A 144179-nucleotide genomic window follows, 5' to 3' on the forward strand; every position below is an offset into this window, starting at 1 on the left:
TCAGTTGAAAGTAGTATTATACTGATGGGAGGGGTGGGGGATGGTGCAGTGGGGATGTTTGTCTAGTGACACTAGACACTGCACATCCATTGTTTATTGTTCTTCTGAAAGTCACTGCAGTTACTGGTCACTGATCTAACTGGAAGTATTTGCCGTACTGTACCAATTAACTAGTGATGGAAGAAGAGAACTTCCATTTCATAGAATCCCTACTGTACAGAAGGAGGCCATTCGGCCCATCAAGTCTGCACCAACCACAATCTCATCCAGGCCCTATTCCCGTAACCCCACACATTTACTCTGCTAATCCCCCTGACACTAAGGAGCAATTTAGCATGGCCAATCAAACTAACCCACACATCTTTGGACTGTGGGAGGAAACTGGAGCACCCGAAGGAAACCCATGCAGAGGTGGGAAAAAAGTGCAAACTCCACACAGACAGTGGCCCGAGCCGGGAATCGAACACAGGTCCCTGGCGCTGTGAGGCAGCAGTGCTAACCACTGTGCCACCGTGCCGCCCTAATTGTATGGCAGTTTTCTCGGCTCCCAGGCACCCTAAAGTAGGGTTGCCAACTTCTTAAAAATTAATTTTTACAGGATTTGGGCATCACTGGCTGGACCACCATTTATTGCCCATCACTCACTGCCCTCCATTTCAGAGGGCATTTGGGAGTTAACCACATTGCAATGGGTCGAGAATCACAAGTAGGCCAGACCAGGTAAGGACAGCAGATTTCCCTCACGAAAGGACATTAGTGAACCAAATGGGTTTTTACGACAATGGTTTCATGATCATCACTAGACTTTTAATTCCAGCTATTTTTTATTAAATTCAAGTTTCACCATCTGCCGTGTTGGGATTCGAGCCTGGGTCCCCAGAGCATTAACTTGGGTCTCCGGATTGCTAGGCCAGTGTTGATGCCACTACACCACTGTGATTAAATGTGTTCCTGGAGGTTTCATCACATGGCTTGCCCCCACGCTCCAGGCAGTATTTGACCAAAATATTGGCCAGACATTTCCCGTCCCGCCTGCCGCAGGAATTGTAGCAGGCGGGACAGAAAATTCAGTGGACCATTTAAAGGTCCATTGACATCGGGAATTTCTGATTTGGTGTGGCCAGAAAATCCCACCCATCCATCCCTGTGATGTATTGCCTTTCTACGCCAATTGGAAAGCAAAAAGTCTAAATTCTTCTAAATTCTAGAGCAAACAGGGCTAATTTGTATAACACCTGAAGTGCAGGTGTGATTCTTGTCAATCTACGTCATATTCCTTCCAAAGCCCTATGGGTGGCATGGTGGCACAGTGGTTAGCACTGCTGTTTCACAGTGTTAGGGACCCATGTTCTCCCCAGGTCTGCGTGGGTTTCCTCCGGGTGCTCCGGTTTCCTCCCACAGTCCAAAAGATGTGCTAGTTAGGTGCATTGGCCATGCTAAATTGTTCCTTCATGCCTCATCCCCCTCTCCTCCCATTCTCCTCCCCTTGCCTCCTTCTCCTCCTTGCTCATAGCCTCTTTTCCCACCACCACCCCACTTCCCCTTTCTCCACCAACACTTCCCCCTCTTCTCCATCCCTCTCTCCACATTTTCCTCCACCCCTCTTATACCCCACCCCTCTCTCTCCTCCACCTCCCCTCGGAGTGCACAGGTCATGGAGCAGGTTGGAACCCGAAAGATGCGACAGTGTCATTTTTTTAAAGGTGTCCAGATCACCAACAACCTGTCCTGGTCCCCCATGCCAACGCTATAGTTAAGAAAGCCCACCAATGCCTCTACTTTCTCAGAAGACTAAGGAAATTTGGCATGTCAGCTATGACTCTCAACACCTTTTACAGATGCACCATAGAAAGCATTCCTTCTGATTGTATCACAGCTTGGTATGGCTCCTGCTCTGCCCAAGACCACAAGGAATTACAAAAGGTTGTGAATGTAGCCCAATCCATTACGCAGCCTCCTATCTATTAACACTGTCTACACTTCCCGCTGCCTCGGCAAAGCCGCCAGCATAATTAAAGACCCTGTGCACCCCGGACATTTTCTCTTCCACCTTCTTCCTTCAGGAAAAAGATACAAAAGTTTGAGGTCATGTACCAACCGACTCAAGAACAGCTTCTTCCCTGCGGCTGTCAGACTTTTGAATGGATTTACCTTGCATTAAGTTGATCTTTCGCTACACCCTAGCTATGACAGTAACACTACATTTTGCACTCTCTTGTTTCCTTCTCTATGAACGGTATGCTCTGTCTGTATAGCGTGCAAGAAACAATACTTTTCACTGTATGTTAATACATGTGACAATAATAAATCAAATCAAATCAAAATCAAATGAAGGCCCACTCTGCTGCAACCTTCCAGCTGGCGTGGAGCAGAGATTGCAGCAGGAAAGAGGTGCGTATTTAGCTTGGGGGAATTGCAGGGTGAAGAGAATTGTCAAGCAGGGGATGGAGAGAGATTTCAGGGAGAGGGTCGGAGGCCCCAAGGGGCAGCGCTGGCAAGAGGAGACTCCAGGGTTTGCTGACAGCGAGAGGTCAAGGCTCAATCTACTGCAAAGGTTTAGCCGATTGTGTTCAGATCCTGCTGATATTAGTGAGCAGAAACTACATCCCCCTCTTATTCACAGTTCCCTGAAAGTAGCAACACAAGTGGATAAGATGGTCAAGAAGGCATGCAGCATGCTTGCCATCATCGGTTGAAGCACAGAGTATAAAAATTGGCAAGTCATGCTGCAGCTGTACAGAACTTTAGTTAGACCACATTTGGAATATTGTGTACAATTCTGGTCGCCACAATACCAGCAGGATGTGGAGGCTTTGGAGAGGTTTCAGAAAAGGTTCACTAGGATGTTACCTGGTTTGGAGGGTATTAGCCATGAGGAGAGATTGGACAAACTAGGTTTGTTTTCACTTGAAGGTTGGAAGCTGAGGGGGGGGGGGGGCGACCTGATATAAGTTTACACAATTGTGAGAGGCATGGATAGATTGCAAAGTCAGTCTTTTTCCCAGGGTAGAAATGTCAATTACTAGGAGACATAGGTTCAAGGTAAAAGGGGAAAAGTTTAAAGGAGATGTGGGAGGCAAGTTTTTTACACAGAGGGTGGAAGGGCCTGGAATGCACTGTCAGAGGAGGTGATGGAAGTGGATACAAGAGCAACGTTTAAGAGGCATCTTGACAGATACATGAATAGGCAGGGAATAGAGGGATATGAACCACGTAGAGGCAAAAGGTCTTTAGTTTATAAACGCGTCACGTGTCGACGCAGGCGAGGTGGACCAAAGGGCCTGTTCCTGCGCTGTACTGCTCTTTAAATTCATCATCACCCACTGAAGTCTTTTACATTATTCTGTTTCTTCTTTTAAACCTGAATCTAATAAACTCATGCCCATACCTGGGGCATTCTTAGGTGATGTCACTGTAATCCGAAGCATAGCTCAATACATTTAAGCAATTCATTCCTTCTTTCTTTTTGATATACAGAGTTCTTAATTATAAAATGCAATAAAAGTAAGTGTCAAATACAATAGGACAAAATATTGGCTTTCTGAAATAAACATTCTGCGCACTCCATTTAGATATTAATAAGCTTGCTGATTTATAACATCATTCAGACACAGCAAAATTAACCTATACTCTTCTTCACATAAAACAGAAGCAATCTATGAAAAGTTATCTCTGTAAAATGATAAAGGCAGGAAGAATTCATGGATCAAAGCAACTGTCTCATAACACAGTGCAGGGGTGCAGGAAGGAGTGGCTGGGTGCATGATCATGTCACAGAGGGTGACTAGGTTGGACGGAAGGGTAAACATTTCATAGAAATCATTTTTTGTTTTGTTGCTAATGACTTTCACTCGCCATTTGTTTTCCAAATCTCCATTCCACAAGAGGACACAGTCAGAGAGACCTTGTCACTAATCACATAATGTCATCTTGCTTCTCGGTGATTCATGAGGTCTTTCCCAGTGCATTAGCTGGTACCTGCAGTGTTTGATAACGCCACTTTTGTTTGTGTAAGGCAGAGGGATTTTTTTTCTCTCTTCCTCTTGTTGACCACTTCTCAGCTACTTCCTGTTTCACCATGTGCTCTCTGCTAATCTGCCCAACAATCGGGGACTGAGGATCCTTGCATTGAATAAGAGGAAGGTCGGGTCATTAACTGGATCCTTCAGAAGTATATTGAGCCAAAAGCTGCCAACAGACAGTCTGTGACAGGTCACTCACTACCCTCTGCTCTTTTCCATTTCACTCAATGCATCAGAACACAATCAAGTACTTCTATTGTGTCCAAGACGAAAAGGCCACAAGTTGATTGGTTATATTTGCTGATGTCTCCCCCCCCCTCCCCCCTCCGGTAATTGCATGTTCTTGGAAAACATTAAAAACAGTCCGGCTTCTTAAGAAATGAAACATGGCTGCACACTATCCAGTTGCTTGGTGTCCTCTCGGTGGATGTAAAAGATCCCATGGCACTATTCAAAGGGCAATTATCCCTGCAGTCCCTTGACCAATATTCAGCCCTCAGCAAATCTTCTCTGAGCAGATCATATTATCCGGACGGTATTGCATTGTTGTTTGTGGGACTTTGTTGCATGCAAGTTGGTTGCTACATTTCCAACCTACAACAGCAACTAAACCTCCAAAGTACTTAATTGCCTGTAAAGTTCCCTGTTATGTCTTAAAGTCTTTAGAATTCAAGATGGTGCTGGAGCGAGGCAACTTCTTGCTGCTTCTCCCCAGCATACCCTCTAATTCTATCTTTTACTCTATGTTTTTAAAACTGTACTCTAACTCTTAAAATCTTGAATAATGTTCTATTTACAATCTAGCAATGGCTGTAACACTACATCCTGCACCCTCTGCTTTCCTTCTCTCCTATATACTCTATGAATGGTATGATTTGTCTATATAGCACGCAAGAAACAAAACTATCCCAATACATGTGACAATAATAAATCAAATTAAATCAGATCAAATAAGGTCATCAAAGGCTCTATATGAGCACAAGACTTTCTTTTCCATTTCCAATACAGTGGGCTTTAATAATAATTTATTCCAGCTGCATGATATATATCGGTCACTTTGCTTTGGACAGGGGAGAGCTGATCGGATGGTTATCTGCTTTTCCACTTCTCGACTGACCGCAACACAATGTGCTTCAAAGAAGAAATGTTTTAACCCTTTGAGTACTGTGATCCTTGAGAAAAGTCGTAATTTGTTTCTCCTGTAAGTGTCTTTACAAAAATGAATAACAGTTTATTTCTCAGCATCCTAAATATAATCTCAACAGCACATGCTCTCCCATTTGCACAAGACAGAAACACACAAGAAAAAATGATTTAAAAAGAGGTAGCACGCAATTTGATTTTTTAACAGCCAAAAAGACTTCACTGGCCTAATCATAGAATCCTTACAGTGCCATTTGGCCCATTGAGCCGGCAGCAATAACAATCCCACCCAGGCCATATCCCCAAAACACCTATTTACCCTGCCAATCCCCCTGACACTAAGGGGCAATTTAGCATGGCCAATCAACCTAACACATGCGTCTTTGGACAGTGGGAGGAAACCAGCGCACCCGGAGGAAACCCACGCAGACAAGGGGAGAACGTGCAGATTCCAAACCCGGTATTGAACCCAGGTCCCCGGCGCTGTGAGGCAGTAGTGCTAACCATTGTGCCATCGTGCCACCCGGTTGTCGTCTTTTGGTCCAGTGAAACTGAAGAATGTAGACTGGGGGCAGATATTTGAGGGAAAATCAACATCTGGCATGTGCGAGGCTTTCAAGTGTAAGTTGATAGTGATTCAGGACCGGCACATTCCTGTAAGGATGAAGGATAAGTATGGCAACTTTTGGGAACCTTAGATAACGAGAGATATTGTGAGCCTAGTCAAAGAGAAAAAGGAAGCATTTGTCAAAGCTAGGAGGCTGGGAACACTCAAAGCAAGTGTGGAATACAAGGAAAGTAGAAAGAGACTTAAGCAAGGAGTAAGAAGAGCTAAAAGGGGTCATGAGAAAGCATTGGCCAGCAGGATTAAGGAAACACCCAAGGCTTTTTACACATATATAAAGAGCAAGAGGGTAGCCAGGGAGAGGGTTGGCCCACTCAAGGACAAGGGAGGGAATCTATGTGTGGAGCCAGAGGAAATGGGTGAGGTATTAAATGAGTACTTTGCGTCAGTATTCACCAAAGAGAAGGACTTGGTGGATGATGAGTCTGGGAAAGGATGTGTAGATAGTTTGAGTCATGTTGAGATCAAAAAGGAGAAGGTATTGGGGTTCTTGAGAAACATCAAGGTAGACAAGTCTCCAGGGCCTGATGGGATATACCCCAGAATACTGAGAGAGGCAAGAGAGGAAATTGCTGGGGCCTTGAGAGAAATCTTTGTATCCTCACTGGCTACAGGGGAGGTCCCAGAGGATTGGAGAATAGCCAATGTTGTTCCTTTGTCTAAGAAGGGTAGCAAGAATAATCCAGGTAATTACAGGCCGGTGAGCCTTACATCAGTGGTAGGGAAATTATTGGAGAGGATTCTTCGAGACAGGATTTATTCCCACTTGGAAATAAATGGTCGTATTAGTGAGAGGCAACATGGTTTTGTGAAGGGGAGGTCGTGTCTCACGAATTTGATCCAGTTTTTCAAGGAAGTGACAAAGATAATTGATGAGGGTAGGGCAGTGGATGTTGTCTACATGGACTTCAGTAAGGCCTTTGACAAGGTCCCTCATGGCAGACTGGTGCAGAAGATGAAGTCGCATGGGATCAGAGGTGAACTGACAAGGTAGATACAAAACTGGCTTGGTCAAAGAAGACAAAGGGTAGCAGTGGGAGGGTGCATTTCTGAATGGAGGGCTGTGACAAGTGGTGTTCCTCAGGGATCAGTGCTGGGACCTTTGCTGTTTGTAATATATATAAATGATTTGGAGGAAAATGTAACTGGATTGATTAGTAAGTTTGCGGATGACACAAAGGTTGGTGGATTTGCGGATAGCGATGAGGACAATCAGAGGATGCAGCAGGATATAGATCAGTTGGAGACTTGGGCAGAGAGATGGCAGATGGAGTTTAATCCGGACAAATGTGAGGTAATGCATTTTGGAAGGTCTAATAAAGATAGGAAATATACAGTAAATGGCAGAACCCTTCGGAGTATTGATAGGCAGAGGGATCTGGGTGTACAGGTACACAGGTCACTGAAAGTGGCAATGCAGGTGAGAAGGTAGTCAAGAAGGCATACGGCATGCTTTCCTTCATCGACCGCGGTATTGAGTTTAAAAATTGGCAAGTCATGTTGACGCTTTATAGAACCTGAGTGAGGCCGCACTTGGGCTATAGTGTTCAATTCTGGTTGCCACACTACCAGAAGGATGTGGAGGATTTGGAGAGGGTACAGAAAAGATTTACCAGGATGTTGCCTGGTATGGAGGGCATTAACTATGAGGAGAGGTTGGAGAAACTTGGTTTGTTCTCACTGGAGCAACGGAGGTTGAGGGGAGACCTGATAGAAATCTACAAGATTATGGGAGGCATGGACAGAGTGGATAGTCAGAAGCTTTTTCCCAGGGTGGAAGAGTCAATTACTCGGGGGCACAGGTTTAAGGTGCGAGGGGCAAGTTTAAAAAGAGATGTACGAGGCAGATTTTTAACACAGAGTGGTGGGTGCCTGGAACTCGTTGCCGGGGGATGTAGTGGAAGCGGATACGGTAGTGACTTTTAAGGGGTGTCTTGACCATTACATGAATGAGATGGGAATAGAGGGATATGGTCCCCGGAAGCGTAGGGGGTTTTAGGTAAGTCAGGCAGCATGGTCGGTGCAGGCTTGGAGGGCTGAAGGGCCTGTTCCTGTGCTGTAATTTTCTTTGTTCTTTGGACTGCAGCTCAAGATGTGAGTTAATAAGGTGTTTCATACCATATGACCATAGTATCATATATATCCACACAAATGGTCACTGACTTCACAAGCACTGACCCAACAAAAGTTAAAACTTGGTCATTTGCACCTTCTTGTGACAGAGTGATTTTCCCTCACACCCATTCTGTGGAATTTCACCCTGCAGCCACTAAGTCTGTATGGCCATTTTACATCAGTTTAGCAAGGTATTTAGACAATTATAAAGTAAAGTTTATTTATTAGTCCCAAGTAAGGCTTACATTAACACTGCAATGAAGTTACTGTGAAATTTCCCTTGTCGCCACAGTCCGGGTCAATGCACCTAACCAGCACGTCTTTCAGATTGTGGGAGGAAACCAGAGCATCCGGAGAAAACCCACGCAGACACGCGGAGAACGTGCAAACTCCACACAGACAGTGACCCAAGCTGGGAATTGAACCCAGGTCCCTGGCGCTGTGCAGCAGCAGTGCTAACCACTGTGCTACCCATGCCGCCTGTGCCAATTGTAGCTGTAAAGGCTGCAGGAGAGACTTGTTGTATTTTTAATGTCTTGACAAAAGTATGTCCCAAAGGTCATTTACCTTCTACCGTTCTGACCATACTTCCCGTCTTGGGTGGTTCCAGGTATATATTCAGACAAGGGTGGGTGACACCTTAGGCTCCATTTTGTGTCCAAGTAACTGGTCCAGTTTACATTTTACTTCCTAAAGATAAGGTGTCCATCTTTTTCTGAAATTTGTAGGCATGACAAGGCATTGGCATGACAACGTCAACTCTGATTTGTGGCATTTAGGAAACCTGTACATTTTTTACATCTGGGCGGTATTGTGTATCATATTATGATGACATCAATCAAATTTAAGGCATACATGTCAAACATGAAATGAACCAAAACTACAAGAGGAACAATTTATCAAATTTAATACGGTTCGGAAGTGTATGCATACTTGCTATCCTGTTTGTTGTGACTTATAAGCCCCAATGTTTCTTGGATGATGGCGAGGAAGCGGAGTCACTGTCAACAGCTGGGAAACCCAGGAATATGGGAGACACAGAGGCTCCGAAGAGATTAACTGCAGGAGCTCATTTGATTTTTGGGTAACAGAGAGGTTGCTTCGGGAAGGCCGGTTATAAAAGGCCATAAATCAGAGATAATGGAGGGAGATAGCTTGGGTCTGGGCTTTGGATTGTCTGATCACTGGGATGGGGTCTGGAATCATCAGGTTGTGGAGCAGAGACATGCAATGGGGTGGGGGGAGTGGATGATCAAAGTAAGAGAAGAGACCAGATTATAGAGGGAGGGGGGAAGATTGGGGTGAGGATGGGCAGGGAGAGTCGGTTTATTAGTGGGGAGGCGATGGCCTAGTGGTATTATCACTGAACTATTAATCTGACAACCCAGCTAGTATCCTGAGGATCCAGGGTTCGAATCCCCCATGGCAGGTGTGAAATTTGAATTCAATTTTTAAAAATCTGGAATTAGGAATTTGGGCAGCATGGTTGGTGTAGGCTTGGAGGGCCGAAGGGCCTGTTCCTGTGCTGTAATGTTCTTTGTTCTACTGATGACCATGAAACCATTGTCAATTGTCGGAAAAATCGATCTGGTTCCTTTAGGGGAGGAAATCTGTCATTCTTGCCTGGTCTGGCCTACATGTGACTCCAGAGCCACAGCAATGTGGTTGACTCTTAACTGCCCTCGGGCAACTATTGACGGGCAATAAATGCTGGCCAGCCAGTAATGCCCATGTCCCATGAATGAATATTTATAAAAGCCTGTAGGAATTCTGGGTATTGTGGGGAGGGAGGCAGATGTGGCAGGTTACCTTATTGAACCAGCACTCCTATTTCTATTTGCCCACAAGCAGTGCTGGAAAATCATTTACCTGTGAGATCTAACACTTAGGGCAGGATTTCCTGGCCATGCTCGCCCTAAAACCGAAAAATCCTGCCCGAGGTCTACAGACCTTTTCATTGTCCGTGGGCGGAACGGGAAAATTCACCCCTTATTGTCTCTTTTCAGCTGACAGGTTTCCCAAGCTCTGGCAACGCGGTCGATAGATAAACGGGCAGTAAACTCTAAAGAGGTAACTTAATTTAAATATTTTAATTATCGACCCAACTCTCATTGCAATGGGACAAGTCCACCTTGTCCCATTTAAACCAAAAACCGGCAAGTTTGCAGTGGGCTGGGGCAATTGTTTACCCTTTATTTAACAGTTTAAGTAATTAGTCAGATGTCAGATTGCTTTTGGACATTATAAGGATGTGGTAATTCACCATATCAAAGTGAGTTCTTCCTTAACCGCTTCAACACGTCGGTTGTGTGATGATTACTTGGGTAGATACACCCACCTAATTATACCTGTGCACTCCTGGGATGCGGCAGATGTTACGTGAGTCATGACTTCAAGAGATAACCTTCATTGTCCATGAGTCACTCTGAGATGTTTCCTTCAGTGTCAAATGTTGACAGGAACACGATCTGCCTTAAAGTAAAGACATGTGAGACCTGTCTGGGAAGTGAGTATTAACTTTGATATCTTAGTATGAAAGGTTGAACTGAGCTGAATATTAATAAGGTGAAACTATGTTGTGCATTGAACAAAGAACAAAGAACACTACAGCATAGGAGCAGGCCCTTCGACCCACCAAGCCTGCATTGACACGTTACCTTTCTAAACTAAAGACCTTTTGCCGGTCCATATCCCTCTATTCCCTTCCTATTCATGTATCTTTCAAGACGCCTCTTAAATGTTGCTATTGTATCCAATTCTACCACCTCCTCTGGCAGCACATCCCAGGCATTTACCACCCTCTGTGTAAAAAACTTGCCTCTTACATCTCCTTTAAACTTCCTCCCTTTTACCTTAAACATATGTCTCTTCGCAATTGACACTTCTATCCTGGAAAAAGGACTATCCATGCCTCTCATAATTTTGTAAATTTCGATCAGGTTGCCCCTCAGTCTCTGGCGTTCAAGTGAAAACAAACCAAGTTTATCCAATCTCTCCTTATAACCTCCAAACTAGGTGACATACTGATAGAACTTTTCTATAAACTCTCTAAAGTCTTCACAACCTTCTGGTAGTGTGGTGACCAGAACTGTACGCAATATTCCAGTTACATATGTAAAGTTGCATACCCAGTCACAACCTCAAATAGGTTGTCTCAAAGTCAGAAAAGCGACTTGTAGCCCAACTCATCCACAGATTTAAATGCCACTGGTTGTCAAGGTAACACTGAACTTTATACCTCTGAATGATGCCAGGGTGCCTTTAATTCAATGGGGTGCGGAGTATAAAAGTAAGGACATCTTGCTGCAATTATAAGGGCCACTCCTGAGTAGTGTACAGTTTTGCTCTCCTTACCCAAGGAAATATATACTTGCTTCAGAGGACAGAACAACATTGCTTCACTGGAATAGCTAGGATTACAGAGTCATCCTATGAGGAGAAATTGAGTACAATGGGCCTATATTTTCTGGAACATTTTTCTGGAGATGATCTCATTGAAATATACAACATTTTTATTTAGCCTGACTGGGTGATCATGAGAGGTTGGTTCCCCTGGTTGGAGGGTTTAGAATCGGGTGTCATAGTCTCAGGATAAAGCTTTAACCATCTCGGACTGAGGTGAGGAGATATTTCTTCACTCTACCCCAAAGAACCGTAGATACTGGCCAGGATTCTACCACCTCACCCGCCACGGAATCGGAGCGGGCAAGGTTTATAGAATGGAAATGTCCGTTGACTTCGGACGGGATTTTATGATTTCGTCCGAAGCGATGTCATAAAATCCCGCCCACTCAATTGTTGAATATATTCAAAATTAAGATTTTTGGGTTTCTAAGGAAACGGGGATAGACCAGGAAAATAGAATGGAGATAAATGATCAGTCATGATCTTATTGAATGGTGGCCGATCAGCCTCAAGGGCCACATGGTCTCCCATTTCTGTTCCTATTATAGTCTTATACCTTCTTCTTCTTTGGCAGTCCCTCAGGGAAGAGGGTGACTTGCTTCCACTCTGGGGAGGCGGGTTCTGCGGTGGCTCAATAGTCCAATCCTGGAGCCGCAGATTCTGCCACAGGGTTTGGCAGGTGGTGTTTGATGAGGTGGGTGGGTGGGTGGGACACTGGATTCTGTACTCTCTCTCTCTCTCTGTTTACTCTTGGCCTCTGCACGCTCCACCCAGCGACGCTCAAGGTGGTTGGCGCCTTCGCAGACGCTTCTCCTCCAGTTTGTGTGTTCTAAGGCAAGCGATCCCGCGTGTTGATGGGGATGCTGCATTTATTTAGGGAGGTTTCCAAAGTGTCTTTGTAGCGTTTTCTCTGCCCTCCCAGTGATCACTTGCCATTGTGGAACTCGGAGTAGAGCACTTGTTTCGGGAGTCTTGTCCCAGGCATGTGGATAAGGTGGCCCGCCCATTGCAGCTGGTAGCGATGTGACTGGTGTCCTTTTAATACAGATCTACTGATGAGTGTTCAAAATGTCCAGCTAGTTCAGGTTATCACACCCTGCTTTCCACAGTGAAAGGCGCTTATCACTTTGATTGCCATTTCAGGAAGGAAACCTGCTCAATCCAGTGTTTATTCAGTTCCATGAGCAAATATTTAAAAAGTACATTGGATTTGATTACACTGAAAGCCTTGTGGCGCAGTGGATCGCGTCTCCACCTCTGAGTTAGACACTCTGGGTTCAATTCGACCCTGGGACATGATGGCCAAGGAAGGTGCAGCCAAAATTCGGACAAATAGGGTGCTGAGTATCAGCCTACAAATCCTTCCAACACACACACACACCAGTGGCAGGTGGTAAGAACAGAAGAGACTCCTGATTAACCACACTTTATGCAGAGTGGTGCCCCTCAAGCTATAAGCCACTGCTGACAGGCGAGCAACCTGTTCCAGCAAAAACCTTGTTTAAGGAACACACAAAAGTCTACCTTGAGCACCACTAGGTGTGGGAAGCGCATACAAAGAATAACTTATATTGGCTTGAAACTTATTCTGCAGGGCCCAGCGGATTTAGACCCCACCTTCAGGGCCCATGAAAAATAATATAGCTTCTGACATCTTAGGTCCCCACTGTCCCTGCTTGCAGCCCGCTCCGCACTGCCATAATCCAATTCATGACCATTGACCTGTTTCTCTTTGCTACCTCAACTAAACTGAACTTGTGAGGGAAACCAGTTTGACCCCTACCAACTCACCTGGTGAATTTTAATCAGACCAGAGCTTCAGAATCATGTGGGTCTTTTAAAAGTCAGGAAGGGTGGTTGGCCAAAAGTTAGAACCTATCAGATTGCTTGTAAAAATGTAGTAAAGAGATAGAAACACTGGTGATGCAGACAGCCCTTTCCATGGTCTCACAGCAATTGACAGCATTATTACACAGTGGCACGGTGGCACAGTGGCTATCACTGCTGCCTCACAGCACCAGGGACCCAGGTTCAATTCCGGCCTTGGGTGGAGTTTGCAGGTCCTGTGTGGAACCAGTGTGAAGTTTGCATGTTCTCCTTGTGTCTGCATGGGTTTCTTCGGCAGCCATGTAGCATTCCGGACTGTTCTGTGCAGTGCAACAAGTAGGCCATGCACAATCAACCTTTAACATGTCTATGGCCATACAATAATTTTAAAGGGACTGTGCACAGCACAAATAGGCCAACAACAAAAACAAGTGAGTTGGGTTATTGCTTTGCAGCCAATGAAGTATAATGTAGAAATGTGGCAGCAAATTTGTATGTTGCAAGGCCCCATGAAAAGTATTCTGTGAATGACCAAGTAATCTTTTTAGTTGTTGACTGAAGGATGTATATATATATGGTTTTAAAAGTTCATTTATTAGTGTTAAGCTTGCATTAACACTGCGATGAAGTTACTGTGAGAATCCCCTAGTCGCCACACTCCAGTGCCTGTTCAGGTACACCGAGGGAGAATTTAGCATGGCCAATGCACCCAACGAGCATGTCTTTAGGACTGAGAGAGGAAACCGGAGCACACGGAGGAAACCCACGCAGACACGGGGAGAACGTGCAGACTCCGCACAGACAGTGACCGAAGCCAGGAATCGAAGCCGGGTCCCTGGCGCTGTGAGGCAGCAGGGCTAACCACTGTGCCACCGCGCCGCCTCAGGGCACGAGGGAGAACTCCCTTGCATTTCTTTAAAATAGCACTGTGGGATCTTTTACATCCAGCTGATGGCTTAGGTGTGGCCTCGGTATATTTGGCACCTACAACAGTGCAGCACCCCTTACATCCTACACTGAAGTGTCAGCTGAATTGTGTATTGGAGAGCGGCTGGAACCCACAGCTTTCTTGACTCAGAGGTGAGGAGGTCACAAAGGAGACACCTGAAGCCTCAAGGCTTCTTAATTTACAGGCATAATCTATCACAGACGAAAGAATATAACAACGGAACTTGCAAGTGAGTGTGGACACAGGTATTTTGAGGTGGTTTCACTCAATTCATGTCCACTCTCTGGGAGATTCAGACAATTTCAATCTCACTTTGTAAAGGGTAACTTTGATTTCACTGCGGGATTCTGATCAGACAAGTCCAGTCGTGGAGGCAGTGAGTGACTCATAATCAGGTGCAGTTTGTTTTTCCAAAAAAACTCTGAACCCTTCACCCTTCAGACAGCGACTATATTGTTTTGCGAGTTGAAGAGTGAACATTTGTATCAATTGTGCAACATTTGAAGAAGTTATTTTTATGCCTATACCATTTCTCAGAAGGAGAGATCCTTTTAAGTTATCAGAACCACAATGAAGCGGAAAAATAATTAATTCGATGAACTTGTTAGATAAAGGCAAATGTTCAGCGAATGCAGACAGGAAAGGACAGTCACAGATCGTTTTTATTTAAATATGTTTGTTGAGTCGATCTCTGCAACATATCCTGATAAGGCTTGAAATTTTGTTGAAGTGGTTTCCTGATTAAAGACGTTTAACAGCTGGACACGACCCAGTGCGGCACAAGAACGAATGAATGCAGGAAACCTAATGGATTCAACGCAGGCACAAAGTGAAAAATGAGACAGAATTTTTATATTACAGATGTAAGTGCTGTATAAAGTTGGAGGCAGAAATCAGATGCTTTCCCAAGCGTTCCCACGAACAGTTTCATAACACGCTATTATTGGTACCCTTCTACTTCCAGGGAAATCTTTAAGAGTCCCATAGCCTTTGGAGAAACCAGACCACCTTGGAACAATGTAGACACAACACAATAGGTAGCATGACATAAAATAGAAAGAAGAAGTTTGCATGTTCTCCCCGTGTCTGTGTGGAGCGGGTGGCATCCATGTTGACTTTACTTAAAGTTTAAAGTTTAATTTGTTAGTCACAAGTAGTCTTACATTAACACTGCAATACAGTAGTGTGAAAATCCCCTCGTCGCCACACTCCAGTGCCTGTTTGGGCACACGAGAGAGAATTTAGCATGGCCAATTCACTTAACCTGCACATCTTTGGATTGTGGGAGGAAACCAGAGCACCTGGAGAAAACCCACGCAGACACGGGGAGAACGTGCAAACCCCACAAGACAGTGACCCAAGCCAGGAATTGAAACCGGGTCCCTGGCGCTGTGAAGCAGCAGTGCTAACCCACTGTGCCACCATGCCGCCCCACTTCTTGCAGATGCGGCACAGTGGTAGCATTGCTGGTTCACAGCACCAGGAACCCGGGTTCGATTCCTGGCTTGGATCACTGTCTGTGTGGGGTTTGCACATTCTCCCCGTGTCTGAGTGGGTTTCCCCCTGGTGCTCCGATTTCCTCCCAGGTTCTGAAAGGCATGCTGGTCAGGTGCATTGACCCGAACAGGCGCCGGACTGTGGCGACCAGGGAAATTTCACAGTTACTTCATTGCAGTGTTAATGTAAGCCTTACATGTGACTAATAAATTAACTCTAACTTTAAAGTATATTTATGAGTGTCACAAGTAGGCTTGTATTAACACTGCAATGAAGTTACTGTGAAGATGTGGGGGAGAGGGTTGCAAATTCAGCCCAATATCGTTCTGCAGCGTGCGAAAGAAGTTTTGCTGGAGCTTTTCCTCATTTCAGGGTTAGAAACATGAACTGAGAACTGAATAAAAGGTCAGCCCTATAGGATTGGGCCGAGGAGAAATTTCTTCATTCAAAGGATTTTGAACATTTATCATTCTCTGCCTCAGAGAGCTGTGAATGCTCAGCCGTTGAACATATTCAAGTCAGAGATCAATAGATTTTTGGACACTAAGTAAATCAAGGGATATGGGAATACGTAGTTGAGGCAAAAGGTCAGCCATGACCTTATTGAATAGAAGAGCAGGCTCGGGGGGCCAAATGACCTATATCGTTTCTGATTTTGTATGTTCTGATAAAATACTTTTCCTAATGCTTCTGGTCTGTGATTAATGCCTGAAATCTACATCAGGTGATTAGGATTACATTTGGAGAGGAACAAGGCAAAAATGTCTGCTACAGGGCAATAGAAAACTCAGGGGTTTTTACGACTTGTGTTTCTAATTGCATCATTGGACTACAATTTAATATATTTTGACAAAGGGTCATCTGGACTCGAAATGTCAGCTCTTTTCTCTCCTTACAGATGCTGCCAGATCTGCTGAGATTTTCCAACATTTTCTCTTTTGGTTTCAGATTCCAGCCTCCGCAGTAATTTGCTTTTATACAATTTAATAATGATTTACTTGCATTTTATTGTAATATTTGTGCTTTTTGCAGCAGTCAGCCACATGATGACAAGATAGAAAACAACCTTGCCAAAATAAAGGGAGAAGAGATTCTGAATACATTCCCCAAAGATCTCCTCCAGATTATGACACACACCCAGAAACCATCTCCAAATAGTGACACAGTCTTGGGAACTCTTTCCAGATACCGACACACACCCAGTGATCTCCTACAAATACTGACACACTCCTAGGAACCCTCTCCAAATATTGACTCACTTTTAGGAAACCCCTCCAAATATTGACATAACCAAGGGCTCGATCCTAACATCTGAAAAAAGATTAGTCACCCAGAGGAAAGCTATCATTGCATTGCACAATAACAATGGTGCACATTTGACAAATATCAATATTAACAAACATTGGCAGTTGCCCATTGCTAATTGTGGGCCCCTCTACATTTGAACCCCACTCCCCTTCCTCCCTGCCCATCCACAGCCTTTTTCTCTCTCCTTGACCCACCCTAACCCTCCCAGCCTAAGACCTTGGACTGACCTGCTTTTTTCCCCCTTTTCCTGCAGTTTTGGCAGTGACCACTAATGGGCGACAACTCCAGTGGACAGGACTTCTTCCCCATTGAGTGGTGGAAATCCTGCTTGGTCCTAGTTTAGACGCCCCACAGCTCATTAGGGGTGGTTCAGCGTGGTGCATGTTGAGTTCCACATCGACTTTGCTTCCGGAGTGGGGAAAGCAGTCTGCCACTCTATTATTCAGTCCCTGGACTCTGTATCAGCAACAGATACCAGCGTTAGAGAAATTTAATCAACAACGCCACTGTCACATCCTTCAGATTTAAAGAGAAGACCATTGGACAAATGCTAGTGTCCTTGAAGTCAAGTATTCAGCCAAACTTCCTTCAAATTTGACCTTCATGGTGTGGCTATTGTCCCATGCATGGGTGAAAATCATCTTCCTCACTGGGTCCCGGTTTTGCAACTCTCAAATGATGCAAGTTCCAGAGGAGGACAAAGCAAATGCTTCACAGATGCTCTTGATTTGATTTGATTTGATTTATTATTGTCACATGTACTGGTAAACAGTGAACAGTATTGTTTCTTGCACTCTATACAGACAAAGCATGCCGTACATCGAGAAGGAAATGAGAGAGTGCAGAATGTAGTGTTACAGTCATAGCTAGGGTGTAGAGAAAGATCAACTGAATGCGAGGTAGGTCCATTCAAAATTCTGATGGCAGCAGGAAAGAAGCTGTTGTTGAGTCGATTGGTACGTGTCCTCAGACTTTTTGGAGGACACATTTCAGAGGACACGTCCTCAGACGTATCCCCTGAAACTCTTCTTGAAGCACAGAAACATTAACCCGAGGAACTAGGTGGTGACAATCTGTTTATCAAGCTGCCTCGCTCTGAGTCCCAATGCCTCATTGATGAGGCAGGGAAGAAAAGCAAAGGAAGCAAATCCTGCATCCTAGATCGCATTACTTCATGGGATGTCCTGCCCCATTTGCTCAAAGATCTGCGGGTCGAGAATCAGCCTGGTCTGTCACATGAAGACCCATGTCAGAAACACGTGACCTTGAAGCAATGAGCAGCTGAATGCAAAGCACGTTGGAACTCCTGGAAAATGGAATTAAAACGAGCAGCTTGTTTTCTTTTTTCTCTTTTTGGCCAGTGCAGGCAGGTTGGGCTGAATGGCCTTTCTGCCCCATATCTTTTTTACAGTTCTATGGTTCTAAATCACTCCTACATCTCCTTTGCTCCAAGAAGAACATCCCCACCTTCTCCAAACTAACGTTGTAGCTAAAATTCGCCATTCCTAGAACCATTCTGATCAATCTCCTCCCAAGGGCCTGCACATCCCTCCTAAAGCGTGGTGACCAGAACTGGATGCAATATTCTAGCCGTGCCCTAATAGTGCTTTGTAAAGGTTGACCATAAGTTCCCCGCCTTTTGTCCTCAATGCCTCTACTTATGAAGACCTAGATCACATAGAGCCTTGCCTCCAAATTGTGGTTTGGAATGTCTGAGCAGGGGATATTGTGCATTGCTGTTCAGGTTTGTGTTGGTCGGTGGTGAAATGTGAAATTGGATTCAGAAAGTGATGCTCTAGAGTTTAAGGTAATAGCTGTACAGAGCAATCTTTCCAAAGTTGTTTTGTAACTGAGTTTGCTAGAAGCCGAGATTGGACTGGTGAAGACCCTTGACATTAAGTAAGGCACCAGTTCAGATTCATAGAAATATAACCAGGTTTACAGGATATTCCAACAATGTATAGAAGGGGCAGAAAAATGACAATCGCGTTCATAATTGAATTCTGACAGATAATGACCACGGTGCTGGGTGAAAAGTTGGTGTAAAGGAGATGACGTTCCTGAAGTCGAGAATTATGCTTTTGGACTTTTTAAAATTCAATCTTTGGAACTGAGTGTTTCTGAGCAAGGTTGGCATTTCTTGCCTGTCCTTTCTACCCTGATCTGGCAGTGGTGGGCTTTTTATTGAACTGCCAATGGTAGTTTGATGCAATCGAATGCTTCTTGAGCCCCCATGACTGGGGGTTTTCACAGGTGGAGAAGGTGGTGAAGAAGGCATATGGTATGCTTGCCTTTATAGGATGGGGTATAGAGTATAAAAGCTAGAGTCTGATGATGCAGCTGTATAGAACGCTGGTTAGGCCACATTTGGAGTACTGCGTCCAGTTCTGGTCGCCGCACTACCAGAAGGACGTGGAGGCGTTAGAGAGAGTGCAGAGAAGGTTTACCAGGATGTTGCCTGGTATGGAGGGTCTTAGCTATGAGGAGAGATTGGGTAGACTGGGGTTGTTCTCCTTGGAAAGACGAAGAATGAGGGGAGATCTAATAGAGGTGTACAAGATTATGAAGGGTATAGATAGGGTGAACAGTGGGAAGCTTTTTCCCAGGTCGGAGGTGACGATCACGAGGGGTCACGGGCTCAAGCTGAGAGGGGCGAAGTATAACTCAGATATCAGAGGGACGTTTTTTACACAGAGGGTGGTGGGGGCCTGGAATGCGCTGCCAAGTAGGGTGGTGGAGGCAGGCACGCTGACATCGTTTAAGACTTACCTGGATAGTCACATGAGCAGCCTGGGAATGGAGGGATACAAACGATTGGTCTAGTTGGACCAAGGAGCGGCAGAGGCTTGGAGGGCCGAAGGGCCTGTTTCCTGTGCTGTACTGTTCTTTGTTCTTTGTTCATTTCAGAAGATAGTTAAGAATGAAACACATTAGCCTAGGATCAGAGTCACATGTGGGCCAGATAAGGACAGCATCCTTTCCTCAAGGAAATCAATGAAACAATTGGGTTTTGACCACAATCCAACAGCTATTGCAATCACTTATCAATAACTGTTCTTTCATATTATTTGTACATTATTTTTTAAAAGTGAGTTTCCGATTTTCAAACTATCTTGTTGGGATTTGAACTCACCCTCTCTGGAGTATTAATACAGGCTCCCGGATTGCTAGTCCAGTCATGGAATTTCTACATTACTTTATTGGTTGATTTCTAGGGAGGAGCAAATCTGAAGCCGGTTAAAAAACTGAGGTTCGACTCACAAAAATTGTTGACTATTTGTAACATATTCAAATATCTTTCTGTTTGCATTACATAGAATGAATATAAGGAATCTTCCTGTGTTTTCTTTCCTAACTGCACCTTCATGTGAAAACAATTGCAATGACTGGATTATTAAGCTAGCTGAAATGTATAAAGAACTTATGAGCAAATGATCATGCAACAAATTATTACATTGCCATTTTATGTGCAGTCTCAGCTACATTGCTGAAAGGGTTAATTAGACACGATCAGCAATCAAAAATCCGTCAAGTCATCTTTTTAGTGCGATTTACAGAACAATCTGACTTTCACCATTGTCTCCCTCGGAATTAGGTGCTTTTTCTCGTATCTCTACATGATCTTTCTTAATTATAAACTCAGTCCCATACCTAGTTCCAAAAAGAATAATGGAAATTCTCTTTTTGAAGAGTGGAATGTTTCACCAGTGTAACCCTCGATGTATAGAGTGCTAACCACTGTGCCACCCCGTGGGTGGCACGGTGGCACAGTGATTAGCACTATTGTCTCACAGCCCCAGGGACCCGAGTTCGATTCCCAGCTTGGGTCACTGTCTGTGCGGAGTCTGCATGTTCTCCCCGTGTCAGTGCGGGTTTCCTCCGGGTGCTCCAGTTTCCTCCAACAGTCCAAAGGCTGGTTAGGTGCATTGGCCATGCTAAATCCTCCTTCAGTGTCCCCAAACAGGTGCCGGAGTGTGGTGACAGGGGGTTTTCACAGTAACTTCATTGCGGTGTGAATGTAAGCCTACTTGTGACTAATAAATATACTTTATTTATGGAAGGATGAGCTAGGTGGGTCTCCTCATCTATTCTGATCTTTGTGATCTTGTGGTTTGAATGCAATCGGATCCAAGGGAGGGGCAAGATTGTGGAAAGATCTCCTTAAGGATTTTCTGTAGTTGTTTTGCATTTATACCGCAAGACATGTGCGGCTTTCCAGATGTAAAGAACTCTCTTTCAATAAAAAACCTTGTTTCTCAAGTGAGGGGAATTTTGATAATGGACAGTAATGAAGAAAGATATTTGGCATTTGGGGATCAGAGAACTAAAAAATGTTTTCAGCACAACACAACGGTCTAGATCAGTTGTGAACAATTTAAGTGAGCAACTCTGGTCAAAGAATAATGATGACATTATGCCACGTATGATCAAGTAACTACCAGGAAATCATAACTTTTGAGTGCCAAGCTGGTGGGTTGGCTTGCCTCAGTTGAGTGAGTTTTATTTGTCGGGCTGCCTTTGAATACGGAATTCTGCCTCAATGTGTGGGAAATGGATGGGGAGAAAATTGATATCAATCCAACTGCTGGGACTATTGATGGGAGTGGCAGATTAAAAGCAGAAAGAACATGCGCTTATAAAATGTCCCTTTGACTCCAGAACACCCCAAACCGCATCATAGAAAATTAAGTATCTCCTTGAGGTGCCGTCACTTTTGCAAGATGGGGAAATATAACGGCCAACTCGAACATAGCAGGATTTTACAAATAATAATGAAATAAATAGTTCGATAATCTCTTTGTTTGATGTTACTTGAGAGATGATGACAGCATCAGGGGATCTTCTATGACTTCTTGGGAAGATTGGTGAGGTTTTGGTTTAACATCTCATAAGGAAAAACGGCACCTTCAATAATTCAGCACTCCCTCAGTACTGCAGCGGTATGACAGCGTAGATTAGGTGCTCAAGTAAATGACAGTTGCCTGAGGCTTGTAATCTTCTGACTCAGAGGTGAGAATGCTCCCAACAAGACAAGGCAAAGCAATAAAGGATAATAGGAAAGTAACCTGACACCAAATGGTTTACAATCTCTTGTTGACTGTGATGACCAGAAACAGCAATGAAAATGTTTCGCTCGAAATCTCCAGCATAGCTAGAGGAAGGTTGATACTGATCAATGGTTGATACAGGACGATGGTTGTTGATTAGATGATTGGCACTGCATGGTCTGGATGATGCCAGGTGAATGATTTACGGTTGGGCCCAAAAGTAATGGAAAAAGTTGCTCCCTTGCAAGACAATTTCATATGAAATGATGATCTGCCATGATCAAAATGAATGATCATGGCACGGTGGCACAGCGGTTAGCACTGCTGCCTCACAGCACCAGAGACCCGGGTTTGATTCCCGGCTTGGGTCACTGTCTGTGTGGAGTTTGCATGTTCTCCCCGTGTCTGCGTGGGTTTCCTCCGGATGCTCTGGTTTCCTCCCACAGTCTGAAAGACATGCTGGTTAGGTGCATTAACCTGAACTGGCGCCGGAGTGTGGCGACTAGGGAAATTTCACAGTAACTTCATTGCAGTGTTAATGTAAGCTTACTTGTGACTTTAACTGAATGGCGGAGCAGGCTCAAAGAATCGAGTGGCTGACTCATGCTTCTAGGTTCTATGTTTCTATGAAATATACAGATAAATAATAGATCTAAACCCAAAGTCAGACTTTCCAAAGAAATAAAATTTCACTGAAACTTTGTTAAAAAATAATAATTTTAAATCCTTATGTAAATGCAGAAGAAGATGAGCAGAATGATCCTAAATCTTTGTGTTTTCATTAGAAGCAAGGATCCTTAGGTTCAGGGTGTTATAAATTGGAGAAAAATAGCCCTTAGTGTGAATCAAATTGAAACGGGGTGAATTTCCTCCTCATTTTCAGAACATCATAAATTCGCTGCACAGATGACACAGGAAACTTTCTTTCTGGCAGGAAAATGGGGTGGAAATCATTTCTGTCATTGAAACACTTTCACCGAGTGCCCTTGTGCCTTTTGAATCTTTTTACAATCCACTTGTGAATTCTGACTGAGCTCATTTGACCATATCAAATTGAGGGTGTAGCAGGTCCTATTTTCCTGGCTTTACACTCTGGCTAACTTCGACTGAGATTTATAATGCACAGCAGCTGTGAGGACGAGCTGATATCAGGGGATGTGAGGAATTTCTGACACGGCGAAGGGTCTAGCAGTGAGAGTAGTGGTTTCTGCAGCTGGGAAGTGCGTTATACAATGTGTGTTTTTTGGTGCTGTCATTTTTCCGACGCATTGCACGCCTGCACTTTCTTTCTGTTACTTCTCACAATCAGAATGCTAGGAAATTTTTGGATCTCTCCAATCCGCTCCCCGCATCTTTGATTTGATTTGATTTATTATTGTCACATGTATGAGTATACAGTGAAAAGTATTGTTCCTTGTGCGCTATACAGACAAAGCATGCCATTCGTACAGAAGGAAAGGAGAGGGTGCAGAATGTAGTGTTACATTGTCATAGCTGGGGTGTAGAGAAAGGTCAACTTAATGCAAGGTAGGACCATTCAAAAGTCTGATGGCATCAGGGAAGAAGCTGTTCTTGAGTCGGTTGATACGTGGCCTCAGACTTTTGTATCTTTTCCCGACAGAAGAAGGTAGAAGAGAGAATGTCCAAGGTGCATGGGGTCCTTAATTATGCTGGCTGCTTTTCCGAGGCAGCAGGAAGTGCATTCAGAGTCAATGGATCGGAGGCTGGTTTGAGTGATGGATTGGGCTACATTCACAACCCTTACCCAAAATGGCAAGTCTGGCATGATGAGCATACCAATCTATTCCATCAACACAGAGAAGGAAGAGCAGAAACAGATGGAAGGAAAGAGACTGGAACAGTGTTTGCTGCAGGCATCATCATAGCACATCTCATTACAGAAGCATCCTCTTCTGTGAAAATATAGACTACCTTCTCCCCCACTTGCAAGCATTGTTACAAGTCATGATGCCAGTATTTCTGGCCAGAAGTATTCTCGCCGGGAGTCTGTGCTCTAAGTGACTGTGATTAATTTTACGTGCATAATTTGTAATTATCCACACACTTTTCAGGAAAAATCACCCTGGTTTTATCAGGACATGTCCATGGAGACATATTTTAAGTAGATTGTGCTGATTGTTTGCTGTGGTATGCTGTTTAATTAGACTATGTAATTATGTAATGTTACCCCAGTCCAACGCCAGCATCTCCACATCATAATTAGACTATGCCAAGTAGAGTTGCTTGTTGAGTAAGTAAACAGTGGTTAATACTGCTGCCTCACAGCAAGAAGTCTCACAACACCAGGTTAAAGTCCAACAGGTTTATTTGGTAGCAAATACCATAAGCTTTCGGAGCTTGCTGCTCCTTCGTCAGATGGAGTGGCCTCACAGCGCCAGGGATCCAGGTTCGATTCCCGGCTTGGGTCACTGTCTGTGCGGAGTATGCACATTCCCCCCATGTCTGTGTGGGTTCCCTCCAGGTGCTCCCAGTTTCCTCATATGCTAACAGGATGCTCAGCTATTTCTAACACTTGGAGGATGTAGATTGCCCTCTTAAATCAAAAGACTGAAATTCCTGATTTAAGGGGAAATCACTTACTGAATAGACTTGTTTAAGGCATCTTTATTATTCCTCATCTCACTTTTAAGAGGATGTAGTTTATAAATTCTCAAGTGTAGGTTTAACCCAGATCAATGGAGAGAAGTTGAAAACCAATTCAGATCAATCTAAATTGATTTACAAATTCTAGGCAATGGAAAGCCTCTATCTAATCTAAAGCTTGTGAAATTGTCTCATGAATATTAAAACAATCTAATCAATAGCCAGCCAATTTGAGGGAACCTTTGTAATTCACACAGTGTCTTTCGAAACTCTGATATTTATACAATCAAGACAATCTTATGGTGTGGCTGGTACCTCTGACTAAAGCCCAGGTTCATTGGTTGTTCTCACCCAACGATGCTTTGAGACCAATTCGTAACTCTGACTGAAGTTCACAGTAGCAGCAACAACTTTTAAACGCTGGTGTCAAGTCTAATTCTGAATGTCAAAAATAATTTATGAACTCCCACTTTTATTTGAATCAGAGCTGAAGTTACATGATTTCCAGCTACGCAGGCTGATGAGTCAAGAAACTGTCACTCTTTGAAGCACTGTACAAGCCCATGCTTGGAACCTACTAGAACAGTTCTGGTGCAAAGCTGTGGAATTATTTTATCGGCACAGCATTGAGGAATTGTGAAATTTTAATGTATGGACTGACAAATTAAAATAAAGTTCATGGCCCTGACTACTTTTTTTTCCTTAACTTTCTTTTCATTGATAACTATTATCAGGCGGCACGGTGGCACAGTGGTTAGCAATGCTGCCTCACAGCGCTAGGGACCTGGGTTCGATTCCCGGCTTGGGTCACTGTCTGTATGGAGTTTGCACCTTTTCCCCGTGTCTGTGTGGGTTTCCTCCAGGTGCTCCGGTTTCCTCCCACATTCCAAAGATGTGCAGTTTAGGTTGATTGTTCGTGCTAAATTGCCCCTTAGTCTCAGGGGGATTAGTGGGTAAAAATACTTGGGGTTATGGGAAAGGGCTTGGGTGTGATTGTTGTCGGTGAAGGCGCAAGAGCCTGAATGACCTTGTCCTGCACTGTAGGGATTCTATGATTCTATTAAATGGTTGTTTGGTAGCACAAAACTTGAGTGTTGCTGAAAAAAGAGACATGAATCCCGCCATGGCAAATGTGGAATTTGAATTCAACAAAAAATATCTGGAATTAAGAAGCTACTGATGACCATGAAACCATTGTCAATTGTCAGAAAAAACCCTCCTGGTTCACTTATGTCCTTTAGGGAAGGAAATCTGCCTCCCTTACCTGGCCTGGCCTACATGTGACTCCAGAACCACAGCAGTGTGGTTGACTCTCAACTGTCCTCGGGCAACTAGGGATTGGCAATAAATGCTGGCCAGCCAGCAATGCCCATGTCCTATGAATGAATGAATTTTTAAAAATGTCAAAGCTTTTCATCTTGCACTCATCAGGACACTTTGCAAAAATACCAGTATAAGGGGAAAACAACAATTTATACCGTATAAAAAGAGAGTGCTGATTGATTGGCAAGTGGACTCTGATTGGTAGAGGCATGATGTGGAGATGCCGGCGTTGGACTGGGGTAAACACAGTAAGAAGTTTAGCAACACCAGGTTAAAGTCCAACAGGTTTATTTGGTAGCAAAAGCCACAAGCTTTCGGAGCCTTAAGCTCCTTCGAAGGAGCTTAAGGCTCCGAAAGCTTGTGGCTTTTGCTACCAAATAAACCTGTTGGACTTTAACCTGGTGTTGTTAAACTTCTTACTGGTAGAGGCATTGCCATGGAGAATCCACCAGTTGATGGGGACTAACAGGTAACTGCCAAGCATTGTTTGAAATTTAAACCAGGAAGGTTTAAAACCATGATTAGCCAAGGCATTGCCCTGGGGAATGACTCAGCGATGTACGGCCTATTCAGATACTACTTGTGTTGCTTCTGCAGTGGATTCATCACGAACAGGTTGCTGCTATCAACCCAAAAATACATTCTGCCTATCAACCAAATGAATGATGTGGTATAGGAATTTCAGTTCTAGTGTGATGCTAGGTATGTAGGCCATACGTCCAAAAGACTGGCGGATCATGTCAAACAGCATGTCCCAGCCCATGTTCGCAGTGGGTAAGATATAGATTCTATCAGCTCATGCTTGCAAAACGCAATACACTGTATAACATTAGACGTGATTCCACGATTGGACAACACTTGATAAATACTCCTCAGTGTGCTAAGAATTAAACTGATAACCAATTTAAGATTGTCAGTGGGGCTTGTACTGAGGTGCATTTGTGTGTACTGGAACCTACATATATTAATACACAGGGTCCTGTTATTTGCAGACAGAAAAAACATGTACACACATTGTGCCTGTTTCAGCTAAACAGAATAAGTAACAGCCATTCGTTGGTTCCTTCCTCAGGGCAATGCTTTGACCAATCAGGGCCAAGCTGCCTGGTTTAAATTTCAATCAATGCTTGGCAGTTTTCTGTTGGTCACCATCAGCTGGTATATTCTCCATGGCAACCCCTCGACCAATCAAGTCCACTTGCCAACCCCATCAGCATTCTCTTCTCAGAGTATGAATATTAACCTAACCTGATGTATAGGTGTGGATTTTCATCCTTGATGCAGGTAGCAGGAGTTTGGAAATTCCCAGTTCAACCCACCCACCTCGGGAGAAAGTGCCGAAGAACGGGATTTTCATTTTGGAGGGAATGGGGATGCGTGTGTGGGCTGAAGTTGGGTCAGTTGACCTTGGAAAAAGTTAGAGGCGGCCCCAGAGGTTGCCAGGTGCTAAGGGGAGCTGTTGTAAAGGCTTACCTTGGTGCTGTGTGTCTTAATTTTAATGAAAACAGGAAGGCACATCAGCTCTCACTCTCACACCCCCTCACCCTCCCTGTATCCCATCCATACTGTCTCATGATCCCCACTCACTCCTATGGCTCCTAAAGGTATGAGCTTCCACCCACCCCATATGGCCTCTTACTCCCCCAATGCCAATCTCTGGCTCTTCCATGCCTATTGACCCATTAGACACTGTGTAGAATTAATGAACCTGATAGCGACAGTAGGAGTATAAAAAAACTTAAAATGTTATTCATTCATAACTTTTCAGTATGTTAAAAAAGTCATTTTATTACAAGACAATAAAAGCATCAATCATCCAAATGCCTTAAAGTTTCCATAACTGAAACTGCAAGCACTTAACCTTGTGTCAATAGGGGGTAGTTGGAGGCACATAGCTTGGTGTAGGGAGCATGAGGAACCATGGGGATGGGTCGCATGGCAAAGCTTGGCTTAAAAGGCATGAGGGAGCATGGGTGTTGCGGCACAGCTTGGTCTTGACAATATGAAGAACCATGGAGATGGATGGAGCAGCAAAGTCATGATGGGCTATGGGGGTGGGTAGAGGAGTGTAGTTTGCCATGGGAGGGAGGGGAACACATGAGGAGTCACAGGAGCTGTCTGAGGGCTCATACCTTGGCATGCAGGGGCATGAGGAGGACTTGACTTACCTTTCAAAAGGATCCTCCTGCAGCCTCTGATTCCTGATACTGAGATGCCATGAACAATGCTGCATTGAAAACCTGACCCAATGCCACGAAAATGGTGGTGGACTAGGTCATGCCTGCCCCACAATGGAACTGGCAAGGTCACGAGTAAGAAGTCTCACAACACCAGGTTAAAGTCCAACAGGTTTATTTGGTAGCAAATACCATAAGCTTTCGGAGCACTGCTCCTTCGTCAGATGGAGTGGAAAGGTCACGAGTACCAGATGCGGGCTTTTCACCCGAACCAATCCACACCCTTAAATAGCACACCTGAAAATTGGAAGCCCCAGGATAGGGTCAGGAATCCCAGCATCAGATAACGGCATCCATTTTCAAATCCCAATTCAGTGAAAATCCAGCCCACATTGCTTGGTGTAGATTCTGCATGTGTGCAGTTTCAAATGGGACACTGCTCTGTTTCCCTGTGTTTTGACCGAGTGGTTAAACATCCCAATCTCGTATGGCTCTTGGATTTGTGTTCTCCTTGCGAGAGGAATTTATATCCCGCATCTGGATTGTCTGTTTCCGTCTGTCTGTCCCATCCCGTCTGTCCATCCATCCAAGTATCCGTTTCTATACATAAAGCTTTTGGGGCTAAGAGGATCAAGGGATATGGGGGGAAGGCGGGATCAGGATATTGAATTCAATGATCAGCCATGATCATAATGGATGGTGAAATAGGCTCAAAGGTCCAAAAGGCCTACTCCTGCTTCTAGAACAAAGAACAAAGAACAGTACAGCACAGGAAACAGGCCCTTCGGCCCTCCAAGCCTGTGCCGCTCCTTGGTCCAACTAGACCAATCGTTTGTATCCCTCCATTCCCAGGCTGCTCATGTGACTATCCAGGTAAGTCTTAAACGATGTCAGCGCGCCTGCCTCCACCACCCTACTTGGCAGCGCATTCCAGGCCCCCACCACCCTCTGTGTAAAAAACGTCCCTCTGATGTCTGAGTTATACTTCGCCCCTCTCAGCTTGAGCCCGTGACCCCTCGTGATCGTCACCTCCGACCTGGGAAAAAGCTTCCCACTGTTCACCCTATCTGTACCCTTCATCATCTATGTTTCTATGTCTGGGGAGGTAGGAGAGAAGGGAAAGCTTTGCTGAATTTAAGTGAAAACTGATCGGTTATTTTTTTTCCAATTTGTAGATAATCGGATTGACTCATTTGTCGTGGATCATTGAGGCTCGTGAGACTGATTCCATGTTTTCTGGCCCAAAGGCTTGTGAATGAGGGCACCCACAAAGCATTTGTATCTGTATGTATGTCCATGAACAAGATGCCAGCACAATGCAAGACAAGAGAACAATTTGAACATCGAGCTGGGCAGATGGCAGGGCACATGGGTTCGTTTTTACTTTTACTTCATCCTTAGAAAATGGTGTGTTTGAACATAATGTTGAAAAGCCTAACTGTAAAGATACTTCAGCTGAAATTAAAGGAATAATTAAATAATGAAATTAAAGGAATAAATGGTCCATCATTCAATCCCGTGTCCCCAGAACATTCGCTGAGTTTCTGGATTAACTGTCCAGCGATACCACCAGGCCATCACCTCCCCATTTGTTGAAATGTACCAGACAAAAATGTATGTGCTGCACATTTTATGAAGGTAGTCATCAAATTGTTTCTACTTTTGTATACATCCACATGTAAAGAGGCATATCATTTATACATTAGGTTTAAAGTTTATTTATTAGTGTGACAAATAGGCTTACATTAACACTGCAATGAAGTTACTGTGAAAATCCCCGAGTCGCCACACTCTGGCACCTGTTCGGGTTACACTGAGGGAGAATTTAGCACGGCCAATGCACCCTAACCAGCACATCTTTCGGACTGTGGGAGGAAACCGGAGCACCCGGAGGAAACCCATGCAGACACGAGGAGAAAGTGCAGACACCGCACAAACAGTTACCCAAGCCAGGGATCGAACCTGGGTCCCTGGCCCTGTGTGGCAGCAGTGCTAACCACTGTGCCACCTTGCCACCCTTGTATTATATGCTGCTTAAAGGGAGCAATCTATTTGCTTGGAGTGTACGATGTTAAGTGTGGGTGAGGAGTTTTCATTCAACCTTTGGATAATCTGACACGAAGTGAAAAGATAGCTTCTCCTAATTTTGTTCTTGGAAAGAAAGACGATTGAAGTGTGACCATCCTATGCACCAGAAAGGGTAAAAGTAAACTGCTTACAAGAAACACAGCGGACATGGTTGAGACAATAAGGCATGCACGTGGATTGCCACGTGTTAATTTTGTCCTTGAAATGACTTTGAAGTATATTAATCAATAACCGATGAGCTAAGCATATGTATAATATTTTAAACAAAGTGTATAAAAATGGAAACAGGTGAGCCAGGTCTGACAATAATTATGTTAGTCCTTATGCAGCATTTTGAGTCTTTGAATAGTTAATAATCCGATGCTTGGCCCATTCTACAAGACAAGGGGACAACCTGCTTCCCTTGTGTTTTAAACCGACTGATTTTGCTTCTATTAAAATGATGTATTGTCCTCCATTTGAACTTGTTCGGATACGGGCTCTGGTTATCAGGAACAAAGTGTATGACAGAGACATGCTTTGTAGGTACCAGACAGGCAATCAATTATGTTTCCTTTCAACAGATAATTTTTTAAATGTTATAAGATGTAAATACTTTGAAATCTTCACTGAAACAAAATAACTGTCAGCTAATACTGCAGCTGAGTACATCTGTAACTGATTGGGAAGAAATCTAAATAGATTGTCTGCAATTAAAGAGTAATGTGATTGGGCAAGAAACCCCGATGACCGCATCTCACTTGTTAACCCATCAGGAGAGAGTATTATTCCACTGAGCATCCCTGTTTTAATGTACAGTTAAAGTTTATTTATTAGTCACAAGTAGGCTTACATTAACACTGCAATGAGGTTACTGTGAAAATCCCCTAGGTGCCTGTTTGGGTACACTGAGGGAGAATTTAGCATGGTCAATTCACCTAACCGACACATTTTTGAACTGTTGTACTGTTTGTAGCATGAGGATAAGTTTATGTCTTTGCAAAAACAGAGGCACGGTGGCACAGTGGTTAGCACTGCTGCCTCACAGCGCCAGGGGCCCGAGTTCGATTCCGGCCTTGGGTGACTGTCTGTGTGGAGTTTGCAGGTTCTCCCCGTGTCTGCGTGAGTTTTCTCCGGGTGCCCCGGTTTCCTCCCACAGTCTAAAGATGTGCAAGTTTGGTGGATTGGCTGCATTAAATTGCCCCTTAGTGTCCAAAGATGTGTAGGTTAGGTGGATTAGGCAAGGTAAATGTGTGGGGTTGCAAGGGGTGGGCCTGTGTAAGATACTCTGTCAGGAAGTCATGGCCGACTCAAAGGGCCGAATGGCCTCCTTCTGCACTGTAGGGCTTCTATGATTCTTAGTAGAGTTCTTGTCCATTGAGTCCATGGAGACTGCCCAATTTTCCTTCTATTGGTTATGGGAGAGGAAACTCAGGCAAATTCCATGAAGAGCAAATGATCTGCGCTGCCAATTTACCACCAGATGAAAATGTACCCCATTGTCTGGACTGTAGAAACATAATTACCCAAAGAAGGTTGACCTTTAGGCGGTGATGCATTCAGTAACTAAAAGAAACAAGCAAAAAAAAAGTTTGAATTGACCAACATGAAGAGGATGAGAAAACACAGTCTGGTACATCTTCATCCGCACCACCTGGTCACTAATCTGGTTGAACAGATTGCGTGCTCTTAACGGAACCCCTTGTCCCGGTCTATCACTCTTTTCAGGTCAATGATTCCCATAAAGGCAATCTACTCCACCAGAATATGGCTCGGACAATATTCCCTAGGACAGCTCCAGCATCACACCTCACCACACCATAAACTGGAAAGGATACTTTGCTTAGCGTGAAACAAGTATTTGATCCAGGTTCCTGCTCATTGTGGCCAAATTTCTTCACTTAAGACAGGATGCAGCAAGAGGAGGAGATGTTAAGATGGAGTAGATGGAACAAAATAGTTACTGTTTTTTCAGAGGAGGTTAGGCTTAGGGGGCATGGTCTAAAAAGTAGATGTGATGTGGAGATGCCGGCGTTGGACTGGGGTGGGCACAGTAAGAAGTCTCACAACGCCAGGTTAAAGTCCGACAGGTTTATTTGGAATCACGAGCTTTCAGAGTCATCTGATGGAGCAGTGCTCTGAAAGCTCGTGATTCCAAATAAACCTGTTGGACTTTAACCTGGCGTTGTGAGACTTCTTACTAAAAAATAGATGCGGGCCTTTCTGGAGTGAAAGCAGGGAACACGCAAAGAGTGGTGAAAGTTTGGAACTGACTTTCGCAAACGGCAATGGACACTGGATCAGTTGTTAATTTTAAATCTGAGATGGATAGAGTTTTGTTATTCAAGAGGTATGGGGCAAAGGAGGGCACAGAGAGTTAGGTTGCAGATCAGCCGTGAACTCAGTGAATGGCTTGAGGCGTTAAATGGTCTAGTTCTGTTCTTATACCTTAAGACTCGTAAGACAGTGTCACACTGGTCACAGAGTCAGATAGCTATACAGAGCAGAAAAGGCTCTTCAGCCCATCAAGTCTGCATTGGCAGTAACGGCCACTAAAGGCGCGCTAATCCCATTTTCCTGCACTTGTCCCACATTATTGAATGTTATGGCATGCTGGTTTCCAGCATGTGCCATTCATTCCTTCATGAAAAGCACCTGCAGTTGTCACGAAGTTTCATGATCCTTGTTTGTTTCATTCATCAGAATCATTTAAAATATCCAAGTGAGCTACGATGTTAGTCCAGGCACTGGCTGGAAAATATCTGCATATTGCACATGGGCAAACTATTGATGGAAAATTTCCAGAGCAGAACACAGTTGAGGAGATATTTTGAGAAGAAAATAAGCTGTCTCCCACAAATTGAATCGCCTACTCAGTTATTCAAATGAGCAAAAGTCATTACTTCAACATGGATCTTTTAACAGAAGGGGCTATTAATATGTATTTCACGATCAGAGATATCATGTCAAGAGAGCCTAAAGGATTAGAGTGTACTGCTGCCCCTCTCTTGTATTTGCTTCTTTACCTTCATCTTGAATGGAAGTGGATTGTTTCTAATTTTAGGTTAAAGATTAGCCCAGAAACCAAGAGAACAGAGTTTGTAATGCAATAGTGCTTTTTGCCAATATAAAAAAAATCAGTTGCATTAAAATGCAGGGGATGTTGTGTAGTTTTTGAAAACAGCAATGAGAGATCCTTGTGCTAATTTAACCCTTTACTCAATGCGCAAATTAAAATAATCCATTAATCACAAGCTACGTAAGAGCACCCAGACATTTCTGATTAAAACAGTGCGAGATACTGCTACATGACAAAGTGGAAATTAATTCCTGCTGATGTTAAAATGCCCTAAACATAATGCCCTGCTGGATCGTGTTCAGTACGGGCTGTTTTTTCCACCAGTTTAGTGGATAGCCTTACTGTCGTGCCTCTAGTTTTTTTTTAAACAGTTTTCCTCTGACATTTCATATTCTAATTTAAAACAAAGGGTAGCTTCTTTCACATGTATCGTTTTGCAATCTCAATCCCATCACTTTGTAGTTCACGTGTTAATTTCATTCAGCCTGTTCAACTCTATTAGTCACATCTTGAGTTAAAAAAATCATTGGGGTCGATTTTCTTGACGTTTGCCTTGGGGGAAATGTCGATTCTCATCTTGCACAGGTAAGGTAAAAGTGGGCACAATCCTATTTTGCCTGGCCTTTTCTGCCTTAAAATTGTCATTTAGAATCCCTGCAGTACAGAAGAGGCCATTCGGCCCATCTGGTCTGCACCGACCCTCCAACAGAGCATCTCATCCAGGTCCTAACACTTACCCATTGGTTGATCCACCTAACCTACACATCTTTGGACACTAAGGGGCAATTTAACATAGCCAATCCAATCTAACCTATACATTTTGGGACACCAAGGGGTAATTTACCATGGCCAGCCGAGCTAACCTGCACATCTTTTGACACGAAGGGGCAATTTAACACAGCCAACCCAATCTAACCTACACATCTTGGGACACTAAGGGGGTAATTTATCGTGGCCAGTACAGCTAACCTGCACATCTTTTGACACGAAGGGGCAATTTAACACAGCCAACCCAATCTAACCTACACATCTTGGGACACTAAGGGGGTAATTTATCGTGGCCAGTACAGCTAACCTACACATCTTTGGACTGTGAGAGGAAACCGGAGCACCTGGAGGAAATCCACGCAGACACGGAGAGAATGTGCAGACTCCGCACAGACAGTTACCCAAGGCCAGTATTAAATCCGGGTCCCTGACGCTGGGAGGCAGCAGTGCTAACCACTGTGGCGCCGTTCTGCCTGAAAGGAAAACCAGTGCATGCATCTCCTATAGCCACAAGCCAAAGTAGCTCTCGGCTGGACTCTCCGACCTCACCCGCAGCTGAGATTATCCAGTCCCGCTACAGTGAATAGAGATTTGGCTGAGCGCCAAATTTTCCATTCTCGCTGGCAACGGTGAAAGGACGTGAACGGCTGGAGAATTCCGACTGAAATTTTTAAAAAGACAGGAAGGTGGATCACCTCCCTCAACCGCCTCAGCTTGCAAAGTATGGGGTATTTGAAGGAACTAATTGTGAGGCTGTGCAGGATCATCCTCAGATCAGAGCGCTTGTTGGAGGGTGGAGGGTGATGGGGGGGGGGGGGGATGTTTGGGGTGGGGAACCAACATCAAGCCGAAGACAGCTTTGTGAAATTACTTGGACTTTCACTTCTAACTTGCATGTGGCTTTGGCCAATTCTTTGGCTTGGTAGCTTCACGACTGTTGTTCTTTAAGAAGAGCCAGAAAGGCCAGAAAACGATTCTCTGTTTCCCCATCCTGTTTATTGGCACAAGGTCCTGCCCGTGTTCATCCAGGACTGTGGATGTAACTGGAGGATACTATTAACCGGGACTAGCAAAAGCAGGTGAAGCAATACCTGGACAAGCACGCTGCACTTTGAGCATAGGTGCACCCAATTGTGGGAGCTGGTGAACAAATAAATCTTTTAAAATTTACTTTCAACTGGGTCAGAACTTTGGTCTGCTGGTAGATATGCTGCACCAATAGTTATCAAACTCCTTTATGTAGCAACCCTTATGAATATTTGTATGCCCTCTGGCACTGCAAATACCAACACTGGATAATGGCATCTACATGAAAGAACAACAACCATGATCACTATTCAAAACAGATTTGTATTTCCTCAATGCAGCCAAAACAGAATCCGAGTTGATAATCAAGTACAGGACAGATAAAATCTAGAATTTTTGACATGCTGAATTCAATTTTCTTCCATTCTTTCATGGCAAGGTCAGCATTTGTTGCTCGTCCATAATTGCCCATGAGAAGGAGATGGTGAGGTGCACTCTTGATCTGCTGAAGTCCATCTTGTGTAGGTAAATCTCCACCGTAATCGATGTCCATGTCCAGACAGATCTAAACCTCACAAACATACCGGCCACCAGGGACTCCCTCCTGAGATCCCTAACACCTAGCCAATGGGATTGCTTTGAAACGTAGCCACTGATGTTATGGAAGCAAATGCAACAGCCATGGTGGCACAGCGGGTTATCACTGCTGCCTCACAGTGCCAGGGACCTGGGTTCGATTACCAGCTTGGGTCACTGTCTGTGTGGAGTCTGCACATTGTTCCTGTGTCTGCGTGGGTTTCCTCTGGATGCTCTGGTTTCCTCCCACAGTCCGAAAGACGTGCGGTTAGATACACTCGCCATGCTAAATTCTCCCTCAGTGTACCCGAACAGGCGCCGGAGTGTGGAGACTCGGGCGACGAGTCCAAAGATGTGCGGATTAAGGTTGACTGGCCATGGTAAATTGTCCCTTAATGTCAGGAGGACTAGCAGGGTAAATATGTGGGACTACAGGGATCGGGATGGGTGGGATTGTGGTCAGTACAGACTCGATTGGCCAAATGGCCTCCTTCTGCACTGTAGGGATTCTATGATTTTCACAGTAACTTCATTGCAGTGTTAATGTAAGCCTACTTATGACACTAATAAATAAACTTAAACTATTTGCGCACAGCAAGATTCCACAAATTGAGAATACATTAATGAGTGGATAATTTGTTTTTGATGTTGGTTAGGAAAGAAATTTGGCTAAGATGGATTGAGAACTCCCATCTCATCTTTGAACAGTGCGATGGGACCATTAACATCCACCAGAACAGTCAGTCTCATTTGTGGGCTCAGTGTCTCAATAGAAATATGACATTCACAAACTTCACCACTTTTTCCAAATTGTCTGGAAATGGCAGCCTATAGTAATTATAATGATTCAGAATTTTAAAAAGCAAAAAGGAAAAGAGGTAGAATATAATAAAATTAAAATTAAGCTAATAAAATGCAGAGAGAGATGAGGGGCTGAATTTTCCCACCATTAAAGAAGTCTTGCCACTGAATGTGGGATCTAACCATGTGCCAGGACCCTGGGATGGCATCTTGCAGATGGCAGTCATTAACAGTTTGGTGCCTGGACCACCAAACCAATTGAGGATGGCAGCCCACCCCCCCAAGAGCTGGTGGCCCAGTCAAGAGAACCAATTGTCAGTCTTGGCACCACCATCACTGCATGGTCACCACTGAAGCTGCAGGACAAGGAAGATAGTAACTTCATGCCAAGGCACCCTTGATGATTAGTTTGTGTGAGGGGAAGATAGCCAGATAGGCCCTGGTAATCATGTTCCTTCAGCAGCACCTTAGCTACAGTGTCGACGGGAAGTCCCTCTGTGAGCCAAGGTGCAGCCATTAAGGGGGTCGCCTTCACATCAGAAACTCACTAAGAGGCTGCCAAGATTTTTTGGGCAGACCCATACAAGTTGTTGGTGTTCAAATGTGGGCAAAATGCCTAAAGAGGTGGAAAATGACTCTTAACTGGGGCTTAAGAGGCTAAATTGGCCACCCAGTAAGCGACTACACTGAAGTTCCTGTGCTTGCTAGCAATTTGCCATGGTTAGGGTAAGATGTCAGGCCCCCTCCTGAACTTTCCCCGCAGGATTACCAACTCTTCTGCCTCCCAATGCATCACCATGAAGCAGTGAAAATTAAGCCAGAGGAGACAATAGGAGGGATAAAGTATGATAGGGCAAACATTTTCTCAGATGCATTGCTCATGTATATGGCATTGCAAGATTTACCTCAAAGTGCTTATTTTTCAGATGTTTGTGTAAAAGTTGAAAGGTTTAATTAAGGTTGATATGGCAATAATTTCTCAGAATTGATTATTAGGCCTTCAGACTACCATAGAAAACATTATTTCTGGTTGTACCACAATCTGGTATGGCTGGGGCTTGCCCAAGACCGCAAGAAACTACAAAAGGTCGTGAATGAAGCCCAATCCATCACGCAAACCAGCCTCCCATCAATTGACTCTGTCTACACTTCCCACTGCCTTGGCAAAGCAGCCAGCATAATTAAGGACCCCACGCACCCCGGACGTTCTTTCTTCCAACTTCTTTTTTATTATACTTTTCCAATTCAATCAAATCAAGTCCAATTCAGAGTCTCAACAAGTTGAGACATTTCCGATCCAGGCTGACAAGACAGGGTATGCAACCCCTACCCTGTCCTGGGCCTGATCTACATGAGCCAAGCTGATTGGAGCAGGCGGAGAATTCCTCCTCCAAGGCTTGATCTCATTTGCATCTTAGCCAAAAGGCAGAGATACCGCTTTTAAAAATTGCTTCATATGAAACATATGAAGCTTAAATGCAACCCAATGACCTCAACCAAGTGCAGCATCCGCATAACTACACTTGATCTTAGCCAAAAGGCCGAGAAGCTTCCAACTTCTTTTTTTTTAATGCTTTTCCAATTCAATCAAATCAAATCCAATTCAGAGTCTCAACAAGTTGAGACATTTCAGATCCAGGCTGACAAGACAGGGCGAGCGACCAAACCACCATGTCCTGGGCCTGATCTACATGAGCCAAGCTGATTGGAGAAGGGGGAGGTTCCTCCTCCAAGACTTGAGCTCATTTGCATCTTAGCCAAAAGGCCGAGATGCCGCTTTAAAAAATTGCTTCATATGAAACATATGAAGCTTCAGTGTAACCCAATGACCTCAACCAAGTGCGGCCGACCATGGGCTGCTGACCATACTACACTTTATCTTAGCCAAAAGGCCGAGAAGCGAAGCTTCCAACTTCTTCCGTCAGGAAAAAGATACAAAAGCCTGAGGTCACATACCAACCGACTCAAGAGCAGCTTCTTCCCTGCTGCCATCAGACTTTTGAGTGGACCTACCTTTGCATTATGTTGATCTTTCTCGACACCCGAGCTATGAATGTAACACTACATTCTGCACTCTCTCCTTTCCTTCTCTATGAGCGGTATGCTCTGTCTGTATAACACGCAAGAAACAATATTTTTTGCTGTATGCTAATACATGTGACAATAATAAATCAAATCAAAAGAATTGCAATATTCAGGTTTATTTTGCGAAAATGAACTGTGTGCAAGCACAGTAACAATTGCAGTTATTTCCTCAAATCTCAAAGGACTCTAATATTAAACCCACAATTTGCATCAATGGTCAGCTAACTGCACAATGTCCCGCTATGTAGGTTGAATATCTTTAGCCTCATCTTCCATTCCAAAATCATTAGCGATGCCCATGCAAAACGCCTAAGGCAAATCTTCACTTACCGAAAGCAAGTTTAAATGCTCAAAATACCACAGAGGGAGGAGAGAGGGGGAAAAATTGAGCACAAGTGTCTTGTTTCAGTAGGCTAAAAGAAAATAAAAGTTTTAATGTTTCTGCCATTATACAGACAATTTATTTCTGATGATTTTTAACACATTAAAGATCATTAGTGACGGTAAATTGTCTGTTCACATGATTCGTTTTGATATGGTTTCTTTTTCAGCTAATTTAATCCCCATCTTAATTATTTTTTTAATTAATTAACATGCCATCAAAAATAAGCTCATGATCTGTATCGGAGAGTACCCACACACTCTGATGCTGTAGACTTCCCTCGACCAATATTATCCTAATGGATTAACATGTCATTTGCTGTTTGTGGGATCTTGCTGTGTGAACATTTGCTGCTGCTTTGGCCTCAATGATAACAGTACCAAAAAAAGAGTAACTCACCCTAATTAAATGTGTCAAAGCAGTTCTGGTTAGTGTTTGTGTTCTCCTTATGTCTGCATGGGTTTCCTCCAGGTGTTCTGGTTTCCTCCCACAGTCCAAAGATGTGCGGGTTAGGTGGATTGGCCATGATGAGTTGCTCCTTATTGTCCCAAGATGTGTTAGATGGTTAGATGGATTAACCATGGAAAATGTGTGGGGTTACAGGGACAGGGTAGGGGAGAGGGCCTGGATAAGATACTAAAGTTAAAGTTTATTTATTACTCACAAGTAAGGCTTACAGTAACACTGCAATGAAGTTACTGTGAAATTCCCCTAGTCGCCACAGCCCGGTGCCTGTTCGGGTCAATGCACCTAACCAGCACATCTTTCAGAATGTGGAGGAAACTGGAGCACCCGGAGGAAGCCCACGCAGACACTGGGAGAACATGCAAACTCCACACAGACAGTGACCCAAGCCGGGAATCAAACCCGGGCCCCTGGTGCTGTGAAGCAGCTGTGCTAACCACTGTGCTACCGTGCCGCCTTATGATTTTTAAAACATTGAAGATCATGCTATGTCAGAGAATTGGTGCAAAATTGATGGTCTGAATGGCCTCTTCTGCACTGGAGGGACTCTATGATTTATAGGGAGGTGGTAGCGTAGTGGTATCGTCACTGGACGTGCAATCCTGAAATCATGGGGACCCGGGTTCGAATCTCACCACGGCAGACGATGAAACTTGAATTCAATAAAAATCTGGAATTACCTGGTCTGGCCGACTATGTGACTCCAGATCCACAGCAATGTGGTTGACTCTTAAATGCCCTCAGGGATGGGCAATAAATGCCTGAACTGGGAAGAATAGCACAGAACTAATGAATTTTCATCTGTGAACTGTAATGTTTAAGTCACTGAAAATGGCAAATGGAACATAAATACTAGGACAAAGGGAATCTTTTACTACCTGCTCCTGAGTAATACCTTTGCTGGGAAGGTCCCAGCCAGCGACGCCCACATCCCATGAATGAATATAAGAATAAATTAGAAAGAAATAGAAACCCTACAGTACAGAAAGAGGCCATTCGGCACATCGAGTCTGCACCGACCACGATCCCACCCAGGCCCTACCCCCATATATTTACCCACTAATCCCTCTAACCTACACATCCCAGGACACTAAGGGCAATTTTTAGCATGGCCAATCAACCTAACCTGCACATCTTTGCACTGTGGGAGGAAACCGGAGCACCCGGAGGAAACCCACGCAGACACGAGGAGAATGTGCAAACTCCACACAGACAGTGACCCAAGCCGGGAATCGAACCCAGGTCCCTGGAGCTGTGAAGCAGCAGTGCTAACCACTGTGCTACCATGCCGCCCAGCAATTCTGTGATACTTGCCGAAATCTTGCTGGTGTTTAAACCATGGGCTCTTACACCCATGGCTTAAACACCAGCAAGATTTCGCAAATATTATGAAGTTACTGTGAAATTCTCCTAGTCGCCACAGTCCAGATCCTGATCGGGTCAATGCACCTAACCAGCATGTCTTTCACAATGCACCCCACAGATTCTCGGTGGTGACATGTGGGCTCAATGGGAGACCATAAGGTCCCGCCACCAGCAAGCAGCAGGCTGTCTCCCATCTTTGTGAAACACGCCATGGACAGGGAGGAAAATCCCATCTATATATTTGCCTTGGATGGAAAAGAGAATAGGAAATTGGTGTTGAGGTAGCATTCTGCTCAAATCTTTTTTTCAATCACTTCAATATTAGGCCCAGATTAAGTCATGCCCCCTAGTCCATAGTAGCAGCGAGTCCCATCTCATGTAAGCTTCAGGTACTGCAACATGCAGGAGAGAGACTTTTGGGTCCAACTAGTGTCGCCAGTCGTTCATCTGAGAGTGACAGTGGAGGAAAAGTTGGCAATCTCTCCCTCCCTCTCGTGATCTCTATCCCCACCCCCCCCCCCCCCCCATTCTGTTTTTATATCCGAAGATGTGCAGGTTAGTTCGATTGGCCATGCTAAATTGCCCCTTAGTGTCAGAGGGATTAGCAGGGTTAATACCTGGGGTTACGGGGATAGGGCCTGGGTGGGATTGTTGTCCGAGAGTCGGTACGATGGGCCGAAAGGCTTCCTTCTGCACTGTAGGGATTCTATGATCTTCAAAATAAAATACTGAGAATGCTGGAAATCTGAAACAAAAACAGAAAATGCTAGAAAAGCTCAGCAGATCTGGCAGCATCTGTGGAGAGAGAAACATTGTCAACATTCGCGCATTAACTCTGTTTCTCTCTCCACAGAAGCTGCTGAGTTTATCCAGCATTTTCTGTTTTTATCTGTCTTTATCTTGTCTGAAGTCATACTTGTGGGAAAGAGGCAAGTGAGGGAAGCCTGTGGGAGTTTGACACTGGAAGGGGAAATTTGCTTCCGAAGATTTACAGATCAATGGGAGGCAATCCATGTAGAAATGTTTCATCAAGTGGTGATAAAAGCAGCTGACATTTCTACCTTGGGGCTGGGATGAATAGCTGCAATTCCCATTACAGAGAATGTGTTAGATAATGCACGGAAAGGACATTCGGAGGTTGATATCAAAGGCATTCGTAATGTCGCCTGCAGACAGGCTCCCCCATTTGTAAACTTTAAAAGGGCAAATTTGAAAGTATGAAAGTTCACCCTGAAGGGTGCAGAGGAAAATAACTTACCTGAACTGGGAAGAATAGCACGGAACTAATGAATTTTCATCTGTGAACTGTAATGTTTAAGTCACTGAAAATGGCAAATGGAACATAAATACTGGAACAAAGGGAATCTTTTACTACCTGCTCCTGAGTAATACCTTCAGCTTTATAGTTGTCAAAATCGATGTGTGGTTTCCACTGTCTTATCCCTGTACATCTGAATGGATTTTCGTATTTCAATAGCTATTGCAAACAGAATTGGGTCAGGGCAGTAGTTGGGATCTTTAGATCATTTCCTTTCATTCTTTTTGGCAATCTGGCTTTTTTTGCTTATTGTGATAGATGGCCTTTGATTGGGTGACAGGGGGGCTTGGGCAACCTAACCTGGCACCCTGTAGGTGAGTCAAAACCAAAATAGCGAAAATAAGACCGCTATTCAGGAAAGGAGGGGACCAGAAAGTAAGAGGCCAATTAGCTTAGCATCTGACATTGAGAAAATGCTAGAATCCACTGTTATGGCTGTACTTGCTGCTTATTTATTTAGTGTCACAAGTAGGTTTACATTAACACTGCAATGAAGTTACTGCGAAAATCCCCTGGTCGCTACACTCCGGCACCTGTTCGGGTACACTGAGGGAGAATTTAGCACGGCCAATTCACCTAACCAGCATGCCTTTCGGACCATGGGAGGAAACCGGAGCACCTGGAGAAAACCCACGCAGTCACAGGGGAGACAGTGACCCAACCTGGGAATCAAACCTGGGTCCCTGGCACTGTGGGGCAGCAGTGCTAACAAGTGTGCCACCGTGCCGCCCTATTTAGAAAATTATGCTACAATAGGGCAGAGTCAGCATGGTTTCATGAAAGGGAAATGATGTTTGACAAAGTTCTTAGAGTCCTTTGATGAAATAGCAAGCAGGGTGGATGGAGGGGAACCAGTAGATGTAGTGGATTTGGATTTTCAAAAGGCATTCAATAAGGTGCCACATAAAAGGTTATGTGCCAACTTCTCAAAGGCAATAAATGCCGGCCAGCCAGCGATGCCCATGTCCCTCGAATGAATAAAAATAAATAAATTGCAATATTCAGGTTTATTTCATGAAAATGAACTGCGTGCAAGCAAATTGTATTGACCAAGGAAGGCAGTTATTTCCTTGAATCTTGAAGGACTCTAATATTAATTTCCATAATTAACATCAATGGTCAGCTAACTTCACAATGTCCCACCAAATAGCTTAAATTTATTTTGCCTCACCACCACCTATTGCTGTATCATTAGTGACGTCCACGCAAAGTGCCAGTGCCAAATTTGCACTTAACTAAAGCGAGTTTAGATACCCAAATACGTGGCGGGAAGGACGAGGAGATGTCTTGTTTCAGGGCGGCATGGTAGCACAGTGGTTAGCACTGCTGCTTCACAGCTCCAGGGACCTGTGTTCGATTCCCGGCTTGGGTCACTGTCTGTGTGGAGTTTGCATGTTCTCCTCATGTCTGCGTGGGTTTCCTCCGGGTGCTCCGGTTTCCTCCCACAGTCCAAAGATGTGCGGGTTAGGTTGATTGGCCATGCTAAAATTGCCCCTTAGTGCCCTGGGATGCATAGATTAGAGGGATTAGCGGGTAAAATATGTAGGGATATGGTCGGTGCAGACTCGATGGGCCGAATGGCCTCTTTCTGTACTGTAGGGTTTCTATGGTTACGCTAAAAAAATATAGAAGTTATAATGTCTCTGGGTTGAGTTGTCATGGAGGATGTAGTGGCAAAGGGTAATGAGTGGAGGGTGTGAGTTGGCATGAAGTTGGTATGGGGGTTATTAAGAGCCATGAGGAGTAGGTCGAAGAGACACGGATTGACATGGAGGGTGTGGGGAGGGGGCACGAGCAGCATCAGTTGGCGAGTGTGTGAAAGGGGAGGGCGACAGTCTTGTATTTTGGCCCTGCTTCCAAGTAGGTTCTGCGTGTTAAAAAGTTGGTCTTCCCTGAGCCACAATATTTTCAAATGCTCTTTGAGAAGCTCATCAAATTCATTGAGTTATTCAAGGCAGGCTACAAAAAAAAAAGGACCTCATTGAGTTGACAGGGAAGACCGCAGTTTGATTATGGCAACACAGCATCTCAGCACTTCCCCGCAATAAGACCACTCCAGTTCAAACTAAGCAGGTAACACTGAATCAATTCTTCCAGATAATTTACATCTTTGAACGAACCCAAACATAGCTTTAATATGAGTTTTGGAAGTTTCATGATCAACAGCATCTCTTCCAACATTTCAGGCTGAATACTTTGCAATCAGCACAGAAATGGTTGAGGGAAGATACTGAATTGACACCAATGTCTTCTGAAATTTCTAAAAGCCTGTTCCGGTCAATCAAGAAATGGGGGAAAAAAAGGGCAGTGGCAGTGTCATCCTGGTCATAACAGGATAGACAGATTTTTAGGGAATTTAAGGATATGGGGAGCTGACGGGGAGGTGGAGTTGAAGCCCGAGATCAGCCAGGATCCTGTCGAATGATGACAGGCTCCTCAGGCCATATGGTCTATTCCTCCTCCTATTTCTTGTGTTCTTCTGTTCTAGTGAATCTAGAGCTACTGAATTTGAGGCTGCCAATAGTAACTTCTGCAAGCCAAGTTCAACTCCTGTGAACACTGTTCATCACTCTCCTGCCAGGAAAACATCTGGAAAGCAATAACAGCATCTTACAAACAGAGGTGCCATGTGTCCAACCAGTGTATGCATGGTAGCGTTCCTTACCCACACTGGACAGAATGTCCTATGACTGGTAAACAGTGTGAAGCTCATGGAAGACCCAAACTCTTTGCTTATCTTTGTCATTGATCTGCAAACTCACCTACTTAGACCAACACCAATAGAAGGGTGCCATGTATATGTAGCAGAGCAAAATGATGAGAAAGTGTAGCTAACCATTCTATATGTGCCATGCTTAATGGAGACATAAACTATTTATATGGGAGATTTATATGTGTCCAGTATCTGTCTCAAACTCAAGGCAAATGCATAGTCAAATTTCCATCACCCACATAGCTTATCCTATGTACTAGTCAGTAATGTTCACCTGATCTTGTAAAGGGAGATTGCGATGCACAACTGCCAGCATCCACTTTAGAACCACAGATTCCCTACAGTGTAGAAGGAGGCCATTCAGCCCATCGAGCCTACACTGATTACCCAGGCCCATCCCCCCCACAACCTATCTCCGTAACACCGCGCATTTACCACGGCTAATCCCTCTAACCGACACATCTTGGGACGCTAAAGGGCAATTTAGTATGTCCAGTCCACCTAACCTGCAGATCTTTAGAGTGTGGGAGGAAACCAGAGCACCCGGAGGAAACCCACGCAGACACCGGGAGAATGTGCAAATTCAACACAGTCACCCAAGGCTGGAATTGATCCTGGGTAAAGTAAAAAGAAAGAAACATTAATTTATTAATCACAAGTAGGCTGACATTAACACTGCCAGGAAGTTACTGTGAAAATCCCCCAGTCGCCACACTTCGGCGCTTGTTCGGATACACTGAGGGAGAATTTAGCATGGCCAGCACATCTTTTAGGCTGTGGGAGGAAACCGGAACACCCAGAGGAAACCCACGCAGACACGGGGAGAATCTGCAGACTCCACACAGACAATGACCCAAGCCGGAAATCGAACCCTGGGTCCCTGGTGCCGTGAGGCAGCAGTACTAACCACTGTGCAGGTGGTCAATAGTGGACTGAAAATGAACCAAGTACTGTTCAAAGCAGATTTTGAAACCACTCCACGTGACAAAAATACCCGTTATAATGCCTCACATTAAGTTTACTACTTTCGGGGAAGGTGTGAAAACATGTTGCCTTGAAGAGAAACATTGCCTTTCTGTTGTTGCACATTACCTAATTTTGAAATGACTTTATGAATCTGATTTGTGCCTGATTTGTCATGCTCTTTTGAAAGATTTTCAAAACAAGAACAGGCACATTCACAACGTCCTGATACATTACAGACACAACATCAATTGAGTGTTAAAAGCTATTAAAGGAGAAATGAATAAGGAGGCGTAATCGTAAACATTATTTTTCCATTGCAGTGTAATATTCCACAATTGCTATTTGTTATCATGTTAACATATCATTATACAATTTACCACGTTGCACTTACAATGTTCCTAAATGCTTCCTCATGTTTTCTTGCAGTCGTGTTGGCAATGTATCGTATTCCATTATCCTTATACCATAAAATCCATGTACCTAACCATTGGAGAGCCTTGATATAATTAATTATTTTTAAAATCAGAAAAATAGACTGCAATATTCAAATAGATTTAAAACAATCACCTGGAATGTGTTTGGTTATCGAAGGTGCTCTCGTTACAATGTTATTTGTACATAGTCAGAGTTTCAAAAACCAAATAAAGTTTAACCTATTTAATTTTCAATATATTGTTAATGACAACATTTTGGTTTTGAGGTTTATGGTGGAATCCTAACAAGAGTATCACTCACTGGATGTCAGGCCCACACTGTCACGCACCCTATTCGATGTGGAGGGTGGATTGTGTGGGGACAGCTTGAATCATTTACTTTTATGCTAAATCTGTGGTCGCATAAGGAGTGTAATAACATTAACAAAAATGTAAGCAGAGCTCGGAATAGAAAGAAAAAGAATGTTTGACCTATCAAATACAGCCCAGCCAGGTTTATAGACAACTTGCCTTAAAATGAACCCCACCCACCCTGAAATGACTCCTCAGAGGCTGGTGACCCTTCACCAGATTCCTTTTATTTACAAACTCAATTCCACTCCTGAGAGTGCTTCAGGTAAAAAGTCAAAATCAGGAGTGCCAGTGGACCTGGTGCTCCCATATTTATATGCCATGAGGTGGAGATGCCGGCCAGCGTTGGACTGGGGTGGGCACAATAAGAAGTCTCACAACACCAGGTTAGAGTCCAACAGGTTTATTTGGAATCACGAGCTTTCCTTCATCAGGTGAGTGGAGGTAGGTTCACAAACACTCCACATATAGGCAAAGACACAATTGCAAGATAATTACTGATTGGAATGTGAAGAATGGTTGGAATGCGAGTCTTCACAGGTAACCAAGCCTTTGCAGGTATAAACAGTGTGTGTGGAGAGAGGGATAATCACATGTTAAAGAGGTATGAATTGTCTCAAGCCAGGACAGTTCGCAGGATTTTGCAAACCCAGGCAGTATGGTGGGGGTTACAAGTAGTATGACATGAACCCAAGATTATAGGCAGGTGAGGCTCCCTGACTGGGCAGGCAATTACGACCTCAGTCAAGGAGCTTATACTCCAAGGGGCCAACCTCATGGGTCTCGGTGGAATCACTACACAATCCATTTGATCTCCGGATGAGGCAACCACACTAAGACGGCACAAAAAATATTAGTCTGAATTTTTTGACGGGTCTTGCTTCCTGCCATCAAAGAGTTGGTGGGGAACGCATCCTCCCCAACTCTGAGTGCCCCACAGTCCTTTCACACTTGAATGGGCATTAAGTGGCTGCAGGTGGGATTTCCCACCCAAAGATCCACTGGCGGGGGGTGCGTAAAATTCTAACCAATGTTTCTTGCCAATCCTCAAAGATATAAAATAAAAAGGCAAATCTATCCCCTTACACTAACCAAAAGAGAAAATGCTGGAAAATCTCAGCAGATCTGGCAGCATCTGCAAGGAGAGCAAAGAGCTGTGATTTTCCAGCATTTTCTCTTTTGGTTTCAGATTCCAGCATCCGCAGTAATTTGCTTTTATCCCCTTACACTGTTCAGTCCTGCCCAGTTGCATTCTAAGGTTCAATTATTCAGGGTCTCAATTGCACTGGTGCCATTAAAACGCCCTGGATAATTTGTTCATCATTATGATATTATCAAAATGATATTCCATGACTTTCTTCAAAAGATGGGGAGTTATTTTAAAGTGGGTAATTGACACTGAATGTTCTGCATTTGCCCATCTAACAGTACTAACATCCCAATTGATTCTAGTAAAGAGAGCAAAATCCCCCTCGTCCTGCTTGACCCTGAGATGAGGATGAGCCTATCACCATTTCCAACAACACAACAGCTGGACTCATTGACTGATGACGACTGATCCTTACCTGCCCCCTTTGCAGAATTCCGAGGGGACCAAATGGGAAAAGCAGAATCACCTTGGGAGGTCAAGTCCTGACCTCATCCATCTGTCCAACTGGCAGGCTCCAGCTGCTGGGGGATTAAGTCTTGCAGGTGAGACCCTTAGTTGGCACTCTAAAAAAAATGTTTGCCATCAAGACCGTCTCGGACCTTTGAGGAATAAAGTTGGCAGCCTCCAGTAAATAGAAGTTAATGGTCTCAGTAGTAGGAAATCAGTATTGGTGAGATAAACAGTATAATTTCTGGGGACCTCTGTCCATGGGGGCTTTCCCGCAGAATGCCCTGCTGTTTACATCTGTTCGGTGGCACTCTGCAAGTTCCTGATATGCACTCCTGTGCCTGCAAATGCTGCTTTCTCATTTCAGCTCCTTTCAGAGAACTCTGAATCTTCCCCAAGTGAAGACTGCCTGCTGAGTGCAGCGAAACCCAGTGTGCAGCCACTGTAAAATACACATTTATGGCTCCCACTGCAGCTGGCCAGCTGTTCACTGGCATTCCTTACTGGTGCGCTGTGCTACATCAGGTGGTCCCACCTTCCTCTCTTCATCTTATTCTTGATGGGTGCATCTGTGCTAGCATCTGTGCTAGCTGGCTTTGTGTGTGGTAAGTCATGTTTAACCAACCTATTAGAGTTTTTCGAGGAGGAAAGTGGATGAAGGGAAGGCAGTGGATGTTGTCTACATGTACTTCAGTAAGGCCTTTGACAAGGTGCCGCATGGGAGGTTAGTTAGGAAGGTTCAGTCGCTAGGTATACATGGAGAGGGAGTAAATTGGATTAGACATTGGCTCAATGGAAGAACACATCAATTCTCCACATCAATGGAAGAAGCCAGAGAGTGGTAGTGGAGGATTGCTTCTCTGAGTGGAGGCCTGTGACTCGTGGTGTGCCATAGGGATCAGTGCTCGGTCCATTGTTGTTTGTCATCTATATCAATGATCTGGATGTTACTGTGGTAAATTGGATCAGTAGATTTGCTGATGAAACAAAGATTGGAGGTGTAATGGACAGTGAGGAAGGTTTTCAAAGCTTGCAGAGGGATTTGGACCAGCTAGAAAAATGGGCTGAAAAATGGCAGATGGAGTTTAATGCAGACAAGTGTGAGGTATTGCACTTTGGAAGGACAAACCAAGGCAGAACATACAAGGTAAATGGTAGGACACTGAATAGTGCAGTAGAACAGAGGGATCTGGGAATACAGATACATAATTCCCTAAAAGTGGCGTCACAGGTAGATAGGGTCGTAAAGAGTGCTTTTGGTACATTGGCCTTTATAAATCAAAGTATTGGGTATAAGAGTTGGAATGTTATGGTGAGGTTGTATAAGACATTGGTGAGGCCGAATTTAGAGTATTGTGTGCAGTTTTGGTCACCTAATTACAGGAAGGATATTAATAAGGTTGAAAGAGTGCAGAGAAGGTTCACAAGGATGTTGCTGGGACTTGAGAAACTGAGTTACAGAGAAAGGTTGAATAGGTTAGGACTTTATTCCCCGGAGCGTAGAAGAATGAGGGGAGATTTGATAGAGGTGTATAAAATTATGTTGGGTATAGATAGAGTGAATGCAAGCAGGCTTTTTCCACTGAGGCTAGGGGAGAAAAAAACTAGAGGACATGGGTTAAGGGTGAAGGGGGAAAAGTTTAAAGGGAATATTAGGGGGGGCTTCTTCACATAGAGAGTGGTGGGAGTGTGGAATGAGCTGCCAGATGAAGTGGTGAATGCGAGCTCACTTTTAACATTTAAGAAAAACTTGGACAGGTACATGGATGAGAGGGGTGTGGAGGGATATGGTCCAGGTGCAGGTCAGTGGGACTAGGCAGAAAAATGGTTCGGCACAGTCAAGAAGGGTCAAAAGGCCTGTTTCTGTGCTGTAATGTTCTATGGTTCGATGGTTCTAATTGTAGCAATTGCACTGTTTAATGGCTTCTTATTATGGGCTTACTTCAATGCTGGTGTGATAACATCCTGAGGGTTTAGTGGTTGGTGTGTGTGCCCAATACAAGTGTTGATACCCTTTCCATTGCAAACCAACTGTTAAAGTTCACTCTTGCCATTCTTCATCATACACAAGGTTGTTTTTTTTAACATTTGCCCCTACAGCCCATGACCATGCATTGAATCATAGAATCCCTTCAGTGCAGAAGGAGACCATTCGGCTCATCGAGTCTGCACCGACCACAATCCCATGCAGGCTCGATCCCTACAACCCCGTGCATTTACCCAAGCTAGTCCCCCTGACACTAAGGGGCAATTTAGCATGGCCAATCCACCTAACCCGCACATCTTTGGACTGTGGGAGGAAACCGGAGCACCCGGAGGAAACCCACGCAGACACGGGGAGAACATGCAAACTCCACACAGAGAGTGACCCAAGCCGGGAATCGAACCCGGGTCCCTGGCGCTGTGAGGCAGCAGTGCTAACCATTGTGCCACCATGCCGATTCTTCTCGCTATGCCTGTTACACATTTGCTCTATTCCGATTGTTTCCTTACTTGGAGAGCCGAAACTCTGTCCACACTGATACCACTCTAGAATACACATTTTTCTCTTTCTTTAGATTATCTTCATTCCCCCCCACCAGTTCAGTTCATCTTATCCATGAGGTCAACACCTCTTCCTGGACCCAATTTTGCCTAACTTGCCTAATGGCTCAACTGTATTGTCTCATCTTTTAGAAACAGATTGTTATCACTCCTGACTTACTGCTGCCTCATCTCCAATCTTCCTGTCCTTTTCCTATCCTCTCAAGTCCTTCGACATGTTATCAGCTCCCAAATCTGTGTCAAACTCTGCTACAATTCTGTTTAAACTTCTCCAGCCAGCACTGAGACATCCCGAGTCAAAGTCACTAATGATATTCTCTGCGGCTCTGATGTTGGGCCTTCTGTGCAGAATTCTCTGCAATTGTCACCTGCCTCTTTCCTTGTTCACTTCAACTTCTCCGGAACCTTTCACACAGTTGACCCCACCATCCTCCTCCAATGCCTTTCCTTCGTTCAGTAGAAATGTTCAACTTTTGCCTGTCCAACCTTTGTCAAAGTAACTCTAACAATTTCTTCTTGAACCCCACTCCCTCCACCCTTTCCCTTACACTTGGAGTCCCACAGAAGTTTATCCTCACCCCAGTCCTGTTTGTCATAGAATCGAAGTCATGATGTGGAGATGCCGGCGTTGGACTGGGGTAAACACAGTAAGAAGTTTAACAACACCAGGTTAAAGTCCAACAGGTTTATTTGGTAGCAAAAGCCACCAAATAAACCTGTTGGACTTTAACCTGGTGTTGTTAAACTTCTTACTGTGTCATAGAATCCCCACAGAAGGACACCATTCGGCCCATCGAGTCTGCACCGACCATAATACTACCCAGGTCCTATCCCCATGTATTTACCCTTGCTAGTCCTCCTGACATTAAGGGGCAATTTAACATGGCCAACCCATGTGACCCACACATCTTTGGACTATGGGAGGAAACCGGAGCACCCGGAGGAAACCCACGCAAACACAGGGAGAATGTGCAAACTCCACACAGATAGTGATCCAAGCTGAAAATCAAACCCTGGTCCCTGGCACTGTGAGGCAGCAGTGCTGACCACTGTGCCAGCATGCTGCCCCAACTACATACTGTCCATTAGTGACATCTTGCATGGATCTACACACCCTGATAAGTCACCTGATCATCAGGATCAATGAGCCCTGGCATGAATTGTTCCGGAGAGCAGTGGAAGTGGATAATATCGGGATGCTCAAAAGAGGATTGGATAAATGACTGGCGGAGTAAGTGATTGCGGGGTGAGAGCAAGTGAGCAATTCATGCCAGTTTAGAAACATGGAGGGCCAACTAGATGCAATTCTGAATTGCACAGGACAAGACTCCAAATCAAAGGGCAGCACGGTGCACAGTGGTTAGCACTGCTGCCTCACAGTGCCAAGGACCCGGGTTCGATCCAGCCTGAGGTGACTGAGTTTGTAGAGTCTGCATGTTGTTCCCATGTCTACATGGGTTTCCTCCGGGTGTTCCGGTTTCCCACATTCCAAAGATGTGCTGTTTAGGGGGATTGTGCAGGCGCCCTGATCTACCAGTATACGGTGTACAGGTGTACACAGTATACTGGGAGATCTGTCAATGCCTCCACCCAACGGACAACGCTCCCCCACCCCCTCCCTGATCATCAGTCCCTCTCCCGCACAGGCCCGCTACTGCTCTGCGTGCGATCGGTGGAGGGAGGTGGGGGCCGCTGCTGCTCTGCCCGTGATTGGTGGGGGGGCAGAGAGGACCCGATGCTACTCTGCCTGTGATCAGTGCGGGAAAGGAGAGGGGCGCAATCTGCCTGGGCAATGGGGTGGGGGGGGGGGGGGCGTGGGGCGGAGGGGGTTCTATTTTTGGGTGGTGTGGGGCTTGCGATTGGCCATGGGCCCTACGATTGTGGGGGATAGAGGCTGGGTTGAGGCTGGCTGCAACAGCAGAGGCCTGACAGATCTCTCTCTCTTTCTCTCTGTCAGGCCTCTGCTGTTGGAATTGCGCATGTGCTGACATAAAGGACTGCACATGTGCAATAGCTCCCTGTGCTGGTTGATCAGAGTGGCTGGCGCCTTTTGCTCCACCCACTGGCTCCAGTAACTAGAAACTGCCTAGCCCATTTTTTCAAACACTATGTGCATAATGGGCGGCACGGTAGCACAGTGGTTAGCACTGCTGCTTCACAGCTCCTGGGTCCTGGGTTCGACTCCCGGCTCGGGTCACTGTCTGTGTGGAGTTTGCACATTCTCCTCGTGTCTGCATGGGTTTCCTCCGGGTGCTCCGGTTTCCTCCCACAGTCAAAAGATGTGCGGGTTAGGTTGATTGGCCAGGTTAAAAATTGCCCCTTAGAGTCCTGAGATGCGTAGGTTAGTGGGATTAGCGGGTAAATATGTGGGGGTAGGGCCTGGGTGGGATTGTGGTCGGTGCAGACTCGATGGGCCGAATGGCCTCCTTCTGCACTGTAGGGTTTCTATGATTCTATGATATGATTGGCAGTAAAAACTCAGGACACCCAGGTCCCACTGCACATTCCCCTCTCCTAATTTACAGCCATTCAGGTAGTAATCTGCCTTCTTGTCTTTGTTTCCAAAGTGATTAACCTCATATTTATCCAAATTATACTGCATCTGCTATTGATTTGCCACTCACCCAACCTGTCCAGATCATTCTGAAGGATCTCTGCATCCTCGTCACAGTTCATTTTCCCACCCAACTTGGTATCATCCGCAAACTTTGAGATGTTACATTTTGTTCCCTCGTCCAAATCATTAATATATATATTGTGAATAGTTGGGGTCCCAGCACCAATCCCTGTGGCACTCCACTAGTTACTGCCTGCCAATTTGAAAAGGACCCATTAATTCCTATGCTTTGTTTCCTCTCTGCCAACCAGTTTTCTATCCATCTCAATACACCTCCCCCAATCCCATGCGCTTTAATCTTGCACGATAATCTCTTATGTGGGACTTTGTCAAACGCTTTCTGAAAGTCCAAATATACCACATTGACTGGCTCCCCCTTGCCAACTCTACTGGTTACATCTTCAAAGAATTCCAACAGATTTGTCAAGCATGATTTCCTCTTCATAAATCCATGCTGACTCTGTCTGATCCTGCCACTGCTCTCTAAAACCTCTGCTATAAAGTCCTGGAAAATGTATTCGAGAATTTTCCCCATTACCGATGTAATTCATGTGGTTTCCCAGAATTAAGGAAAGCTTTGGAATTAAAAGATAGTTCATTTACATTTTTATCTGTGAGCAGGCTGTGTGTTGTTGTAATATTGCCATTTAGGTGGTTGGAACTAAGTGAGATTCCTCATTTTGATTTTATCTCTCTGAGTGCAGTTACAGCATAGCCAGCAGGCAAGACTGGTTCATGTTTGGAAAAGCAGCTATGAAGCTGTGTAAGCTTTGGGTCTTATGTAGTTTGTAGCTCCTTAGAAGTCAAGAGATAAAAACCAGAACTACACCAGAAGTTAGTGTATCGTCCATGGTGCAGCCTGTGACTGGGAGCTGGCATTCAGTGTAAGACAAAGTTGGGAAGGACAAAAATGAAGCTAAAGCAAGAAGTCTACTGGTTGAAACCATTGAAGCGACCTATTGGAAACAGAGGGTGATTTGTGATGGCTTATGCCATGGTGCGAGGGTCACAGCGAGGTCTGTGCTTGAGCTGTGGAATCCAAAGTCGTGAGGTCTGTAAAAGAATTTGAGGGATACTTAGTCAAAAGCTAATGAAAGAACGCCCACAAAATCTTGTACCCTGCAAATATTGGAATCACTAAAGAGAATCAGAGTGAATGTCGGAGAGCAGTGATATACCTGGAGGAGCAGTATCTCATCTTCTGATTAGGCATGTTACAGCCCTCGGAACTCAACAGTGAGTTCAACAACTCTAGACCTTTCTCCTCCATTTGGGTGGCACAGTAGCACAGTGGTTAGCACTGCTGCTTCACAGCTCCAGGCACCTGGGTTCGATTCCCAGCTTGGGTCTGTGTGGAGTTTGCACATTCTCCTCGTGTCTGCGTGGGTTTCCTCCGGGTGCTCCTGTTTCTCCCCCCAGTCCAAAGATGTGCGGGTTAGGTTGATTGGCCATGCTAAAATTGCCCTTAGTGTCCTGAGATGCATAGGTTAGAGGCATTAGTGGGTAAATATGTAGGGATATGGGGGTAGGGCCTGGGTGGGATTGTGGTCGATGGGCCGAATGGCCTCTTTCTGTACTGTAGGGATTCTATGATCTTAACCCCATATTTCTCAGAAGCCTAAGGAAATTTGGCATGTCAGCTATGACTCTCACCAACTTTTATAGATGCACAATAGAAAGCATTCTTTCTGGATGTATCACAGCTTGGTATGGCCCCTGCTCTGCCCAAGACCGCAAGGAACTACAAAAGGTCACGAATGTAGCCCAATACATCACGCAAACCAGCCTCCCATCCATTGACTCTGTCTATCTGTCTCTGTCTACATTTCCCACTGCCTCGTCAAAGCAGCCAGCATAATTAAGGATCCCACGCACCCTGGATATTCACTCTTCTACCTTCTTCCTTCGGGGAAAAGATATAAAAGTCTGAGGTCACATACCAACCGACTCAAGAACAACTTCTTCACTACTGCTGTCAGACATTTGAATGGACTTACCTTGCATTAAGTTGACGTTTCTCTACACCCTAGCTATGACTGTAACACTACATTCTGCAGTCTCTCATTTCCTTCTCTATGAATGGTATGCTTTGTCTGTATAGTGCGCAAGAAACAATACTTTTCACTGTATGTTAATACATGTGACAATAATAAATCAAATCAAATATTTTATACCCCACCCAATGTCTCAATGCAAGCCTGCCATCTGCCACTCCCTCCCACGCACGCACACATGCACTCACACATGCACACACGCATGCACACACACACACATGCACACACGCATGCACACATGCACACATGCACGCACTCACACATGCATGCACATGCATGCACACCCACATGCACACACGCATGCACACACGCACTCTCTCTTTCTCTCCCAAGTCAAACAAACTCGAAGGTTAGACGGAATTTTACCGGTATGTCCGCCGGCGGTTCATACGATCCTGCCCGAGGCCAACGGAGAATGCCGTTCTCCGAGCCTTGCCCGCCCTGGAATCAGGGCAGGTGTGCCGGTAAAATTCCAGCCGTTAACTCTGTTTTCTCTCCTTATAGATGCTGCCAGAGCGGCTGAGGTTTTCTTGCATTCGCTGTTTCAGATTCCGACATCCGCAGTATTTTGCTCATCTTATTATGTACCTCTGGAGTTGATCCCAGGAAAAGCTCATGAACCTTAAAGATTTAGCAAGATAAAGGAATCCTTGAGGAATAAATAGACTTTATAGCATAAGTGTTTATAAACTGTCATGTTAATTCTGCTTCCTTTGTTTAATTCTTTTTGATTGCCAATAAAGTTTGTTTTTGTTGAACAAAAACATGAAATCATGTGGCATGGTTGTGTCAGTTAATAACTGGGTGTTCAGATTTCTCCTTTCAGTGTTAGAAGTCCCTAACCAGGTTGTAACACCATGCTAACACCAGGGCATCTGCAGTGGACAAAGGTGACACTGAGGGATGTCTTTTTTAGTAATCTATCAATGCAAATCTTATTTGAATTAGCAAGGGAAGTATGTGGGGTTATGGGAATAGGGCCTGGGTGGGATTGTGGTCAGTGCAGACTCGATGGGCCGAATGGCCTCCTTCTGCACTGTCGGGATCCTATTCTATGAATGTCAAGGAAGTTTGCAAAAAAGAAGCCGGTTAAAAAGTATTTTGATCCTATTGTGAAAGCTTCCAAATAGCAGCCTTTCCGTTATCCTCAAATGGAGATACAGCAGGGCAGAGACAATGGAAATCATGAGGCAAATAGCTTTACTTTGAGGTTTAACTGTCTTAGCTCTATTTACAATCCCTGGTATTCCCAGAGTGACTTCTATCCCGAGAGCAGTTACCTCCTTAGAACAGGAGACACTGCTTACAGTTCGGTAAGATCTGATAAGCCAGGGACCAGCTAGTTCCCTCTGGGTTCCTTCATTTCTCAGCTGCCTTTGTTCTATTAGAGCCACTCTGTCAGCCATCTCCAAACAGGTTGGCAGCTGTGAGAACTCTATCCGGTTCAGCCTGCTTCTGCTCAAGGAAACGTTTTACTGGGATTTGTATCTCTTTGAAGCTGATTGAACCCATGGGGGAAAAGCTGCTTGGAACGGAGATGGTTTTAATTTATTATTTAACTCTGCTTCCCCGTGACTACGGAACAAGCAAGAAGACCAGAGGGAGTGGTACAGGCGGGTACAATTACAGCATTCAAAATGCATTTGGACAGGTACGTGGGTAGGAAAGGTTTCGACGAATATGGACCAAACACAGGCAAATGAGACTAGTTCAGTTTAGGAAACTTGGTCGGCATGGATGAGTTGGGCCGAAGGGCCTGTTTCTGTGCTGTATAACGCTATGACTCTATGGGCAGAATTTTCCTATCCCGCCTGCCACAGGAATCGTAGCGGGCGGGACACGGACCATGCAAAGGTTCATTGACCTCCGGAGGGATTTTCTGGTCTTGGGACGAGAGTGGCTGGAAAATCCCATCCTATTACTGTACAAGACATTGTTCGTGCCACAAATTAACCTCCAAGACCAGTCCACTGAATCCGTTGGACAGTTATAGTTCTTGCCCATTCCAAATCTAAAGAACGTGAAGTTTGTACATTGCTTTGGGATATTAGGATAAAATAAATAAAGACATGGATTGAGATAACACCTTTCACAATCACTAGCCCTCTCAAAGTACTTTACAGCCATTGACATGGGAATCACAAAATCTTCAGTAAGTGTTGGAAAGGACCCAGAAATATAACAGAAAAAAAAATGTTTCTGGGAGCAAGGCTGAAATTCACTTTCCCTGACAGGGGAAGTGGTGGCACAGTGGTATTGTCACTGGACCAATAATCCAGAGACCCAGGGTGATACTCTGGGTACCCGGGTTCGAATCCCACCATTCAATAAAAATCTGGAATTAAAAGTCTAATGACAACCATAAACCATTGTTGTATAAACCCATCTGGTTCACTGATGCCCTTCAAGGAAGGAAACCTGTCATCCTTACCTGGCCTACATGTGACTCCAGATCCACAGCAGTGTGGTTAACTCTTAAATGTCCTCTGAAATTGCCTCGCAAGCCATTCAGTTCAAGGACAATTTGGGATGGGCAACAAATGCTGGCCTAGCGACACTCACATTCCATAAATGAATTCTAAATTATACAAGACTGGGGGGAATGAGGGCTCAGGGCTGTCAGGGTCAGGCGTAAAAGACATACCACATGGAGTCAGGAGAGGGGCACATTGATGCTATCTAATACCCTTTAGGATCAATTTGATTTTTAGGTGGCCTAGGATGGCACAGCGGCACAGTGCCTCACAGCGCCAGGAACCCGGGTTCGATTTCCAGATTGGCTCACTGTCTGCGTGGAGTTTGCAAGTTCTCCCCATGTCTGCATGGGTTTCCTCCGGGTGCTCCAATTTCCTCTCATAATCCGAAAGACCTGCTGGTTAGGTGCATTGGCCGTGCTAAATTCTCCCTCAGTGTACCCGAACAGGCACCAGAGTGTGGCAACTCGGGGATTTTCACAGTAACTTCATTGCAGTGTTAATGTCAGCCAACTTGTGACACCAATAAATAAACTAAACTAAATAATGAATTGAGCATGACTCAAATCAGATGGTACTCAGCAGAGATTTGGGGCTTCAATATCACAAGGTTTTACTAAACCAATGATTAAGCAAGGCTCGAGACCCCGATGATGCCTATTCAAAGGGCCTGTAGTGGAGTTATCTGAGGTGACTGTGGGGGAGATTTTGAGCCTGCGCTCTCTGTCCGTGGTAATGGCGGCACGCTCAAAATCCAGAGAGACTCGGAAAGCATGATTGACGCTGACGAACTTCCGAGTTCCGATCTTCCAGCCCTCTCACCGGTGGAGTGATGTGAAACAGGCTGTGGGACCCTAGGAAGATCATTTTAATACATTACCATGTTATTAGCAAGCACTCTCCCCAGGACTTCCACCCTCACCAGGCGTGGCGACACACCAGCGCCATTTACAACTGGTTCACCAAGACATGTGACCCTGTCATGCAGGGGGGTCTACCTGGGGAGGTAAAGGTGAGTTTAGTCCCTGAGGAAGCGGCACATGACCAGATAGTGGCCTGGCAATGCCCCTCGGCACAGGTAGGCACTGCCAAGTTGGCACCATGCCCATGCCACTTCCGTCCTGCCTGTTGCTAACTGATGCTCATTCAAGCAGTAAATTGCTGTGGGGCAGACAGTGGCAGCAAGGATGTGTTCCTCACCGACTCTTCACACAACGGGATGGGAAACCCCACCCTCTGAAGCATCCTGGCCGCGGTCTCAATCAGTAAGTGGAACGAAGCCCTGGCCTGCAATTTATATCAGCCCCGTGTACTCATGGCTGGAGTCAACGAACTGTGCAACTTGCAAGGATTTCTTTTGTTGTGTACTAGTGCCTTGTCAGAATTAATCCAGCATCAGGCCTCCTTGATGTAAAGATGAATGGAATATGCATCTTTAGACATCAAAAAGAAAGTCCCTTTAAGTTGGCAGTCTGCTGTTGACAGCAGCGCTGTGAAAGGTGGATCTGAGGAAATGTTGAATGCTGAAAATAGCCAACAATTAATGGTAGACAAGGATATGAAAAGATCTGAAATCTAAGGCAGGCAGGGAACCTAAAATGGAATTACATTTCAGCTAATATTATAAGTGTGGCAACACAAGATAGTGATTTGAATCAAAATATATTAATATATACCATTGCAACCATTTTAACTATAAATTGCTCTTTGCTTTAAATAATTCAAATTATCCAGTGCCTCAATTAAACAGTTTTATTGTTTCGCTATTTTCATGATGTCAATGCAAATTACCGGATAATTTGATTTAAGAAGAGTAGACCATGCAGCATGCATTTTGCAGTGACAGTACTATATATCATACAGTAACTTACGATATATAATGTGCAGTGGTTAACTCTAATCTGGACAGTATTGTAATTAATTTGTAATATATATGGTAGGGTGACTAATTATGCAAGATGTACTGTGCACTGATTACAAATGTGATTTTTTTTCCCATGCCTTGCTTATCTTCACCATGCATATAAGGACATGAATTTCTGATCCTGGCAAAAATTGCCTTGTGTTGGCTCAAGTCTGAGGTGCACTCAAGTGTTTTAGAGTATAGGTGGTGCATCAAGCTTTCTGATACAAGCTCCACCCTCTAGTTTTTATATGGCAACTGCAGCACAGAAACTGGTCATTTGGCTCAACTGGTCTATGCAGTACTTAACTGGTTTGTAAGACCATAAGAGATAGAAGTAGAATTATGCCATTCAGCCCATTGAGTCTGCTCTGCCATTCAATCATGGTTGATAAATTTCTCAACCCCATTCTCTCACCTTTTCCCTGTAACCGGCAGCATGGTGACATTGTGGTTAGCACTGCTGCCTCATAGTGCCAGGGAGCCGAGTTCGATTCCTGGCTTGGGTCACTGTCTGTGTGGAGTTTGCATATTCTCCCCGTGTCTGCGTGGGATCCCTCCGGGTGCTCCGGTTTCCTCCCGCGGCCCAAAGATTTGTGGGTTAGGTGAATTGGCCATGCTAAATTCTCCCTCAGTGTACCCGAACAGGTGCCGAAATGTGGCAACTGGGAGATTTTCACAGTAACTTCATTGCAGTGTGATTGTAAACCTATTTGTGACTAATAAATAAGCTTTAATCTTTGATCCCCTTACCAATCAAGAACACATCTATCTCTGTCTTAAGTACACTCAATGACATTGCCTCCACGTCTTTCTGCGGAAATGAATTCCACAGATTCACCACCCTCTGGCTGAAGAAATTCCTCCTCATCTCTGTTCTAAAGGGTCATCCTTTTATTTTAAGACTGTGCCCTCCGATCCTAGTCTCGACTACTAATAGAAACATCTTTCCCATGTCCACTCTATCCAGGCCTTTCAGTATTCTGTAAGTTTCAATGAGATCTCCCCTCATCCTTCTGAACTCCATTGAGTATGCAGTATTCTCCTCTTACTCTGCTTTCATCTGACCCTAAAAGCATATCCTTCTCTTCCTTTCTCTCTCATGCTTTCATCTCACTTCCCCACATATTAATCAATGTTATTTGCCTCAACTACACCATGTGGGAGTGAGTCCACATTCTAACCACTCTCTGGGTAAAAAAGTTTCTCATGAACTCCTCATTGGATTCATTGGTGGTTATCAAATATTCATGACCCTTAGTTTTGGACTCCCACAATTGGAAACATTTTCTCTACATCTACCTAATCAAACCCTTTCAAAATTTCTATTCGGTCACCTCTCAGCCTCCTCTATCAAGAGAAAAGAGCTCCAGCCTGATATTGTTGTTCTGTAACTTCATAACCTCTGGACTCATCCTTATAAATCTTTTTAATATCTTCATCAGCCTCTCTGTCCTTATATAGGACATATTTTAATGACACTTTTTGGAATCCTGGCCTGTTGCAAACATGGCTGGTGATCAGGATCAGGGGAATTATGAAAGAGGTACTTGGTGCGGGTACAGGAATGCTACTTAATTGCTCACCACTGAACAACTGAGAAAAATTGGCACATTTGTCCTTTGATCCTTAAGGTTTTGCAGGGTTGGAGAGGGGGGTCCAAGTGCAACAGATGTATCTTAGGAATATAATTCTAGTTAGATTTGTGGACCATCCTCCAATCGAAGCACAGGTGACAGCTGCATGGAAGTTAGTCAGCCTTTGACCAATGAAGACAGCCAGAAGACTCATGCATCACTTCTCCTCAGGACCAATGCCGTTAGCCAAGGAACTTTAGGAACAGGAATACACCACTAATCCGCTGAAGGTTACTCTGCCATTTCATTAGATCACAGTTGACCTGCACATCAAGCTTATGTCTCTGCATTTGCTCCACATTCATGGATATCTTTCCCGAATAATTTTATCTCAAGTCTTGAAAGCCCCAGTTGTGTGTGTGTGTGGGGCGGGGGGGAGGGTGTTGGCAGGAGGGTAGCGGGCGGAGGGAGGTAGCTGACGGCGGGTGTGGGGGGTGCGTTATAGTGGAAAATCCTCAATATCTACTTTGTTTGGACAAGTGCTTCCTGGTTTCACTCCTGAGTGAGCTAGCTCTAACTTTAAGACAACGGCCCTTTGTTCTTGGTGCTACCTGCAGAGGAAACAGTTTCTCTGTATGAAATTCTTTTAGCATTTTAATCGTCTCCATCACATTAGCCTTCAAACCGCTAGGGATTACTGCCTAAGTTCAGGAAAACTACACTCAGAACTTAACCCTCAAGGCAAGGTGGGGGTATTGGGGTGGTGGGGGTGGTGGGGGGGGGGAGGGGTGCGAGGATGGTGCATCAAGCACTCCACAAAACTGTTCTTGAAGTTTACTGATCATAAAGGGATGTCATTTTGACCCATTGCGTACAACTATTGCTGTTTTTCCCATGCCTCGTCAAACTGCATGGAGCATTTTCCTTTCAGGTGAACATGGTGAATGTGGTAAAGATGCTCAGGCTTCAAGTCTGGTGACTCTTTCACCATTAGGAAGGGTTTCTCAGTGGGACCAACACAAATGGAAACAGAGGAAAGCCTATTTCTCTGAAGTACCATCCACCAACTTGCTCTCCTTTGAAGAATCCGGGCACTAAGTGCAGTGTAGGAGGATATGATATAATTGGGATAAAGATATGAGGGGAGAAGAACATGATGCTGGCGTAATGATGATACAATGCCACGTGATTGAGTAGCAGAGGTTCCAACCTTGTCTGGAACTCCTAATATGTATGGAGCAGCTGTAAATAAAGAGTGATGCTTTTATCAAATGATAGTCTCTAGAAGCTTTCTTTGGGAGTTTAGACTGTTAGGGTACCAGAACAGAAACCCCAAGGTATATCATGAAGCCAGACTAGACCCCCAACAATTTGGCATTCGTGTGGGGATAATCCAGGCACAATTCTACTGGCAAACTGGTCAGACTCTTGTCCCGTGAAATTTGCATGGCAATCGATTAGCAGTCACAAGGAAGTTACTGAGTAGAAAATCCAACAGAACGTTTCTTACCTTTGTAAAAATAAATATTTAAACGTCTTGGAAATTTGTATCACTCAGGGAAAGTAGTTTCTGCTAAGAGCTACCGATCACTTGATGTCTGTTCAAATGAATGTGTTTTTGAATCGAATACAGGCCTATTCCACCTCAGAGAATACTTCTTGGAGCATCTCTTTTCAAAACACCTGTCAGAACTTCCCATAACCCACGGTCACTGTTTATACATGGCAGAAATACTGTTGCGCATATTAATGTCCATCTTTAATGCTTATGCCTTTGTGATACCCTAATCTTTGTGCTTAAATTATAGAAGCATAGAATCCCTACAGTACCGTAGGAGGCCATTCGGCCCTTGAAGCCTGCGCTGACGACAATCCCTTTCCCCAACCCTATCCCCATAACCCCACGTATTTACCCTCCTAATACCCCCTCACACCAAAGGACAATTTAGCATGGCTCAATCAACCTAACCTGCACATCTTTGGATTGTGGGAGGAAACTCCGAGGAAACCCATGCAGACACGGGGAGAATGCGCAAACTCCACACAGTGACCTGAGGCCGGATTTGAAGGTGAGAATAGTCTCTTTCCTGAATGTGCAACCATTGACCTCAATTGAGCCTTGTTTCAATTTTTGCTGACAGCGTTGCCTGCCATTGTTGTTGTAAATTAATTTCCACACCAGCTTCTGCAGTTTTTCACTGCTGTTAACTATAGTTTCACAAATCCCAGCAACCCTCATGGTGCTTTATTTGAATTGAGCATCCTTAATCTCACAGAACAATATGAATTAAATATTTGGCCATAGCTGGAATTAGAACTTAATTTCCACAGGTCCCTGGTGCTGTGAGGCAGCAGTGCAAATCATTATGCCACTGTGCCGCCCTAGTAGCTCCCACAGATAATAATGGCATGTCCTCCTCTTAGCATCATGATAGATCCGAGTTTCCAAAGGGTTTTGAAGCAACAAGACTCCGATAAGTCTATATTGGGATCAAGAGCATATTCAAATGAGGCAGGATGAGCAGCACTTTCAGATCACAGGACTCAAACTGACCATTGCTTTCCTAATGCCCTGATTACAAACTTAAAAATGTCACTGAATTTAACATTAAAACCACAGCTACCACTCTATGACTTTAAAGCTTTAAAATTTATTTATTAGTGTCACAAGCAGGCTTACATTAACACAGCAATGAAGTTACTGTGAAAATCCTCCAGTCGCCACACTCCAGCACCTGTTCGGGTACACTGAAGAAGAATTTAGCATGGCCAATGCACCTAACCAGCACGTCTTTCAAACTGTTGGAGGAAACCAGAGCATCCAGAGGAAACCCACACAGATATGGGGAGACCGTACAGACTCCGCACAGACAGTGACACAAGTCGGGAATCGAACCCAGGTCCCTGGTGCTGTGAAGCAGCAGTGCTAACCACTGTGCCACCGTGCCACACCATTATGAGGATGAACCAGCTAAACTGCTTTTCTGAATTGCTTAACCGGCCACATATGCTTAATACTGGTTCGGATCTTACTGGATCTGGTTTCCGTTTAAATTTTTATATGAATGAGACACTGAGCACGTTCCAACTATGACAAAGAGCTATCACAGTCAAGAGCAATTATCATTGTCTTGCTTTCACATTGTACAATTAGTCTCCCCACCGTTGTCCTGTGTGTATCCTGCACTAAGCAATGTTTCTGAGTTGGGGAAAGCCTATTCAGTCCCTAAAGATCGTAACCGTGATATGCCTTCATTGCTAATAGGGTCAAAAAAGTTCACGCTTGTTTATAAAGGTTCAGACAAAGACAAATTAAACATGAAAGACTCATAATCCTTTGAGCACTGAATGAGCCTCACTGCTAATGACCAGGCATCAGCCTACTTTCATGCACATAATAGCTCTGGTTTATTTATGGCGAAGGTGAATTTCCTTTGTGTTAACGTTCCTCTCCGATGAGGAAAATCTTGTGAACTTTGAAAATCAGAAATGAGAAAACTGGGGATCTGCCCACTTATCTTTTCCACTGGAGTCAATGGGAAGGAAACGAGTGCAGGTGTAAATCAAGCTACTAATTTTTTCTTTCTCACTTTCCACTACTCCCAAGACGAATTTATAACCCATGTCTTTAAACCAGATGCTGATTTTCCAACTTTCTCCCATTTAGTCCATCCAAAATGCAGCATGGTGGCACAGTGGTTAGCACTGCTGCGTCACAGTGCCAGGGACCTGGGTTTGATTCCGGCTTTGGGTGACTGTGTGGAATTTGCACCGTTCTCCCTATATCTACATGGGTTTCCTCCAGGTGTTCTGGTTTCCATCCACAGTCCAAAGATGTGAAAGTTAGGCAGATTGGCCATGCTAAATTGTCCCATAGTGTCCGATGATGTGCAGGTTAGGTGGATTGGCCAAGCTAAATTACTCCTTAGTGTGTAGATTAGAGGATTCACGGTGTAAAATGAGTTGGGTTATGGGGGATAGGGCTCGGGGTGGACCTGGTTAAGATCTCGGTGCAGGCTCGATGGGACAAATGGCCTCCTTCTGCACTGTGGGGATTCTGTGATTCTATGATGAGAATCCTGATCCAGTTTGCCTGACTGACTCCCATCCAACGCATAAAACTGTGCATCATCCTTAATCCTATTCCGATCTCTTATCTCTCACCATTATAGCTCCTATCCAGAAACCTGGATATGATTCTCGAAATGAAACCTGCCTGTGGTCCTTAATCCTAATGCATCCTGCACCCTGTTCAAAAACCTGGACAAGGTGCTAGTAATCTTGTCCACCTCTTTCTTATACAGGAAACATATGTAGTTGCCTGAGGTTTATTTGTCTGAAACTCAGAGGTACCTTTATAAGCAGCTTTTGGCAGTAACGTGGACAGTTTGCCTCCCCCTTCCTACCATTGCGCCCCCGATTGGGTTGACCTCCTTCTTGATGTGGAGATGCTGGCGTTGGACTGGGGTAAACACAGTAAGAGGTCTCACTTTGTGAGACTTCTTACTGTGTTGATCTCCTTCAGCCAGCCTTGAAAAGAAGGAAGACTGAGTGCACTGAATAGGGTTTTCAACCCATAACCTTTCAGCTGCAAGCCAAGCATTCTACAGACTGAGTAATCTCAGCATTATTACTTACATGTCCCTGTACAGCACATACATCACATAGCCATCCTGGCATGGTCCCCAGTGTTGTGCAATTATTTTTCTCTTTGTTATACATAGATTTTCAAAATTCATTCTCCGAAAATGAGATAGTTTTAGGAAAAACAGTCAGGGGTAAATGTAAACTGTAGTTTTATTTTGCTTTTCTGCTATTTATCTGGCACGCAAGAACAGCCTCCATAAAGTACGATGTGGTTGAAGTCTTTATTTAGTAAAGTACCAGTTCTTATTTAAACAAAAAGGACGGTTAAAGAGATTAAAGCTTGATATTTATATCAGCTCCTGTCTCGCATATAAATAAACAATTTTCAAATTAGCATTTACAACCATGAGATGGCAGGGGAGGTTAGGGCCAAATAACTGAACAGTTAAAATAAATTACCCTTATTAAATCTGCCTGCTGTAAGCAGAAAGGTTTATTGTGATCTGTCCAAGGGCACATTTACCTATAGGCCAATTTAATGTCTTCCTATTTGTTAGTTTTCTTTTGCTGCCAGACTAGTTGCTAAACAATAACTAGCCAGTGTCATCGAAGAATAGGCTGTGTTTCTACTGCGCCTGGAAATAATATTTGGATCGCTCATACAAGAGAAAGGTCCAAACATTCAAACCTGCCACTTACATAAAAACATAAGAACGAGGGGCAGGATTAGGCCACCTGGCCCCTCGAGCCTGCTCCGTCATTTAATAAGACCATGGCTGATCTTTTCGTGGACTCAGCTTCACTTACCCACCCACTCACCATAACCCTTAATTTCTTTACTGTTCAAACATCTATCTTTGCCTTAAAAACATTCAATGAGGTAGCCTCAACTGCTTCATTCGGCAGGGAATTCCACAGATTCACAACCCTTTGGGTGAAGAACTTCCTCCACAACTCAGTCCTAAATCTGCTCCATCTTATTTTGAGGCCACGCCCCCGAGTCCTATTTTCACTCGCCAATAGAAACAACCTCCCTGCTACTGTCTTATCTATTCCCTTCATAACTTTATATGTTTCTATAAGGTCCCCCCTCATTCTTCTAAATTTCAATGAGTAACTTAACCAGCAATGGCCCAAGAATCGTGTACGGGAGTGCAGTGGCTGGGTTGGGTGCGGTGGTGGGGGGAGGGTGGAAGGGTCGAGGGGTTGTGATTGGTGGTGGGGGCGGGGCATGTTTAGGCCAACTCACTGGGGAAATTTCCACATTCACCACTCTGGGAGGTAACCTCATAGAATCATAAAACCCCTACAGTGCAGGAGGAGGCCCATTGAGCCTGCACCCAGGCCCTACGCCCGTGACCTCACTAATCCCCCTGACATTGAGGGGCAATTTAGCATGGCCAATCCGCCTAACTCGTACACCTTTGGACTGTGAGAGGAAACCGGAGAACCCAGAGGAAATCCACGCGGACACGGGGAGAATGTGCAAACTCCACACAGTCACCCGAGGCCGGAATCGAACCCGGGTCCCTGGCGCTGTGAGGCAGCAGTGCTAACCATTGTGCCACCGTGTCGCTGATGGAATGCGTCGTTCACCAAACAGAATTTCAATCAATAGGCCTCTCCAGCCTCAAAGTGAACTTCAAGGAAGGAAATTGAGGCTGTTGGCCTGAGGTGGGGGTGTTCACCAAAGAGTGAGGAGCATAAGAGGTCAGAAGTAACAAGAGTTCTGAGGTGGGGAAGGGATTACAGATTGAGAAAGGTGAGGCAATGAAGAGATCGAAACACAAGGGTAAGAAATTTAAACCTGAGGGATTCGGGCCTAGTTGTCATGTAGGCAAGTGAGGAAAGAGATGGGATTTATTGCAAGGCAGGCAAGGGGCAGCAGTACTTTCGCTGAGGTTTGCAGAGGGTGGTGGATGGGAGGCTCTCTGGTAGAGTACTGGGATATTTAAATCTGGGGCGGAGAAAATTTTGAAAGTGGATTTCAATGGCGGATTGGTTAAAGAAAAGGCACTGTTATGGAAGTAGTGGTACGGGGTCTTTCTAATGGAGAGATGGGATCAGAACTTCAGGATGGGGTTGAATAGGATTTGTAGTTGTGAACATTTGGTATCAACCTGGGAATGGCCAGGAAAGGCTTTAGAATCAGTTGCAAAGGGTATGGTGTTTGCAGTGGGGGTCGGAGACCAACAGCTTTTGGTCTTTCCATGGTTTAGTTGAAGAGGAAATTGCAGTTTATCCGAAGGTGGATGCGGGACAAGTAGTTGTATCAGAGAGGCAGTGGAGGGGTGAAATAAAGGTATTGTCAGTGTACACGTGGAAGCTGACCCTATCACCTTCGATGAATCAACGAACAGCAGCACGCCAATGAAGGATGAAGTGGGAGCCAAAGATAGGACCTTCTGGGACTCAGGAAATGACAATCTGGATTGGGAAAATCTGGCTTTGATTGGATTGGTAAAATGGAACCAAGCAAGGTGTCCCACTGAACCGGACACCAGGAAGTATCTGACGGCGCTAAAGGCTGATGTACAGATCAAAGAGGCTGAGGAACAATAATACAATGTGGTTGCACTCACTAAAGTAAATATGTTTAGATGGGAAACACAACAATTTAATTTACCATAATGGCTGCTTCTTAAGTCTCCAGTGGGAGTTACTGAATGCTTTATTTATATGGAACTACAGTGTCAAGAAGCAGGAATCAAGGGTCTGGGGTTGCAGAGGAGGGAAGAGTGAAATGGAAGTGTCAGTGCTGTCCACTGTTCTAGGAGCTGTGAAGAGATGTGTCTGAATTCACTCCAGTATAATCTGGTTCTGATTAATTGCCTTCCAGTGCGACGTCATGTACAGCTTGGCTTTTGTTCCACTGCAAAAGAAAGTGGCATATACTGGCCTCAATCATTGGCAGACATCTTTATTTTTTCCTGGGTAATGTACGAAATGTATTTATAGAAATTAGCTTCTGTCTTTAAAAGAATATACAAGGTACAGAAGCAAATTTTAAATTCCTCAAGATTGCAGCGGTATGTCAGTCCCCGAGTCAAAATTTGTGTCAGGATTTGCAGATCCTATTTGAAATTTTTCCACTCTGCCCTGCCCTTGCCCCAATTTTATTCCATACGCTTGCACGCATTGCAAAAAAAAAACCACCCTTCTTTATTTTCACCGGTAGGACGTTAAAATAAGGAGCTGTGGACTCTGGACGCCGAAAGTGTCTCCCAACCCCTTTGGCGGGCGCGGAGCCTATAAAACGCTGGCATGTGGATCCGATTTTGATAATTTTACAGAAAGTGTCTGCGAGCCAGTAAAACAGACAATGCATCAACAGTTTATACAAAATAGTCGTAAAACTGTCACTCACGCCAAAAGCAGCATGCAAGCTGCCTTGGCAGCCAGGCCCATAAACACAGATCGTATTTCATTTTTAATCGCGTGTGTTGTACTGCAGTGAATGTTCTGTTATATATAGATGTGCAGATAAAAAAAAGATGTGCATATAATTATTGAGATAGCGTCCGTTGATAGCTTGCAGCTTTCTAGGCTCCTGGAGAGATAGGGACTTACACACGCTGATAATATCGTAGTATTAGTCCAGATTGGCACATGCTTATACTTAAGATGCTTGACGTCAGAGATTGTCTTTTCTCATTAAGTAATTGGATGTTCCTGATTATCGTGAAGATATGATTGCTACTTCTATTTAAAATACTTCACTCCCAAGAACTCAAAACTGGAGGAAACCTCATGCCTCTCGGTGCCCCAATTCCTTTCACAGTGCTACGGATAGGGGAGTAATGATAGGGACGGTGATTGAAGATGGCACGTTTTTATGAAGTGTTTTAACCCTGAGTGCTGTAACTGTTGCGAGCAGGCAAATGACAGGTTTTCTCATAAGGTTTAAAAGAAAGATAAATGTTTATTATTCAACACCCTGATATATATGCAACCACACCCAGTTGTACATTCATACTGGCACACACACACACACACACATACAAGAAAGAAATGCGGTTACAAAAGGAAGCGTGCATTTATGTCTTAAGAGTTGAAGAGCTCTTTGTCACAATTGCTTTTCCCCAGTATTTGGGTTTTGAAATGCAACCAGTTTGCTTGACACATCTAGTTTTCCAGAGGCATATGACTATGCCATGAAGCTGTCTCCGGAAGCAGACGTCTTAAGATCAGTTGAATAATGACTTCTCAGTGAGTACACACTGAAGAAGACTGCTGTCCTTATCCTTGAAACACCTGGGATGGAATCTTAAAACAATGAAGGCCTTAAGTCCTTGGTCCACTAAAGAAAAAAAAAGACAGCCATTAACCACAGATAGAGTCTTTTACATTTAAAGACTTCTCAAATATCCAGAAAGGTTATTTACATTTTCGTGACTTCATCAAGACTTGCCCAAACATGAGACTTAGCTCAGGGAATCTTGTAGTTCCATGTGTATTGGCAGGAAAGACAAGGTAACCTGACCTCTCAACTCCATTTTTTAAAAAAGTAGTTCCCATTTCGAGTTCACACTTCACAAGTTTTTTTTGATTCATTCGTGGGACATGGGAGTATTTATTGCTCATCCCTAGTTACATGAGGACAGTTGAGAATCAACCTCATTGCTGTGGCTCTGGAGTCACTTATAAGCCAGACCAAATAAGGATGGCAGATTTCCTTCCCTAAAGACCTTAGTGAACCAGATGGGTTTTTCTGACAATTTACAATGGTCATCAGTAGACTCTTAATTCCAGATATTTTTTATTGAATTCAAATTCCACCATCTGCCATGGCGGGATTCGAACCCAGTCCCCAGAACATTAGCTGAGTTTCTATATCAATAGACTAACGATAAAACCACTAGGCTATTGCCTCCCCTAATCATATTGCGAGAGTGTGACATCAGTCTCTTAAGTTTGGTGTCCTTAATATCTTATTTCATTTTGTCTCCTACTCTTTTCAACCTTAATGTCCGTGGTTATGGGCTTCACTGACGAAGATAGCAATTATTGCCTATCCCGCAATTGTGGGTTTGGAGTCACATATAAATCAGATTGAGTAATGATTACAGATTTCCTTTCCTCATTGCGAACTAATTGGATTTTGACAACAATCTCGTGGTTTCATGGTCACTGTTACAGATGTTAGCTTCTTATTTCAGGTTTATTTAAGTGTATTTCCATTGTAAAGGAGAAAAGCCAATTTGCACACCTCGTGCTCCCACAATCAGCAACGTATTCATGACCAGATCATCTGATTAAGCCATGTTTGAGTCTTAAATATCGGCTAAGTCCCCTGTTCTTCTTCAAAATAGTTCCTGGCTAGGAGAGAACTAGGATCTGAGGGCACAGTCTCAGAAAAAAGGAACGGCCCTTTAGAACCGAGATGAGGAAGAATTTCTTCAGCTAGAGGGAGGTGAATCTATGGAATTCATTGCCACAGAAGGCTGTGGAGGCCAGGTCATTGAGTGTATTTAAGATGTGGAGATGCCGGCATTGGACTGGGTTGGGCACAATAAGAAGTCTCACAACACCAGGTTAAAGTCCAACAGGTTTATTTGGTATCACCAGCTTTCGGAGTGCTGCTCCTTCATCAGGTGAGTCGAGTGTATTTAAGACGGAGATAGATAGGTTTTGATTAGTAAGGGGATCAGAGGCTAGGGGGGAAAGGCTCCTGTATCTTATGGTCTGTCTTTTACAACCGCTGGAAGGGACGGATGGCTTTGGTTTGATGTGTTATCTGACCAACAGCAAAGTGCTTCCTCAGTACTCCATTGTAGCATAGGTTTCGTGCTCAAGTCTGGGTCGAAATGGGACCCGAACTTCCTCAACCTTTGAACTCAGAGGCAGGAGGTTTATCGACTGAGCCATAGCTATTGGGGTGGACATTTGAAGACCTTACATATAACGTGGCATCCCACATGGTGGGAGGGTGCATTGTAAAATCACAGGAAGTGGGCCCAAGACTTTTCGATGGATTATGAGGTACCTCCCTACTTGTGGAAACTGGGCCCATCCATTATGTCCTTTTCAAAACAGACCGCTTGTGCCAGATGGACAAGGGAGATGTTATTACAAGTGATGAGGATGATGCCGGTCAGTGTGACACCACAACACAAACAGGAGTTGGATTTGCATGCAATGTTATGTTGATGAGTCGTTAGCAGTCTTGTCCAGTGTCTGTGCTGTGTGAGGATTGATGACAAAGCGTCTGCTTTGGAGATCCAATTGCACAGGGATTAACTCCTGCCTGCAAGATATGGGTAAAAGCAAACAAGAACAGCAGTACCGCAAATATATGGCTGCATCTTTACTGTTAGGCTGTTCTTTTATGGACCAATTAAGTTCTGAGACAAATTTTTAAACCTTCCCACTCCACCAGCATGCTCAGGCAACACAGGGTGGGATTCTCCAGCTGCACTCGCCCCTAAACAGTAGAATCCCACCCAAGGTCAACGGACATTTGTGTGGTTTCCCCTCCCCGAATCCCAGTGCCCGCTATGATTCCCGTGGCGGGCGGGACGGGAGAAATCTCCCCCCATCCCCACCCCCCCCCCCCCACAGTCTTTCAGTCAAGACATTAAACTGAGGTCCCAACTGCCCTCTCAGGCGAACGTAAAATATTCCACTCCACCACTCGAAGAAGAGCAGGGGAGTTACGCCCAGTGCCCTGGCTGATATTTACTCTTCAATCAAATTCACCAAATGAGGGGAGACAGTGAGATATTCAAAGACCTTACTCATGGCATTTCACACGGTGAGAGAATGCATTGTAAAATTGCAGGCACTGGGCCCAAGGCTTTTCAATGGAATACGAGGTACCTCCCTGCTTGTGGAAATTAGACCAATCCACTATTTACTGTTTCAAAACAGATCACTTGTGCCAGATGGTTAAGGAGGATGTTGTTATAAGTGATGAAGGATAGCCGGTCAGTGTGACACCATAATACAAACAGGAGCAATGTTATGTTGATTAATAGGTTTTTTTTTGTTTATTCATCCATGGGACATGAGTGTCACTGGTTGGCCAGCATTTATTGCCCATCCCTAGTTGTCCTTGGAGAGCAGTTGAGAGTGAGTCAACTGCATTGCTGTGGCTCTGGAGTCACATGTAAGGCAGACTAGATAAGTGTAATGACTTCAATCAGGCCATTGAGGTTGGCCTATTGGAGTATGAACTCCCTGATTAAGGATCTGATGTGCCCTGGAGGCATATTTCTTCCGCCAGATGCATGGCCTGAATTATGACGTGCAGCTCCTGTGCATAAATCTGGGGGGTCTTTGGAACTCCTTGCAGGTGTTGCCCGTCTTTTACCAGGACTTTCTCAAAGTCTGGAACACGGTAGCCTCGCGACACATCTCTCCCCTGTCAGGAGTAGCGGCTTTCATGCGAGAACTGCTGCTCAGGAATCCGCTCCTCCAGCCTTATAACTTCAGATGGCTGGCGGAGAGGAGGGCCGTGGACGCCAGGGTGACCAGGATCGGGGACGTGCTGGATGGCAGAGGAACGGGTTGGATGAATCCCCACGTGCTGACCGAGCGCGCGGGGGTGGCCGTCCAGCATGCAGCCAAAGCCATCCAAGACCTTAGAACGGTCGTGTTTGGACCCGAGGACACACGTGGTCTCGAGGAGGTGCAACTGTGTGGTGGGATCCCGCCCGAGCATGCCCCTGCTCAGATGGAACTTCACATTGGCCCCAAACCTAGACCCCTCCTCCCGGGTCAGATGCCCCACAGCTTGAGCCACCTCGTGGAAATGCCCTTCGTGCCCTTTGTTGCCGCATGGAGGCATTTCCTGTACGGGCTGCTGCTGCACACTCTCCACTATCACATCCTCGCCCATCATCCGCATACACCTTGGCGGGCCCTGTTGCCACCGGGCGGCGGAAGTCCCCAGTGGAGGTCCCTCTACGGAGGGATCTCCCCCCACTATCTCGGGGACCTGGGGTGGAGGGTGCTGTACGCAGCAGTCCCATACAACTGTAGGTTGCACCGATTCACGGGCTCCCAAGCATGCCCTTTTTGCAACCTTGTGGAGTCCGTGGACCATGTCTATGTTTTATGTTATAGGCTGAACAACCTGTTCCGTTTCCTCAGAAACCTTTTATTGATGTTTTGTTTGGACTTCAGCCCCACGCTCCTGATCCATGGGCACCCAGTGTGGAGTGGGGCGGGGAAGGAGGAGGACCTCCTCGTGAACCTACTCCTGGGCCTGGCGAGGTGAGCCAGCTACAGGTCCAGACAGCAGGTGACCGAGGGGGTCGTCCAAACTGACTGTCTGCCCCTCTACTGGGCTATATTTGCGGCCAGGTGTCCCTGGAGAGGGAGCATGTGGTGTCTGAGGGCACTGTCAACACCTTCCGTGCCCGCTGGGCACCGCAGGGACTGGAGTGCATTACTGACCCCTTTAATCACATTTGAATTTGGTGTTTTAAATTTCCTTTCCACTTTGTCTTTTGTTTCGGGCGGTTCCCTTCTTTTTGGGCGTTGCCTCTTTTAAGTTGTCCCTGAATTAATTTGAGTTGGTTGGACAATAAAAGAGGTCCCTGATTAAGGATCCAATTGATGGGCCAATCAAGGAGTCTTTACCTTGTACTTAACTGGGAGTGTCAGTTCCTCTGACACCCCCCGCCCCCCCCCCCGGAGGTAGACTGCTGACTGCTCGCACTCTGCGTACTGCTGTTAGAATTTGTAAATAAAGGGATTGTGGTGAAGGGACGTCTGCATCTGTAGACTTATTGCAGTAAGGATGGCAAATTTCCTCTTAGCCTGGGCCTCTGGGCTATTAGTCACTGGACAAGATTGCTAACTAAATAGGGCCTGGGTGGGATTGTTAGTGCAGGCAATGTGGGCTGAATAGCCTCCTTCTGCACTGTGGGGATTCTGTAGGGATTCAATGAGATCTTTTAAAAGTCACTCTGAGACTCCAGAAATAGTGATTTTTGGATCTTACTATGCCCAAAATGCTGTTTTAAGCTGGCATAAATGCAGAGGAGCCTCATGTTCGCTGCCTACCTGTCTTATGAGCCAAGTGAGGTTTTAGCAGACAAAACCTAGGAGCAGCAGAAATTAGTGAGCAAACTTTTGTGTCGTGATGATTCACAGCAAAACGGCCATGCCTCAGCTGCACCTAAATTTCCTCAGAGAAACGTGACATCTCTCTGCTCTTTAATGACACCATCGTTTTTCAGTAAATTCTGGGATATCGTGATGTCGAGAATGGTTTAAAGGGCAGGAAAGTTCAGAAAGCTTCTGCACTACGGAGCTGATTGCCCATGTTTCAAATAAACAGAGGTACAGTTAGAGAGGAGCAAGTCAGCCAAACATTCTCCACCACTGCCTTCTGTCTCTCTGAACCCACGGCCTCGAAGTAATTTTGGCACTCCCTCCTAATGTTGATCCACATTGAAACCACAGAGACAGGGCAGAGGGCCCCCAGTCACACATGCTCTGAAAATGGAGGAGCCTTTAAAAATAACCTCAGGTTTTGGCAGCCATCTTCTCCCTAGGGTATAATTTGAAGCAATCTTTTCAGGATATCATTCTTGCTCATATTATAGAGAAAACATGTCTTTTGTGTTACATGAGGCAAAACAAATGTGATGTTCCAGGGACTGCTGCTGTGGATCTTGTGCCATTAGTAACTTTAACGAATTACTGCTAAAAGCTAAAATGTAATAATAATCAATTAGCCTAATGCCTAATTTTACTTGTGATTTTGCAGACTGTATTCTGAAACACACCGTAAAAAAGCATGCCCTGTTACTGACTACATGGTTGCAAATCTGTTGTCTCATCCTTACGATACCTAGTTTAACCCCTGGATTCCCATACTTCAGAAAGACCCTTGTATTTCTTAGAAATTTTCCAAAGAACGGCATGGTAGCACACAGTGGTTAGCACTGCTGCTTCTCAACACCCGGGACCCGGGTTCGATTCCAGCCTTGGGTCACCGTCTGTGTGGAGTTTGTACGTTCTCCCCGTTTCTGCGTGGGTTTCCTCCGGGTGCTCCGGTTTCCTCCCACGGTTCAAAGATGTGCATTGGCCATGGTAAATTGCCTCTTAGTGTCAGGGGGATTAGCAGGGTAAATACATGGGGTTACGGGGATAGGGCCTGGGTGGGATTGTTATTGGTACAGACTCGATGGGCCAAAAATGACCTCCTCCTGCACTGTAGGGATTCTATGATTTCATTCAGTCATGTGCTTTGAAAAGTGCTGGCTGTTGCTGTATAACTAAATACAGTTTATGCACAACAAACTCCATGAGCAATAATGGGATAAATGGACAGTTAATCCATTTTGGTTAAGGGAGAAATGTTGGCTAGAATACTGGAACAATAGCCTGCTCTCCTTTGTGTCTTGAGATGCTGGATATCGTCTGGAATAGATGGATGGGGGCCTCTGTTTTGACCTCTCGCCTGCAAGACAACATTTTTTGGCAATGGAACCCCCCTCAATATTGCAATATATCATTAGCCAAGGATTATGTTCTAACGTCCTACTTTGGAGTTTGCAATCACAGTCATCTGACTGTGAGGCAAGTGTACCACCAGCTGAGCTAAATTACTAACATTGCAAATGTTGGATTCAGATGTCAAAACAAATTCAATTATGATTTCACATGAAACTTATATCTCATCAAGTTCCGCTTCACCTCAAAAGTGTTCTGTCTTTGAAATTCGGTTGGGGTTCTCCTGATCTCTCACCGTAACTCCATTTACATAAGAGGGGGAGGGGGAGGAATAATCCCAAGGCTCTAGAAAGATGAGGACCCTGTGAAATTTTGGGGTTCCTACATTTGAGACCTTTTGATGCGCGTTATCATACACGAGGCTTGATGCTCAGGAAATAAAGGCTTTTATTTGCTGTAACAAAGCAGCTAACAATTATATACACGATCCCAGACTGAGGGGCTCCAGCCAGAGCAGGGATCTTTATACCTCTCCCAGGAGGCGGGGCCCGACTGGGATGTACCACAACACTACAATACAAAGGTGTAACAACCCCACCCTAACCCCAACAGCAACAAGTAGCACAACCCATCCCTAACCCAACAGCAACATATGTACATACTTGTAGTACTGGCCAGACCCTGGCTCAGTACTATCCAGTGGGAACCAACGATGGTTCACCACACCTTTAAAAGCACAAACACGTTTAAAACCACTTGCAATGGAGACAGAGAACAAAAGATTTCAGAAATAATTTTGCACCAAATTCAAACTCTAACCTTCTGGAAATCAGCAAATTGCCACTGAGGGAGTCGGAGGGAACATGTCTTGGGATTTAGTTGATTTTTGAATCTTCAAATTCCCTTGGGATTTCTTCACAGCCCCAGCAGTTTTGTGGCTCGCTTCAGGGATTGAAGTTTTCAAGTTTATTTATCAGTTGAGTGATCCTGTGTATGCTTAGCCCTGTTTGTCTCAGTCAATGCGAAGGCTTCATTTTAAGATATTTCTGCTGATGCACAATTACATTGAAATGCTGGACTGTAAGGGTTAAGTAGCTCTGCTAACATGACTACATGTAGAATCAGAAGGCATGATGGGTTGGCTGGATGTTGACTGCATTCCTGAAGGGTACACGATGCAGGCAAACAACAGCAGCTGCGAAGATTGTTTTGCTAGATGGAGGTAGCATGCGACAAACGCATCCAATAATGAGATAAGGGTTAAAATATATTTCTGACTTTGGAGCGTGTGTGTTCAGTTCAGTTCTCAGATTCCGCTCATTTCAGTACATGTGCAGAAGGCCTGGCCGAGAAGCTAGTCTCCAAGGGCGGTTTTTTGCTTCTGTCATGTTAATTCTTTAAGTTCTTTTCAATAAAAGAAAACCATTTTAAAATTCGTACCAGTGCTGGCCTCCCATCTCTTTCAAACAAATGAATGGACCCAACTTAGTGTCACAAGTAGGCTGACATCAGCACTGCAATTAAGTTACTGTGAAAATCCTCCAGTCGCCACACTCCGGCGCCTGTTCGGGTACACTGAGGGAGAATTTAGCTTGGCCAATGCACCTAACCAGCATGTCTTTTTGGGCCATGGGAGGAAATTGGAGCACCCGCAGGAAACCCACGCAGACACAGGGAGAGCGTACAGACTCCACACAGACAGGAACCCAAGCTAGGAATCGAACCCGGGTCCCTGGTGCTGTGAGACAGTAGTGCCAACCATTGTGCCACTGTGAATATGCTCAACCTGAACCAGGTGCAGACCATGGGCCCGATTTTACCATCGTGTTGCACCCGTTTTCAGGCACGAAAACATGGTAAAGTCGGGCGTGAGGCGAGTAGTACGATCTGCGCCCGCATCCACGCCGGTTCCCCCTTTACCAAGGCCAGAAAATGGCTGCGATCGGGACTGCACCCGAAACAGGCCCGATGACCATTTAAATGCATTTGCATGCATTTAAATTGACTTAATGGGCTGCACGCCCAAACTTATCGGCACTTCCTCCTTTACCGCCGCGTTCGCCCATCCAGAATTGGCATGAAACAGACATGCTGCACAAAAGTCTGATTCAGGCGCTCCAGCTAGTGATGAGGTAATGGCCGAGCATCCGATGGCTCTTTGTTTGAGATTGGTGTGGCGGGGAAGGGGGGTCCACTGCCACACTGCCTGAGATCAGTGGGGGGAAAGGGGGGTCCGCTGCCACTCCTCCTGAGATCAGTGGGGGGAAGGATTGTCCGCTGCTACTCTGTCTGAGATCAGTGGGGGGAAGAGGGGAGGGGACTGTGATCAGTCTGGGTGGTGGGGTGGGGGGATAAAAGGGTCAGTAATGATGGGGGGGGAAATGTCTGTGGGGACCAGGGGGAGGCATTATCCGGCCAGGGAGCGATGTGACAGGAAGCTGCATTCTATCTTTTTTTTCTGTGCATGCGCAGTTGGAGGCGCCAATCAGAGCTGCAGGATTTCGGGAGCATTAAGCCCCGCCCACAGGTTTCTGCAGCGTGATTCGGAATCGCTGATATATTTTCAGGCAGAGTGTGTATGGGGACGCCTGAGAATGGGTCTAAAGGTTGGACCTGAAACACTTGGGTGGCATGGACAAGTTGGGCCGAAGGGCCTGTTTCCATGCTGTAAACCTCTATGTCTCTATGACTCCCAGTTTCAAGTCCGCCCAGCACTTAGAATCAAAATGGTAAAACAGGGCCCCATGAGTCCAAAGTCTAAAGTGGACAAGTTCCACTTTGTCTAGATTTGGGTCAGATTAAATTCCAAAGCAACTTTGCAAAGGGCTAATAAATTAGGGGGCTAAATCAGATAGTCGCAAAATCAGGTGCAGGGATTGATATGCACAGTTATCCTGCACTCGTGTAAAGTGATGCAAACTTCATGCTGCCTATTAATTAGAATGGTTGTCACATGCATCCCAATTCTCAATGCACCACTGAGTCATTGTGTTTACCCCAGTCCAACGCCGGCATCTCCACATCATTGTATGCCTCAGCAGGGGATTCATGTGAGGCTAACACCACAGAAAGCTTGCATACACTACTTAGAGCGAGGCTGTATCTCTGGGTGTAGCAGGACTGGTGCTGCTTGAAGAAGAGTGGTAGCCCAAATGGAAGCCACAGAAATAGTGTAACTTGCTGGAGACTGTGCCTCAAGCACATCTGTCGGTTTAGATGCTGGAGGTGGACTGGAGGCGGAAGCTCTTTCTCCCTTAGAGGGGTAGGAGATACTTCAGGCAGTGAGAACAAATGGCCATTGCGATTAGTACCAGCTGTCCAACCCTGGGTACCTATATGCAGTAAGGAGTCTGACAACACCAGTCCAAGAGGTTTATTTGGTAGCAAGCGCCACTAGCTTTCGGAGCGCTGCTCCTTCGTCAGATGGAGTGGAAATTTTACCCCAATCCAACGCCGGCATTTCCACATCATGACCTATATGCAGCGCAGAAAAAATTTCAATTACCTCAAATGAGTGGTAAAGGTCAATAAACGCACTCTCTTGTGCCATATCTTATCGACTTCACTGCTAGCCTCTCACATTGCAACATTCAACACACCCCCTTCACAAAAAGTTTCCATCAACCATGATTCTAACCTTATTTTAATCTGCCTCACCCTCACACACTTGGCACTGTTGCAAGCCACACGCTCAGAAGGCAAAGCTTTCATACACGACCAGCTATTCAATTGTGGAAGGCACAGCATCCAGATACATTGCACCACACTCACTGGCACACTTTCTTCTCTCTTTTGCAGAAAAAAGCCCACAGGAGGTGGCAGCAACAGCAAGTTGGCCTTGGCAGACAAGACTGCACATGCTTATCCGCATGGCAGTCACTGAGGCCATAGCAACCATTGAGGGTGGTAGTATACCTGCTATTATGGACACTGTCGGGAGAAAGAAACCCCTCTAACATTTCCCTTACTGGTATTAAGTGTTTTTGTAAAGGAAGATGTATATTTTTTCAACCCTGAGTGAGCGGTCAAATTTTTAAACAGTCAGCAGCAAGCATTTGTGGGTTTAAATGAAGAGGATTATTTCTTTGTGTGTTCACCCTGAAAGTTTAAATGCTCCATCACTCTCTCTCACACACACGCATGCAAGCACACACAAATGCATGCATGCATGCACGCACGCACACACATCCTCTCTCTCTCTCTCGAGAAAGATATAGTTCATGAGGATAGTACACTTTGACAAATTGTAAACAAAAGATTGGTTTATGGTTCATGTGTTTGGTTTGTCGTGAGAACAACAGCTGTTGCAGGACGACTAAAGTTAACATTTTCACTCTGAAAGAGTAATTTAGATGGTTCAATAGTTGGAGTCCCTTGAAGCGATGAATGTTCAGCAGGTTACAAAGTTAAGCACCTTGGAGCTTTCTTGCCAGAAGAGGGTTCTTTACAGGTGGACTTGAAATAGGAGTCAGGCTGGGAAACATGTTTTAAGGTAAAGGAGGCTCCAGGTTTAAGAAAGCATCTGTGCTATTGCCCTAGTTGTTCTGCAGTGAGTATTCTTTGCAGACTGATTTAAAAATCTTTGTTAAAAGGGCGACCAACATGGCCTTTTGGTCTTTCACAGCTCTTTTCAATCTAAGATGTTGGGTTTCAGTTAATTAGCGACTGCGTAGATCATTGTGCTAGCAGACATGGGCCATTGGGCTTTCAGACATACCCCCAAGGGTTTAACACAATCATTGGTTGGAATTTTATCATTTTTTTGGCTAAGTGTCAACTCAGGCAGAGAAAGCGGTGTGTAGCCCATGGGTCCCACTGCCAGCGTTTCCCGCAATTCTTTTGACACTTAGGTAGGTCCCACAGCATCATGTTGGCGGGGCAGGCTCACCAGCAACCTCTGCTTTCAAGAGATTGGGAAGCCTTCTAAAAATAAAGAAAGCAAACTCCCACCGCCCCCCCCCCCCCCCCCCCCCCCCCCCACCCCCACTATGGACCTCCCCGAAGGTAGCCTGGCACTTCTCCCGGGCAGTGCCCGAGTATTATCCCTCTGCACCCACTCTCTGAACAAGCATCCCACCCAGGCCCTCCCCTCTGCCCCACTCGCGTAGTACCATACATTTACTATGGCTAATCCACCTAACCTGCACATCTATGACACTAAGGGGCAATTTCGCATGGCCAATCCACCTAGCCTGCACATCTTTGGACTGTGGGAGGAAACCGAAGCACCCGGAGGAAACCCACACAGACACGGGGAGAACGTGCAGACTCCACACACAATCTCCCAAGGCTGGAATCGAACCCAGGTCCTTGGTACTGCGAGGCAACAGTGCTAATCACTGTGCCACCGTGCCACGTTAAATCAACGTTAGACACTGACTGATTTCCAATCCACTTACTCTGCACACTTCTGGCGCACACTTAAAATGCCCATACTAATACGAGGCGATGGTCTAGTGGTATTATCGCTCGATTATTAATCCAAAAACTCAGCTAATGTTCTGGGTCACCAACAACTACTTTTCAGGGTAAAAAGCCTGTTCTTTTTCCATACACTACATGCCTCACACTAACATCTGTCAATTATTGAGATGTGAGGATGGATGTTACTTAAAAAAAGGTTTTGGTGGAACATTGTGTATTCTATGAAGAAGTCTGTGAATCTGTGTGTATGTAAATGATTTAATTACGCTGGGGAAAAGGTTAATGGAGACAGCTTGTCTGGGAGAATTGAGAGGTGGAATGAGCGGAGGTGTTAAATGCATGCATTTGCAATGAAGTTCTGGTCAAGTGGATTTTAAGTAAATAAATAGGGTTTAGAAATTTGTATTAGATACCTGTTTCTGCAGCTGTTAAATTTCAAAGGGGAATAAGGAACTTTTACCACTTGCAAAGGTTTCATGAGCAAACAAAGGAAGGTTATTGCATTTTATTTGATCTGAAAGTGCGGGCTATAGGAAAACATGAAAGATTTATATATTTTGGAAATGCTGACTTCAAAGAAGTGCTGAGGACAATGGTATTGAAGATGAAAGGGAAAAATGGTATTTGAGGAAAGATGTTGTGCTGGGTTGTTTTGCCAATGTGGATAAATAGTCTTGTGCTGAAAGAAGGTCTGAAGTCTGAATTAGCCATCCAGAAATCCAGTGAAGCCTCGGGTTTCAGAGAGTTGTCTTGTTTGTGAAGTTTCTTGGATTTCCACAGCAGAGTGGAAGTGAGTTTGAGAGGTTGTGCGCTATACCTTGACTACAGCGACAGCAACTCTGCCTTGGGTAATATTATTGGATATTTATAGTTAAATACTTGTGAGAGGGAGTATTGTCTGGAAGGTGTTTACCTTGGATCTGACCAAGTTGGTTTTTTTTGGACGAATATTTTGTAATTGTTAACGGTGTTAACTGTGTAACTGTAATCTTGTGTGCTCAAGTCTTCTTTTATTCCCGTCAATAAAATATTTTAATTTTTAAAATCCCAGAAGTGTCACTGAATTTTTATGCTGCTGAGATCAGTAGGATTCTTCTCGTTTTCAGCACACAGAAAACAGAGTTATGGTCCGGAAGACAGGTTTCCTCCTGGAATTTTGCTTGCTCAGCACTTAACATCTGCTGCAATCATAACAATATACCCAAGGCTTTTATAAAATTTTCATCAATGGCAAAAGGAAATCAAGCTATGGTACCACACTTAATAAAAGCAAATTGCTGCTGATGCTGGAATCTGAAACCAAAAGAGAAAATGCTGGAAAATCTCAGTCGGTCTGGCAGCATCTGTAAGGGGAGAAAAGATCTGACGTTTCGAGTCCAGATGACCCTTTGTCAAAGCCACACTTGATACCGCACTTGCCTCTATCAAGCTATGGTACCACTCTGGGCTCTGTTAAGCTATGGTACCACCCTGGCCTCTGTTAAACTTTAAGTTCAGCCAAAGGTCTTTGCATTAAGTTGATCTTCCTCTACATCTAGCCATGACTGTAACACTACATTCTGCACTCTCTCCTTACCTTCTCTATGAACGGTATGCTTTGTCGTATAGCGAGCAAGAAACAATACTTTTCACTGTATACTAATACATGTGACAATAATAAATCAAATCAATCAGGTGGCAGTGCTTGATCTTGGAATTTATTCTCCTCCTTCACTTTCTCTTTCTTGATGAAGAAAATGTTATTGTGATTACAACATAAGAAAAGTGAGAAGAATGGGAAGCAGTGTATATACAATGGCAGAACCACAGTCTCCAATATTATTTGAATGGCAGTAATAGTCGCAGATGCTGCATTTCTTTGTATGACTATTAATCATGTGGGATTAATAAAAGCTTTAAATAAACCTATGTTTGTGTGGGTGCGTCTGGAGGAGTCTTGGCTTCTTTGAGTTCAGCATTAAATGTGAGCTGACTCATTTAGGTTTGTATTACAGTCTATCACAAATTGGGAGGCCACAATCTCCCACTACAGGGTGTGCTGGAACCTTTCCATTTTCTTCTGATCACTAGATAATGCTTGGGTAGCATTCGATAGAATAGAATCATAGAATTCCTCCAGTACAGAAGAAGGTCATTCAGCCCATCGAGTCTGTGCCAACCACAATCCCACCCAGGCCCTATTCCTGTAACCCCACACATTTACCCTGCTAATCCCAATGACACTAAGGGGCAATTTAGCATAGTCAATCCAGCTAACCTCCACATCTTTGGGCTATGGGAGGAAATCGGAGCACCGGGAGGAAACCCATGCAGACATGGGGAGAATGTGCAAACTCCACACCGACAGTGACCCGAGGCCAGAATTGAACCTGGGTCCCTGGCGCTGTGAGGCAGCAGTGTTAACCACTGTGCTACCATGCCACCCAGATGTGTTAGGACAATCTCAACCTTTTGGTCAGATGGCCCCTGTATAACCTCATGTCATCAGTTAACAAGAGCTGCTTGCCCTCAGCCAGAATGGTGGAGGTGCCACTTGAGCACAGAACCCAGTGGGGATACTTACTCTTTGGTATAATTCAGTTAATATATAAAGGGGAAGGGCCATCTGTTAACAGTTCTGCCTGGGGTAGACCATGAAACAAAGAATGGTGTGATGGTGGTAATCTTATCTATTGCACCAATATTTTTCAGACGGCACGCTGGCACAGTGGTTAACACTGCTGCCTCACAGCGCCAGGGACCCGGGTTCAATTCCAGACTTGGGTGGCTGCCTGTTGGAGTTTGCATGTTCTCCCCATGTCTGCATGGGTTTTCTCCAGGTGCTCCGGTTTCCTCCCACAGTCCGAAAGATGTGCTGGTTAGGTGCATTGGCCAGGCTAAATTCTCCCTCAGTGTACCCGAACGGGCGCCAGAGTGTGGTGACTAGGGGATTTCTCACAGTAACTTCATTGCAGCGTTAATGTAAGCCTACTTGTGACACTAATAAACAAAAAAAAGGGAAGTGGTTTTACAGTTCGCTTTGTCACCCGCATGTTAACTGTGATTGCCACACTGAATGCAGCAAACCTTGGGCTGAGCTTCCATGGTGGGTAGATCATGGTCTAGAATTCGTCGAAGGCAAAGGCATTTCCAATTATTTTTCAATTTTTAATCCCTTTATGGAAATGCAGTGTCATTTTCTACGTGCTTTATTCTTGGAATACCACAGATGTAATATTATTAAACACACATTGCAATCTCTAAATACGGGTTAATAAAATCCTAGAGGCATTTTTTTTCAAAGCTTCAGTGATGGTTGGGCCTGTCAAAGGAGCTAACAGGAGTCTGATGCGTTGCACATCAGATTAAATGAAGTATAGGTTAAAAGCCTTAACAACCCTACTCTGTACAAGGAGGTAAGGCAGATACTCCACACTTGCCTGTCATCCATATCAGATCAAGAGCAGAATGGTGCGGATAATGATTTTGCGTTTTATTATCCAAATAATCACAATAAATTGAAAGAAAATGTGGCTGATTCTGATCAACCATATTTCTAGAGAAGGCAAAATGCTCACTTTGGGCTTGGTTTTAAAGTTTGTCAAGCTTCCAGTTAACGACTATCAACGATTTTGATCTCCTCCGCTTCATTTTTTTTTCAAAGTCTTCATCTCTCGCACAAGTTTTCATGTGGTTTTCAGAATTTATTATTCAAAGATAAAGCCAGCCACACCAGAGGCTGGTGGCGTGCACCCTTTTCTTTTTTCTGTTCTAGGTTTACGGTTACAAAAATAATACCAGCTGTGCAGCAGCACAGTAGGATACGTTTTTTTTTCTAACTTTTATCATTACCCACATGGCGCACTCGCAATTTTAATTGGGGCATAGGGAGGATTACACTGAACTGTTTAAACTTGGTGACTTCTCCATGAAGTTTGGGAGGGTGGAGATTTGGTGGAGGGAGGGAAATGTGTCAAATGCTCCTGTTGGATTACATTGAACACAGTCCAACGCCGGCATCTCCACATCAGGATTACATTGAAACCAGTAAAGTATCCTGTTCAAATTCAGGCTCATTATTTTTAAGTTGTAGAATCCATCCATCTGTGAACTGTGGCTTCATTACTGATCACATGTACCTTCCCTGATGACTGGGCCTAGTCTGGACAGGAAAGGAAATGGATTTGGGTGGCACAGTGGTTAGCACTGCTGCCTCACAACGCCAGGGACCCGGGTTCGATTCCAGACTTGGGTGGCTGTCTGTGTGGAGTTTGCATGTTCTCCCTGTGTCTGCATGGGTTTTCTCCGGGTGCTCCGATTTCCTCTCTCAGTCCAAAGGTGTGTGGGTTAGGTTGATTGGCCATGGTAAATTGTCCCCTAGTGTCAGGGGGATTAGCAGGGTAAATACATGGGTTGTTGATGTAGGCTCGATGGACCAATTGGCCTCCTTCTGCACTGTGGGAATCCTATGATCAGTGGCCCAGCTGAAGGAAAGCTAAGCAGTTCTGTCTGTGAACAGCCGCAGTGAAGTGAAGGGAGTTCCTGATCTGTTGCAATGTTTAAGAAGGCATTGCCTCCTTTGAAAGCTTGTGCATTTGCTCCTTTTCTGTACAGTGTGCATCCAAATTGGACTGCCATCGACTGAAGGACTTTAACATGAATTGACCTGCAAATAGGACACTTGAAAATAACGAACAGACACTCCAGGCTAAACCAAGCTTACAGAGTTTAAGAAAATCTTAGACATCAAGGAGCAGAAAATCACATGTCATGCTCAACAACAACGGGCGGAATTTTCCCATCCCGCCACTATGGGAATCGTCACCATCCTTACCTGGTCTGACCTACATATCACTCCAGAGCCACAGCAATGTGGTTGACTCGCAACTGTCCTCCAAGGGCATTTAGCGATGGGCAATAAATGCTGTCCAGCCAGCGATGCCCCATGTCCCATGAACAAATAAATAAAAATGAGCTAAGTTGCGCAATTCCCTGCAATTCTCCACAACGCATGAAGTCTTTTATATATCCTTCCCCACACCTTACCATTCAGTAGCACAGCTGCCTGGAACCCTTGCTGTAGAATTTCCTACTTACACCCATCAAACTCTTCATTCCCTTTCCTCCTTACAATAATTGGGGCCACTATTCCAAATAATACATTCTTTGGCTCCTTCATTTGTTTTATCTTGTGCTTTAATTCTGGCTCTGTGAAAGATTTTGTGACACATTTTTTCATTAAAAGAACTATTTCAGTGAAAGCTGCTGCTTCTGTGACTGATGTAGAGGTTCCACTAGTAGCACAAATGCCGGGAGTACCCTGTCTTAAGGTAGATAAGATTTGCAATGTGAATTCTTGGCTGAATAGCTGGTAATTATAGAATCCCTACAATGCAGAAGGAGGCCATTCGGCCCATCGAGTCAACAACGACTCTCCGACAGAGCATCTTACCCAGGCCCACCCCATGCCCATTCCCATAACCCCCGTGCATTTACCCCACTAATTCCCCTTACCTTCACATCTTTGGACATTAAGAGGCAATTTAGCATGGCCAATCCACCTAACTTGCACATCTTTGGGCTGTGGGAGAAAACCGGAGCACATGGAGGAAACCCACTCAGACACGGGGAGAACAGGGACTGGAATTTTACTGGCCTGCCCGCCACGGGAATCAGAGCGGGCGATGGGTGGAGCATGGGAAGGTCCATTGACCTTGGGTGGGATTTTGCGGTTTCGAGGCAAGTGAGACCGTAAAATCCCACCCAGTGAGTCACCCAAGGCTGGAATTGAACCTGGGTCCCACGCGCTGTGAGTTAGCAGTGTTAGCCACTGTGCCAACGTGTTTATTCTTTAAATTAAATATATTATAATCTAATAAACTCTAGTGCCTTGTTTTATCAATATGGGGAACCTGTGAGTGAATCGTAGAGGATATTCAAAGGAGTACTAGGAGTCTGCAAAGATCATCTGATATCTGTCAACTTATCAACAGAGCTCTACATTTTTCTGAGTTTTATGGTTCAGTAACATTTTCACTAAAATCCTCCGTCCTTGCTCGTTCGCGGCTGGGATTCTCCGGTGCCACTGAAAGTGAATGGAGTTTTGGCTGGAACTCCAAATTGTCCGTCTTCACTTGCAATGGGGCGGCCACGGACAAGATCGGAGAATCCCACCCCTTATTTCCATATGCCATTTACAATGTTTTCACACAATGAATCCATTTCTTTCCTGGGACTCAGGCAGTCATTCAGAGATTATAAGGTCCTTGCCAAAGTGTCAGTGATATTAGCAGGTGGCCCGGGTTATGTCAATATCTGCAGGGGATTCCCTACATAGAAAATACATTTTTCACAGCTCGAATATACATTCAAGGGTAGAAATTAATCTCCGGTGTGGCGGGGGGCTCGGTGCAAAATGGGCAATATCAGATAGGCTTATCACAAGCGTGCATTGCCTTATATTTTAACACATTGACGGCAGGAGAACTGAATATTAGGTGTTGTGTGTAATGGGCGGCTGATCTGATACCACCCATTTTGTGAGATGAATTTCTATCCCTCAGAGTTTAAGTGGACATGTTGCAACATGTCTCACGTTTGTAGAGTTAAACTTGAAAGTACAATCAAGTGGAACCCAGATTGTATCTTCTCGACTGCCCCTTTCCCTCCAAACAGCAGCAAGAGGTAAAGAAGCTGGTATATTTCCAGCTCCTCATCACACTATCTTCAGCAAAGACAGAAGAAGAGTTCTTTTCTCTGTGAAACGGCAGAGAATGGCTTTCCATGTTCACACTAATGTGGGCTGGCCCTAACTGTTGGCATAGGGCATACTTTTAATGCTTCCACTTAGATCAATAATGGAGCAATTTATGCTTTCAGCACCCATGAAATTAAATGACAAATGAGATTATACTAATGGAAAAAGGAAGGTTTGCATTTAAGTAGCACCTTTCATGACCACTGGATAATCCAGTGAATTAAGTATTTCTGAAGTGTAGTTATGACAGGACCTGGTAGCTGTGGCATTATAGCAGATCCTGCAAAATTTATACAGAGTTTAATTGACAATCGTAAGCAAGAGCTTTCTGCTCTGGAACCTAAACCTTCCACCATATTACAACAGTGACTACACTAGTTCAAAAACATTTCATTGGTGGTGTTTAAACATCCCAGTGCTGCATAAACTGTGATACAAATACAAATTCTTTCTTTATGAAACCATTTACTTCATTTAAAAAAAAAAATTCTTTATCCCTTTGAATTGGCTCAAATAACATAAGACCATAAAATACAAGAGCAGAAGGAGGCCATTCAGCCCATCGAGCTTGCTTCGTCATTCAATGAGATCATGACTGATCCAAAATGATCATCCTCAACTCCACTTTCCTGCCTTATCCCCATATCCCTTGATTCTTTTACTGATTAAAAATTAGACCCAGTTACAAAAGGTCCGGTGTTTGATGTTTATGTTGCAAAATTCGTTCATTAGTTGGATTTGTGGTTGAGTTAAATCATATTCCAAAGTGGAGTTGAGATTTGAAAACAATGGTGTTAGAATTTTAATATATTTACTATCAAAAGCACCACCGATTGCATCATTGTTGTCATAGAGTCATAGAGGTTTACAGCATGGAAACAGGCCCTTCGGCCCAACTTGTCCATGCCGCACCTTTTTTAAAAAACCCTTAAACTAACCCCAGTTGCCTGCATTTGGCCCATATCCCTCTATACCCATTTTACTCATGTAACTGTCTAAATGCTTTCTAAAAGACAAAATTGTACCCATCTCTACTACTACCTCTGGCAGCTTGCTCCAGACACTCACCACCCTCTATGTGAAAAAATTGCCCCTCTGCATCCTTTTGTATCTCTCCCCTCTCACCTTAAACCTATGCCCTCTAGTTTTAGACTCCCCTACCTTTGGGAAAAGATATTGACTATCTACCTTAATCTATCCCCCTCATTATTTTATCGTCCTCTATAAGATCACCCCTCAGCCTCCTACGCCCAAGAGAAAAAAGTGCCAGTCTATCCAGTCTATCTGTTGTTTATTTTATGTCTCAGTTCTACGCAGAGTTCATATGTTTGGAAGATCTTTATTCAAAGTCCAGGATTTTCCATCCCCCCAACACCCCCCGCCCCCTGCCATGGTGGTATCTTTTTCCGCGATGGCGGCAGTTTGCCATTGGCCGCCAATGGGATCTTCCGGTCCCGCTGAAGTCAATGGCCATTTGCGTTGCTTACTGGGGGACCCACTATGGGGAGCGGGGGAAGGGGGATTGTCACCTGAGGCGGGACCGAAAGATCCTGCAGGTGGGAAGGGCCAGAAACTCCCGCCCACAGGATTTTAAACACCCCGGCAGTCACACAGGCCTGAAATTTCACTGAGTCAGAGTGACTCGGGAGATCTTTAGAAATGTTGGGCGGGTCCCAATTTTGGGATTCCTGATCATGTTCCCAGGAGTACCTTTAAAGGGTGTGGGTTGGTGCCAGTCACAACCTCAATCCGGCACTCCTGACCTGGCCAGCTCCATTGCGGAGAGAGGGTTGCCTTACCCCTCAGCAATTTTCCCTGACTCGGGCCAGGTTAGTAAAGAGTCACAGCCCCTCAGTGAACCCTGATCTATATGAGGGGACCTTTTAAAAGGTCAAGTTTAAAATGTCCCCTCAAGCACTCCCATGTCAAGCTTTGCCCTCCCACTCACCCCCTATTGCGCCTCATGAACTCTCTGCTAACTTTGTTCCTCCCCCAACCTCCTAGCCCCTTCATGCCCCATTCATCATGTTCTTCCTTCCCACCCATCCTTTATGCCCTCTTATTCTCCCATGCCATGTTAAGGCACTCAGCATTGATTGACCCAATATACACCATTTGGAACCAATAAACCCTAAAGTGACAGGATGTGTAAACAAATGCGTTCAAAAAAAGTAATTCATTCATAACATTCTCATGTTGAAAATAATGTCATTTCACCAGAAGCTAACAAAAGGCACTTTAACAAAAAAAACACCAACACTTGAAACCGCTTAACATTGTGCAAACATTGTGAAATTGACATCAGAGATCACAGAGCTAGAGTTGTGAATCAAACAATGTTTTCTCAGGAGTGTAGATACTTCAACAAGTTTATGCATGGCTGGACTCTCAAACAAGCATACATAATAAGGCTCAGCTCAGAGCCCATGCAACTGTTACCCTTGTTGAAGGGAATAGATGAGATAGAAGCAGGAAGGTTGTTTCCACTGGCAGGTGAAACTAGAACTAGGGGGCATAGCCTCAAAATAAGGGGAAGCAGATTTAGGACTGAGTTGAGGAGGAACTTCTTCACACAAAGGGGTTGTGAATCTGTGGAATTCCCTGCCCAGTGAAGCAGTTGAGGCTACCTCATTGAATGTTTTTAAGGCAGGGATAGATAGATTTTTGAACAGTAAAGGAATTAAGGGTTATGGTGAGCGAGCGGGTAAGTGGAGCTGAGTCCACAAAAAGATCAGCTATGATCTTATTGAATGCAGAGCAGGCTCAAGGGGCCAGGTTATCTACTCCTGCTCCTAGTTCTTAAGTTCTTAAGTATCTGCATAGATGGGATGAAGGGCCACGGGGAGTGGGTGGAAGAGCAGAGCTTGAAATAGGGGGCATCAGGGGCCATAGGGGTGGATGGGGGACATGAGATGGCATGGATGGGGCTTGGGGAATGTTTGAGCTGGTGTAAGAGATGAGGTCCTTTGTCTTGTATCTTAACTGGGACAAAGTCCCATGGAACTCAGACAGGCCTTTTAAGCAGCTCACCTCCGCACCCATCTCCACATGTGGCTGCCTCCAAACCTTTTCCTAGGATGACTGATTTGACTCTGCTGTGAGGCAGCAGTGCTAACCACTGTGCCCCACCCCCCTGAACAAGGGCAACTCGGAATGGACAATAAATGCTGGCCAGCTGGCAACGCCCATGTCCCATGAATGAATAAATAAAAATCGTGACTCCCAGGGGCACTGCTGAGCCTTCAGGTCTGCTGGACCTCTGATTGGCTGAGAGCATCAGGAGCGGGTTGGCACCCGTGATTGGATGGTATGCCCGATTAGGAGGCCGCATTTAGTATAATTGGTGCACAGGTCCTGCTGCCGGCAAATAGAGTCTTGGGACTCGCTTTCTCACTTCGACTTTGGGGTCCTCATACTCACCTGGCAAAACTCGGCCCAATTTCTGATGGCAAACCATGGGATATTGGCCTGATAAATTTAATACATGAATCTATTTTTATGTTCCTGCTTGCAATGTTGGCATTTAATACCCATCCCTCAATTGCCCTGAGAAAGTGGTGGGCCTTCATCCTGAACAGTTGCAGTCCAGCAGTTTGAGGCATCTGATCATGGGTCATATGATGTAAGGATCCTCAGAAACCCGGAGGGAAACGGATCGGTTTTACGCAACAATTTCGTGATCAGTTTCGTTGATACCAGACTTTTACTTCCAGATTTTGAAAAACTGTATTCAAATTCACAATCTGACATTGTAAGATTTGACTTCACATTCTCCGGATTATTAATCTAGACTTTGGGATTATATGTCCAATAATGATACACTACCAATCAGTTGGAACAAACCAACCGGCTGATTTCAGCTCCACCCAATGAGAACAAAGCATATGGGGCAACACTGGAGTCGACCTGATCCTGATTAGATTTTATTGTGCAGTCATGTGTTTGGTGGCTGGTGGCAGCTCGTCAGAAAATCCTGGTTCCGAGCAGGAGTAAGTCCTGAGGAGGATTGATTGGATAGGAGCCGGACTTGCAGGAAAATCTTGAGGCTCCCGTGCTTCAATCTTCCCTAACCACTGCCGGAGCCCCAATCCCAATCGTGCAGGACCCTCACACTCATTCCCCACACACTCACCAGGCTGCTTCAGACCGGTTTCTTCAACCTCTATCTGCGGCCTGTGGTTGCGTACATTCCCTTTCCTGCTGCCAGGTTCTGCGCCATGCCCATCGAGATGGGGCAGGAGTCAGTCCAGGAATATGGTAATGAAGCTTGTATGTTAAAATGGCTTGTGCCTAACATTGGAGAGTTGGGGTGAGTCTACTGTTCAATTCGCCAGCTCCACATTCGCCTCTCGCCAATCAGGGCTTAAATCTGTGATGATAAGTGTTGGCCAATGTAGAAAATACAATGCATTTTGAAACTTTCAATTGGCATTTTTCATTACAAAAGGCAAAGCTTAGTTACTACCTATATAATTGCTGTAGGATGTAGTCATTTAGCTATTGTCTTTCCTTATGTGGAGGTTGTCCCCTTAAGACGTAACACCGAAACCCCAAAGAGGAATGCCTCACCTGGTAATTTGTTAGAAGTGTGTGGGAAGGTGCTCTATCCTTCAGTAATGTTTAGTGGGTAACTAACAGAAATACCCGACACTCATGTTAAGATGAACATTTAACAATTTATTTATTTAACTAACAGGAAACTTTAACTAAACAAGTAACATACCCAGTAAAATGAGATTCTACTGGAATGCTGTTCAAATAAATACAATGCTCATTCATTAACCAAAAATATAATAATAGACTTTTGTCACTCTCAAAAAATACAACCAGGTTTTGTGGCTTTCGGAAACTTTTGGAGTTCTTCTGTGGATTCCCTCTGTCTGTGAGTTATTTTAAATTTGGTACCTTTCACTGGTTAGAAGGCAGGGTGGAGAGCTGCTCTCTCCCTCTTGACTTTAGAGGTAGCAGTTGCTAACTAATTGTTTTTCGCTCTTTGTACTCTGTTTTATACCTTTGATGACCTATCAATTTTCCTACAATAGGATTGGTTTGCTGTTGTCAACAACATCAAATTCAAATCTTATAGGTTCTTGGTAGCTGAGTGCTTGCTTTAAATTGATTAGGCAAAATTCAAACATTCACGGCACGGTACGGTAGCGGCACGGTAGCACAGTGGTTAGCACTGCTGCTTCACAGCTCCAGGGACCTGGGTTCGATTCCCGGCTTGGGTTACTGTCTGTGTGGAGTTTGCACATTCTCCTCGTGTCTGCGTGGGTTTCCTCCGGGTGCTCCGGTTTCCTCCCACTGTCCAAAGATGTGCGGGTTAGTTGATTGGCCATGCTAAAAATTGCCCTTAGTGTCCTGAGATGTGTAGGTTAGAGGGATTAGTGGGTAAAATATGTAGGGATATAGGGGTAGGGCCTGAGTGGGTTTGTGGTCGGTGCAGACTCGATGGGCCAAATGGCCTCTTTCTGTACTGTAGGGTTTCTATGATTTCTATGATTCAAATGCCTAAAGCCTATTGCCAAGGCAACCCTGCTGCCTTGCTTTGGACACAAATGTTTCAGTCTGGGACTTTGGATATACTTTGCATTTTAAGCCTCCAAGTACTGAAACAAAACCAGCTTTTAAAGGGACCGCACAATATTTTGTCCTTCTAGCATTTTCTTTACATTATTTACATCTTTACAAACACAACTTTGCAACACTTAATACATCCAATTTTAATTTGGTGCTTTTTCTCCCTTGGGTTATATATTGCTGTTTTGGATACATGTGGACTGCATGTTTCTCATTATCTGTCCTATCCATGCACTTATGAAAAGAATAGACCTTTGAATTGAAACAATCTAAGAAACAGGGTTTGTGTCTTTATCCTGGTAAGCACTGAAAATTAATTTGAATATTCCACCCGTGCAATGAGTGACCAAATACTTTAGATTTTAAGGCTTTTCCACCTCATGGTCTGAAACAAAGAAGTCTTACTGAACAGTGAGAACTGAGGCCATTGGGTATTGAATGTACCAACTAACCTGTCAACAATTGGATGCCTACTCATTAAACTGGAAACTTCAGGAATGTGATGACCCAACTTGGCACAGCTCAGTCGTATCAACCAGAATCAAACACCTCCAACGAATTAGCATGAATGAAACATGCCTATCTCATTAAGATAAAAGCAAAATACTACTGATGCTGGACAAAGGGTCATCTAGAATCGAAACATTGGCTCTATTCTCTCTCCACGGATGCTGTCAGACCTGCTGAGATTTTCCAGCATTTTCTGTTCCTGATGCCTATCTCATTTCTGGCAGCACCGTGTCAGGAAAATGACGACCATTCTATGACACAATGAAACAGGAGAGAGGTCATTCAGTACATCCAATGTCGTCCATTATTGAGATCAATCTTCAGAACATTTACAAATATTCCCACACCCTGCACCTCATTACAAGGGTAATCTTCATGTCCCACCTCTTCAATGTCCTCATTGTCTTCTGTCTCAGAGGACCATAATGAAAAACATTAGATTCGCCTGAATTTGCAGATGTTGAAATAGTGTTTATTTGTTCCAAAGTACCAAGAACACTTAGTTATGAGCCAGTACTTTTCATTGCATGGAACCCTTGCTATAGACCCAGACTTGTACCCATGGAGTTCCCAACCTGAATAAATTCATACAATCAAGATTAAAATGACAATAAATATAAAGCACAGTGTCTACTGGTCGCATTAAGCCCAATTTTACTTACAAAATCTTGCTATTTTCTCCAATCTGACAACAGCATTTTTTTTCCTGGCTTGGGTTAATGGATGTGTACTCCTGAGTACTGCACACACTTAGTACTGATTTGCCCTCAGCTGCAACCTCTACCCTGGGTTCAGACATATGTGTTATAATTTTGACACAAAAGAGCCATGAGGTTTGTCAGGCGCTGCGTGGTTCTGTCAACTGCACCAGGTACAACAAACAGCCTCGGGGAGTGAAATGCATGCAAAATGTATTCGTAACAGAAAGGCTGTGAATTATTTCAGCTTGTGTCCGTTAGCACTTGTTTGCTTTAGAGGTTTTGTGGGTAAAAGCCCCCAAGACACAGCGCAGATTGCAATCATTTATCACTTCTAAAGTGCTTCCACATGCATTGGGACCTTGCTTATGTCCCTGACCAAGCTGGGGACCTTGCCATTTTCACCCAGCCCATCCATCCTTGCGAACATGTATTGGCTGAAAGGAAGTGTTTGGATGTGGCTCTAACAGGTTTCCATTTCGGTCTGGCAGTGGAGATGTGGACTGTTTCAGGAAATGAGATCCTCACTCACTACATAAAACAATCAAATCCATCAAAGCTTTTGGCATGTCCTCAATATCTCAAGTGGTGTCGTATTTTTATTTGAAAGCTGCTGTTTAAAAGGTGAAAAGAAAAATGTACATATTCTGTTGGATGCATGCTGCTGGCTTCATTAATAATAGTAGTATGCCAAGTCACATAATGTTTGTTCTAAGAAATATGGCTTCAAGCTACAAATTCTTCATCCCATTCCAACTCCATGCTAATATATTAAGAAAAATATGAACTAGGATGGCAAGCTCGGTGCAGCTATTCCTGATTTTTTTTTTGGTAGAGGGAAGTTTATTTTTATTTGCCTCCTCAGCTGTTTGTAATGATTGACCTTCACCCTATCTGACAGCAGCTTCCAGAGAATAGAGTGCGTAGACGGGTTGGAGCTCTTCACTGTTTTAGGATTCAATGCTGTTTCATAGAAGGACTAGCAGAAGGTATGCATTCCTGCTTACGGGACAGCAGGACGTCAAGGTTTTTCCCTATGATATGGTGCCCACTTTTAACAGCCGCGCTAGTAATTTATAACACTGAGCCCTAAATCAGCCATTATGGCACCATTTTCAAATTTGAGCCTTTGATACCGTTCCTTCTGTCCTGGTGGAATGGAACTCAGCAAATGTGCAATTGCTTGGTTGGGGAATGCAAGTTAGATTTCTGCTGGGACAAAGAGAGTCATAGCATCAGTGCAGAAGAGGCCCTTTGGCCCATTGGATCTGCACCAGCATGCGAAAAACATCTGACTTCCCACCTAATCCCATTTACCAACACTTGGCCCATAGCCTTGAAAGTTATGACATGCCAAGTGCTCATCCAGATACTTTTTAAAGGATGTGAGGCAACTCGCCTCCACCACCCTCCCAGGCAGTGCATTCCAGACTGTCACCACCCTCTGGGTAAAAAAGTTTTTCCTCACAACACCCCTAAACCTGCTGCCCCTCACCGTGAACCTATGTCCCCTTGTGGCTGACCCTTCAACTAAGGGGAACAGCTGCTCCTTATCTACCCTGTCCATGTTCCTCATAATCTTGTGCACCTCGATCAGGTTGCCCCTCACTTTTCTCTGCTCCAACGAAAACAACTCAAGACTACGCATAGAAAATCATAGAAATTTGTTATAATCATAGAAACCCTACAGTGCAAAAGGAGGCCATTCGGCCCATCGGGTTTGCACCGACAACAATCCCACCCCAGGCCCTATCCCACAACCTCACATTTATCCCACTAATTCCTCCAACCCACACAACCCAGGACACCATGGGCAATTTAGCATGGACAATAAACCTAACCCGTATATTTTTGGACCGTGGGAGGAAACCCACGCAGACACGGGGAGAACGTGCAAACTCCACACAGACAGTGACCCGAGCCGGGAATCGAACCCAACCTCTCTTCATAACTTAAATTTTCCATCCCAGGCAGCATCCTGGTGAATCTCCTCTGCACCCTCTCCAGCGCAATCACATTTTATTTTGTTGCATTAATCATCAAGTGAAGTTAAAGTTTATTTATTGGTCACAAGGAAGGCTTACATTAACATTGCAATGAAGTTATTGTGGAATTCCCCTAGTTGCCACACTCCGGCGCCTGTTCAGGTCACTGCACCTAACTAGCAGGTCTTTCAGACTGTGGGAGGAAACCGGAGCACCCGGAGGAAACCCATGCGGACACGGGGAGAACGTGCAAACTCCACACAGAGTGTGACCCAAGCCGGGAATCGAACCCAGGCCCCTGGCACTGTGAGGCAGCAGTGCTAACCACTGTGCCACCGTGCCACCCCCTGTATTGATGTAATATAAATCATTGCGTTTACAATTTGACAATTACACATGGTTACTTGCTTCTTTTAAACATAAATATTGTATTTTCATAAATTTCTCGATGTTCTTCAACTTTTGTCACAAATTGGAGAAAACCGGGTGTAAATAAAGGAGCCACTCTTCATTTCACCCATGTCTAAAGTCACATGAGGTGACTTTTTTTCCCCACTGCTTTTCATTCTGTGTTGCTTCCACATTGAGTTTCTTTTTTACGTAGAGAAGCCATTAGCTTGACTCACAATTCATCAGTGGGAGAATCAGCTAGGTGTGATGAGGGTCATCGGTCCGCAAAGTCAGACACAAGATCCCATGGGATGTCAGCCCAGTATTCATGTACCAAAACTCAACTCCACTCAAGTGGACTGTATGAAATGGGGCTGCAACCCATAACTTTCTCATTCATTTCAACAAAGCTGTTATATATAAAACTTTGTCAGAAAGTTTTGAATATATAAACCTTGGTCATAAAATATTTGTGCTCATCTTCAATTGAAATCATTTTCACCTATAGTATAAAGGGAATAGGGGTGGCATGGCGGCACAGAGGTTAGCATTGCTGCCTCACAGTGCCAGGGACCCGGGTTTGATTCCCAGCTTGGGTCACTGCACTGCCTGTGCGGAGTGTGCACATTCTCCTCGTGTCTGCGTGGGGTTCGTCCGGGCGCTCCGGTTTCCTCCCACAGTCCGAAAGACATGCTGGTTAGGTGCATTGGCCATGCTAAATTCTCCCTCATTGTACCCGAACAGGCGCCGGAGTGTGGCAACTAGGGGATTTTCACACTAACTTCATTGCACTGTTAATGCAAATTTACTTGTGGCACTAATAAATAAACTTTTAATTAATTAATTAGTACATTTTGCCAATTAAGAGATATGAAGTTTTTAGCCTTGACCGTAGCATTTTAGGGATGTTTGTGGCAGATTTACCGACAGTTGTTTCAGCCCCACCACCATAACTTCAGCAGTGGTTTGGGGGAAATCCCTTATACACACATTCACCATTTACACACACAAGCACCATTTACACACACAAGCACCATTTACACACACAAGCACCATTTACACACACACACATCATTTACACATACACGCACCATTTACACACACACATCATTTACACACACACACACACACATGCACCATTTACATCACAATTCCTCCCAGCCCAACTCTCAATTTCTACTCATTGAAACTATTGCTGCCCTTACTCTGTCCTCCACTTGCACATCTCCTCTCTCCTTGCTGACTTACATTTGTTCAAAAGATTTGTTAAAAATTCTTGTTTTTTTTGCCTTTAAATTCTTCTGTAGCTTTACCACCCACCATGTCGGGATTGTACTTCCAGAATACTCTATTCCTCTGGTTGTACCCCTGTTTGTTATGTCCTCCTTTCATTACCGAAGGTATAGTCAAGCTTTCAGACAGCTACTAGGGGGAGGAGTTTTCCTGTTCCGTGAGCCACAGAGATCGTAGCTGGCAGGGGGTGGACCATGTAAAGGTCTCTTGACCTCAGGCAGGGTTTCAGGTTTTGAGGCGAGCGAGGCTGGAAATCTACACTTTGAAATTCCCTCCTTCTCTTTAGGCTCATCTTTAATCTTGTGTCTTTGTTCAGGCCTTTGATTACTCCTTTTAATCACTTCATCTTTAGCCCTACATCCATTTTTCTCTTGACACCAGAAGATGTTTCTCTTTCTGTTAAAAGTTCCATAGTACATCGAATCATAGAATCCCTACAGTGCAGAAGGAGGCCGTTCAGCCCATTGAGACTGCACCGATTCTTCGACAGTGCATTCCATCCAGGCCCTTTCCCGTAACCTCACGTATTAATCCCACTAATCCCCCTAATATATACATCCTGAGAAACTAAGAGGCCATTTAGCATGGCAAATCCACCTAGCCTACACATCTTCGAACTGTGGGAGGTAACCCACACAGACACGGGGAGAATGTGCAAACTCCACACAGAGGCCAGAATTTTACGGGCACGCCCGCCCCGATTCCGGGGGCGGGTGAGGCTCGGAGGACGGCATTCTCCGTTGGCCTCGGGCGTGATCGTATGAACCTCGGGCGGACGTGCCGGTAAAATTCCACCCAGAGAGTCAACCAAGGCTGGAATTGAACCCCGGGGTCTCTGACACTGTGAGGCAGCAGTGCTAAGGTTTGTTTGCCCAGCAGCACTTCAAGGCAGACTACATAACATTGCCTGGGATACCTTACCTTTGTAGCCTGTAAGGCTTTTTTTCAATGAGAGGGATTGCAAATGGCATGCGGAGCACACAGGTAGCTGTCAGAGGCTCTGTCTGTCCTCAGGGAACCTACTTGGTCCATGTAGTGCTGCCTTAAAGCAACACTGTGCAAAGAAAGCTTTCCCTTCTGCATCTGTGTAAAGTGGAATTTTTAGCACAGAGAAACACCTCATGGTGCACAAACTGATCTTTTCCCCCATAGTGTTTACAGCAGAGAAAGAGGTCATTCGGTCCAACAAGTTTATGCTGGTGTTTGTGCTCCTCATGAGTTACCTCTCACTCTTCATCCAACCCCATTCCCATATCCTTCTATTTTCTTTCTCCGTTAAATAAATGCTTGTTGTGTCATGAAATAAAACACTCTTTACCAAGAATCACATATAGGCAAGCATAGAGATAAGACCAGGGAAAAATGAATTGTTTCATATATCAGGGTAACTACACCGTAAACCAAACCCATTATTTTACCAGGACAACGACCTATTATATGCGTAGAAGCATCTCATTATTATATTGAAAAGCTGAGTAACTATTTGTTATAGCAGTGAACTGTCTAATCTACTCAGATTAGATTAATATACCAGGCAAAGTATATTATAGATCTGAATTATATTCATTACGTGCTATTACACACACACCCACATTATATTCCAAGGAATTTAGGAAAACATTTATTAAGTTTGAAGATTATTGGTCAGAGGTCTGTAGAGTCCATTGTAGAAGTATATGGTTGTGAATTAAGCATCATCAATATGATGTCAGGAGAATGTTCTCACATGCTATTTCATAAAGAATTTGAGAATATTCATGCACAGTCAAAGTTGACATCCCCAAGCGCAGTTGACTGTAAGTGAAGTTACTTATTCCTGGACATGAGGCACGTTTGAGATTATCACTGACACTCCTAAAATGTGTAGGTTAGACTTGATTTGATTTATTATTGTCACGTGTATTGGCATACAGTGAAAAGTATCATTTCTTGCGCACTATACAAAGCATACCATTCATGGAGAAGGAAAGGAGAAAGTGCAGGTCGTGTTACAGTCTTTGATTTGATTTATTGTCACATGTATACAGTGAAAAGTTTTGTTTCTTGCACGCTATACAGACAAAGCATACCGCTCATAGAGAAGGAAAAGAAAGAGTGCAGAATGTAGTGTTACAGTCATAGTTAGGGTGCAGAGAAAAATCAATTTAATATAGGTAGGTCCATTCAAAGGTCTGATGGTGGCAGGGAAGAAGTTGTTCTTGAGTCGGTTGATACGTGACCCTACACCTTTGCATCTTTTCCCGACAGAAGAAGGTGGAAGAGAGAATGTCAGGGGTGCTTGGGGTCCTTGATTATGCTGGCTGCTTTTCCGAGGCTGTGGGAAGTGTGGACAGAGTCAAAGACAGAGTAAGTGCAGACAGAGTAAGGTGCTCTGTCAGATAGTCGGTTCAGAGTTGGTGGGCCGAATGGCCTCTTCTGCACTGTAGGGATTCTATGGCCGGAATTTTACTGCTTTGTCTGCCCCGGAATTGGGCAGGCTCACTGTACGGAATTCTCCATTGGCCTCGGGTGGGAATTTATGAGCCTCACCCGAGCGAGGTCGTAAAATCCCACCCTATGAGTCTATTTGGTGGCAGGTGTTCAATGTATTTTAAAGCAGTAAAATATTAAAGGAGTCTGTCATTTGATTGGCAAGAATATCATCTGAAAAAGTTCAGAGTATTTGGCGATGGCTGATCTCTGTGATTGTTCCAGAAAGTGAACGTTTGTTCACCGATGAGGGCGGGAGGTGTGGGGGGGGGGGGGGGGGGGGGGGGGGGGGGGCGGGGAGCGGTGTTGGGGGGTGGCTGTGGAGGGCGATAGTTGCAGGCGAGTGAACAGAAGAGATGCAATCCCTTGGGGAAGGGAGGGAGGGAGCCGAAAGATGAATCTAACACGTGGGTCAACCTGTGCACTTCTTGGAACACAGTTATAAAGCAACATTGGCAAGCGTGCAAGAAGAGTTTGGGCCAGGGGTGTGGTACACTGCCGGGCATGGGGAGGATTAGGAGATGGGCGAGAGAAAAATTAATTACAGCGAATGTGATTTTTATATTGTTGCAAATGCCTGTGCCAAGTACCAAAGCCAATTCTCAAGCAAAGCTATGAGTTAAATGAAGAGGCTTTTATGTATTATTATTAATTTAATTACACTGTTTGATGCTGAATCTGCAGGTGTGTGTCTGTGTTGCTAACCTGCATATGCTTTCCATTAAGAAGCAGCTGTTAGCCAGCTTTACTGTCACAAGTCATATGCTTTCTCATTAGAGAATTAACCCTCTGAGGACCAGGTTACCACAGGGCTTCCAAATGTGAATTAGATGATTGTTATGATGACAGAGTTGAAAAGAAAAAAACATAAATGAGAGATTGCTAAGGGCTCTTGTATCGTTCCCAAATGATTAGGAGGCAGCAATTTTTAGCGTTTGAGCAAATACCATGAAATCCTCGAGACGTGCATGGTATCTTACTCACAAATGCCTTCGCTGTCAACCCATTCACATCACATTCACATTGATTCACAGCCTCAAAGAGCTGCTCAAACTGGGGCCAATTTCAATGTCACCCCCACACACAACCCCCATTTCGCAACACTCCACAGCTGCTCAGAAAGGAGGGCAGCTCGAGGTTGAGAATCAGGGGAGGGAGTGAACTGCCCGATGCCGCCTGATGGACCATCCACCGGTGTGGAATCCAGTGACTCGCCTGTCCCCTCCCTCCTCCCCCAGTCTTCTGCAGCCAGTTAACTGCAGCATAGAAGATGTTTCTATGGGTGATCTCTGTGATTGTTCCAGAAAGTGAGCGTTTGTTCACCGATGAGGGAGGGGGGGGGGGGGGGGGGGGGGGGGGGGGGGCGGGGGGGCAGGGCGGGGGGGGGGGGGGGGGGCGGAGGGGTGGAGCAGCGGCGGAGGAGGTCATTTAGCCCTTTGAGCCTGCTCCGCCATTCATCACGATCATGGCTGATTGTCCAACTCAATAGCCTAATCCTGCTTTCTCCCCATAACCTTTGATCCCATTCGCCCCAAGTGCTATATCCAGCCGCCTCTTGAATACATTCAATGTTTTGGCATCAACTACTTCCTGTGGTAATGAATTCCACAGGCTCACCACTCTTTGGGTGAAAAAATGTCTCCTCATCGTCGTCCTAAATGGTCTACCCCGAATCCTCAGACTGTGAGGAGCAGCAGGGCAGCTGTTGCTGCCTATCACTTGACAGTGGCATTGAAATGAGGCCAGAACCAAGAGGAATTTGCTTTCACCAACATTGCATCCATTTCAGGTGGAAATACAAAATCACCGCCATCGGCTGGCAAATTCAAATAACATTTTTACTCCCTCTGGCTTATAACTGTCATTGATGCCTATTTGTTACCCTAATATCCTACCGAGCTAAGCAACCTTTGCATGAGATCTTTAATCTAGAAGTAGGCTGCTCTCCCCTTTGAGGGGGAGAAATATAATCACACCTATGGATCACCACAACCCAGCCGAGGAGCAAGGTTGAGAAGGTGGGGCCTTCATGAATAACGTCAGCCAGAATGGGAATTGTATCCACACTGCTGGCATCGCTCTGCGTCACTAACCAGCTGTCCAGCCAATCGAGATAAACTGACCCCTGAGAGAGAAACAGTCAGAGAAAGGTGGAGAAATGAGTTAAGACAGCAGATAGAGAGAGCGGCTTCAGAGAGAGAAACAGCGTGGAGAGAGGTGGAGATAGTCAGTTGAAACAGCAGGAAAAGAACTGTGGGAGCATTTATCATAAACAGTTGAAAAAAAGCAGAGCAACATCACAGAAAAACCATAAGCACTGGGGTGAGTAGAGCAGTGTGAACAGCAGCAGAGCGAGAGGCGCAGTGAAAGGAGAAGTGCGGCAAGAGGAACAGCTTAAGAAGGGTGAAAATTCTAGTATCCTTGCGCACAAAATTCCTTCACTCCATCTTCTGAGTATAATCAAATAGATTTCCAATATTAAGGCACCCACTGGTGACTTCTGGTTCTTAAACACTCCACAAGCTTTGTTTTTTTCAGTGGGGGAATCTGTCCTCACCAGCATTCTACTTGCTGATTAACCTGAAAACATTCCTTTTTCCTTCCTTGGCATAGCATCACCTTCTGTGTGTCTTCTTCCCAAAATTTCCTGGCTGATCTGCCTCTGTACACAAAAAGATAGCCGTCGCCTCTTTTGTGGCCAAGGGTTAAAGTTTTCACCTTACTTTCAAAATGCTCTCATATGGGCCCATAGCCCCATGGCAACCAGATCACATGGGCTTGTCTCCCAGCAGGTTTCATAGGTAGTGAAATCCTTGATTCTACACTACTCCATTTTAATGTAAATTAAAACGTAACCACCCTGTAACATTCAGCAGTCGCAACATAGTTTAATGTCTTTCAATTTAGACATTAAGTCAAAGTTATGCCTGCCTCTTTATGTGGACATAAAAGATCTCAAGGCCCGATGAAAATTAGAATGGGAAGTTCTCCCAGCCCTGGCTAACATTTATCTCTCAACTAACATCATAAAAGCAAATCTAATTTGCTAATTGTGAGATATTCAATCCAGCTGTTATATTTGCTTAAAATGCAACTGCGACTGTTTTTCAAGTGTAACTAATTGACTGACTGTGAAATACTTTGGCACTTCCCAAGGATGTGAAAGGCACTATATAACTGCAAATACTTCCTATTTCCAATTTACAAGGGCAGTCAGAATGTCACATTCACTTGTGAAGGATTAATTCACTTATATTGGCCAGGATTCTCCGACCTCGCCCATAACTGGGATTCTCCGGCCTCGCTGCAGTGAATGGAGATTTGGCTGAGTGCTAAATTCTCCATTCTTGCTGGTAGTGGGAGCGGGCGTACGACATCAGAGAATTCTGGCCATTCACGGCGGGATTCTTCAGCCGCACGCAGCCCCAAGACTGGAAATTCCCGCCCGAACTCAACAGACCTTAAAAATGGTCCTCTGACCTTCCTGTCTCGCCTGGTACGATTCCCACGGCGGGTGAGATGGGAGAATTCCGGCAATTGTCTCCAGTTTTCTTCCCATTGTGCCTGCTTCCTTTATTTTGGAACGTGGTTTGTTCAACCAATTATAGGCTGCAGCACAGCACTTGATAATTCTCTAAGATTTTCCGAAGCTATTTTTTTCCACGGCAATAATTCCAAGTTGTAGAACTTTGGGAGAATTTTATCAGGTCACTATTTTTTAACAGCATTGTAGAACTTTTGTGCATTGATGTGAAAGGTCAGTTTCTGTTATTAAAATGAAAACACTAAATCCTTTGCAGAATTGTATGAAAAACATTGAAATTGGGCCCCAGGTCTGGTTCTTAAATTCTGTCTCTAATTAAGTGTCATGTGAGTTTGTAATCCTTCGGAACTGTCCTCTCCTCTGTCAAGGGACAGCTGATCAAAGTCCTCCATCTTCCTTTAAACTATCTTTACATCTGACCTTGACTCCACAGTCAATATCAGAAGTTTGGAAAACTCTTTGTAATTTACTAGTTCAGAAGAGACGATAATTGGTTCTCCAGAAGCTCAAGCAGTTCGGTGCCAGACGTTCAAAAGGAAATTTGTGAGCTTTTGTCCAAACATTGTCTCAGACTTAGATTTGCTTGAGTTGCTTGATCTGGGCTACCAGTCACTGACAACAGTAGAGTTTATCTAGACATTATCCTCCACTGAAACTCACTTCTCTCATTTGAATTCAGGCACAGGTTCAGGCCCAGTACATTCGAATGGTGCTTGCTGGATAGCCTTTGTTGTAGTTAACTATTACTCAGGGCGAGCATGGTGGTACAGTGCTTGAGCACTGCTGCTTCACAGGTTCCCAGGTTCAATTCTGACCTCAGATCCACTGTCTGTGTGGAGTTTGCATGTTCCCCCCATGTCTGTGTGGGTTTCACCCGGGTGCTCCGGTTTCCTCCCACAGTCCAAAAGATGTGCGGGTTAGGTTGTTTGGCCATGCTAAATTGACCCTAGTGTCCGGGGGGTTAGCAGGATAAATGTGTGGGGTTACGGGAATAGGGTGTGGGTGGGATTGTTGTCAGTGCATACTCGATGGGCCAAAGGGCCTCCTTCTGTACTGTAGGGATTCTATGATTTGAGTTCTCACTTGGAGGGTATTGGCAAGTCATGGCAGACTCCTGTAATTTAAGGGCCATGTGGGAGTGAGGAATTCCAAAGAATGCCAAACATGCAACAATCCTTTGCAAATATAACAGTTTTAAGGAATGGATATTGTGAGAGAAATTTTTGCATTGTTGAAAGTGGTTAGTTTTGATAGGGTCCTTTCTCAAATCAATTGTCTTGATTCTGGCAATATTTTTCAAGCATCAAATGCTTGTTTGAGAGGAAGGACGTTGTCAATGTGGATCTATGATTAGGACAAGTGTAACCTGAGCTAGCTGTACCTGAGTCAACAACAGGAAACAGGCAGGAGTCTCAATGTCACTTATATTGAAAAAGCAACAGTATTCTACTCGGGCGGCATGGTGGCACAGTGGTGAGCACTGCTGTTTCACAGCTCCAGGGACTCGGGTTCGATTCCCGGCTTGGGTCACTGTCTGCGCAGAGTCTGCATGTTCTCAATGTGTCTGCGTGGGTTTCCTCAGAGTGCTCCGGTTTCCTCCCACGGTACGAAAGGCGTGCTGGTTAGTGTAATGACTTCAATCAGGCCATTGAGGTTGGCCTATTGGAATATGAACTCCCTGATTAAGGAGTCAATTGATGGGCCAATCGTGGAGTCTTTTCCTTGTATTTAAACAGGGAGTGTCAGTTCCTCTGGCACACCCGAATGTAAACTGCTGACTGATAGCACTCTGTGTACTGCTGTTGGAATCGTAAATAAAGGGATTCTGGTGAAGGGATCTTCTACCTCCAAAGACTTATTACAGTTAGGTGGATTGGCCATGCTAAATTCTCCCTCAGTGTGCCCGAACAGACGGCGGAGTATGGTGACTAGGGGAATTTCACAGTAACTTCATTGCAATGTTAATGTAAGCCTACATGTGACTAATAAATAGACTTTAACTTTCATCGAATAGATAGATCACTCTACCAAACTATAATATATATATTTATATTACATTCCCATGATAGAAAGCATTGTATAGTCTCACCACCCCTGTCCATACTTTCCCCTTTCATTACCCATTTGGTAATTTGACACAGCATATTCCAAACCAATGGCTAATTGAGAAGCGGATCCATTGGTGACTAAATCAGAGTTGATGTCCAAATGAATTTCCAAGAGTATAATTAATAGGAACAAGTCAGATGTTGAATGCTTTGAAGAGGGTTGCACTGCATGAGTTTTTTTGCCCCTGTGGGCAGAATACTTGGCAACCTGCAAGTTTTGCTATTTGGTTGGATTTGCTTTTATTTTAGCTTATCCCCGTGAGCGTTTTAGATGTTCCAGATTGGAGCATTTTCAATGTCAGGCTTCCAGAGTCAGCATCAAGTATCCGCTGGCCAGGTATAACCCAGCAAGATTCGGAGTAAAACACCATCTCCCAGCACCATGCCTCAGCCATAACTTCAGAAGAGCACATTTTATTGTTTAATGTTATATTGTTTTGAGTTAACACACTAACCATTGCCAAGCCCTGACTGGCATTGCCAACTTATACAAGCGAGGAAAGGTTTTGTGTCGTTGGCTCATGTCCACTAGGAATTGGGTCGAGACTATCCAAACTCATAGCAGGGGAGCATAACCCACCTTTAAGCATTCTTGTGTCTTTGAGTCTTCTTTCTTGTGAGAAATCCATGAATCTGACTCAGTGGTAGCTCTCTCATCACTGAGTCAGAAAGTCATGGACTCCAGATCATTCCAGATCACGAGCATATAATCCGGACAGGTACCTCATTACTGAGAGGATGTGGCATGGTTTGAGATGCAGTCTTTAGGATGAGGTGTTTAATTAAGGCTATGGAGTTAACTCAGGTGGATGTATATTGTATGGACATACTCAAAGAAAAGCAAGCAAGTTCACCTGATTTCCGGGCCAATGTCTATTCTTCAACTAACAACACTAACAAATATATCGATTACCTGGTCATTTATCTTAGTATTGTTTGTGTCACCTTGCTGTGCACAAATGAACTGTTGCATTTCCCCATATTGCCAGTGACTCCACCTACATCCTTGGCTGTAATGAGATTTGGAGTACCTTGAGGACATGAAAGATGCTATAGTGATGCCAAACATTTGAAAGCACTGGTTGCAAGCCAATCACTAAGGATGGGATATAGAGAGTGGCTCTTGAGATCAGAGGAGACAATCTTTTTCATTTCAAAATATTGCTGAAAAAAAGAGACATGCTGTCAAAGCTTTCTTCAACTCATCAGGACAAATACACAAAAATACCACTTGTAAATGCATGCTCCATGGCAATGGCTCTACCAATCAGAGTCCACTGCCAATCAATCTGCACTGTCTTCTCATGTAGTATGAATTGTTCCTTTCACAACTGGTACTTTTGCGAACTGTCTTGCTGAGTGCAAGACAACAAGCTTCAGCAGCATGTCTCTTTATTTAATAATACTCAAGTTCAGTACCACCACATCACTTCGAAGTGTTAGATGAGAAGCAAACATGTCACAAAGATACTCTGTTTTCATTTTGTTAGGGACCTGTTCAAAAACTCCAAGGTACACTATGAAATTAGCAGAGGCCCCAACTAATTTTGATTTTGGCATTAGTGTGAGCATAAGGTGTTTTGCTCCAGGTGTGATTCTTTTGACCTTCTAGGAAGCTTTTATCAAAACAAAATTTATTTAACATTACATTTTAACTATAACAACAAGAATTAGAGTAACTTTTACCAACTGAAATACTTAAATATGACAAGATATAATTCTTAACTGTTAGCCTATCTCTATTAGTTCCAATTTAAACAATATTCCTCATAACTCCTCTTCAAAACAGTTAGCAAATAACAGGCTTACAAGTTGGTATGTGGCCTCAAACCTCCAGAACACCTCTGGAGAGAGATACCTATTTTCTAGCAGATCCCAGACTTCACTCTCCAAAAAGAGAGAGAGAGAGAGAAGAGCTGCTGCTCCTTGCAAATTCAAAAATAAACTGCATGTTTTTTTCCGTCTATAAGCCTAGCTCCTCCCATTAGTACATGACACACTCTTATCAATGAAGCTAATTTTTTTTTTGAAGGCTATTTATTAGTCACAAGTAGGCTTACATTAACACTGCATTGAAGTCACTGTGAAAATCCCCTAGTTGCCACATTCCGGCGCCTGTTTGGGTACACTGAGGGAGAATTTAGCATGGCTAATGCACCTAACCAGCACGTCTTTTGGATTGTGGGAAGAAACCGGAGCACCCGGAGGAAACCCACGCAGACACGGGGAGAACATGCAGACTCCACACAGACAGTGACCCAAGCTGGGAATTGAACCCGGGTCCCTGATGCAGCGAGGCAGCAATGCTAATTACTATGCCACCATGCCGCCCCATATTAATTAAACCCTACTCTGAAATCCCTGGGGAACAACACAAAAAATAAATATATTAGCTCAGATAAACAAACACTCAAATATCTGGAAGCAATTATTCTTCTGCATTCTCAGCAGTTGGGCTACCTGGAGCAGACAAAGTGGCACCATTTAACAGAATTGAATCTACAAAATATATTTCTTAAGGGCACAGTATCATCATACTCTGGAAACTATCTTAAACTGCTCTTTGGGCAGTTAATAACTGTAGGGCTAGATGACCCAAGCATTGATCTCTGTCATGTATCTAAAAGGACATTTATTCTTAATGTGACCTCTTTTGCAGTACTGCCTGGAGTCTGGTTGAAACATTAAGCAGTTTGCTTCCTCTGAAGTTCACGGTTGCACACGTGGATCAGTCTATTCTTTCAAACAATGTTGGCATTTGGGCACCTTAAAACATGTCTTCTCTTTCTCTTTACATGGTGATGAATTAAACTTTGATCCTCTATCACTCTGTGGTACAGCTGGCGTTACTCACTAATCTAAGATTAACACTAAGATCCAAGAGAATGGAAATGAAGGTATGGAATTCAGGGAGAGAGGCTGCAAGGTTTTTAAGCAAATTGACAAAGGGAAGGACAAGGTATTGAAGGTGTTGGCGGACTTAAAACTGGATAAATCTCCAGGACCAGATGAATTGTGTCCCAGGCTGCTGTGGGAGGCAAGGGAAGAGATTGCAGAGGCTCTAACCCAAATTTTAATTCCTCTCTGACCATGGGGGAGATGCCAGAGGACTGGAGAACAGCTAATGTAGTTATTTTATTCAAGAAGGATTATAGAAATAAGGCAGGGAACTACAGACCAGTGAGTCTCATGCCAGTGGTATGGAAACTATTGGAGAAAATTCTGAAGGAGAGCATCTTCTCCACTTGGAGAGGCAAGGCTTGATCAGGGATAGTAAACATGGCTTTGTCAGAGGGAAGTCACGTCTAACAAAACTGATTGAATTTTTTGAGGAGATGACCAAGGTAGTGCAGTTGATGTAGTTTATATGGATTTCAGCAAAGCCTTTGACAAGGCCGCACATGGGAGACTTATAAAGAAGGCAAATGTATATGGGATATAGGGTAATTTGATAAAGCAGATTAAAAATTGACTTCGTTGTAGGAGGCAGAAGGTGATTACAGTAGGCTGCTTAAGTGACTGGAAGCCAGCACCCAGTGGTGTACCACAGGGATCTGTGTTCAGCCCCCTATTATTTGACATCTATATAATAGACATACAAAAGTGGCGGCATGGTGGCACAGTGGTTAGCACTGCTGCCTCACAGTGCCAGGGTCCCAGGTTCGATTCCCGGCTTGGGCCACTGCCTGTGTGGAGTTTGCACATTCTCCCCGTGTCTGCGTGGGTTTCCTCCGGGTGCTCCGGTTTCCTCCCACAGTCTGAAAGATGTGCTGGTTAGGTTCATTGACCTGAACAGGCGCCGGAATGTGGCGACTAGGGGAGTTTCACAGTAACTTCATTACAGTGTTAATGTAAGTCTTACTTGTGACTAATAAATAAAACATAGATGACAATGTTGGGGAGGGTAGGATTAGTAAGTTTGCGGATGACACTAAAGATGGATGGTTAACAGTGAGGCTGAATGTCTTGGGCTACATGAAATATAGATGGGATGGTCAAATGGGCAGAGAAGTGGCAGATGGAATTTAACCCTGAAAAGTGTGAGGCAATGCACTTTGGAAGGAGTAATTTGACAAGGAAGTATTCAATGAATGGCATGACATGGGGAAGTTCTGTACAACAAAGGGACCTTGGCTTGTTTATTCACAGATCTCTGAAAGTGGAAGGGCATGTCAGTAGGGTGGCATATGGGACACTTGCCTTTATCAACTGAGGCATAGATTACAAAAGCAGAGAAGTCATGTTGGAGTTATATAGAACTTTGGTGAGGCCACAGCTCGAGTACTGTGCGCAGTTCTGGTCGTCACATTATTGGAAGGATATGATTACACTGGAGGAGGTGCAGAGGAGATTCCAGGATGCTGTCTGAGATGGAACATTTAAGTCATGAAGAGAGGTTGGGTAGGCTTCGGTTGTTTTCGCTGGAGCAGAGAAGAATTAGGGGTGACCTGATCGAAGTATACAAGATTATGAGGGATATGGACAGAGTGGATATGGAACAGCTGTTCCTCTTAGTTAAAGGGTCAGTAACAAGGGGACATAGGTTCAAGGTGAGGGGTAGGAGATTGAGGGGGGATATGAAGAAAAACTTTTTTTTACCCAGAGGGTGGTGATGGTCTGGAATGCGCTGCCTTGGAGGGTGGTAGAGGCGTGTTGCCTCATATCCTTTAAAAAGTATCTGGATGAGCACTTGGCACATCATAGTGTCAAGGCTATGGGCCAAGTGCTGGCAGATGGGATTAAGTGGGAGTTCAGGTTTTTCACACAGGTCGGTGCAGACTCGATGGGCTGAAGGGCTTCTTCTGCACCATATGATTCTGTGGCTGTAAGGATGCTAGATATTTTAAATGGAGCTCGGCAACTGCAGTCAGTTTTATTTTTGTCAGTGAGTTTATGCAGAGGGGTAGGGAGGTGAGAGACTGCACAGACAAGAATTTTTCCAGCTTTGTCAGAGCTTACCACGAATGAGCATGAAAATCTACATAGCTTCATGTTGTCATATCCAAAGAAATATTCAGAACAACACATATCATCATCCCACTGGATACTTTAAAACATGAGAAAGAATTGTTCTCATCTTTTGTGACCTCAAGACAACACAAAGCTCTTTACTGCCAAGAAAGTATTTGGGAGTGGAGTCACTCTGACAATATGGGGAAATGTAGCAGCCAATCCATGCACAGCAAGATCCCTCAAGCAACAATAACATAAGTGGGCAAATGATCTGTTTTAATGATGTTGATTGTGGGCACATTGGCGGAGTCACTGGAGACAACAGGCTTGCTCTCTGATGTTCACCTGAGATGGCAGGTAGAACCTCTATTAAGCATCCCATCCAGGAGAGCAACAATGCACTGAAGTATCAGTCTCGATGATGTGTTCAAGTCTCTGGAATAAGACATCCTAAGTTAGAAACAAGAGCATGACGGCTTTCAACACTTGCATAATAAATTAACTAATTAAGGATTAAGTTTTTTAAACATTTCCGAAGTGGATTGATGAACAAGATCCTCATGAGGGGCATAGATCAGTTAGATAGTCAACATCTTTTCCCAAAGGGAGGGGAGTCTAAAACTAAAGGATAGAGAATTAAGGTGAGAGTGGAGAGATACAAAAGTGTCCAGATGGGCAATTCTTTCACACAGAACATAGAACATAGAACATAGAACATTACAGCGCAGAACAGGCCCTTCGGCCCACGATGTTGCACCGACCAGTTAAAAAAAAAACTGTGACCCTCCAACCTAAACCAATTTCTTTTCGTCCATGAACCTATCTACGGATCTCTTAAACGCCCCCAAACTAGGCGCATTTACTACTGATGCTGGCAGGGCATTCCAATCCCTCACCACCCTCTGGGTAAAGAACCTACCCCTGACATCGGTTCTATAACTACCCCCCCTCAATTTAAAGCCATGCCCCCTCGTGCTGGATTTCTCCATCAGAGGAAAAAGGCTATCACTATCCACCCTATCTAAACCTCTAATCATCTTATATGTTTCAATAAGATCCCCTCTTAGCCGCCGCCTTTCCAGTGAAAACAATCCCAAATCCCTCAGCCTCTCCTCATAGGATCTCCCCTCCATACCAGGCAACATCCTGGTAAACCTCCTCTGCACCCTCTCCAAAGCCTCCACATCCTTCCTGTAATGTGGGGACCAGAACTGCACACAGTACTCCAAGTGCGGCCGCACCAGAGTTGTGTACAGTTGCAACATAACGCTACGACTCCTAAATTCAATCCCCCTACCAATAAACGCCAAGACACCATATGCCTTCTTAACAACCTTATCTACTTGATTCCCAACTTTCAGGGATCTATGCACACATACACCTAGATCCCTCTGCTCCTCCACACTATTCAAAGTCCTCCCGCTAGCCCTATACTCAACACATCTGTTATTCCTACCAAAGTGAATTACCTCACACTTCTCCGCATTAAACTCCATCCGCCACCTCTCGGCCCAACTTTGCAACCTGTCTAAGTCTTCCTGCAAACTACGACACCCTTCCTCACTGTCTACCACACCACCGACTTTGGTGTCATCAGCAAATTTGCTAATCCACCCAACTATACCCTCATCCAGATCATTAATAAATATTACAAACAGCAGTGGCCCCAAAACAGATCCCTGAGGTACACCACTTGTAACCGCACTCCATGATGAATATTTACTATCAACCACCACCCTCTGTTTCCTATCCGCTAGCCAATTCCTGATCCAATTTCCTAGATCACCCCCAATCCCATACATCTGTATTTTCTGCAGAAGCCTACCATGGTGAACCTTATCAAACGCCTTACTAAAATCCATATATACCACGTCCACTGCCTTGCCCCCATCCACCTCCTTGGTCACTTTCTCAAAAAACTCAATAAGGTTAGTAAGGCACGACCTACCTGCCACAAAACCATGCTGACTATCACCTATCAATTCATTACTCTCCAAATAACTATAAATCCTATCCCTTATAATTTTTTCCAACATCTTGCCGACAACAGAAGTGAGACTCACCGGTCTATAATTCCCGGGGAAGTCTCTGTTCCCCTTCTTAAACAATGGGACAACATTCGCTAACCTCCAATCTTCTGGTACTATACCAGAGGCCAACGACGACCTGAAGATCAGAGCCAGAGGCTCTGCAATCACTTCTCTTGCCTCCCAGAGAATCCTTGGATAAATCCCATCCGGACCAGGGGATTTATCTATTTTCAGACCCTCCAGAATATCCTGCACATCCTCCTTATCAACTGTAATACTGTCTATTCTACTCCCTTGCAACCCAGTGTCCTCCTCAGAAGGTGGTGAGTGTCTGGAACAAGCTACCAGAGGTAGTAGTAAAGGTGGGTGCAATTTTGTCTTTTAAAAAGCATTTAGGCAGTTACATGGGTAAGATGGGTGTGGAGGGATATGGGCCTAATGCGGGCAATTGGGATTAGCTTAGAGGTTTAAAAAAAAGGGTGGCATGGACATGTTGGGACGAAGGGGCTGTTTCCGTGCTGTAAACCTCTATGGCTCATCTTTAAATCAGGGGTCTAAGAGTTTCTGTTTCCTGACAAACTTCTCTTGTTAAAAATTAAATACTGGTCTACCAAACATGATACTTCAATTAAGAATTTCATAAACACCAGATAATACAACAAGGGACAAAACTGAATGTTCTGCATGAGTCTGTGCTGAATGATAAGCGCACTGCTATTTTTTTTACTATGTCAGACTGATGAGACTTGTTTGGTTGAATGAAATTTTATTCAACGGGAATGAATGGAAGTCACTTCATCTATTGGAATACTATCGTACTAAAGTGAAAGGGAAGTGGTTTGGTACAATGACATTTTATACGAGAGTGGATGTGAACTCGTGCTATATTGGAGTTCTGTACTTGGTTTGAATTCTAATGATTTGGTCCAATGGATTGGAAAATGGTTTCATTGACTAGAATTCTGTGGAGTAGGAGTGAAAAGGAAATGATTCGCGGCATAACCGTTCTATACAGAGTCAAAGGGAAGCACATTGGAATTCTATGTCATCACAATACATAGCAAAAAGACCATGGCTACAAAATTGGGCTTAGAAGCACCCATAGTTTTGGTCTGTGTGTCAATATATTAGCAATTGCATGCTCTGGCAATGACATTGTAAAGTTGGTTGTCTTATAAAAGACAGGTGATACTCATTGGTTCAACCTCTGAAAGAGTATCAATGGACACAGCTGGAACAGTGGTGGCGAGGTATCCATAAGTAGTTTGTATCTCTACTGGGCAGAATGTAGGGGGAACAAAAAACCTTGCTGAAGGTAAAAAAAGCAACAAGCTGCAATATTATTCCTCCATCATTTACCATTGGTGGAATTAACATTATGGGTGCCATGCATGTGTACCGCCAGCACTTAACACCATTTTGGTGAGTGCATTAGCCCAGTCGGTAGGAGTGCCTGAAGAACAAAGAACAAATAAAATTACAGCACAGGAAAAAGGCCCTTCGGCCCTCCAAGCCTGCACCGACCATGCTGAATGACTTAACTAAAACGCCCGACCCTTCCGGGGACCATATCCCTCTATTCCCATCCTATTCATGTATTTGTCAAGACGCCCCTTAGAAGTCACTATTGTATCTGTTTCCACTACCTCCCCCGGCAGCGAGTTCCAGGCACCCATTACTCTCTGTGCAAAAAACCTGCCTCGTACATCTCCTTTAAACCTTGCCCCTCGCACCTTAAACGTGTTCCCCCTAGCAATTGACTCTCCCACCCTGGGAAAAAGCTTCTGACTATCCATTCTGTCCATACCTCTCATAATCTTGTAGACTTCTATCAGTTCGCCCCTCAACCACCATCGTTCCAGTGAGAACAAACCAAGTTTCTCCAACCTCTCCTTATAATTAATGCTCTCCATACCAAGCAACATCCTGGTATGCGGAGTAGCCAAACCATGATGACAGCTTTAGCACCGCCATTTTCAACCTTGTCACTCCGCCTATCACTCTCTCTTAAATATACACAACTGAACATATATCCAGCAGCTGGACGGTCCCTCTGACAGTTCCATTTATAGGGATCATCACTCACTTTCCGGTTCATAGAATCATACAGTGTGGCCATTCAACCCATTGAGTCTGCACCAACCACAATTCCACCCAGACCCTATCCCCATAAACCCATACATTTACCCTAACTAGTCCCCCTGATACTAGGGTTAATTTAGCATGGCCAATCCACCTAACCAGCACATCTTTGGACTGTGGGAAGAAACCCACGCAGACACGGGGAGAATGTGCAAACTCCACACAGTCAGCCAAGCCGGGAATCGAACCTGGGTCCCTGGCGCTGTGAGACAGCACTGCTGTCCAGACATGGTTAGTTGCCAGGTTGATTATTGATTAATCTCTACTGGCTCAGTTTGAGTTTGTAGAAGGGCATGGTGGTTCACAGAGTTGTTTAACATTGGTGAAGTCCACAAGAGCTGGTGCAGCATGTGGAGAAGGTTTTGGTTCAGACTTTGAGGGTTCTGGGCACACGGTTTGCTCCCAGTCATGGGTGCGATTGTTACCGTTCATCCTGATTTACAGCATGAGAGGAAGTCAGAGCAGAGGCAACAATGAAGAGGACAGATTGTTCAGAGAGAGGAGCCTGCAGGGGGGGAAATGTTCTCATCTGGAGACCTCATGCACCTAGGATCTTCTTGGATATTTCTCCTCCCTCAGCCTAAGCCAGAACAGTATCCCCATCCCCTATGCTTTACAAAGGAGGTACCCACAGTACTCTGCCAGCTCTTCCAGCCAGGCTTTCTACCTCAAAGCAGGGCAAGGACAGCACTGCCAGTGGCTGTGAGGGTGCTCATCACCCTGAATGCTCTTTCAGGCTGGTGACCACCTGTAACATCCGCCAGCTCACTATCACTGCTGCTCTGGCACTTTCTGCTTCTGTGCCATTGATTAACCAGCTTCATGAGTATCTGACAGGATAAAGATACAAGTTGGTGGTGAGTGGAGATGGGGGGGGGGGGGGGGGGGGCGAAAACAGGAAAAGGTGCATGCTTACACCATCCGCAGCTTGTAACTCAGAAGCATTGTGGAAAGAAGGGGAAGTGAGGTCTGAGAAAGTGGACCAGGGAGGAACATACCGTCATCCTCTATAGTTTTAGCCCCAACCCTGACCTCAATCATGGTGGCTGGATAGCCAGCATGATCTCTTCCACTGGGGTGAAGGCTTGCAGCCCTGGCATTCCCCCGCCGCTAGGTGCTGTTACCTCCAGTTATGTGCCACTTTATCCTGCAAGCGAGAGAGAAGTGTGGCTCTATAGGTTTAGGTGAAATGCCTGCCTTAGTTGAAAAGCTAGCTGTGAAATGAAGGGAGCAATGTGTGAGGTCAACCATTCAATCGGATACAGTAGTTGCATTCTCTGATCTTGACATTAACCATTCAGGGTTAAGGTTCTTCCTGCACTGCAGCCTCTGTTGACTGTTACAGTTATCTTCTACTACTGTCTTTTTACTGTCTGTCTGGAGGGCTTATGACCCCCCTGAGGGAAACTCAAGGCCATCTCTTCTGCTGTCCACCTCCGTCAACAAGGACTCCGATGAGAGATGGGAGAGCCTTTGGCTGGCCAGTTGCAGCGTTACCACTCCACTTTCTGCGAAGAGACACTTCTGTAACCGGTTCCAGCAATTACTGTGGCCAGCTTTGAGCCCCACACAATACTGGGTGCCACGCTGAGACATGCCAGTCACATTGGGCTGCACTGCATTAACATTTAAATTTGTAGGCAGTACAAAGTCTGTGTGCTGCCTGCGTCGCTATGAACGTGAAGACATTAATCTTCCTTCGCAATCCGCTTGCCCATTTGTCAACTTAATCCAATTTTATCCCTTGATGTGCATGGATTGTATAATTGAGATGAATAGGGAATTGCTTGGAATTCGGGAATTCTCTGCAGTCAGGATCAACATTAGAAGGTTGTCCCTTAAGTTTATGTACAAAGGCGTTGACAGGAAATTGTTCTGATCCAGCCTATTTTGCCTAATGGAGTTAAAGGGTGGTGAAAGACAGTTTGTTAGGATGTAATTATACTATTTTCACTGGGAGAAAATCAGCCTTTGTGCTTCGCTTGAAAATTAGCAGCTTAAACTGATGTCAGGTTTGATTGTATCCCAAGTGCATTAAAGGTAAGAGGCATGAGACCCTCCACCAGAGGTTAGGTTTTACCAGATTTAGTATAGCCCTGTTGCAGTGGAAGCTACATTTTGTAAGTGCTCAGCGTTCGACCTCCTGGAACCATAGAATCCCTACAGTGCAGAAGGAGACCATTCGGCCCATCGAGCCTGCACCAACAACAATCCCACCCAGGCCCTATCACCGCAGCTCCACATATTTACCCTGCTAGTCTCCCTGACACTGAGGGGCAATTTCCCATGGCTTGCACATCTTTGGACTGTGGGAGGAAACCAGCAGACATGGGGAGCAGATGCAAACGCCACACAATCACCCGAAGCTGGAATTGAACCCGGACCCCTGGTGCTGTGAAGACAGCAATGCTAACCACTGTGCCACCGTGCCAACCTAAAACGAACCATCTAAAACAATCTAAAAAGGAATAGTGTTCATATTACAGGGAAGGACAAACCCTTCTGTCTTAATTGCTCTCTCTCAATGTTACAAATGGTCCCTTTCAGGAAGTGTAGCCATGTGCACGTATCCGATCTGAGGTAACTAATCTCAGGACAACCCAAAGTTGTGCCTGGTTTGCCGTTTGCAAAATGCACTCCACAACTCCCAAGATAATTACAGATGTAAACACCATTTTGCACCCACTTTAGAGTTGGTCAGATTTTTGATAGATTAAGGGAGTCAGGGGTTTTGAGGGACAGACAGGAAAGTTGAGTTGAGCCCACAACCAGATCAGCCATGATCTTATTGAAAAGCAGAGCAGGCTCAAAGGGTTGGGTGGCCTATTCCCGTTCCTGGATCCTTTGTTCTCTATGTTCCTACATCCAGATGGTATGATCTTCAAGTGTCCTTGTCTCAGAATCCAATTAGTCCTCAATACATCTCAATATTTTTTTCCCCTCTATCGATTCCACGCGTTGATCTCTCTGCAAATAATCCCACCCAGGGATTTTGCTTTACAGATTTGCAAATAATTTGCTGACAGCAAGCCTCCATTGACAACATTTCCCAAACTTAGAAACCTTTATCACAGAGCAGAACAGGCTGGACCAACCTTGCTGCATGGCGGGTGGAAGGTGTTGGGGGGGTCGGGGGTGGCGGGGCGGTAGCGGGGGCACATTTCAATCTTTTTCTCAAGTGAGTGGTCAATGAGCAAATTTCGGAAAGATAAGTTCTGGCACAACATTATCTTTTTTATAAAGCTGAGGTATGAAAAGAGAGAACTTGCTGATCAATGTCAAAGCAATAAATTGATAATTTTTTTTGAAAGGACCAAATAAAGATAACAATCAGAGGGTGAGAATGTATGGATGGGATTTTCTGGCCACGCTTGCCCCAAAACCGGAAAATCCACCCGAAGTCAACGGATTACAATTCCCGTGGTGGGCGGAATGGGAAAATTCCTCCCTATGTGTCTGGATCATTCCCAGTCTCAGGGCGTGTCTGGTATGTGGGGGTACGGGTGAATGGGAACCCTGAGATTGGGAGTGAGCCGGACACAGGCACACACATTCTCACACACACACACCCTTCTTCTTTCTCTTTCTCCCGCCGCCTCCCTCTCTCTCATTGGTTGGCAAGGGACGTATGAGGGGCTACGGCAGGTGGGTGGAAAGCATCATTTTGTATGGATGGGGCATTGGGAGTGAGTGAGTGTGTGTGTTAGTGTGTGTGTTGGCGGGTGGGGGTTGGAGGGGGGGTGGGTGATGAGTTGTGACCGCTGGTGGGATTTTTTTCATTTTATTGTACATTGGATCTTGGGACTTTGTAAATAGAGATATTGGGCGGGGTTTTACGGCCTCACCCGTCCCGACACTATAAAATCCCACCCAAGGTCAACGAACCTTTCCATAGTCCGCCCCTCGCCCACTCCAATTCCTGTGGCGGGCGGGATGGTACAATTCCGGCCATTGAGTACAAAAGCAGAACTGGATATGTTGAACTTTAATAAAGCTTTGGTTAGGTCACAGCTGGTTGTGTGTCCAGTTCTGACCACCATACCCTAGAAAGAATGTGAAGGCATTTGGGAGGGTGCAGAGTAGTTTTACCAGAATGGTTCCAGGGATGAAAGGATTAACGATAAAGTCGAGTTGAGGTTATTCTCCTTGGAGCAAAGGAAGTTGTGTGGAATCTGGTAGAGGTGTAAAAGATTAGTTGAGGTAGTCAAAGGAAAAACTCTCTCTGTTAGCTGAAGGAAAGAGTAGGGGATACAAATATAGGGTTTTGGGCAAGAGATCTGTGTTGTGTGTGGTGGAAGTGAGGATGATTTATTTACTTCAGCGAGCATGAATGACCAAGAACTCATTACCTACAAGGGCGGTGGAAGCAGAGATAAACACGGATGGGCGCTCGAGGAAATAAACTTTCAAGTTTATAGGACCGACTGGACTGCTATACAGAGAGCTAGCATATGTTGATGGGATGAATGGTCACCTGCTCGAATGACTCTATGATCTTCTGGGCGGCACGGTAGCACAGTGGTTAGCACTGTTGCTTCACAGCGCCAGGGACCTGGGTTCGATTCCCGGCTCGGGTCACTGTCTGTGTGGAGTTTGCACATTCTCCTCGTGTCAACGTGGGTTTCCTCCGGGTGCTCCGGTTTCCTCCCACAGTCCAAAGATGTGCGGGTTATGTTGATTGGCCATGCTAAAATTGCCCCTTAGTGTCCTGAGATGCGTAGGTTAGAGGGATTAGCGGGTAAAATATGTAGGGATATGGGAGTAGGGCCTGGGTGGGATTGTGGTCAGTGCAGACTCGATGGGCCGAAGGGCCTCTTTCTGCACTGTAGGGTTCTATGATATGATTCATCCCTGGAGCTCTCTGACTTGTGGAGATGGTTTTCTTGGATTCTAGTAACAGATAACCTCATACTCAGCCGTGTAAACAGAGATCTCTAAACTTGATTCTTTCTCATCTATGTCACTCTCCAGCTATTCCTAAGTCACCATTTTCTATTCTTTCCACCCCATTTCTATACAGTTGTAAATAGCCACAAACCATGAGGAAGTCAGTCAATTGTTTCGACTAACCAAACAAATCTAAATCAAATTAAATTAATTGAGAGACAAATTAAAAGGGCAGCCCCCAAAAAGAAGAAAATCGCCTGATACAGAAAACAAAGCGTAAAGGAAACTTAAAACATCAAACTAAAATGTGATTAAAGGGGTCAATATTACACCCCAACCCCTATAGTGTCCAATGAGCACGGAAGGTCTCTAAGGTGCCCTTGGGCACCACATGTTCCCTCTTCAGGGACACCCGGCCGTGAATATAACCGCGGTCGAGGAGCAGACAGTTGGGGCAGACGGCCCGTTGGACCTGTTGATGGCAAGTTTGGCCAGGCCCAGGAGCAGGTTCACAGGAGGTCCTCTGCCTTCCCTGTCCCTCCTCTGCACCGAGTGCCCGTAGATCAGGAACGTGGCACTGAAACGCAAATGCAACAGTTTGACAAAGTCCCTCATGGTAGGCTGGTGAAAAAGGTTGGATCTCATGGGATAAAGGGGGAGGTGGCTAGATGGGTGGAGAACTGGCTTGGTCACAGAAGACAGAGGGTGGTCGTGGAAGGGTCTTTTTCCGGCTGGAGGCCTGTGACTAGTGGTGTTCCGCAGGGCTCTGTATTGGGACCTCTGCTGTTTGTGATTTATATAAATGACCTGGAAGAAGGTGTAACTGGGGTGATCAGTAAGTTTGCGGACGACACAAAATTGGCAGGACTTGCAGATAGTGAGGAGCATTGTCAGAAGCTACAGAAGGATATAGATAGGCTGGAAATTTGGGCAAGGAAATGGCAGATGGAGTTCAATCCTGATGAATGCGAAGTGATGCATTTTGGTAGAAATAATGTAGGGAGGAGCTATACGATAAATGGCAGAACCATAAAGGGTGTAGATACGCAGAGGGACCTGGGTGTCCACAGATCCTTGAAGGTGACGTCACAGGTGGAGAAGGTGGTGAAGAAGGCATATGGCATGCTTGCCTTTATAGGACGGGGCATAGAGTATAAAAGTTGGGGTCTGATGTTGCAGATGTATAGAACGTTGGTTCGGCCGCATTTGGAATACTGCGTCCAGTTCTGGTCGCCACACTACCAGAAGGACGTGGAGGCTTTGGAGAGAGTACAGAGGAGGTTTACCAGGATGTTGCCTGGTATGGAGGGGCTTAGTTATGAGGAGAGATTGGGTAAACTGGGGTTGTTCTCCCTGGAAAGATGGAGGATGAGGGGAGACTTAATAGAGGTGTATAAAATTATGAAAGGCATAGATAGGGTGAACGGTGGAAAGCTTTTCCCCAGGTCGGTGGTGACGTTCACGAGGGGTCATAGGTTCAAGGTGAAGGGGGGGAGGTTTAACACAGATATCAGAAGGACATATTTTACACAGAGGGTGGTGGGGGCCTGGAATGCGCTGCCAGGCAAGGTGGTGGAGGCGGACACACTGGGAACGTTTAAGACTTATCTAGACAGCCATATGAACGGAGTGGGAATGGAGGGATACAAAAGAATGGTCTAGTTTGGACCAGGGAGCGGCGCAGGCTTGGAGGGCCGAAGGGCCTGTTCCTGTGCTGTATTGTTCTTTGTTCTTTGTTCAAAGCATCAATAAAGGGTTTTTAAGGTAACTGAAAAGGGAATGCAGCTTATAATATTTATCATAGACATGGTCCACGGACTCTGCAAGATCGCAAAAAGGGCAAGTTTCTTGGGAGCCCATGAACTGGTTGTATGCAACTGCTGCATGCGCCACCCTCCACCCCGGGTCCCTGATGCAATGAGGGAAGGTCCCTCCACAGAGGGACCTCTGATGGGGACCTCAGCCGCCGGACAGCAACAAGGCCCACCAGGGTGTACCCGGGAGGAAAGTCAGTCAATGCCATCCTTCCATAGACTTCTAATTGGCTAATGACTGTTTAAAAAAATGCCTTGTATTTATCTGGTGCTTTCTATGACGTTGCATGCCCAAAAGCCAATGAAACATGGTCACTGTTGTAATGTAGGAAACACAATAGCCAATTTGTACATAACAACTTCCCATATGCAGCAAGATGATAGCAAGAAGATAATCGGGTTTTGTGATGGTGTTTGAAGGATGAATATTGGCCAGACCACCCGGGGAACACAGCAATTTTTCAAAACGGTATCGAAGGATTTTTATATCCAGTTGAGGGGGGCGCAGGCTGGGCCTCAATTTCACATCTCATTTGAAAGATGGCAAACAGCACTCCCTCAGTACTGACCATGTTTCACTGGCTTTGGGGCATCCAAGGTCATAAAAAGCACGAGATAAATACAAGGTTTTTATTTACAGTCATTAACCAATTAGAAGTCTATGGGAGGATGGCATTGACTGACTTTCCCGATGATCTGTGGCTATCTACAACTGTGCAGGAAAAGTTTATTTATTCGTGTGACAAGCAGGCTTACATTAACACTGCAATGGAGTTACTGTGAAAATCCCCTAGTCGCCACACTCCAGCGCCTGTTCGGGTACACTGAGGGAGAATTTAGCATGGCCAATGTACCTAACCAGCACGTCTTTCAGACTGTGGGAGGAAACCGGAGCACCCGGAGGAAACCCACACGGACAGGGGGAGAACGTGCAGACTCCGCATAGAAAGTCACCCAAGCCAGGAGTCGAATCTGGGTCCCTAATGCTGTGAGGCAGCAGTGCTAACCACTGTGCCACCGTGCCACCCACAATGGCAAGGGTGGCAGCTTTGTGTGCTTATGTCTCTGAAGTGGGACTTGAACCTTCAACCTTCGAACTCTGAGGCAAACACGTTCCCGACTGGCCCTGAGCTGACAGCACGACACCACATTGAGCCAGACAACAGATTGTGAGCCACTCCAGGTGGCTGCGAATGAACCAGAGACAATCGTTGGTTGAAGGTCTGTAACTTAATTATAGGCTTTAGATTATAGCTGCAGTGTGCTATGAAAATTACTATTAGAGAAGTAATTGCTTCCCACTGGATTTATGGATTAAGGCTGTGGGATGATCTATACCAAGCTGACAGCATTTGTGCTGCAATTGGCCTCCATCCATTGGATTTTCCAGGAAGAAAGTTGGCAAACATTCCCGATCACCGAGACATAGGACGAAATATTGAAATCAGATGCAGCAGGTGCCTCCTCTACTGAGGTCTAGAAACTGAATTTTCAATGTACACTATCTCTATCACACTTGTTAGAAGATTTCATATCCGTGCAGTGTTTTAATAAAGTTCCTCCTCCTTTTCTTTCACCTCAGTGTTAAAATAGCATAGTTAAAATTTGACGTGACCCCCACTCAACCCACGTGCTAAAATAGCCCACAGAGCAATGTTACCCCCCTCACGGCCTCATCTTAAACTTACTTGGTTATATTGGCAGACTGAAAGGGTGGCATGATGCCACAATGGTTAGCATTGCTGCCTCAAAGCACCAGGAACCCAGCTTCAATTCCGACCTCGGGTGACTGTACGAAGTTTGCACACTCTCCCCATGCCTGCGTGGGTTTCCTCCGGGTGCTCCGGTTTCCTCCCACACTCCAAAGATGTGCAGGTCAGGTTGATATGCCATGCTAAATTTCCCCTTAGTGTGCGGGGGATGAGCAGGGTAAATAGCTGGGATTATGGAGATTGGGACTGCGTGGGATTGTTGTCAGTGCAGGCTCGATGGGCCGAAAGGTCTCCTTCTGCACTGTGGGCATCCTATGATTCTGTGATTCTAAGCATCACCACTTACAAGAGAAGGGGCAGAGGAGAGGAAATGTGCTTCCCCCTGCCAGGGGGAACCAACCAGACACGAAAAAAGAAATAATGTTTCTCCAACCGAAATTTGATGCGGTTGTGATCCGTGCCAAGTGACTTTGTAAGATACATTGGAAAAATGTACTTAAGAGGAGTCTGTGATTCTGTGGTTTAGTCTTATGAGCTGCAAAACAGGAGGCAATAGTTAGGGCTTTGTACAACAGAAATGATGCAGTATGGAAATTACAGGGCAACAGCGTAGTTCCGCACTTAACACCTGAAATGTCTGCCGAAATTAGCATTTGAATTTTAAACTATTTCACATGAAATTCTCTTGCTACCTTAACATAGATATCAATTTTCGCACAAAATAACCTTCCATTTATTTGAAACATGCTAACTCCTTGTTGGAATGGGAATTTTACATATTCATTTTAGGAAATTCACTGGCCAGATTTCCACAGGGTCAGAGACAACGGGTGGATCAAGCGATGGGGGGGGCTCTAAACCACCTGCTGGAGAGCCAACCAGACCCCCAGCATTGCCTCTGTTAGGGAAGACCCACCACATAGAGTCATAGGGCAATACAGCACAGCAACAGGCCCTTCGGCCTAACAGGTTCACTCCCACCATGGTGCCCTCCCAGCTAGTTCCAGTTGCCTGTGTTTGGCCCATATCCCTCTAATCCTTTCCTATCCATGTACTTATCCAAATGCTTTTTAAAATGTTGCTATTGTACCTGCCCAGTCACTTTCTCTGGCAGCCCATTCCATATTCGCACCACGCTTGCATGAAGGAGTTGCCCCTCAGGTTCCTTTTAAATCTTTCCCCTCGCACCTTAAACCTACATCCTCTAATTTTCAATTCCCCTTCCCTGGGAAAAAAATCTATGAGCATTCATCCTATCTATGTCCCTCATGATTTTATACACCTCAAAAAGGTCATCCCTACGTTCCAAGGACTAAAGCCCGAGCCTGGCCAATCTCTCCCTATAACTCAGGGCCACCAGTCCTGGCAACATCCTCGAAAATCCTCTTTGCACTCCTCCCAGTTAATGTCTTTCCTATAACAGGGTGACATCTTGTAACATTCAGGAAAAACCAGAGGAGTTTGTGGCTGCTTTGTATGACACAAACCTGAGGGCTTGGGCTGAAGAGGCACAGGTGAACAATGCTGGAAAGGGGGCTGTGGGCTAAGGGTCACAGGGGAGAGGAAGAAAGAGGGTGGCAATAAGGACAGGGGGAGGCCGGGTCATTCAATCAAGCACTGAATACCTTTGAGTGGGGCATTGCCCCCAACTGTCCACTCCGCTCCTCCCACTCTCCACTCCTCCCCCCCCCCCCACTCTTCTCTCCCACTCTCCACTCCTCCCCCCACGCTTCTCCCCCACTCTCCATTCCTCCCCTCACTCCCCCTCCCACTCTTCCCCCCACTCCTCTCCCCCACTCTCCATTCCTCCCTCCACTCTTCGCTCCTTCCCCCCCACTCTCCAATCCCCCTTCACTCCCCACTCCCTCACACTCCCCAGTCACTCCCCACTTCCCCACTACTCCCCACTCCCTCAACACTCCTCCCTCCCCCCACTTCCACCCAGCCCCCAGAAGCTCACAAGCAAACATGCCAGAGTTTCCTTGTTGCACTCCTTGCATGGTGAGCACCCCATCCACCGTTGGGTTAAGACCAGTGGGCAATGGGATTAGGTTCTTAAGCAGGCATTGATTGTCGACTTAAGGACTTCAATTGGTGGCTTGGGTCCATGGGCCTTCCTGCCACAGGATTAATCAGTGTCGAGGTGGGAAAGTGGTTGGGTTCCCAGCTGCCCACCTGATTTAATAAGCCCCACGCCAACTTAGAATAGAATCATAGAATCCCTGCAGTTCAGGAGGAGGCCATTCAGCCCATCGAGTCTGCACCGTGGACAATCCTACCCAGGCCTGTGACCCCACATATTTGCCCTGCTAATCCCTCTGACACTAAGGGGCAATTTAGCCTGGCCAATCCACCTAACCTGCTCATTTTTGGACCGTGGGAAGAAACCGGAGCACCCGGAGGAAACCCACGCAGACACTGGGGAGAATGTGCAAACTCTACACAGACAGTGACCCAAGGCCGGAATTGAACCCAGATCCCTGGCGCTGTGAGGCAGCAGTGCTAACCATTGTGCCACTGTGTCGCCCCCATGGGGGAGGGCACAAGTCTCCATCCACTGAAGAAGGAGTTCATGTTGTTTTCTGTCGTTTAAATATAAATACATGAAAGGTGGCTGACCCCACAGATCTCTGGGCAAGACCAGTGGATGGCAAGTAATTCCTTCTATTTTATTTTGATGAAAGGGGGAGCAGATGTGTTTAAAATTTAAGTTTATTTATTATTCTCACAAGTAGGCTTACATCAACACTGCAATGAAGTTACTGTGAAAATCCCTTAGTCGCCACACTCCGGTGTCTGTTCGGGTATGCTGAGGGAGAATTTAGCACCTAACCAGTACGTCTCCCGGACTGTGGGAGGAAACCCATGCAGACACAAGGAGAACGTACAGATTCCGCGCAGACAGTGACCCAAGCCGGGAATCGAACCCGGGTCCCTGGCGCTGTGAGGTAGCAGTGCTAACCACTGTGCCACCCTGCGTATTAACTAAGATGTAAGCAGTTGAGCTATCAACATAGAAAGTTGCTGAAACATGGAACAGAGCAGAGGGTTATAGCTTCTTTTATTAAATCAAATCACTTTCTGTTGTCATACCACGAATACTTTGAAGCTTGTGTCCACTTAATGGTACTGAGTTATACTGCCAGCTCTGAAGGCCTCGCTGGCCAGGCATGGGCTGGCATCCAAATGCTGGTTAAATTTTTAATGGAGGTCTTTGTGAACAATTAAGAGTTTAAAAGGTATTGGGGTGTCCAGCTGCCCGCTGCGACTGTTGTTGAAAGTCTTCTCAGTACTGTTTGCAATTAAGGTGAGATATTTATTGACACTTGAGCAAATTAATGTGTCTGAAGCAATTGACAATAATCTGCAATCCGGTCTACACTTTATCCTCTTTTCCTCATGATGCACCATCTGGGATTGTTTGTTTGAGCGTGAGCTCAGTTCTGTACCCCCCCCCCCGTAACAGCTTAAGCTCGTGGTGAAGACAAGATGAGAGACAGCCAGTCTGAATCAAAGTAAAGGCAAGGCTATTGCGTGAGGGCTACACTGGAGTAGCTCATCTGATACACTGTAGGACAGGGTAAAGGGGATGAGAATTCTGATCTTCACATGACCATAGACTAAAATAACAACGTTGATACGATTGTTTTAAACTCAATAGCGTTTTGCTCCCAGAGAGTTGATTTTAATCAGGAGACTTTTCGGTTGCGATGGATGGAAATGGTTTTTTGAGGACGAGGGCTGTTTGAAGTTCAGCTGGTTTTCATTTTCGAGGCAGATCTTGTGGCCTTGGCTTGTTTCGGTTAGATGACAGTTTTATTAGAGAGGTTTTCTTCCCCCCCCCCACCTCTCCTTTAGGTAAAATTTTTACTCTGGTATGAAATAATCAGAAAACCATAAGATGTTATAAATAGACATGTGAGACTTCGGAGATTGCCAGTGACAGAGGCATTATTTCCCAGCAGTTTGGATTCTAATTTCGTGACCAAACTCAGGAGACAGTTCATATCACTGAGGTTTCAACTGGCTTATGTCTACTCCCTTGAGAATGATCCTGAAATTGGGGTAAAATTGCCAGCAAACAGTTTTTCCTGCTCGGTAAACACGAATAAAAGTGGATTTCATTATCTTAAGCCACAACTGGCTTTATTTTATCTAATTTGTTCTGAGAATTCGCTGCCCAGTGACAGGATTTCCGTATTCTTAGCAACCCCCTTGTTGGCTGTTTTCATTGTAACACAAAGCCCCTTATAGATTTCTACTTTTAAGTTTAGGAAATAAGTTTTTGCATTGGGCATAATATGTACTGACGGTGATATCATCATTTATCAGCTGTGGTTATTTTTTGATTAAATTTTTTGAGTTTATTTATTCGTGTGACAAGTAAGGCTTACATTAACACTGCAATGAAGTTACTGTGAAAATCCCCGAGTTGCCACACCCTGGTGCCTGTTCTGGTACACTGAGGGAGAATTTAGCATGGCCAATGCACCTAATCAGCACGTCTCTCGGACTGTGGGAGGAAACTGGATCACCCAGAGGAAACCCACACAGGGAGAACATGCAGACTCCGCACAGACAGTGACCTGAGGCTGGAATCAAACCCGGTTCCCTGGCACTGTGAGACAGCAGTTCTAACCACTGTGCCACCATGCAACGATCATGTCACACTTGTTAATCCTTCAATGTAAACAGGACCGCTTAAATAATAGAACATACAGCCTGTTGGTGTCACCAGTGAAGGAGAAAGCGCTGAAAACAAAATTAAAAATACTGTCAGGAACTACATTTTGCATGTAATATATAAAAATATGGCCTCTGAAGGCTGGAAGCTCATCTTAGGATATTTATAGATCATTCCAGTCCTCATGTGTGGGGGGTGGAGGGGGGAGAAATGCTTTATACTCTCAGTGAATGGTTATGATCTGGAATGTGCTGTCTGAAAGTGTAGCGGAGGCAGATTCAATCATGGCTTTCAAAATGAATTGGATAAGCAACCGAAGGGGGGGAAAGAGGGAGGAGGGTGTCTAACTAAATTGCTCTTGCAGAGAGCCAACATAAACTTGACAAAGAGTGAATGGCCTCCTTCTGTGCTGTAAGCATTCCATGATTCAGTGATTCCATGATTCACCTATCTTCTCAACCAGGTCCTTTACACAGTGCATCACCATAGTTGTATTATTTATTTTTGCTCACCAATGTTTTGATGTCATTTAACTGAAATTTGCTCCAACTCAACGTCTCTCCTCATCTTTTGAATGTTGTTGGTAAAGGTTTTCTTAAATAAGATCAAAGTTGGGGGGGGTGGGGGGTGGTGGTTTCTTGACTTTTGATGAGCGAGTTGGAGCCCTGCATCATCTCTTTTAGGGATGACCCACTGTATCCTGTGCCACTCAGGCACATGACAGGCCTTCCCTCAGGATTAAGGACCCCAGCGGCAGCAATCCCTTCCGGCCTGAGTTACTGGCCAATCAGAGACTGGTAGTGGGGTCCCCATCTGATTAAATGCAACCCATTCTGCCAAACCTGTGATGGGAACGGCACAAGATTCCACTCAGTGGGATAAAGGGACATAGGAGGAAGGCGGGATCAGGATATTGAATTTGATGATCATCCATGATCAAAATGAATGGTGGAGCAGCTGCGAAGGGCCAAATGGCCGACTCCTGCATTTAGTTTCTATGTTTCTATGCGACCCCTTTCCTACACCCATGGAAGACCATTTGGCAACCTCCTGAGGAGGGCGGGGGGGGGGGGGGGGAGGGGTCCCATGTTATCAGGCACTCTGTGCTTGATCAAGAGACCTGGCATTAGGAAGACGAGATGTCCCCCTGCCCTGGCCTCCCATGCCCCTTGTCCACCATCCTGCCCTGTGACATCCATCCCACCTCAATCTGGGGTCCCTTGATATTCCTGGGCCTCTGGTGAGTACAATGCTACCAGTTGTCAACACGCTCACTGGTGGTGCCAAATAGTTGGCAGCCTCCGATTGGCCAACTTTTGACACTTTAAAAGATGTTAATTGGCTGTGAAGATCTTGGGGAAACCTGAGGTTGCGAAAGGCACTATGACTGGAATTTTCTGGCTGTTCACACCAGTGGGATCTTCTGGTCCTGTCAACGGCACACCCCCACCGCGGGCTTCCAGGCGGCAAGTGGTGCATTCAACGGGAAACTCTGTTGACAATGTTGGGACCAGAAGATCCTGCCGCTGGCCAATGGCAGGCCACCTCTGCCAGGCAATGGCAGGCCACTTCCTCCACACAAAACATGTGGTGGGTTACGAGGAAATTCGCACCCGACATAAATGCCAGACTTTTATTTCAAATCCATTCCAGCAATAATTATTTTTCATGGCTTTGGCACTGGATAATTTAAGCTTTTGAAAATGGTGTCCCAGGTTTTATCCTCAACTAAGATCACAAGAAACCGCAAAGGGCCGTGAATGTAGCCCAATCCATCGCGCAAACCAGTCTCCCATCCATTGACTCTGTCTACACTTCCCGCTGCCTCGGGAAAACACCCAGCATAATCAAGGACCCCACGCACCCCAGACATACTCTCTTCCACCTTCTTCCGTTGGGAAAAAGATCCAAAAGTCTCAGGTCACGTACCAACCGACTCAAGAACAGCTCCTTCCCTGCTGCCGTCAGGCTTTTGAATGGATCTACCATATATTAACCAGATGTTTCTCTACACCCTAGCTGTGACTGTAATACTATATTCTGCACCCTCTCCTTTCCTTCTCCCCTATGTACTCTATGAATGGTGTGCTTTGTCTGTACAGCGCGCAAGAAACAATACTTTTCACTATATCCCAGTACATGTGACAATAATAAATCAAAGCACTGTTCTCTCAAAGAAGTCTACATTAAAACTTTAACTCATCTGTTCTCACTGCAGTTGGTAACTGAGTACTTGCTGCATTTTCTGTTTCAGATTTTACTTTTTAGAAAGGAAAGAATCCCCATTGAACCACATTCAATAATCGGTGAAGCAGATTAATGGTTAAAGCTGTTTGGGGCTTAGTGAGAATGAATTCCTTCCCTCTAACTGAATGGTCTTTCTGAGTTAAATAACTTGACATCTCCCAGCAGCCAGTTCTGCAAACTCCTTATTAAACAATTCCAAACATTTAAGTCAATATCCTCTCCAGTAATTCCTTTAGTTTGCTCATACCACTGAGATGTTGCCCAAGTCTAACTCAAAACATCAGGTGTGTAGTTGAATGGGATATGGGTTTGTACTTGGGGTGGGATTACACAAATCGTAACTTGCGCAACCTCTTTTTGGTTGTAGTCAAAAAATACTCACAGATCTCCGAGTATTCTCTGATTTACTGTCCCACGCGGTTTATCACCCCTGCCCCTGTGCCTAGAGGTTGTACATAATGTCCTGTTGCTATAACAACAGAAGACCTCAATGGCGTCAATGACCTGAGGAGGATATTGGCAGAGCTCCAGACTGTCCAGAGTTGTTTTGTGATAAATAAAAAATAAATATTCCTAATGCCAGTAGAACATGCCAAGAGGGTCCAAGTGCTTTTAAATACAAGTGGGTTCCATGGACACTGAGCAGAGTATATGTTTTCGATGTAAGCAGCTTACTGACAATATTCAGTAGCAAAAGGGCCTACCTAATACGCAACAGATTCAATGTCAGCACTTCAGATAAAGGGGGCAGAGGGTAGAAAACTCATCCAAGTCCCAATCTTTGACTTCCAAATCCTTTATTTATTTGTATTCCAGAGCTATTTAAAGTCATAAACTAGCTTCCTCAGTCCTTGACAACTTGCAATTGTTCAGTGATTAGCAAGTTACTGAACTTGTCGGAAAGGAGAAGCTTTTTATTTAACCTGATGGGCTGAATTTTTGTGGGGTCGATGGGTGGGTCTTGCGCACCAGTTGTCAAGTCAGAGGGGAGCCCCTATCAATGTCATGAGGGAGGCAAAGCAATCGAGTGCAATTGTTCATCAGGCGCTTCGGTGGCCACCATTGGGCCTCCACCGTTATTAAGGCTCTGATTGGCAGAAGTCCCGCTGGTCAAAAGTTTGCCAATCGGAGGCTGGCAACTATTTGGCGCCACCAGTGAGCGTGTTGACAACTGTTGGAATCGTACTCACCAGAGGCCCAGGAACATCAAGGGACCCCAGACTGAAGGTGGAATGGGTATCGCAGGGCAGGATGGTGGACATGAGGCATGGAGGCCAGGGCAGGGGGACATCTCCTCTTCCTAATGCCAGGTCTCTTGACCAAGCACAGAGTGCCTGATAACAAGGGACCCCACTTCCTCGGGAGGTTGCCAGACCGTCTTCCAGGGGTGCGGGAAAGGGGTAGCATAGAAATATAGAAACTAGAAGCAGGAGTAGGCCATTTGGCCCTTTGAGCCTGCTCTGCCATTCATTTTGATCATGGCTGATCATCAAATTCAATATCCTGATCCCGCCTTCCCCCCATATCCCTTGGTCCCTTTAGCCCCGAGAGCTATGTTAATTTCTTCTTGAAATCACACAACGTTTTGGCCTCAACTACTTTCTGTGGTGGTGAATTCCACAGATTCACCACTCTCTGGGTTTCAAAGGTTAACCTCATATCCTCAAGCTATGAATCCTGGTTCTGGACTCTTCCACCATTGGGGACATTCTTTCTGAATCTACCCTGTCTAACCCTGTTAGAATTTTATAAGTTTCTGCGGCTTCCAGTAAATCCCTGAGGTACCATTAAATTGCAGTGGGCTTGGGGTTAATGGATGTTGATTGGTCATTAATGAATCTAATTGGCATTGAGCTGGCTGGGAATCCCATGTCAAACCCTTCCACCCTCTGACATAATCTGAGGAGGTTCTCCCATTGCCAGGAGACTGACAAGGAATCTCTTTGGTGATTAAGTGGGCCCAACGACCGTGGTTCCAGACGCCATTAAATCCAGCCTAATCTTAGAGCTGAGGGAGTGAAGTTGGTCTGAAGAGGTTGCTGATTATTGCACTCACATTCCGAAGATTCAGAACGGCTAAGTAAATCCTACCAAAAATATGAAGTCCATTTATGTTTTTCAAATAAACCTCATTCCTCAATCTATGTGTAGTCACTTGTTTTCTGTCATGAACGTTGCAGAGAAAATATCCATGGACTGAATGTTTGTGCACTAATTCCTTTTCTGCTTAAACATTGTAAGGACGTTGTATAGGGAGTTGGTGAGGCCACAACTGGAGTATTGTGTGCGGTTTTGGTGTCCTTATCTGGGGAAGAATGTCCTTGCTATAGGGAGTACAGTGAAGGTTTACCAAGCTGATTCCTGGGATGACAGCTCTGTCATATAAGGAGAGACTAAGTCACTTAGGATTATATTCACTGGAGTTTAGAAGAGTGAGAGGGGACCTCATAGAAACTTATAAAATTTTAACAGGATTGGACAGGATAGATTCAGAATGAATGTTCCCAATGGTGGAAGAGTCCAGAACAAGGGGACATAGTTTAAGGTCAACCTTTTTGAACTGCGATGAGGAGAAATTTCTTCACCCAGAGGGTGCTGAATGTGTGGAATTCATGACCACAGAATGTAGTTGAGGTCAAAACGTTGTGTGATTTCAAGAAGAAATTAGATATAGCTCTTGGGGCTAAAGGGGTGAAGGGATATTGAATTCGATGATCAGCCATGATCAAAATGAATGGTGGAGCAGGCTCAAATGACTGAATGGCCTACTCTTGCTTCTGGTTTCTATGTTTCTATGACAACTGTCTACTCGAATTCGCCCGAGTTCTGGTGAACTCTGAGCTGGCCGGAGCTGGGACTTCTTCTTGGAACAGTTCCACTGGCTTTTGTCACTTCTGGGATTTCCCACCAGAAACAACAGCAGCCAACATGATCATCCACCCAAATGTGAACGAACCTATCCAAAATAAATAGGAATTATACGAAAATATTTCCCAGCATTGGGAATAGACAGGACACCAAACTGTTACTGGTGGCCAGAGTTGGATGGAAAGAGTTTTAGAAGTTAAATCTCTGTCGAGAATGTGTCATCATTTACGGGGTGATTAATTCCGAACTCTGCCTCATTGGAAAACCTAAGCTAAAACCTGAATTCACTTCAAATGCCTCAAAGGTGGCCAGCTTTTGTCTGCTACCTGCAACAGAGAATTTCCTTCCCTATCCTTTACCATGACATGGGATTCCTCAGATCATGCTACAAATGGGGGAGGTAGTGGAAGCAGATACGATAGTAACTTTTAAGGGGCATGAGTAGGATGGGAATAGAGAGATATGGTCCCCAGAAGAGTAATGAGTTTTCGTTCAGACGGGCAGCATGGTGGGTGCAGGCTTGGAGGGCTGAAGGGCCTGTTCCTGTGCTGTAATTTTCTTTGTTCTTTGTTTTGTTAATTCCGTCAGTTGCCAGCCGAAATTGGACTAAACTTGGGGCTCAGCACTGCGACTAATGGATGGACAGTGGCAACCTTTCCCTTCCAAACACAACTGGTTTCCACCAAATTGGAACATTGCGGCTGATGTCTAGAAAGAGCTTTGTGTCTTTGGTACAGTGCAACTTTGTTACAACTAATTGCTATTGCTGCCATAATGACAAACTCCGTTAAAGGAACTGGAGCCGTAAAAAAAATCAACTCGGAGAATTATTTGCCATCCTTGGCCGTTTATAAACTTTCAGCTCACCCCTGCCTGCCATTGGATGATTTTACCATCTACTGTGGTGGGATAGGAGCCAAGGACGCTGGAGCATTGACTCTCGGTTTGTGGTTTACAAGATCAGTGATCTAGACCATGAGGCCACTCCTTGGCAATTTAAAGGGACTAGACTTGACTCATAATATATCAATTGGATATTGACATTTCTTGATTGGCGAAGGATGTATGACTCTGCACTTCCAACAGGAGCTGCACCTCAGGGGGATTGGATTGAACATAACGAATCGCGGCTTTAAGCTTGTAGCCCAATCTCTAACTTGTATTCCACCCCTATACAGCTTCCTTGCTATGGGCAATTCATCACAACCACACAAGCACCCTTAAAAAGGCACAGTGGTACAGTGGTTAGCACTGCTACCTCCCAGCGCCAGGGACCTGGGTTTGATTCCCAGCTTGGGTCACTCTCTGTACGAAGTCTGCACATAGTCTATGTGGATTTCCTCCGGGTGCTCCGGTTTCCTCCCACAGTCCAAAAGACGTGCTGGTTAGGTGCATTGGCCATTGTAAATTCTCCCTCAGTGTACCCAAACAGGTGCCAGAGTGTGGTGACTGGGGGAATTTTTACAGTAACTTCATTGCAGTATTAATGTAAGCCGACTTGTGAGACTTATAAATAAATGAAATAAAATAAATAAAAAGTGTGACTGATTAGCTTAGTACTCTTGATAACTTGATTTGTTTTGGAGGGAATGCTTGCTACCTGTTTATGTTGCTCCCGACAACTGGAGCTCTATTCAGAGGCCATATGGCCAATTCAGAGCTTTTGGCTAAAAGATCTGTGTGTTGCACAAATCCTCTTCCAGCAGAATAATGAGTCGGCATTGCCAAATTTGCCTCTCATTAGTGAACCTCATTAGCATATATTACCTGCTTATGTGCCACAACCTATTCAAATTACAGGCCGTGTTAGCCCTACTCTTGACAGGTGCGCTGCTGGAGGCCATGTTAGTCAGTCCTTTCCTCTGTCTAAATGGATCCTGCAAAAATTTGCCTCAGACTCCAACAAGTCAACACGTGGATTGATTAATGAATTCGATTCACATTTATTACCTTTTCTATTTTGAAGCACTGTTTCCCTGTTGAATTATTATTGAAATATTTCCTAATGAGAATCTCCTTTTCTAATCACTCTGATGAAAGAAAGACAAAGCAGACATTCCAAGCAACTCATCCACTCACCTGGACAAGTGCAGCACAAGCAACACTGAAGAAGCTTGACACCATCCAGGACAAAGCAACCCCGCTTGATTCGTACACTTTCCACAAACATTCACTCCCCTACCACCGATGCACAGTGAGTATCATCTGTAAGATGCACTGCAGGAATTCACCAAGGCTCCTTAGGCAGTACCTTCCAAACCCACGGCCACTTGAAAGACAAGGGCAGCTGATACCTGGGAACACCACCACTTGGAAGTTCCCCTCCAAGTCACTCACCATCCTGATTTGGGAATATATCGTCGTTCCTTCACTGTCGCTGGGTCAAAATTCTGGAACTTTCTTCTTAACAGCACTGTGGGTGTACCTACACCTCATGGACTGCAGTGGTTCAAGAACAGTAAGAAGTCTCACAACACCAGGTTAAAGTCCAACAGGTTTATTTGGTAGCAAATACCATAAGCTTTCGGAGCCCAGCTCCTTCGTCAGATGGAGTGGATATCTGTAAAGCAGCTCACCACCAACATCTCAAAAGCAACTAAGGATGGACGATAAATGCTGGCCTAGCCAGCAATGCCCACTTCCCATAAATTAATTAAGAACAAGTATGCCCCAAAAGTGGCGCCGCCGGTGAAATCATACCCGCATCTGCAGGCAGATGTGCACGTGCCTTGGTGAATTGGGAGAGGATTAGTGTGTGAAGAGGCTCTGACTTGCAAAGAAACCACCAAAAGCAGATTGGATAAATAAGGGATGTAAAGCCCTGACTCAACATAACATTGCATGTTTCTTCAGAACCACCCCAATTAATGACACATCTTTTCACACAGCACACATGCTCAGTGGTACTGGCAGGGAGATCACCAGCCAGTAGAGTCTGAGTGGCCAAACTCACTGGAGATACAAACACCCACATACACAGTCATTGTCACCTACTAGGGAATGGCTGTGAAGAACTAGAACTTACCTAACTTCACTGCTGCCATGAGAGCATTTGGAAATTTATGTGGGCAACTCTCCCTTAGTGAGCGGTCTGGTGGCACAGTAATTAGCGCTGCTGCCTCACAGCGCCAGGGCTCCCGGGATCGATTCCCGGCTTGGGTTGCTGGCCAATGACAGCAAAGATAGTGTTTCTGGGGGTGCAAATTAGTTTTACAGGGCAGAGGAAGAGTAGGGAGGGGGCGGAATGTAAAATTAATTAGTGTTGGCTTCATGCTACTAGATAATGAACAAATATGGGCATCACGGTGGCACAGTAATTAGCACTGCTGCCTCACAAGCCAGGGGCCTGGGTTCAATTCCCGGCTTGGGTCTGTGCGGAATCTGCATGGTCTCCCCATGTCTGTGTGGGTTTCCTCCAGGTCCTCCCATAGTCTGAAAGACGTGCTGGTTAGATGTATTGGCCATGCTAAATTCTCCCTCAGTGTACCCGAACGGGCGCCAGAGTGTGGTGACTCGGGGATTTTCATGGTAACTTCATTGCAGTGTTAATGTAAGCCTACTTGTGACACTACTAAATAAACTTTAAACTTAGAAACCAAATCAGAATGGTTTCAGAAGTTGTTCAGCAAATTTGTTGTGTTGGGTGCTGATGGGTATGGAATATACGGCCATGTCTGGTGAAAAGTCTGACTCGTGGTAACAAGAGGAGACATGAAAACATCTGCTGGAGAGCACAGCAAGAGTTCAAAGGTGACTGGGTGCTCAGGTGTGGAAGTAAAGAGCCTGGGCATGACTAACGCAGCTTGCACTCACCCAGAACAACAGGCCACTACGCGTACTCACCGTGACCGACTATGCGACCATGATTATAGCCGCTGTTTTTCTGCCACAGTGACTTTGTGTGAGAATTGACAATTACTCCTCCTCTGGGCTATTTAAAAACAGCGTTTTTTTCTTGTGGTCACATGTACGCATTTCATTATGCATTGAGTCTGTACCATCACCAGCAAGATTAGCAAGCCAATCTCCCCCCACCCCCCAACCAACCACCCACTGAAAACCAGTGAGCTTCTAAATGCATAATGTTAGTCATTCTGTGCTATTATTTTCAGTGGATGGGGGGAGAGGAAATTGAAGTTTCACCTTGATTAAATAAATACTTGACCTCATGTTGCACAACACACACTAAACAGATACAAACAAGTCACAAGACCCATTATTCTTTATTAGCTTGCATCTATTATCCCATTTTACTGACCATTTTGTTTTACTGAAGCTAAACTCCCCAAGTTCCTGCAGGGCTTTACTGAATGCGTATCCAGACATTAATAGTGAGTCTGGAATGTTTGCGGTCTCCGAGGATTGTTTATCACTGCCGTCTACACACACTCATTCTATCCAGCAAAGAATACAGGACTACTTCAGCAGAGTCATCGGCCTCCTAATGCAGGATGCTTAAAAAATTACTTGGCCTTGGCAAAGCGACGGCAACAAAACAATTAAGTCCACTAAGATTTGTAAACAGTCCAATGGGCTTTTTTATTTTTAGCAAGACGCTTCTATGTACTGCATTACAAAAAATGTATCGTTGACGCAATCAAAAGAAAAGCAATTAAAGCTGCTTCCCAAAATGATCAGTCATATCAGAGAGCAGCATTTCAGTCAGAGGGTGGCACAGTGGTTAGCACTGCTGCCTCACAGCTCCAGGGACCCGGGTTCAATTCGGGCCTCGGGTGACTCACTGTGTGGAGTTTGTACGTTCTCCCCGTGCCTGCGTGGATTTCCTCTGGGAGCTCTAATTTCCTCAAACACTCCAAAGATTTGTGGGTCAGGTTGATTGGCCATGCTAAATTGCCCCTTAGTGTCAAAGGGACTAACAAGGTAAATATGTGGGGTTATGCGGATAGGGTGGGATTGTTGTTGGTGCAGGCTCGATGGGCTGAATGGCCTCCTTCTGCACTGTAGGGATTCTATGAATCCCTACAGTGCAGAAGGAGGCTATTCAGCCCATCGAGCCTGCACCAACAACAATCCCACCTTAGAATCCCTACAGTGCAGAAGGAGGCCATTCAGCCCATCGAGCCTGCAACAACAACAATCCCACCTAGGCCTTATCCCCGTAACCCCACATATTTATCCTACTAATCTCCCTTTGGATTCTATGAGATCCAAAGCTGAGAAAAATCTGAACACTTTGATGTATCAGAGTCATGTCTGATAACAATAAAAAAGGAATAAAAATTGAAATCTAGCATGGACCTTTTGTGTTTTCTTCTTCCAATCACTTCAAATTTTGATGCTTAACTTTTGAAACTCTTGCCAGGATTCTGAAGCATGTGAATGTTGTGAGGTGTTCTTTAATGCTCATCAGATAATGATCTGGGGTTGAGATGTCCGGCACAAAGCTGTTGTGACAGATTGCTGAACGAAAGCGATCATGCTAATTGGACCCCATTTTACCTTCTTGCATTTCAATCACCGTGTTCAGCACTAATGTAACGCAAATTTTGCCAGCCTCGCAGTTTGACAGGGTTGCTATTTTTGTTCATGTGTGAGGTGAGGTAGCGTTACAATCAGAAATTAAACTGTCCCGTACTCCATATGAAACGTTTCCTATGGTCGAAAGGTTGCAAAATGGCCAATGACAGCAAAGATAATGTTTCTGGGGGTGCAAATTTGTGTTACAGGACGGAGGAGGAGTAGGGAGGGGGGGGGGGGAATGTAAAATTAATCAGTGTTGGCTTCATGCTACTAGATAATGAACAGATATGGGCGGCACGGTGGCACAGTGGTTAGCGCTGTTGCCTCACAGCGTCAGGGGCCTGGGTTCAATTCCCGGCTTGGGTCTGTGTGGAATCTGCACGTTTTCCCCGTGTCTGCATGGGTTTCCTCCGGGTGCTCCGGTTTCCTCCCACAGTCTGAAAGATGTGCTGGTTAGGTGCATTGGCCATGCTAAAAATTCTCCCTCACTGTACCCGAACAGGTGCTGGAATGTGGTGACTAGGAGATTTTCACAGTAACTTCATTGCAGTGTTAATGTAAGCCTACTTGTGACACTAATAAATAAACTGTACACCTTAACCCCAGTTAGAGAGTTGAAATCCCTCTCCTGACAAAGACTGCAAAATCTTTTAAAACCTTTTTAAAAAACTCTTTATGAAGACTGCATAAGACTGATATTATTTAAATGGAGAAAGATTTTGATTTGATTTATTATTGTCACATGTATTAGTATACAGTGAAAAGTATTGTTTCTTGCGCGCTATACAGACAAAGCATGCTGTACATAGGGAAGGAAAGGAGAGAGTGGAGAATGTAGTGTTACAGTCATAGCTAGGGTGTAGAGAAAGATCAACGTAATGCGAGGTAGGTGCATTTACAAATCATAGAAATCATAGAAACCCTACAGTACAGAAAGAGGCTATTTGGCCCATCAAGTCTGCACCGACCACAATCCCACCCAGGCCCTACCCCTATATCCCTACATATTTTACCCGCTAATCCCTCTAATCTACGCATCCAAGGACACTAAGGGACAATTTTAGCATGGCCAATCAACCTAACCCGCACAGCTTTGGACAGATTTAAAAGTCTGATGGCAGCAGGGAAGAAGCTGTTCTTCAGTCAGTTGGTACGTATCCTCAGGCTTTTGTATCTTTTTCCCAACCAACCGACCGAAGAACAGCTTCTGCCATCAGACTTTTGAATGGACCTACCTCGCATTAAGTTGACCTTTCTCTACACCCTACCTATGACTGTAACACTACATTTTGCACTCTCTTCTTTCCTTCTCTATGTACGGTATGCTTTGTCTGTAAAAAAAGACTGCAGAAAGCTGCAGCTTGAGGATTTGGGGATCTCGTACATAAATCACAAAAATCTAGCATGCAAGTTCAGTAGGTAACAGGGAAGGCAAATGGAATGTTGGCCTTTACTTGAAAGGGAATAGTATGTAAAAATAGAGAAATCTTGCTTAAACTATACAAGGCACCAGTTAGACCCAAACCGGAATACTGCGAATACTTTGGTCCTCTTATCTAAGGAAAGACATCCTGGCATTGGGGGCAGTCTAGAGAAGGTTCACTGGGTTGATCCTGATAAGGAGGGATTTTCTTCTGAGATGAGGATAAGTAGGTTGGGACTGTACTCACTGGAGTTTAGAAGAAAGTGAGGTGATGTTATTGATTCATAAGGATTCTCAGGGGGCTTGACAGGGTAGGTGCTGAGAGGTTGTTTCCCCCTTGTGGGAGAGTCTAGGACCAGAGGGCACAATCTTAAAGTAAGAGGTCACCCATTTAAGACAGAGATGAGGAGGAATTTCTTCTCTCAGAGGGTAGTGAATCTGTGGAATTCTTCATCGCAGAGGGCTGAAGAGGTTGGGTCGTTACGCATGTTCAAGGCTGAGATAGGCAGTTCTTTAATCAATAAGGGAATCAAAGGTTATGGGGATAAGGCAGGAAAGCGGAGTTGATTATTATTAAGATAAGTAATGATCTCATTGAATGGATCGAATGGCCTACTTCTGCTCCTCGGTCTTATGGTCTTATACATATATTTTTGTCCCTCCGTGCAAACACTGACTCCATCTAAGCACAGGAGGCAACAGCGACCATGAGATCTGTTACTCAACATCCCATGTACACTTTGTATTCAGTGATTTCGGCCTCCCCCGGAAGTTGTCCATCTCCTATTGAAGAATATGGCGCAGATGTGACAAGCACTGGTGGGGTGTAATGTCTGCTCCTATCAGCTTGAACCTTGTTGATCGAGCCCAAGGCAGGAAACGGAGAGCCTGTCTTGCCAGCTTGGATCTGTAATGTCTCTCTTGTAGGGACTTTGATTGGATTTTGATTGGATATAACTAAAATAAAAATGATGCAGATGTGTATTCCCTGTGTAAACCAGTAATGATTTTCTTTGGAATAATGTTATTGTTATACTTCTGGTCATGCTGATTATTTAAAGCGTTTTGAGATTGTTTTCTAGAAAGTGCTGTGCCAATAAAAAACTGGCCAATTAAAACCTTTTAAATTAATGAGCTAGCTCTTCCAAAGAGGCAGCAGTTACAGTGTGTGACTCCATGACCTTGAAAACACAGAAAGAAGCCGGTTTGTTTTTTTGCAAGCCTCCTTAAAAAAAAGGATGCCATCCCGTTGGAAAACCACCCGCGAAATATTCCATTGTCCTGTCATAGCCACACAAACCACTTCACTTTGCTGGTTGTCATCTTTGAAACCTGTACCCTGTTCTCCCAGCAGAATTTTCCTGTCACTGTTGACCTGGACATCTTGGCAAGGTGACCAAGTCAGCCAAGATCACATCTCATGGTTACATGTGTTGACACCCCCTGTGCCTGCTGCCAGTTTGTGTCAATCTGTTACTGCCCGTCTTGGCTTGGCGCCCAGGGGCCCTCGAACTGGTGTTTTCCTGATGGCGCTCGCTGCTGCTTTCATTCAGTAACGACAGCAGCTCTCAATTCTCTCCATTTGGAGGTCAGAGTGTTCAGTCAGTGTCAGTTGGCATCTCTCGGAGCGCTGTCCTGTTATGAGTTTATTTATCATCGCAGCAGAGAGCGGAAAAGAAATCAGTTTGTTCCATCAAGGCCAGAGCTAAGACAGAGATCAAGTGCACATCCAGGGAGACATACCCTTTCTGTCAAACCCCACTTCAAACGTTAAATCTCCTGCTCGGAAAGAATGGCAACAGGAATTTTTCATGTATTTTTTCTGGTGCATGGTAAGCAGAAAGGATTTGTTACCATCAGGTTGTTAAGTTGACTTCATGCTGAGCTGCAATGCGAGCTATTTTTCAACTTTTAAACATTTCTTCTTCCCTTTCCCCACCTTGCAGTTGTTATTATCCTAGCTGATGTTACTGCCGGACAGTCACGACCCAGAATGAAAACCTGGCTTGCTAGTCTGTAAATGTTATTTTTTTGTTTAGAAATATGGATGAACAGGGTCACAGGACTGCTAATTCAACCTTTAACAAAAGAATAAAAGATTTATTAAACAAGAAAAGATTAAACTATACAGCTTCTTTTAAGTTTATTTATTAGTGTCACAAGTAGGCTTACATTAACACCGCAATGAAGTTACTGTGAAAATCCCCGAGTCGCCACACTCCGGCGCCTGTTCGGGAACAGTGAGGGAGAATTTAGCATGGCCAATGTACCTAACCCGCACATCTTTCAGACTGTGGGAGGAAACCTATGCAGACATGAGGAGAACGTGCAGACTCCGCACAAACAGTGACCCAAGCCGGGAATCGAACCCAGATCCCTAGCCTGTGAGGCAGCAATGCTAGCCACTGTGCCGCCATCAGACTTTTGAATGGACCTACCATATATTAAATTGATCTTTCTCTTAATTGTCTCTAATTCCATCCAAAAATAAATTCCTGCATCTTGTACGCTTTTCATCATCACAGAGACTTGTATTTTAATGTTAGCACCTCTGCTGTCACCCAGCTATAGTCATTTTGAACTTCCATGACAAAACTTTTAACCAAGGCTAGCAATTGTGCAGCATTCAATAAAGTTGTATCAACATATTGCAGAGATTTGGGATGTGAACGAAGCCCAGTCCATCACGCAAACCAGCCTCCCATCCATTGACTCCATCTACACTTCCCGCTGCCTCAGAAAAGCAGCCAGCATAATCAAAGGCACCCTGGACATTCTCTCTTCCACCTTCTCCCACCAGGAAAAAGATACAAGAGTCTGAGAACACATGCCAACCGACTCAAGAATAGCTTCTTCCCTGTTGTCATCAGACTTTTGAATGGACCTGCCATATATTAAACTAATCGTTCTCTCAACCCAAGTTGTGAGTGTAGTACTACATTCTGCACCCTCTCCTTTCCTTGTCCCATATGTACTCTATGAACATATGTTTTGTTTAT

This window comes from Mustelus asterias, chromosome 20 (genome assembly GCF_964213995.1).
Source record: "Mustelus asterias chromosome 20, sMusAst1.hap1.1, whole genome shotgun sequence".
NCBI lineage: Eukaryota > Metazoa > Chordata > Chondrichthyes > Carcharhiniformes > Triakidae > Mustelus > Mustelus asterias.